The sequence below is a fragment of the Ranitomeya variabilis genome, chromosome 3, assembly GCF_051348905.1.
Source record: "Ranitomeya variabilis isolate aRanVar5 chromosome 3, aRanVar5.hap1, whole genome shotgun sequence".
Lineage (NCBI taxonomy): Eukaryota > Metazoa > Chordata > Amphibia > Anura > Dendrobatidae > Ranitomeya > Ranitomeya variabilis.
In genome coordinates, this window is record NC_135234.1 from 563,418,335 (window position 1) to 563,562,513 (window position 144,179).

At 45.3% G+C, this 144,179-nt stretch overlaps 1 long non-coding RNA gene across 1 annotated transcript; it reads right to left on the reverse strand.

Annotated features, from left to right (window-relative positions):
* Positions 1-3,994: 3,994 nt before the first annotated feature.
* On the reverse strand, positions 3,995-101,461 carry LOC143818386 (uncharacterized). Its single transcript, XR_013224507.1, has 4 exons — positions 101,328-101,461; positions 5,425-5,457; positions 4,538-4,600; positions 3,995-4,055 (listed from the first exon to the last, which is right to left on the reverse strand). It is a non-coding gene; the product is annotated as an uncharacterized LOC143818386 (long non-coding RNA).
* Between the last annotated feature and the right edge of the window lie 42,718 nt (positions 101,462-144,179).

The following is a 144,179-nucleotide window of genomic DNA, read 5'->3' on the forward strand; positions in this document are numbered from 1 at the left end:
CACGGCCATGGGCTAGTATTGAATCAGCTATGTGCATGCGCCAGTGTGGTCACATTTATGTGTGTTCAGGGACTCGGCTGAAATAAGCCCCTAGAATGCCAGCACCTCCAGCGAGGTGATTGTGTGCATGGATTTAGGGCCCCAGCTGAAATAAGCCCCTAGAATACCAGCTCCTCCAGTGAGGTGATTGTATGTTTGTGTTGCCACACACTGCCATCAGCTCAGCAGTTGCTGGATACTCCTGTGAAGTCAACAGGGTTCCTTGTTTCTTAGTTGCCAAGGTCTCAGCTGCTGACTCGGGGCATCCTCAGGTGCAGGCTCAAAAGCCACCAAGGGTCAGAGTGAGATCTGGCACAGCATCTCTGTGAAGTAACAGAGTTCACTTCTACTGCCATAAAGGGCCGCCATTAGCCAGCAGCAGGTCCTCTCCTGCACGATGGACCCCGGGCTGCGAACGCACCAAATAAAATCTCTCAATTAACTCGGTGCGCTCCGCCAGCCCTAACAGTATGTATGTAGTATGTATGTAATGTATGTAGTATGTATATAGTATGTATGTAGTATGTAGTATGTATGTTGTATGTAGTATGTATGTATGTGTGTAATGTATGTAGTATGTATGTAGCATGTATGTAACGTGTATGTAGTATGTATGTAGCATGTATGTAGCATGTACGTAGCATGTAGTATGTATGTAGCATGTATGTAACATGTAGTATGTATGTGGTATGTAGTATGTATGTAGCATGCAGTATTTATGTAGTATGTAAGTAGCATGTATGTAGCTTGTAGTATGTATGTAGCATGTATATAGTATGTATGTAGCATGTATGTAGCATGTATGTAGCATGTATGTAGCATGCAGTATGCAGTATGTTGTATGTAGCATGTATGTAGCATGTATGTAGTATGTTGTATGTAGCATGTATGTAGCATGTATGTAGTAGGTGTGTAGCATGTATGTAGGATTTTTTTTTAACATTCAACACATTAGCTGGATGATGGGACTACTACTGTCCCATCATTGGCTAATGTGTCAATCACTGTCACTGTAGCAGGCATCATCCGATGGGACTTGTAGTCCCATCGGACAATGCCTGAACACCGCACAGACCACCGGCAGCACATACAGAGCCCCAGGAGGCCCACACAGACCACCGGCAGCACACACAGAGCCCCGGGAGGCCCGCACAGACCACCGGCAGCACATACAGAGCCCCTGGAGGCCCGCACAGACCACCGGCAGCACATACAGATCCCCGGCAGGCCCGCACAGACCCCGTACGCACACACAGACATGCACAGTGTCCGCCCACGCACCGCCCACACTCTTTCCCCCTCCGGAACAGGATGTAGAAGCACAGAAAGGGCTTATTTACATTCCGATATTTGTGTCCCATTGACTTGCATTGGTATCGGGTATCGGTATCGGCGATTTCCGATATTTTTTGGATATCGGCCAATCCAATCCTATACCGATACTTTTGGATATTGGAAGGTATCGTTCAACACTACTGGTGACATTAAATGGGGAATTTTTGTTATCACTAATCATATTGTCTGCCATTAGATTTTATTGTGTAAATACTGATGAACAAAAGTCATTTAGCATATTGGCTTTTTCCTCATCCTCATCCACCATTTCACCCAGACTGTTTTTAAGGGGGCCAACAAAATAATTTTTTAGTTTCTTACTATTTTTGTAGTTAAATAATATTTTGGGATTATTTTTACTCTCTCTGGCAATGAGTCTCTCTGTCTCAATTTTTGCTGCCTTGATTTGCTTTTTACAGAATTTAGTTAATTTTCTGTATTTATTTATTGCCTCATCACTACCTACTTCCTTTAAATCTCTAAATGCTTTGTTTTTGTCACTTATTGCGCCACTTACACCTCTATTTAGCCATATTAGTTTCCTCCTATTTCTAATGTTTATTCCCATACGGTATATACTATGCACAGGTCCTATCCAGGATGCTAATAAACGTCGACCATTTTCTTTGTGTAATGTTATGTCTCAGGATATTGTCCCAGTTAATTGCACCAGGATCATCTACACATCTTATTAAGGATACATGAAAACTTATTATTTTTTGATCACTATTACCCAAGTAACCCCCTGTTAAATATGCTTATTTTGCACATTTATTTAATCAAGACTATTTACCAGGTGCGTTACTCTTAAAGAAAAAATGTCATGATATTTTCATAAAAAATGTAGTGGTTTATTGAATTGTCCACAGAAAAGCCACATTGCAGCAAAACATAAAAATAGATTAAATAGTTACGAACAGATTGTCCATTTGTTCCCATCAGCGCTTGTTCCTCTTCGTTTCTGAGATGGAGTAGAAGTCATATTTGTTTCATGGAGTAGAATCATGGCTACTTCCTTCTGTGACTTGACTGACGTCCATGGAGAATGATGGTGAAGGCAGGAGGTGACAGCCCCTACGTGACCAACCTCACCCTCCTAAGAGACGTTATTTATATGTCCCACAGACCACGTGTTCTCTCTATTTGGTGTTAACTTATACTCTGAGCTATATATACAGAAATAGCTTTTGTAACATCAGCGAAAGACTATGTGTTCAGTACAGAATTGAGAATAAGAATAATTCAATTAATATTTAACACCCCCAACCCTTATATTTGATATGCGGTCTGGCCTGTTGGTTAATATTAGGTCTAGCAGCGCGCCCCTTCTTGTTGGGTCCTGAACCATTTGTGAAAGTTAGCTGTCTCTCATAGTTGTCAAAAACCTATTACCTTTGCTGGAAATGCAGGTTTCTGTTCCCCATTGTATTTCAGGGTAGTTGAAGTCCCCCATAATAATGACTTCTCCTTCAGTCGCAGCTTCATCTATTTGCTTTACAAGGAATTCTTTGTTGCCTCCAATATTTTTGGAGACTTATAACAAACCCCTTGCAGTAATTTATTATTTTTTCCCCCCTCCCCTTATCTCCACCCATAGGGACTCTGCATTTTCATTAGATTCACCTATTATCACACAGTATGGGTTTTAAGGATGATTTTACATACAGACACACACCTTCCCCTCGCTTATCTGTACCATCATTTCTAAAAAGACTATAGCCCTGCAAGTTAACAGCCCAGTCATGGCTCTCATCCAGCCATGTTTCAGATATCCCCACCATGTCATAATTATGCTCCAACAACATTAATTCTAATTCCTCCATTTTGTTGGCGAGGCTTCTGTCATTAGCATACATGCACGTTATGTATCTCTCTGTACCTCTATTCTTTCTTAAATTATTAACTGTTCTAACCCCACCCCCATGCCACCGCACCCCCAACCTCTTTATTTGTGCCCAGGTCTCTATCTGCACTATCTTCCTCTCCTATAAAATGAATACCCTTCCCCCCAATCCCTAGTTTAAACACTCCTCCAACCTTCTAGCCATATTCTCCCCAAGCACAGCTGCACGTTCCTCATTGAGGTGCAGCCCGTCTGTAGCGTAGAACCTGTAGCAAACTGAGAAGTCGGCCCAGTTCTCCTGGAACCTGAACCCCTCCTTCCTACACCAATTTTTGAGCCACTTATTAACCTCCCTAATCTCCCGTTGCCTTTATGGCATTGCACGTGGTACAGGCAGTATTTTGGAAAATACCACCTTGGAGGTCCTTGCTTTCAGCTTGCAGCCTAATTCCCTATAATCATCTTTAAGGATCTTCCACCTACCTCTAACTTTGTCATTTGTGCCAATGTGCACCATGACCACTGGGTCCTTGCCAGCCACTCCTAGTAATCTGTCAACCCGATCAGCGATGTATCGGACTCGAGCGTCAGGAAGGCAACACACCGTCCGATGATCCCTGTCTTTGTAGAGAAGAAAAAGACGCGCACTCTTGCTACGGTGGTGCTGACTGAACGTGGAGTTATTCCACCAAAATGTAGTCCCAAGAATGAAGTCGCACTCAAAGTTCCTTTAAATTGCAAAGAATGTGGCTTTTTATTTTCAAAACACCAAAATTGAACGGTTCACCGCAGTGGTATAAGGTAACGTTTCGACCTGCTGGGTCTTTATCAAACCTTCCTGGAAAAAGCAAAAGAACAAAGTGTCAGTCTTATGTGAGAAAACAAATTAAGTATGCAATATGGAAATTATACATAGGCCCTTTATGTAATAAACAGACATGTATATGTTTATACACTCATCCAAGAGTGAAACAACGACAACAATCAGGGTCCTATGAGCTCTAAAATGGTAGTGTCCCAGGGGGAATTGTGGGTATTTCAAATACCCTTAGTAGCAGTAATAAATTCATAAATCTAGTAGTTTCATAGGAAATACCAAAGGTATACAAGAGAGATATAGGAGAATGCTATAAACGAGCACACTTATATGTGTATATATGTGCAAAAGAGGAGATAAATGTCCAAATAAATCACAATAATAAACATTCAGAGAGATTACAATAATACATGTCCACAGAGATCATAATAATAGTCCACAGAGATCACAATAATAAACGGGTGGTGGATGTAAAATACAGTTATAAAGCGGTTGGTACTGACCTCATGATAGAAAAACAAGAGGATGAGATGTTCTCATGTGAAGTGCTGGAGTCCTATTAGGGGCTGTGGGGGAGAAGGCCACAGAGGTAAGACAAAGGTAGAGGCGAGCTTGAGAAGAGAAATAGGTGGTAAAGAGTATACAGACCTACTTGTATGCTGCATTTGTATGCAGCGGTGGTGTGTGGGAGCATGCTGGCAGGCGCCAAAATATATGTGAGGTGGCCGGAAATGGAAGGAATCATAGAGTCCAGACACCCTGTTTGTGCATGCGCAGTAGTACGTGGGAAAAAGGAGGCTTGGAACGCATGTATGGTGGGGAGCTCTGTGCACAGGCGCGGTGTGAGAACTGGTATGAGGGAATGAAAGTGCAGTAGGGAGAAGTGTGCCTGTAATGAGCGGAGCTAGAATGCTGGTCGTGAATGAGATGTGGGAAAGACTGCCTGAAAAGGGGATAGAGGCAAGGTGGCTGATGAGAAAGTTGTAGAATCTAACAATAAAATATAGAAAATGGAAAATAAAAAAATTATAATTTTTTAATAAATACAACTGAAAATAAAAAAGAGAAAAATGGGCATAGAGATGAACATAGAATAGAACATTTTTGTGAATAAAATGGATGTAAACTGAAAAAGTGAAATAAACATAATGAAATAATGAAAAAAATGAAAAAAAATAAAGAAAAGAAAAAAATAAATAAAAATGAAAAAAAAGAAAGAAAAAAAATGAGAAACTGAAGAAATAAAAAACTAAAAAGATTTTAAAAGAATTAAAATTAATTACATACAAAATGAAAAATGAAAAAATGAAAAAATTAAACAAAATGATGAAAATAATGAAGAAAATAATGAAAATAATGAAAAAAGCGAAAAATTGTATCCAGTACTCACCCATAAGAGAAGTAAAACGGAAAACTAGTGTGTCTAAAAAACAAGATACAAGTTAGTCATGGGGAAGAAAGGAAAACTGCATGTCCACCACCCTACATTGGTATAATAAAAGAGAGGTACATGTAACAACCACAAATAAGAAGGTTATTGAAATCCAAACATGGCCTGAAAAAGACGTTACTTTATATTAAGGTCCAGTTCCCTGTTGAGACCTCTTGGAGACAATGTTTGTAGTGTGTACATCCAATAAGCCTCCCTCTCTTTCAATAGTCTAATGTGATTCCCACCCCTTCGTGGCCTGTCTACTTGCTCTATAATTTGGAATCTTAATTGTGAGACTGTGTGATTGGCATTGATGAAGTGATGAGGTATTGGGAGTCACGATTTTTTATAGCGAATAGTGGATTTATGACTAGCAATCCTGTTGCGCACATGAAGTGTGGTCTCGCCTACGTAAAGCAGGCCACAAGGACATTTTATGAGGTACACAACATAGCTAGTGTCACACGTAAAAAAAACCCTGATGTTGTAACGTTTACTGGTATGTGGGTGAGTAATTTCTCTCCCCTTAATCACGTTGGAACAACAGTCACAGCCGAGACAGGGGAATGTACCTTTGCATTCCATACCAAGAAAACTCTGTTTGGGTGATCTAGAGAGGCTGCCAATGTCAGCTCTAACTAAACTATCCCTGATATTTTTTGATGTCATTTGCACATAAGTGCTGGAGCATGGAAGGCTTCAATGTTGGGATAAAGGTACCGTCACATTTAGCGATGCTGCAGCGATCTAGACAACGATCCCGATCGCTGCAGCGTCGCTGTGTTGTCGCTGGAGAGCTGTCACACAGACAGCTCTCCAGCGACCAACTATGCGAAGTCCCCTGGTAACCAGGGTAAACATCGGGTTACTAAGTGCAGGGCCGCACTTAGTAACCCGATGTTTACCCTGGTTACCAGCATAAACGTAAAAAAAACCAAACACTACACACTTACATTCCGGTGTCTGTCCCCCTGCTTCTCTGCACTGTGTAAGCGCCAGCCGGAAAGCACAGCGGTGACATCACCGCTGTGGTCTGCTTTCCGGCCGTCCGGCGCTTACACAGTGCAGAGAAGCACAGCGCCGGGGGACAGACACCGGAATGTAAGTATGTAGTGTTTGTTTTTTTTACGTTTACGCTGGTAACCAGGGTACACATCGGGTTACTAAGCGCGGCCCTGCGCTTAGTAACCCAATGTTTACCCTAGTTACCAGTGAAGACATCGCTGAATCGGCGTCACACACGCCGATTCAGCGATGTCTACGGGAGATCCAGTGACGAAATAAAGTTCTGGCCTTTCTGCTCCGACCAACGATGGCACAGCAGGATCCTGATCGCTGCTGCCTGTCAAACTCAACGATATCGCTAGCCAGGACGCTGCAACGTCACGGATCGCTAGCGATATCATTCAGTGTGAAGGTACCTTAAGACTTAGATAAGAGGGACCAATGTTTTTTGATAACATTGTATATCTTAGGCATTACAGGGTGATCCCTGTCTTTGTGACAGATTGCCCTATCTGTTCCCCTAATAATTGAATCCCCCTCTACCAGCACCTGTCTGGCCTACCCTGCTCTCCTATTTCCCTCCTTACTGGAGCAGACACTCCTCCGGCTTTCAGAGGACATGCCTTGCTGCAGCAGTGCTACCCCTGGCACCCCCTCATCTGCCATCTTAGCAATCTTATTGGGGTATGCCAGATCTGGACTAGCCTCCCTGGCACTCTTCCCTCTACCCCACCTTCTAACTGTCACCCAGCTTGCTGCTTCGCTGTTCTGCAGCTCCATCCTACCATTCCCCCCTCATCTTTCCCATTGAGCGTCTGCTCAGTGAGCAGAAGACTCCTTTCCATATTGCCTATGGATCTCAGTGTTGCCAGCTGCACATTTAGATCCAGTACCTGGGCTTCCAAATGCACAACGTGCTCACATCTCGCACAGCAGTATGCACCACGACCGGCTGCTGAAGGATTGCAAACATGTGGCAAGATGTACACTGGAAGGCATTAACAATAGTGGAGCACATTTTCTAATACGAATTGCACCAGACAGAAAAGTTAAATTAAAAAAAATACAAAGTATTAATAAAATACAGATAGCAATTCAGTGATTTCTCCCTTGGAAACTCCCTGAATCCAAAGTCACTGAATCACAAGTGACACACTTACCGCCGTTCGCACTTGCACTCCGGTCACACTCAGCTCATTCATACTCGCTAAGCTGAAGATTTAAAGAGATTTTTTCCCCTCAGCAGCAATCCACCTTGCTGTTCAATGCACATCCAAAAAAAAAGATCCAGGTTCAGGTCCAGAGAAATGTTTTCACCAGATGTGTCCATTTCATTCCTGATTATGTGTCTGTGTAAATTCATCCTTGTTTGTAGTTTTTGCATGTTTCCCCAATATAAATACCGTATTTTTCTGACCATAAGATGCACTTTTTTCCTCAAAATTTGGGAGGAAAGTGTGGGTGCGTCTTATGGTTGGAACATAGCATGTGGGGAGGGGGCAGCAGCGAGTGGGATCGCACTGTGAAGAAGGCAGAAAAATGTCCCAGCTGCCCATAATCCAGCTGTGGTCCCCATAATTAAAGTGCAGTGAATATTCATTAGCCGCTTCCCCGCCCACCTGTCAGCTGAGCAGTGAGCAGGGAGCAGCCATTGAATACTCCTTCACTTAATCAGCGACACACATGGTTTCCCCAGTGCCGGATTCCTGCAGCAGCTGGGGAGATCTGTGTGTCCAGTGGAGGAGGGGGCAGGAGCAGGGGGCCGGGGGAGACAAGATCAACACCTGCCTGGCTGTGCTGGATGCTGAGGCATAAGGACCTGTGTGATGTCATGAAGAGGGAGGGCTGGAGCATCACATGATGGCACAGAGCCCTCCCTCTTCTGATGTCATCACAGGTCCTTCAGACTCCCCACTAGAATCTGCAGGACTCCTCAAATGACCTGTGCTGTGGAGAGGCAACAAGAGGGAGAGCTCTGTGTATGCAGTCACTGGATGATCCAGCTCTTTACCTCACCACAGTGTGGCTAGCTGGCTGCCATAATTAAAAGGTTAGTCTTTACAACACACAATAAAGCACTCTGCCACTCCTGTGGTGAACTATAACTTCCAGCATGCCATAGGATCTGCAGGTCATGATGGGAGTTATAGTTCTCCCAATGGGATCTTAAAGCCCTCCAGTGTTATTTTTCAGTTCTGGAGTGGTGCTTTAAATATAAGCCCTGTGCCCCCATTCTTATACTCACCCTCCAGCGTCTTCATGTAGTACTTTACAGACACCACACTGGTCCCGCAGCACCATTTTCTACCGGTAGCTTCCAACATAATAACATACTATTATATGTGGTGTTATTATATATAATAATATGTTATTAAATTTTAACACTTTTATTTGCTTCAAATATTGTTTCCCTATTTTCCACCTCTAAAACCTGGGTGCGTCTTATAGTTCGGTGCATCTTATAGTCCGAAAGATATGGTGTATCTGCTTTTTATGATGTTTTTTTCACCTTGTACATTGTATCAGGTACACCACGTTGGAGGATGTACATGAAAAGGAACCCATGACCTTATAGTCCTGATTTGTGTTTGGTACACGGACTATATTTGTTGGTAATATGTGGGTACACGTTTTGCATCTTATTGTTACAAGGGAATGTGCCAGTCACTGATGGTGATAAGAGGACACTCCTGACAATGAGATTCCTTAAGTTAGGGGGCTGTTTGTAGGAGTGAAGTGGTAGTTCTTGGAATATGTCTTTCAATTTGTGGTCTCTATGGAATATGGGTTGGAGATCAGCACCAATTTTCCTTAGGATGCTCATGTGGGGGTTGTATGTGACAACAAGAGGCTGTTTCTTGGGATCCTTGTAGCCCTGTGGATCTGCTCATCTATTACCAGTGGATGGTATCTTTGTTGCATGTATTCCTCAGTGATCGCAGCTGTAGTTTCCTGTCTTTACTTTCTGAACAGATCCGAATATACCTCAGAGCTTGACTGTAAATTATGGATTTTTTGTGCGTCTTGGATGAAAGCTGTTCCATCTAAGATAAGCCAGACATCCTGTGGGCTTATGTTAAATTGATGTTTCTATGGCATTATCCTTGTTGTATATGATCATGTCCAGAAAATGTATTTGGGTCTTTGAAAAGTTGAGGGAGAGCTTGATGGTTGGGTGGTACTTATTGAAGTTATTATTTTGTACTATTATTATTATTATTATTATTATTTATTTATATAGCACCATTGATTCCATGGTGCTGTACATGAGAAGGGGTTACATCAAAATACAAATATCACTTACAGTAAACAAAACTAACAATGACAGACTGATACAGAGGGAAGAGGACCCTGCCTTTGCAGGCTTACATTCTACAGGATTAAGGAGACAGTAGGTCGAGTGTTGCAGTAGCTCCAATGGTGTTGAGGTGGCCGTGTGGTCTTTACAGGCTGTAAGCTTCTTTGAAGAGGTGGGTTTTCAGGTTTCTTTTGAAGGATCCAAAAGTAGTGAATAACCGGACGTGCTGGGGCACTGAATTCCAGAGGATGGGTGATATTCGGGAGAAGTCTTGGAGGCAATTGGGTGAGGAGCGAATAAGTGTGGAGGAGTGGAGGAGGTCTTGGGAGGACCGGAGATTACGTGAGGGAAGATATTGAGAGATTAGTGTGGAAATATACGTAGGAGAAAGGTTATGGATGGCTTTGTAGGTCAGTGTTAGTAATTTAAACTGGTTACGCTGGCAAATTGGGAGCCAGTGAAGTGATTTACAAAGCAGGAGTGTAGCGAGAAGAGAGATTAATTAGTCGGGCAGCAGAGTTAAGGGTGGATGGACTGGAGGGGTGCGAGAGTGTTAGAAGGTAGGCCACAGAGGAGTATGTTGCAGTAGTCGAGGCGGGAGATGATTAGGGCATGCACGAGCATTTTGGTAGAGTGTGGGTCAAGGAAAGGCCGGATTCTGGAAATATTTTTGAGCTGGAGGCGACAGGAGGTGGCGAGAGCTTGGATGTGCGGTTTGAAGGACAGGGCAGATTCAAGGGTTACTCTGAGGCAGCGGATTTTGGGGACAGAGGAAAGTGTGATTTTTCATTTATTTTGATAGATCAGGTAGGGAAGATGTGTGTGCTGGAGGAATGATAATGAGTTCAGATTTGTCCACATTGAGCTTGAGGAAGTGAGAGGAGAAGAAGGAGGATATGGCTGATAGACACTCTGGGATTCTGGAGAGCAGAGAGGTGACATCTGGGCCCGAGAGGTAGATCTGAGTGTCATCGGCATATAGATGGTACTGGACACCATAGGACCTTATGAGTTGTCCCAGGCCGAGTGTATGGATTGAGAAGAGTAAGGGTCCTAGGACAGAGCCTTGGGGGACTCCAACGGAGAGGGGACGAGATGATGAGGTAGTATGGGAGTAGGAAACGCTAAATGTGCGGTTGGCAAGGTATGAGGAGATCCAAGATAGGGCAAGGTCTTTGACCCCAAAGGAAAAGAGGATCTGTAGTAGGAGGCAGTGGTCAACTGTGTCGAAGGCAGAGGACAGGTCTAGGAGGAGTAGTATAGAGAATTGTCTGTTAGCTTTGGCTGTAAGTAAGTCATTAGTAATTTTGGTCAGGGCAGTCTCAGTGGAATGGTGGGGATGGAAGCCAGATTGTAGGTTGTCAAAGAGAGAGTTAAGGTACCTTCACACTGAATGATATCGCTAGCGATCCGTGACGTTGCAGCGTCCTGGCTAGCGATATTGTTGAGTTTGACAGGCAGCAGCGATCAGGATCCTGCTGTTCCATCGTTGGTCGGAGCAGAAAGGCCAGAACTTTATTTCGTCGCTGGATCTCCCGTAGACATCGCTGAATCGGCGTGTGTGACGCCGATTCAGCGATGTCTTCACTGGTAACCAGGGTAAACATCGGGTTACTAAGCACAGGGCCGTGCTTAGTAACCCGATGTTTACCCTGGTTACCAGCGTAAACGTAAAAAAAACAAACACTACATACTTACATTCCGGTGTCTGTCCCCCGGCGCTGTGCTTCTCTGCACTGTGTAAGCGCCGGCCGGCCGGAAAGCAGAGCACAGGGGTGACGTCACCGCTGTGCTTTCCGGCTGGCACTTACACAGTGCAGAGAAGCACAGCGCCGGGGGAGAGACACCGGAATGTAAGTATGTAGTGTTTGGGTTTTTTTACGTTTACGCTGGTAACCAGGGTAAACATCGGGTTACTAAGCGCGGCCCTGCACTTAGTAACCCGATGTTTACCCTGGTTACCAGGGGACTTCGCATAGTTGGTCGCTGGAGAGCTGTCTGTGTGACAGCTCTCCAGCGACCACACAGCGACGCTGCAGCGATCGGGATCGTTGTCTAGATCGCTGCAGCGTCGCTAAATGTGACGGTACCTTTAGATGCAAAGTGAGAGGAAGGTTCAACATAGACGTGCTGCTCAAGGAGTTTGGAAGCAAATGGGAGCAAAGATATGGGGCGATAGCTGGACATAGTGCTTGGGTCAAGGGATGGCTTTTTGAGGATAGGTGTAATTGTGGCATGTTTGAAGGCAGAGGGGAAGGTACCAGAAGTTAGTGAATGGTTGAAGGGATGGGTTAGGGATGGGATTAGGGATGGAAAGTTATTGTGGAAGGTGAGTAGATCATCTTTCGAGCCTGTCCACATTATTAGCAGATCATCAATGTAGCGGAAGTATGCAAGAGGTTTAACAGAGCAAGATGACAAAAAATCTTCCTCCAGTTTCGCCATAAATAAGTTAGCATATTGTGGAGACATTTTGATTCCCATGGCTCTGCCCATACACTGTTGGTATGAATTGTTCCCAAATGAAAAATAGTTGTGATGGAGCACAAACCTCATAAATTGCAGTGTTGGTTCTGTGGCTAGATTGTTCTTTTGAAGGAAATATTTGCATGCTGCAATTCCATCCTCATGAGGAATGTTGGAATAGAGAGACTCTACATCCATGGTGACTAGCATCCAGTCCTGTGAAAGTGGGCCCAGCGCTGACAATTTGCAAAAAATATCTGTAGTGTCCTGGATATAACTGGATGTGCACCTCACCAATGATTTTAGAATGTTCTCCACCCAGCCTGAGATATTCTCAGTTAAAGTCCCAATACCAGAGATGACAGGCCTCCCAGCATTACCTTCTTTATGTATTTTAGACAACATGTAGAAGGTACCTGTTTGGGGATTGTCTGGTATTAGTTCCAGCATTGAGGATGAAGTGGAATCAAATCCATTGATGATATGTGTTAGTTTCTCTGCATATTTTTTATTCGGATCTCCCTGAAGTGGGGTGTAGTATTTTATATCCAAGAGTCTGTTTGCTTCCTGGATGTAATCTGTCATGTTCATTATGACTATAGCTCCTAGTTTGTCTGCTGGTTTGATGATGATATTGTTATTGGCTTTTAACGATTGTATGGTTTTTCTTTCCTCCACAGAGATATTTTGTGGCACTTTATGGTGTCTGTCCAAAATGTCAGATTTAACTTTTTTACGGAAACAGTCAATGTAGTGATCCAGCGTTTGGTTGTGCCCAGGTTGGGGGGTCCAGTTTGTCCTCTTTTTCTCTTTTGCTGTGCCTTTCACATTGTCTTGTGATGCAATATCTGCATGGTTATGAAAGAATTCTTTGAGTCACAATCTGCGGGAGAATTCCTTGATATCACTACAGAACAGAGCCCTATCAAGCTGCTTTGTAGGACAGAATGTTAGTCCCTTTGATAGAACATGCATTTCTCCTGTGCTTGGCTCATATTGTGAGAGGTTTAGAACAGAGTACGAAGTATTACAATGATTCTGTAAATTGGGCTTACCTTCAGCTACATTGAGACCTGCATTCTTCCTGAGTCTGTCCAGTTTCTTTTTCTTATTGATAATGAGGTGATGTTGTAAGTTGTTGTAGAAATTCTGCAATGTCTCCTTGATTAGACAAGAACCCGGTCCTTGTATTCGGTCCTGAAGGTAATTTATCTCTTCTTGTGGTAGAAAAATCCAATTAGATGATTCCGCAGTCTCTCAGATGATCTGTAGCAAAGTTTCTGTGAAAAATGGGTATTGTAGGTATACGTTGTTGGATTTCTTTTCATGAGGCCTTTAGAGATTAGGTTTTCCTTCTTGCATCTGGATAGAAAGAAAATGTCACTGTTCATTTGTGCCAGTTTCTTCAGGAGAGTTTTCAAAACCATTTGTGATCGGTACATTGGGGTATCTTCCATTATCATGATGTACAATAACAAATTGTATTGTGGTACCGTGTTAGCCAGAAAAGTCGATGTGAATAATTTTCTGCCCAATGATGACAGAAGTATTCTAGGATTGACACCTTTATTGGCTAACCAGAAAATAATATACCAAGCTTTCAGAGCACAGTGGCTCCTTCTTCAGGCAAGATTACAGATAGATTAATAAGAAAAAAGCACAACATTTAAAAAATACTACAGTAGGACATTTGTTCAGGGGGTGGGAGGTGTGATGCCTCATAAAGATAAGCCAAGGAAATCAAATTAGGCCTTTTATTACAAATGGAGAGGTAGTGGGAATGATGTTCTTAGTTATCTGGAATCCATCTGGTGGAGGTGTGAATTGTATCCATGTAGTGACTCAAAAATCCAGGTGTTAAATTGAGTCCTAGTGTCAAAGAATTGAACATCTTCATTAGTTTGAATTCCCAAATTTTTCTTTCCCTGTTATCCTTAAAATGACCTTTTAGTATTGAGACTTTTAAATCTGTCATACTGTGTTCAGGTCCAGAAAAATGCATCTAGAATTATGTACAATGCCATAACCTACCTCTTTAGTAGTATCCCATGCAAAATAAACACATATCTTTTGTGAACTAATAAAAAAAAATAGGATACAGATCTATCAAATGATCTCATGACCCACAACACACCTTCTTGATAATTTGACATTGATAACTTAACATTGCATAAGTAAATGACCCATGTCAAGCTATCACTGGGGAACAATTTGAAAAAAAATTTCTGTTGAGTTAGGTTTTTGAGCTGATTTATACTAAAATTGGCATGCTGATTCCAAAAATGTAGTCAGTTTTTTCTAGCACGTCAAGTTTTTCCTCCACAACTTACCTGCCAGAGAAGCACGATTGCACTGATATCTGTAATAAGACTTGTTATCTGATTACAATTCGACTCATATAGAGCTACGTGGCAACTTGTAAGAGTAGTCACAACTGAGACAGTGTGGTGAGAGCAGCTCCCAATACGTCATAATTATCAATATCTTTACACAAAAAATGTATCATAGTAGGAATAAATAGGATTTGTGATAGCTTTTCTTTTTACATTGGGCGCTTAGTTGTAATTTATATATCTTTTATGATTTTTTTCTTTGTTAGTTTTCAAAGCTTGTAACTTTCCATCTCAGTGTTTTATTTACATATGTACATATTTCCTTTGTTTCAGATCATGTCTGCTCCTTCTTCCTCTCGTCGTAAATGCCTAAACAACCCTGACTCCTTCTGCTATATTTGTGGTGTTTTCACCATTCCAGTTCAAAGGGCAAACATCAGTGCATTTGTCAAACAAGCATATTTTGCATATTTTAAAGTAAAACTCGGTGATCAAGATAAGCCATGGGCCCCTCACATAGTGTGCAAGCAGTGTGTTGAGAGTTTACGGATGTGGACCAAAGGAACACGTGAAAAGTTGGCATTTGGTATCCCCATGGTGTGGAGAGAGCAAAAAGGTCATTCCACAGACTGTTACTTCTGTTTAGTGAAAACATCAGGATTTAACAGGAAAAATAAAAGTAAAATAGAATATCCAAATCTACCATCAGCTACCAGACCAATGCCTCATTCAGCTGAAATTCCAGTGCCAGTTTTCGAACAGCTACCATCTCTAGAAGTTCTGAGTGATGTTGACGAACACAGTGACAGCAATGATGCAGAATTTGAAATTCACAAGGATTCAGTTCGTAAGGGATTTGATCAGCACGAGTTAAATGATTTAGCACGTGAATTGGGCTTATCAAAAAAAGCTTCAGAATTACTAGCATCAAGGCTGAATGAGAAACAGTTACTTGAACAAGGAGTGAAGGTATCATACTTTTGTACTAGAGAAAGTACATTTTTGCAGTACTTTCGGTGTGACAGCGGTTTTGTGTTTTGCCATAATATTCCTGGTTTACTACAAGAATTAGGGCTTTCAATGTACAATCCAAATGAATGGTGACTGTTTATTTATAGCTCAAAGCGGAGTCTTAAGTGTGTCCTTCTACACAATGGCAATTTATTTGGTGCAGTCCCTATTGGGCATTCTGTCTCTCTTCGTGAAGAACATGGAGATGTAAAGAGAGTTATTGAGTTATTGAAATATGACACACACAATTGGATCATCTGTGTTTGACCTTAAAATGGTTTGCTTCCTTCTTGGTCAGCAACGTGGGTACACAAAGTATCCCTGCTTTCTCTGTATGTGGGATAGCGAGCTCGAGAAAAGCATTGGGTTGAGTCGAATTGGCCTCCAAGATCTGGTCTTAAACCTGGAGATCCTAACATTCTACATCAGCCACTTGTTGACAGGAAGAATATACTATTCCCACATCTGCACATAAAACTAGGTCTCATGAAGCAATTTGTAAAAGCATTGCCAACTGACGGCGACTGTTTTAAGTACATCATGTTGGCACTTCCTGGACTGTCCATTGAAAAACTCAAGGCTGGTGTGTTTGATGGTCCACAAATTCGACAGCTCATCAAAGATGAACATTTCACCGGGACTATGTCAGATCTTATACAAATAAACACCGTGTGCACTGCTATGTATTGGTGCAGAGACTAGGTTCCCAAGCCGTATAGTTAATTATAAGAAAGTCTCGTACTCAACTTAAATCTGATAGATTTATTGGTATTAAGGTAGCACTGGAAACGTTTCAGCTCTTATCGAGCTTTCATCAGTCACGTGCTGTGCCTTATAGTGTGTCGAACGTGTCCTTATTTAGAATGCAGATCATGCATGATGCAATAAATGTCCGCTATTAACGATTGTAGAGGTGATTCCATATATGAGGCAAGATGCTTCAGAGCTTGTGTGCGTTATAGGTATAGTAGTCCCAGTGTGAGACAGTTCCTTTCATAGGCACTGGAGGAGAATGCACCAAGTACTTGTGAGCGCATATATTGCTATTTGCATATATTGTGTCAGAACTTAGAAGGTCATACCTGGGGGGGAGGAGAGAACCGCATGGATATGTACACTAACAGGGGCTGATAAAGGAGCCGCCTGGGCGCGTGTATTCACCTCCTGGACGCAGTTCTCTCCTCCCCCCCAGGTATGACCTTCTAAGTTCTGACACAATATATGCAAATAGCAATATATGCGCTCACAAGTACTTGGTGCATTCTCCTCCAGTGCCTATGAAAGGAACTGTCTCACACTGGGACTACTATAACTATAACGCACACAAGCTCTGAAGCATCTTGCCTCATATATGGAATCACCTCTACAATCGTTAATAGCGGACATTTATTGCATCATGCATGATCTGCATTCTAAATAAGGACACGTTCGACACACTATAAGGCACAGCACGTGACTGATGAAAGCTCGATAAGAGCTGAAACGTTTCCAGTGCTACCTTAATACCAATAAATCTATCAGATTTAAGTTGAGTGCGAGACTTTCTTATGTCAGATCTTGAGAAGAATGCTTGGTTATCATTCAAAGACGTTGTCAAGAACTTTCTTGGAAATACACATGCAAGTAATTACAAAGAAATTGTTCAGAAACTATTGGAGAGCTACAAAGCGCTTGGTTGCAACATGAGTATTAAACTACATTTTCTGCATTGCCATCTTGCCAACTTTCCGGAAAATCTTGTTGCTGGTAGCGATGAGCAATGTGAACGATTTCACCAAGATTTGAAGGTTATGGAAGACCGTTACCAGGGTAGATGGGATGTACATATGATGGCTGACTATTGCTGGAGCATCAAACGTGATTGTCCTCAAGTTAAACACTCCAGAAAAAGCTATAAATGTAAATTTTTACCTTAAATACTTGCATATATAGAAAGAAAAACTGAGATCATTTCTGGATTCAGCATCCAAAAATTAATTAAGAACAGTTGTCAGACCTAACTCTTAAAAAATTGTGTTCCCCAGTATAAGCAAATTACAATTTGTGGTGCTGTGATATCCTAGTGCTGTCTTTCCTCAGTCAAGATAACTTTTGCTAGATTTTTTTCCTACTGACCTGGAAGTCTACATTTAGAATTTGACCATGACTAATACAAAAGTATGGAAATATCTTCTGCTGGAAATAAAAATACTTGTTTTGCTGTTTATGCTTAAAAGCAAGAATTTGTGTGAATGGCAACAAAGAAATAATCTGTTCACAAATCTGTCTTCCTTAATAGGAAAAGGGATTGGAAGCCATGATTACTTCCATCTATAATCTTTATTATTACTTAGATGAAATTAACTAAACAGGCCCCACAGAGGTTATTATTATTATTATTATTATTATTATTATTATTATTAATTATTGTTTTCTCTTATCATTTTTCTCATTATTCAATTTAAAGACTGGATTAATTTATTTTAGATTTGAATTGGTTGGACATTAAAGAACCCAGCGATACCAAATACAGTGTGGAAAATAAGTATTTGATGCACTGCTGATTTTCCAAGTTTTCCGAACTAAAAAGAATGGAGAGGTCTGTAATTTTTATTGTAGGTACAACTGTGAGAGACAGGATCTAAAAATACAAATTAGAAAATCACATTGTATGATTTTAAAATAATTAAATTGCATTTTATTGCATGAAATAAGTATGTGATCACCTACCAACCAGCAAAAATTTTGGCTCTCACAGACCTGTTAGGTTTTCTTTAAGTAGCCCTCCTACTCTGCACTCATTACCTGTATTAATTGCACCTGTTTGAACTTGTTACCTGGACAAAATACACCTGTCCACACACTCAACCAATCACACTACAGCCTCTCCACCATGGCAAGACCAAAGAGCTGTCTAAGGACACCAGGGACAAAATTGTAGACCTGAACAAGGCTGGGATGGGCTACAGGACAATGAGTAAGCAGCTTGGTGAGAAGGCAACAATTGCTGGAAAAACTATTAGAAAATTGAGGAAACAAAATGACTGTCAGTCTTCTTTGGACTGAGGCTCAATGCATGATCTTTCCTCATGGGGTAAGGAAGATTAAGAGAAAGGTCAGGAATCAGCCCAGAACTACATGGCAGGACATGGTCAATGACCTTAAGGGGGCTGGGACCACAGTTTCACACATTACATTACCATCATGGATTAAAATCCTACAGAGCATGCAAGGTCACACTGCTCACACCAGCACATGTCCAGGCATGTTTGAAGTTTGCCAATGACCATCTGGATGCAGGACCGGTTTTAGACAAAGTGGGGCCCTGGGCAAATGCTCAAAGTGGGGCCCCGAATGCTCACATATTGCACCATCACACAAAAACATTTCTGTTGTATTTACATGTGCTGAGCTCAGGCCTCTAAATGAGCGTGATCAATAATATTGAAGTCGTTCAGCGCTTTTTTCCTGGCCTCTTTTGAGTATGTTCACACGTTCAGCACATGTCTGCTGCATCCAAAGAGCTGGCGCCTATTAAACGCAGATGAATCCACATGTGTTCATTGAACCGTGCGGAATCACCTCGTCCAATACATTGTACTGGTGACATTCATCTTGCAGAGGCTTGCGTCTCTGCAAGATAGACATGCTGCAGTCTGGAGAAAAGCACTGCATGTTCGTCTCTGTGGGTGAGCAAGGGGAGTCTGTGCACGCATAGTGGGCATGCTATTTTTTTAAATCCCATCCACTGTGCTGTAACATCTGGATGCTGCACAAGTATGCAGCATTCAACCCGCATCAGTTACTGACCGTGTGCACCTACCCTTAGTATGGCTGAGAATGAATGATTGGTACAGATAGTCATTGATACAGTATAATGCAGGTTCCATATAGTACATATAATAAAATGTACTCCCCATGGTACTTGATAGAGTATAATGCATCCCCCTCAAAGTGTACTGCAGTCCACTCTCACAGCCCCCATAAAGCATATTGCAGCCCACATAGAGTATAATGCAGCCTCCTCAGAGTATAATGCAGCCTCTTTGGATTATAAAGCAGCCCCCTCAGAGTATAATGCAGGCCCCACACACAGTATAATGCAGCCCCCCACAAACACACAAACCGTATAGTGCAGCCCCTTACACATGCAGTATGATGCAGCCCCCACACACACTATGATGCGGCCCCTTCAGAGTATAATGCAGCTCCACACACAGTATAATTCAGCTCCCCGAAACAAACACTGACACAAAGTGTAGTGCAGCCCCCCACTCACAGTATAATTCCGCCCACACACACACACAGTATAGTGCATCCCCCACACACAGTATGATGCAGCCCCCCACATACAAGGTAAAGTGCAGTCCCACCACACACACAGTATAATGCAGCCCCCCCACACACACACAGTATAGTTCAGGAGACACACCACATTACAGTGCAGTCCCCTCACACATAGTATAGTGCAGCAGACACACATACACAATACTTACATCTCCTCCTCAATCCCCTTGTGCTTTGGCTTCTGCAGAGCTTCTCAAAGTATTATCAGCTCCACTTTTGGCACATGCTGAGTCAGAGGCAGAGGGGGAGGGATGGGATAGGGAGCATCATAGGCTGGGGGCTCCTGGAGGAGCGGGGGACCTAGGCAGCTGCCTGGTCTGCCTGCCCCTAATGCCAGCCCGGTCTGGATGATCCAGAGGAAGCATGAGAGAAGGTCTTGTGGTCACTTGAGATCAATATAGAACTTTTTGGTATCAACTCCACTCGCCGGGTTTGGAGGAAGAAGAAGGATGAATATAACCCCAAGAACACTGTCCCAACAATGAAGCATGAGGAGGGAGCATTATATTTTGGCAGTACTAGTCTGCAAAGGGGTCAGGATGACTGCACCGTATTTAAAGGATAGAAAGGGTCATATATTGCTAAATTTTGGCCAACAGCCTCATTACTAAAAAAAAAGTGCATTGAAGATGGGTTATGGCAGCATCTTCCAACACGTAAATGGTCCTGGTGCGGCCCAGCCAGTCTCAGACCTGAACCAAATAGAAAATCTTTGGAGGAAACTGAAACGCAATGTTGCCCAGTGACAGCACTGAAATGTGAAATATTTGGGGAAGATCTAGACAGAGAAGTGGGCCAAAATCCCTGTTCCAGTGTGTGCAAACTCAGTCAATAACTACAGGAAATGTCCAACCTCTGTAATTGTAAACAAAGGTTTCTGTTCCAAATATTAAGTTCTGTTGTTTCTGTGGTTTCAAATACTTATTTTCTGAAATAAAATGCAAATTGATTATGTCAAAATCATTCAATGTGATTATCTGAATTTTTTTAAGGTTCTGTCTCTCACAGTTGAAGTATACTTGCAATAAAAATTACAGACCTCTCCATTGTTTGTAGGTGGGAAAACTTACAAAAGTGTATCAAACACTAATTTTCCCCATTGTCTGTGAATTTTTTTTATTTTTTTTTATTGTTTTTTTTTTAATGAGACAGAAGGGGTGGAGATATATATATTTTTTATTTTTAACATATTTTTAAATGCATTTTTTCACCTTTTACATTGTTTTTTAGTCCCCTTAAGGGACTTGAAGTTGCTGTCGTTTCATCGTCTAGACTAAACACAGCAGCGTATCAGCACTACTATCTATAGTGAAAATCAACATCTACTATGAATGTCAGCTAAGCGTTGGCTTTAACAGGAGTGCTGTAATGGCTGTCATAGCAACCCATTGAAGCCCCACTATCATGTCATTTGTCCACTATGGGAGCATGGACTGACATGTCCCTCTGCCATCGCATGTTACATGCTGCTGATAGAGATTAACAGTGGCACTTAAGTTAACAGCCACGGGTGGAGTGGAGCTCCACCCGCAGCTGTTAGAGGCACAAATATATCATCATCTGTTGGGAAACATGCAAGCTCATGTCAAAAGTTAATGAGCCAACATATGACGTACCAGCATGACATATCTTGTACTGTATATAGATATTGACCTCACTTCTGCTTGTCCTTATACAGAGAGATCACATAACTGTTTTCAAAGCGATTTATGATCCATGTAGGGCTGGACATTTGTTTATCTGTTCACTACATTTATTGTGTCCTGCTGTCTCAATTGAGTTAGATTAATTGCTAACGAGAGAGAGAGAGAGAGAGAGAGAGAGAAAAGTGAGATCTAAGAGCTAGTTTCCTATAATTTTAGACATAGTTTGAGGATGCATTCGTGCAGGGATGCATTCGTGCACTATTATTCGTGTACAGTTATTCAAATCGATCCTTTCAGTCCCACCATCCAACACAAGAGACGCTCTCACAAATCTCTTAACTATCTGCTCTCTCTTTCTATCCTCCCTCTCCTAGTCGCTGGGGACATCTCTCCCAACCCCGGCCCCCCATTTTATAGCCAGTCAAACCTCCCAACTGTTACACTCAGAAACCCCTCTAACCTTATTAATATTCCATGCATGCCTTCTGCCTCTTTCAGTTGTGCCTTTTGGAATTCTCACTCTGTGTGTAATAAACTCCCTTTCATCCACAACTTCTTCCTTTCTAATTCTCTTAACCTCCTGGCTAGTGTTGAGCGATACTTTCCGATATCGGAAAGTATCGGTATCGGAAAGTATCGGCCGATACCGTCAAAATATCGGATCCAATCCGATACCGATACCCGATCCCAATGCAAGTCAATGGGACGAAAATATCGGAATTAAAATAAACCCTTTATACACTTGTAGGTTCATTCTACATGAAGGAAAACAACTAAGAATAATGTAGGATGTATTGGGGGACGTGGCGGAGACATTAAAGGCACAGAGGTTTAGCCCAATGTAATAGAATAGCAGGATTTTTTTTTTTTTGGATGACGTTCGGCGTTAGAAAGAATTTGACTATGTTAATTTTTTTTTTTTTTTATGTCACATATTGATGTTTCACTACTTCAACGCCCTTCACCTTCTTTTTTACTTCTCCCACACTTTCTTCTTCATTATCCTCATCATCAGCTTCTTTGACATCAACTTCTTCACCTTATTCATCTTCTTCTTCATCTTCTACCTATTATTTTTTGGGTTACATTGTTCATATTCTTTTTATTTTACTATTATCTTCATCATATTCTACTTCTTCATCATATTCTTATTTGTGACAGGCATTCCTGTAGTTGTTATCTATAAAAGTTTGAAGATTACACCTTCCGTTCTGCCTGTCACAAAACAGTTACATTTGTCCGCGTTCAGTTTGGCCTGCAGCATCAGGCTTTATCCAGGGGCACCACGAGGAGGAACGGACTCACCCCCATACACTGCTTAGTCTTCTTCTGCTTATAATTTAGATAATATTTTTTGCTCTGATATTTAGTGTTATGCTTAATGTTCTTCTGCTCTTTGTTCTGCAGCCTCTTGTTCTTCTGCTTCTCGGTCTTCCAGGTCGTCGTCGTCTCCAGGGTCGTCGTCTCCGGGGTCGTCGTCATCGGGGTGGTCTTCAGGGTCGTCGTCTCCGGGGTCGTCGTCATCACGGTGGTCTTCAGGGTCATCGTCTCCAGGGTCGTCGTCATCATGGTGGTTGTCGTCTCTGGTGTCGTCGTCATCTTAGGGGTGTTCTTCCGGGTCATCGTGTTTAGTCTCTTGAACTTGGAAATGTAGCAGAAGGTACAAGAAGGCTGAGAAAATGCCGAGAACCAGCTGATGGAACTGGAACTCGGATGGCTACCCGAAGGTCCAAGAGCCAATGGAACTACCGAGGACCAGCTGACGTTACTGGAACCCGGTTACTAAGCAGGAGGTACCCGTGCCTGAAAGCACTACCAAGGACCACCTGACGTTGGTGGAACTCGGATACCCAGAGGGAGGCACCTAAGCCAAAGGCTCTGCCCGGAACCAGCTGACGGTACTGGAACCAGGATGGGGAGCAGAAGGTACAAGAGCAAAAGACACTGCCGAGAACCAGCTGACGGTGCTGGAACCCGGATGGGTAGCCGAAGGTCCAAGAGCCAATGGAACTACCGAGGACCAGCTGACGTTACTGGAACCCGGTTACTAAGCAGGAGGTACCCGTGCCTGAAAGCACTACCAAGGACCACCTGACGTTGGTGGAACTCGGATACCCAGAGGGAGGCACCTAAGCCAAAGGCTCTGCCCGGAACCAGCTGACGGTACTGGAACCAGGATGGGGAGCAGAAGGTACAAGAGCAAAAGACACTGCTGAGAACCAGCTGACGGTGCTGGAACCCGGATGGGTAGCCGAAGGTCCAAGAGCCAATGGAACTACCGAGGACCAGCTGACGTTACTGGAACCCGGTTACTAAGCAGGAGGTACCCGTGCCTGAAAGCACTACCAAGGACCACCTGACGTTGGTGGAACTCGGATACCCAGAGGGAGGCACCTAAGCCAAAGGCTCTGCCCGGAACCAGCTGACGGTACTGGAACCAGGATGGGGAGCAGAAGGTACAAGAGCAAGTGTCTGCGTGGCTTTTGCAGGACACGATGCCGGCTGCACAGCAGGGGAACAGCTGGCGGTGCTGAACCCCACTGACACATTGGCTGGTGTTTTTCTCTGTGCAGCTAGCAGTACCGGGCCCGAACTGGCGGTGTTGGAGCCCGGGGTCAGCAGGAGGAGGAGAGGGAGCAGAGTGTAGGCCGAAGCCTGCACTGGCGGCAGCTTTGGGTCTGTTGTGCCTGCGTGGCTGTTGCAGGACACGTTGCCGGCTGCACAGCAGGGGAACAGCTGGCGGTGCTGAACCCCACTGACACATTGGCTGGTGTTTTTCTCTGTGCAGCTAGCAGTACTGGGCCCCAACTGGCGGTGTTGGAGCCCGGGCTCTGCAGGGGGAGCAGAGTGTAGGCCGAAGCCTAATCGAACCAATTTCAAAGGTAACCTTTAACCCCCCCTCAGGGGTTACAAAGTAGAAGAGCCACAGCTTATGCAGCAGTAGTGGTGCACAAGTCAAAGGTTGCTCTTTTAATTTGGCTCCTTGCACACGCTGAATGGAACACGTATAACATTTAGCCCTTTATACAGTCAAACTGTGTTGGAGGCGCGAGTTCCCTTTGTAATGAGACGCAGCACAGATGTCAAGAATCCCACCTTGGTGCTGGGTGCAGCCTCCTGAGCGTTGTTATTTGCTGTACAGGAGTCTGCGCTGTCGTGTTATCCCCTGGCCTAGCGCTGTTAGCGCTGCCCATCTTCTGACCTCATTTAATGTTGGCTGGTGCGGTTCGCGATGACCATGAATCCCAGCCCCGCAGTGTCTTAACATTGTTAAAACACTGCTGGGCTGGGATTCATGGCCTGGCGCAGCACATATGTTCGCCTCTCACACTCGGGTCCTTACACCCGCTTCAGACTGTGCGGCGTCAGCTGATCCCTTATCGCATGCCACGGCCATGAAGCCGCACAGTCTGAAGAAGGCGGAAGGAGATGAGGGACAGGCGAACTGATGCACTGCTCATGCCCATCAAACACACCCTCGCAGTCCCAAGAAATAAGACACCGAGGGGCGTTGTGTGGGTCAGGGCGGCCGCAGAGGCGCAGGCAGCCAAACAATGATGCCAGAAGACGGGCAGCGCTACCAAGGGGGTTGCAGCGTGTCATTACAAAGGAAAGTCACACCACCGGGACGGTTAAATGGTCACACAGAGGACACATTTTAGACGTGTTTTCCGTTCCACATGTGCGAGGAGAATACGTTTATGAGCCACCTTGCACACATGCAGCATTACCGCTGTAAAAGGTGGCCTTAAAAACGTACAAACGCCTGGGGGAGGGGGGACAGGTTCCCTTCAATTTCAGTTCTGGTGTCTGCGTGGCTTTTGTAGGACACGATGCCGGCTGCACAGCAGGGGAACAGCTGGCGGTGCTGAACCCCACTGACACATTGGCTGGTGTTTTTCTCTGTGCAGCTAGCAGTACCGGGCCCCAACTGGCGGTGTTGGAGCCCGGGGTCAGCAGGAGGAGGAGAGGGAGCAGAGTGTAGGCCGAAGCCTGCACTGGCGGCAGCTTTGGGTCTGTTGTGCCTGCGTGGCTGTTGCAGGACACGTTGCCGGCTGCACAGCAGGGGAACAGCTGGCGGTGCTGAACCCCACTGACACATTGGCTGGTGTTTTTCTCTGTGCAGCTAGCAGTACCGGGCCCCAACTGGCGGTGTTGGAGCCCGGGCTCTGCAGGGGGAGCAGAGTGTAGGCCGAAGCCTAATCGAACCAATTTCAAAGGTAACCTTTAACCCCCCCTCAGGGGTTACAAAGTAGAAGAGCCACAGCTTATGCAGCAGTAGTGGTGCACAAGTCAAAGGTTGCTCTTTTAATTTGGCTCCTTGCACACGCTGAATGGAACACGTATAACATTTAGCCCTTTATACAGTCAAACTGTGTTGGAGGCGCGAGTTCCCTTTGTAATGAGACGCAGCACAGATGTCAAGAATCCCACCTTGGTGCTGGGTGCAGCCTCCTGAGCGTTGTTATTTGCTGTACAGGAGTCTGCGCTGTCGTGTTATCCCCTGGCCTAGCGCTGTTAGCGCTGCCCATCTTCTGACCTCATTTAATGTTGGCTGGTGCGGTTCGCGATGACCATGAATCCCAGCCCCGCAGTGTCTTAACATTGTTAAAACACTGCTGGGCTGGGATTCATGGCCTGGCGCAGCACATATGTTCGCCTCTCACACTCGTGTCCTTACACCCGCTTCAGACTGTGCGGCGTCAGCTGATCCCTTATCGCATGCCACGGCCATGAAGCCGCACAGTCTGAAGAAGGCGGAAGGAGATGAGGGACAGGTGAACTGATGCACTGCTCATGCCCATCAAACACACCCTCGCAGTCCCAAGAAATAAGACACCGAGGGGCGTTGTGTGGGTCAGGGCGGCCGCAGAGGCGCAGGCAGCCAAACAATGATGCCAGAAGACGGGCAGCGCTACCAAGGGGGTTGCAGCGTGTCATTACAAAGGAAAGTCACACCACCGGGACGGTTAAATGGTCACACAGAGGACACATTTTAGACGTGTTTTCCGTTCCACATGTGCGAGGAGAATACGTTTATGAGCCACCTTGCACACATGCAGCATTACCGCTGTACAAGGTGGCCTTAAAAACGTACAAACGCCTGGGGGAGGGGGGACAGGTTCCCTTCAATTTCAGTTCTGGTGTCTGCGTGGCTTTTGCAGGACACGATGCCGGCTGCACAGCAGGGGAACAGCTGGCGGTGCTGAACCCCACTGACACATTGGCTGGTGTTTTTCTCTGTGCAGCTAGCAGTACCGGGCCCCAACTGGCGGTGTTGGAGCCCGGGGTCAGCAGGAGGAGGAGAGGGAGCAGAGTGTAGGCCGAAGCCTGCACTGGCGGCAGCTTTGGGTCTGTTGTGCCTGCGTGGCTGTTGCAGGACACGTTGCCGGCTGCACAGCAGGGGAACAGCTGGCGGTGCTGAACCCCACTGACACATTGGCTGGTGTTTTTCTCTGTGCAGCTAGCAGTACCGGGCCCCAACTGGCGGTGTTGGAGCCCGGGCTCTGCAGGGGGAGCAGAGTGTAGGCCGAAGCCTAATCGAACCAATTTCAAAGGTAACCTTTAACCCCCCCTCAGGGGTTACAAAGTAGAAGAGCCACAGCTTATGCAGCAGTAGTGGTGCACAAGTCAAAGGTTGCTCTTTTAATTTGGCTCCTTGCACACGCTGAATGGAACACGTATAACATTTAGCCCTTTATACAGTCAAACTGTGTTGGAGGCGCGAGTTCCCTTTGTAATGAGACGCAGCACAGATGTCAAGAATCCCACCTTGGTGCTGGGTGCAGCCTCCTGAGCGTTGTTATTTGCTGTACAGGAGTCTGCGCTGTCGTGTTATCCCCTGGCCTAGCGCTGTTAGCGCTGCCCATCTTCTGACCTCATTTAATGTTGGCTGGTGCGGTTCGCGATGACCATGAATCCCAGCCCCGCAGTGTCTTAACATTGTTAAAACACTGCTGGGCTGGGATTCATGGCCTGGCGCAGCACATATGTTCGCCTCTCACACTCGGGTCCTTACACCCGCTTCAGACTGTGCGGCGTCAGCTGATCCCTTATCGCATGCCACGGCCATGAAGCCGCACAGTCTGAAGAAGGCGGAAGGAGATGAGGGACAGGCGAACTGATGCACTGCTCATGCCCATCAAACACACCCTCGCAGTCCCAAGAAATAAGACACCGAGGGGCGTTGTGTGGGTCAGGGCGGCCGCAGAGGCGCAGGCAGCCAAACAATGATGCCAGAAGACGGGCAGCGCTACCAAGGGGGTTGCAGCGTGTCATTACAAAGGAAAGTCACACCACCGGGACGGTTAAATGGTCACACAGAGGACACATTTTAGACGTGTTTTCCGTTCCACATGTGCGAGGAGAATACGTTTATGAGCCACCTTGCACACATGCAGCATTACCGCTGTACAAGGTGGCCTTAAAAACGTACAAACGCCTGGGGGAGGGGGGACAGGTTCCCTTCAATTTCAGTTCTGGTGTCTGCGTGGCTTTTGTAGGACACGATGCCGGCTGCACAGCAGGGGAACAGCTGGCGGTGCTGAACCCCACTGACACATTGGCTGGTGTTTTTCTCTGTGCAGCTAGCAGTACCGGGCCCCAACTGGCGGTGTTGGAGCCCGGGGTCAGCAGGAGGAGGAGAGGGAGCAAAGTGTAGGCCGAAGCCTGCACTGGCGGCAGCTTTGGGTCTGTTGTGCCTGCGTGGCTGTTGCAGGACACGTTGCCGGCTGCACAGCAGGGGAACAGCTGGCGGTGCTGAACCCCACTGACACATTGGCTGGTGTTTTTCTCTGTGCAGCTAGCAGTACCGGGCCCCAACTGGCGGTGTTGGAGCCCGGGCTCTGCAGGGGGAGCAGAGTGTAGGCCGAAGCCTAATCGAACCAATTTCAAAGGTAACCTTTAACCCCCCCTCAGGGGTTACAAAGTAGAAGAGCCACAGCTTATGCAGCAGTAGTGGTGCACAAGTCAAAGGTTGCTCTTTTAATTTGGCTCCTTGCACACGCTGAATGGAACACGTATAACATTTAGCCCTTTATACAGTCAAACTGTGTTGGAGGCGCGAGTTCCCTTTGTAATGAGACGCAGCACAGATGTCAAGAATCCCACCTTGGTGCTGGGTGCAGCCTCCTGAGCGTTGTTATTTGCTGTACAGGAGTCTGCGCTGTCGTGTTATCCCCTGGCCTAGCGCTGTTAGCGCTGCCCATCTTCTGACCTCATTTAATGTTGGCTGGTGCGGTTCGCGATGACCATGAATCCCAGCCCCGCAGTGTCTTAACATTTTTAAAACACTGCTGGGCTGGGATTCATGGCCTGGCGCAGCACATATGTTCGCCTCTCACACTCGGGTCCTTACACCCGCTTCAGACTGTGCGGCGTCAGCTGATCCCTTATCGCATGCCACGGCCATGAAGCCGCACAGTCTGAAGAAGGCGGAAGGAGATGAGGGACAGGCGAACTGATGCACTGCTCATGCCCATCAAACACACCCTCGCAGTCCCAAGAAATAAGACACCGAGGGGCGTTGTGTGGGTCAGGGCGGCCGCAGAGGCGCAGGCAGCCAAACAATGATGCCAGAAGACGGGCAGCGCTACCAAGGGGGTTGCAGCGTGTCATTACAAAGGAAAGTCACACCACCGGGACGGTTAAATGGTCACACAGAGGACACATTTTAGACGTGTTTTCCGTTCCACATGTGCGAGGAGAATACGTTTATGAGCCACCTTGCACACATGCAGCATTACCGCTGTACAAGGTGGCCTTAAAAACGTACAAACGCCTGGGGGAGGGGGGACAGGTTCCGTTCAATTTCAGTTCTGGTGTCTGCGTGGCTTTTGCAGGACACGATGCCGGCTGCACAGCAGGGGAACAGCTGGCGGTGCTGAACCCCACTGACACATTGGCTGGTGTTTTTATCTGTGCAGCTAGCAGTACCGGGCCCCAACTGGCGGTGTTGGAGCCCGGGGTCAGCAGGAGGAGGAGAGGGAGCAGAGTGTAGGCCGAAGCCTGCACTGGCGGCAGCTTTGGGTCTGTTGTGCCTGCGTGGCTGTTGCAGGACACATTGCCGGCTGCACAGCAGGGGAACAGCTGGCGGTGCTGAACCCCACTGACACATTGGCTGGTGTTTTTCTCTGTGCAGCTAGCAGTACCGGGCCCCAACTGGCGGTGTTGGAGCCCGGGCTCTGCAGGGGGAGCAGAGTGTAGGCCGAAGCCTAATCGAACCAATTTCAAAGGTAACCTTTAACCCCCCCTCAGGGGTTACAAAGTAGAAGAGCCACAGCTCATGCAGCAGTAGTGCTGCACAAGTCAAAGGTTGCTCTTTTAATTTCGCTCCTTGCACACGCTGAAAGGAACACGTATAACATTTAGGCCCTTACACAGTCAAACTGATTTTGAGGCGTGAGTTCCCTTCGTAAAGAGACGCAGTACAGCTGGCAAAAATGCCACCTTGGTGCTTTGCGCGGCCTCCTGAGCATCGTTATTTGTTGCACAGGAGTCTGCGCTGTCGTTTAATCCCTTGGCCTTGCGCTGTTACTGCTGCCCGTCCTCTGACATCATTTGATGTCGGCCGGTGCGGTTCGCGATGCCCATGAATCACAGCCCCGCAGTGTATTGACATAGTTAAAACACTGCGGGGCTGGGATTCATGGCCTGGCGCAGTACATATGTTCGCCTCTCGCTTGGGTTCTTACACCTGCTTCAGACTATGTGGCGTCAGCTGATCCCTTATCGCATGCCACGGCCATGAAGCCGCACAGTCCGAAGAAGGCGGAAGGAGATGAGGGACAGGCGAAGAAATGCACCGTTCATGCCCGTCAATCACACCCTCGCAGTCAAAATAAATAAGACACCGAGAGGCGTTGTGTGGGTCAAGGCGGCCGCAGAGGCGCACCCAGCCAAACAATGATGCCAGAAGACGGGCAGCGTTACCAAGGAGCTTGTTGCGTATGTCAATACAAAGTAAAATCACACCTGAGGGACGTTTTAATGGTCACAGAGGACACATTTTAGACGTGTTCAGTTCCACGAGTGCAAGGAGAATACGTTTCTGAGCCACCTTGCACACATGCAGCATTACTACTGTACAAGGTGGCTGTAAAACATAGAAACACCTGGGGGAGGGGGGACAGGTTCCCTTCAATTTCAGTTCTTGTGTCTGCGTGGCGGTCGCAGGACACGATGCCGGCTGCACAGCAGGGGAACAGCTGGCGTTGCTGAACCCCACTGACACATTGGCTGGTGTTTTTCTCTGTGCAGCTAGCAGTACCGGGCCCCAACTGGCGGTGTTAGAGCCCGGGGTCAGCAGGAGGAGGAGAGGGAGCAGAGTGTAGGCCGAAGCCTGCACTGGCGGCAGCTTTGGGTGTGTTGTGTCTGCGTGGCTTTTGCAGGACACGTTGCCGGCTGCACAGCAGGGGAACAGCTGGCGGTGCTGAACCCCACTGACACATTGGCGAGGTGTTTTTCTCTGTGCAGCTAGCACATCTGGGCCCCAACTGGCGGTGTTAGAGCCCAGGGTCAGCAGGAGGAGCAGGGGGAGCGGAGTGTAGGCCGAAGCCTGCACTGGAGCAAGTTGAAAGGAAACCTTTAACCCCCCCCCAGGCGTTTGTAGCTGGAAGAGCCATCGTGTACAGCACTAATGCTGGAAAAGGTAAACTTAGCTCTTTTAATTATGGTCCTTGCAGATGCTGAACCTAACACTTATGAAATGTGTCCCCTCACAGCGTTCAACCGTCCGGTAGGTGGAACTTTCCTTTGTCATGTGACGCAGCACAGCCGTCATTTTTACCCCCTTGGCGCCGTGCGCCGCCTCCTCAGCGTTGTTTGAATCTGTCCCGGAGCCTGCGCTGTTAGGTTACCCCTTGGCCATGCACACATTTTGCGCTGCCCGTCTTCTGACATCATTTGCTGTCAGGCTGGCTGCGCCTGTGCGGGTGCGCTGTCCGAGATTCAGCCTCGCGGTGTCATCTAATGTAATCCCACCGCGGGCCTGGGATCCGTGTCCATGCGCAGTGCATATCCTCGCCTCTCACTCCCCTCCCTACGGCTTCTTAAGACTGTGCGGTGTCACGGCCGTGGCATGCTATTAGGGATCAGCTGACACCGAACAGTCTTTAGAAGCCGTAGGGAGGGGAGTGAGAGGCGAGGATATGCACTGCGCATGGACACGGATCCCAGGCCCGCGGTGGGATTACATTAGACGACACCGCGAGGCTGAATCTCGGACAGCGCACCCGCACAGGCGCAGCCAGCCTGACAGCAAATGATGTCAGAAGACGGGCAGCGCAAAATGTGTGCATGGCCAAGGGGTAACCTAACAGCGCAGGCTCCGGGACAGATTCAAACAACGCTGAGGAGGTGGCGCACGGCGACAAGGGGGTAAAAATGACGGCTGTGCTGCGTCACATGACAAAGGAAAGTTCCACCTACCGGACGGTTGAACGCTGTGAGGATACACATTTCATAAGTGTTAGGTTCAGCATGTGCAAGGAGCACCACGAAAAGAGGCACTTTTTCCCTTTGCATCATTACTGCTGCACAAGGTGGCTCCTTCAGTAACAAACGCCTGGGGGGGGGGACAGGTTCCCTTAAATTTAACTTGTTGTGCCTGCGTGGCGGTCGCAGTACACGTTGCCGTATACACAGCAGGGGAACAGCTGGCGGTGCTGAACCCCACTAACACATTGGCGAGGTGTTTGGCTCTGTGCGTACAGCACTTCTGAACGGCAACTGGCGGTGTTGGAGCCCAGGGACAGGTGGAGGAGGAGGAGGTTGGAGGAGGTAGGAGGGATTGCCACACACACAGCAGGGGAACAGCTGACGTTACTGAACCCCAATAACAGAGGAGGGACTGTTGACTGTGCGTACAGCACTTCTGGACGGCAACTGGCGGTGTTGGAGCCCAGGGACAGGTGGAGGAGGAGGAGGTTGGAGGAGGTAGGAGGGATTGCCACACACACAGCAGGGGAACAGCTGACGTTACTGAACCCCAATAACAGAGGAGGGACTGTTGACTGTGCGTACAGCACTTCTGGACGGCAACTGGCGGTGTTGGAGCCCAGGGACAGGTGGAGGAGGAGGAGGTTGGAGGAGGTAGGAGGGATTGCCACACACACAGCAGGGGAACAGCTGACGTTACTGAACCCCAATAACAGAGGAGGGACTGTTGACTGTGCGTACAGCACTTCTGGACGGCAACTGGCGGTGTTGGAGCCCAGGGACAGGTGGAGGAGGAGGAGGTTGGAGGAGGTAGGAGGGATTGCCACACACACAGCAGGGGAACAGCTGACATTACTGAACCCCAATAACAGAGGAGGGACTGTTGACTGTGCGTACAGCACTTCTGGACGGCAACTGGCGGTGTTGGAGCCCAGGGACAGGTGGAGGAGGAGGAGGTTGGAGGAGGTAGGAGGGATTGCCACACACACAGCAGGGGAACAGCTGACGTTACTGAACCCCAATAACAGAGGAGGGACTGTTGACTGTGCGTACAGCACTTCTGGACGGCAACTGGCGGTGTTGGAGCCCAGGGACAGGTGGAGGAGGAGGAGGTTGGAGGAGGTAGGAGGGATTGCCACACACACAGCAGGGGAACAGCTGACGTTACTGAACCCCAATAACAGAGGAGCGACTGTTGACTGTGCGTACAGCACTTCTGGACGGCAACTGGCGGTGTTGGAGCCCAGGGACAGGTGGAGGAGGAGGAGGTTGGAGGAGGTAGGAGGGATTGCCACACACACAGCAGGGGAACAGCTGACGTTACTGAACCCCAATAACAGAGGAGGGACTGTTGACTGTGCGTACAGCACTTCTGGACGGCAACTGGCGGTGTTGGAGCCCAGGAGCAGGTGGAGGAGGAGGAGGTTGGAGGAGGTAGGAGGGATTGCCACACACACAGCAGGGGAACAGCTGACGTTACTGAACCCCAATAACAGAGGAGCGACTGTTGACTGTGCGTACAGCACTTCTGGATGGCAACTGGCGGTGTTGGAGCCCAGGGACAGGTGGAGGAGGAGGAGGTTGGAGGAGGTAGGAGGGATTGCCACACACACAGCAGGGGAACAGCTGACGTTACTGAACCCCAATAACAGAGGAGGGACTGTTGACTGTGCGTACAGCACTTCTGGACGGCAACTGGCGGTGTTGGAGCCCAGGGACAGGTGGAGGAGGAGGAGGTTGGAGGAGGTAGGAGGGATTGCCACACACACAGCAGGGGAACAGCTGACGTTACTGAACCCCAATAACAGAGGAGGGACTGTTGACTGTGCGTACAGCACTTCTGGACGGCAACTGGCGGTGTTGGAGCCCAGGGACAGGTGGAGGAGGAGGAGGTTGGAGGAGGTAGGAGGGATTGCCACACACACAGCAGGGGAACAGCTGACGTTACTGAACCCCAATAACAGAGGAGCGACTGTTGACTGTGCGTACAGCACTTCTGGACGGCAACTGGCGGTGTTGGAGCCCAGGGACAGGTGGAGGAGGAGGAGGTTGGAGGAGGTAGGAGGGATTGCCACACACACAGCAGGGGAACAGCTGACGTTACTGAACCCCAATAACAGAGGAGGGACTGTTGACTGTGCGTACAGCACTTCTGGACGGCAACTGGCGGTGTTGGAGCCCAGGGACAGGTGGAAAAGCAGAGGAACACAATGTAGGCCGAAGCCTGAGAAAGTCGAAAGGGAACCTTTAACCCCCCCCCCAAGGCGTTTGTAGCTGAAAGAGCCAGCTTGTGCAGCACAAAAGATGCAAAAGGAAAAGGTGGCTCTTTTCATCATGCTCCTTGCAAACACAGAACTAAACACTTATAAAATGTGTCCCCTGCAACCGTAAAACCGTCCCGGAGGTGGGACTTTCCTTCATAATGTGACGCAGCCCAGCCGTCATTCCTACCCCCCCGGCGCCGCGCACCGGCTCCTCAGCGTTGTTTTATTCCGTCCCGGAGCCTGCGCTGTTATGTTATCCCGTGGCCAGGCACACTTAGCGCTGCCCGTCTTCTGGCATCATTTGGTGTCAGGATGGCTGCGCCTGTGCGGCCGCGCTGGCAGAGAGCCCGCCTCGCAGTGTCTTCTGATTTAATCCCACTGGGGGCCTGGGATCCATGGACATGCGCAGTGCATATCCTCGCCTCTCACTCCCCTCCCTACGGCTTCTTAAGACTGTGCGGTGTCACGGCCGTGGCATGCTGTTAGGGACCAGCTGACACCGAACAGTCTGAAGAAGCCATAGGGAAATGAGTGAGAGGTGGAGGTTCAGATATGCACTGCGCATGTCCATGGATCCCAGGCCCCCAGTGGGATTAAATCAGAAGACACTGCGAGGCGGGCTCTCTGCCAGCGCGGCCGCACAGGCGCAGCCATCCTGACACCAAATGATGCCAGAAGACGGGCAGCGCTAAGTGTGCCTGGCCACGGGATAACATAACAGCGCAGGCTCCGGGACGGAATAAAACAACGCTGAGGAGCCGGTGCGCGGCGCCGTGGGGGTAGGAATGACGGCTGGGCTGCGTCACATTACGAAGGAAAGTCCCACCTCCGGGACGGTTTTACGGTATCAGTGGACACATTTTATAAGTGTTAAGTTCTGCGTGTGCAAGGAGCTAAACAAAAATAGCTACCTTTTCCTTGTGCAGCATTACTGCTGCACAAGGTGGCTCTTTCAGTAACAAACGCCTTGGGGGGGGGGGACAGATTCCCTTACATTTCAGTTGTTGTGTCAGCGTGGCGGTCGCATGACACATTGCCGGCTACACAGCTGGGGATCAGCTGACGTTACTGAAACCCAATAACACTGGGTTGTATGTTTTGACTGTGCAGACGGCACTTCTGAGCCTCAACTGGCGGTGTTGGAGCACAGGAATTTAAGTTCAGGTGGTAGAAAGATGAACACAACAGGAGACCTGGATAACGTATACAGTGACCTAATTATTTAATCAGGAGGAGGAGTGGCAAATTCCTGCGAGATCCAGGCCTTGTTCATTTTCAGGAAAGTAAGCCGGTCAACGTTATCGGAGGATAGTCGCATGCGACGGTCAGTTAGTACACCACCTGCAGCACTAAAGACACGTTCCGATAATACACTGGCCGCAGGGCAAGACAGCACCTCCAATGCATACTGGCTTAGCTCTGGCCATGTATCCAGCTTTGAGACCCAAAACTTGAAAGGGGAAGAGCCGTCTGGGAGTACAGCAAGAGGGCAAGACATGTAGTCTGTCACCATCTGACGGAACCGTTGCCTCCTGCTGACTGGAGCCGTCTGTGATGGTGTAGACTTTTGTGGGGGGCACAGAAAACTGTGCCACAGTTGGGCCATACTGGTCTTGCCTTGGGCAGAGGCACTGCTTCTGCTCCCTCTTTGTGCAGAGCCTCCACCACTGCCTGGACGCACTGAGCTGCTTTGGAATGCACTAGCAGCACTTCTCTCAGTTGGAATGGAGAAGATGATGGAATTGACCAGTGTGTCTTGGTACTCCCGCATTTTTCGCTCCCGGTTCAACGGTGTGATGAGGCTTTCTACGTTGTCCCGGTAGCGAGGATCGAGGAGGGTGAACACCCAATAATCAGACATGTTGAGAATGTGGGCGATGCGGCGGTCGTTTCTCAGGCACTGCAGCATGTAATCCACCATGTGCTGCAGACTGCCAACTGCCCAAGAAACGCTGTCCCCTGCTGGAGGCGTGATCTCTGCCTGCTCGTCATCACCCCACCCTCGCTGTACACACTGAGTACTGGACAATTCGGTAACTCCCTCCCCTGGACGGACGTCTTCCTCCTCCATTGACTCCTCCTCATCCTCCTCACAAACTGTCCCCTGCCTACGCGTTTGTGAGGAACCACGTGGCGCTGACTGTCCAGAAGATGATGGAAATGGTGAATCCTCATCCTCCACCTCTTCCACAACATCATCCCTTAGCGCTTGCAGTGATTTTTCAAGCAGGCAGATAAGGGGGACAGTCATGCTGACTAGTGCATCATCTGCACTCGCCATCCGCGTGGAATAATCAAAGGGACGCAAAACCTGGCAGACGTCATTCATAGTGGCCCACTCTGTGGTTGTGAAGTCTGTACGGCGCTGACTGCGACTTTTTTGCGCCTGAAGCAGCTGGTACTCCATTACAGCTTGCTGCTGCTCACACAACCGCTCCAACATATGTAACGTGGAATTCCACCTGGTAGGTAGGTCACATATGATGCGATGTTCCGGCAGGCGGTGTCGGCGCTGCAGAGCCGCAATGCGCGCTTTTGCCGTGCTGGAACGCCGCAAGTGAGCACACTCTAGGCGGACCTTGTGCAGCAGTGCATCAAGATCCGGATAGTCCCTCAAAAAGCTCTGCACGACCAAATTGAGCACATGTGCCAGACATGGGATGTGAGTGAGGTTGCCGAGGCCCAGAGCTGCCACCAGATTTCGGCCATTATCACACACTACCATGCCTGGCTGGAGATTCGCTGGCACAAACCACACATCGCTCTCCTGCTTGATGGCATTCCAGAGCTCCTGCGCTGTGTGGCTACGATTCCCCAAAAAAATTAATTTCAAGACGGCCTGTTGACGTTTGGCCACGGCTGTGCTCATGTCGGTCGTAACAGGTACACGTTCATCACGGGTCCATGTGGAGGTGGACTGTGACGGCTCCTGCAGCGATGATTCTGAGGAACTGGTGTAAGAGGAGGAGTCAATGCGTACAGAATGGATTCCTGCAATCCTTGGAGTGGGCAGGACACGTCCTGCGCCACTCGCACGGTCTGTACCTGGCTCAACGACATTAACCCAATGGGCAGTGAGGGAAAGGTATCGCCCCTGTCCATGTTGACTGGTCCACGCATCGGTGGTGAGGTGGACATTGCTACTGACGGCGTTCAGTAGCGCGTGTTTTATGTGTCCCTCCACATGCTTGTGCAGGGCAGGGACGGCTTGCCTGCTGAAGTAAAAGCGGCTGGGCACATTGTACTGTGGGACTGCCAATGACATCAAGTCACGGAAGCTGTCAGTCTCCACCAGCCTGAATGACAGCATTTCCAGTGACAGCAGTTTGGCAATGCCTGCAGTCAGAGCCTGTGCTCGTGGGTGGTTTGACGAGAAAGGCCGCCTTTTCTCCCATGCCTGTACTACCGATGGCTGTAGACTGGGCTGGGAGTGTGTGGATGACTGGGAAAGTGGTGCTGCGGGTGGAATTACAGCGGGTCTCTGGACAACAGGGCCAGAGGTTCTTCCACGGCGATCCTGGGAGGAAGCCGAACCAGCTGCGTGTGAGCTAGAGGAAGAGGCAACACGAGCTGAAGAGGTGGTAGCTGCCGCTGTTGGTTGGCCTACCTCTTCAGTGTGTTTTTCTAACTCCGCCGGGTGCCTGTTGCGCACATGTTTCCACATGTTGGAGGTATTGAGGTTGCTGACATTTCGACCTCTTTTGACTTTTTGATGACACACGTTGCATCTGACATAGCAAATGTCATCTGCAACTGTGTCAAAAAAGGACCAGGCACTGCAAGTCTTGGGAGCGCCCTTTTTGGCTTTTGGAAGAGACATGCTCCTAACGGGTGCCAAAGCGGAGGCTGCAGGATCCGCAGTCTTCCCCCTCCCTCTCCCTCTTTGGGCCGTACGGGGAATCTCTTCCTCAGAGCTGCTCCCACCACCTTCCTGTCCCTCACGCCAAGATGGGTCGAGGACCTCATCATCTACACTACCCTCTGCCCCCAACTGCTCCTCCTGGGTAGTCTCAGCAGCAGAGCACACACCAGTAAGTGGCACCTGAGTGTCATCATCAGCTGATGCGGCCTGCGATGTGGTGACCGGAGCCACTGGCCCACCCGCCTCTTCAGAGGAAGACAGAAAAAGCTGTTGGGCATCACTGCACCCTGCCTCTTCTTCCATTTCTCCAATGCTGCTTGGCTGGCCCCCTGTTTCCAAGCCAAGAGATTCAGAGAACAGAAGTAGAGACGGCTCCTGTCCTGGGCTCTCTGTCTGCCTGGGCAATTTGGCAGGTGGTGAAGAGACAGATGGCTGCTCTCCAGTGCTCTGTGTCTGAGAGGATGTGGCACTAATGGAAGTTGATGCATTAGCTGCCATCCATCCGACAACAGCTTCAATTTGGTCTTGACGCAGCAGCGGTGTACGGCGCTCTGACACAAAGCTGCGCATGAACGACTGTTGCCTGGTGAAAGTGGGTGCTGATGAGTCACCGGTGCCCGCAGCAGGCACAGAATCCCCACGTCCCCTCCCTGCTCCGCACCCACGCCCACGCCCACGTGCCTTACTCACTGCCTTCTTCATCTTGGTTGACTGATAAAGATAAGCAGAAAAGTACTAACGGCTTTGTGTGCTTATTCCTGAGCAACTCCTCCTAACAGGTATAAGAAACACTAATTTTCTAAAGTGTGGACTAGACTTTAATATGAGCTAATGTGGCCTACAGAAATGTAAAGTGGTGTAACTGGTGTGTTTGGTGAACTTTATTATTTATTTCTTTTTTGGGGGCTGAACTGACAACAGATAGAGCTGCAGTCACACAGAGACCGTGCAGACAGACGTAAACGGCGCTGCAAGGCCCAAAAACCCTCCTCTACTTTATCCTATGTAGTGTTTTTCCACAAATTAGCTGGAGACGGGTGGAAATACACTAATAGGATTTTTTTAAATTAATTAGCAGCAGACTACACTACTTGAAAAAAAATTAAAATTGATTTGGCGGTATGACGCAGTGAACAACCCTGAGCTGGAGACAACCAGGCTACGGCTGCTCACAGACTACAGGGCGAGCTGCAGTCACACGGAGACCGTGCAGACAGCCGTAAACGGCGCTGCAAGGCCCAAAAACCCTCCTCTACTTTATCCTATGTAGTGTTTTTCCACAAATTAGCTGGAGACGGGTGGAAAGACACTAATAGGATTTTTTTAAATTAATTAGCAGCAGACTACACTACTTGAAAAAAAATTAAAATTGATTTGGCGGTATGACGCAGTGAACAACCCTGAGCTGGAGACAACCAGGCTACGGCTGCTCACAGACTACAGGGCGAGCTGCAGTCACACGGAGACCGTGCAGACAGCCGTAAACGGCGCTGCAAGGCCCAAAAACCCTCCTCTACTTTATCCTATGTAGTGTTTTTCCACAAATTAGCTGGAGACGGGTGGAAAGACACTAATAGGATTTTTTTAAATTAATTAGCAGCAGACTACACTACTTGAAAAAAAATTAAAATTGATTTGGCGGTATGACGCAGTGAACAACCCTGAGCTGGAGACAACCAGGCTACGGCTGCTCACAGACTACAGGGCGAGCTGCAGTCACACGGAGACCGTGCAGACAGCCGTAAACGGCGCTGCAAGGCCCAAAAACCCTCCTCTACTTTATCCTATGTAGTGTTTTTCCACAAATTAGCTGGAGACGGGTGGAAAGACACTAATAGGATTTTTTTAAATTAATTAGCAGCAGACTACACTACTTGAAAAAAAATTAAAATTGATTTGGCGGTATGACGCAGTGAACAACCCTGAGCTGGAGACAACCAGGCTACGGCTGCTCACAGACTACAGGGCGAGCTGCAGTCACACGGAGACCGTGCAGACAGCCGTAAACGGCGCTGCAAGGCCCAAAAACCCTCCTCTACTTTATCCTATGTAGTGTTTTTCCACAAATTAGCTGGAGACGGGTGGAAAGACACTAATAGGATTTTTTTGAATAAATTAGCAGCAGACTACACTACTTGAAAAAAAAAAAAAAAAAAGAACAGTATGAGGCAATGAACCACCCTCCCTGAACTGAATACAACCAGCTATGGATGGCCTATGTGGCTGCACTCAGACTAGAGAGTGGGCTGCACTCACACACACACACACACACAGACCTTGCAGATCGCTGTGAAAACAGCGCTACAAGGCAAAAGCAAGGTGAATAGTAGGTGAACACAGCGGTTGCTAAATTAGCCTTTGGAAAGCACAAAGAAGCAAATCGCTATCTCTAAACTGTCCCTCAGTCAGCAAACAGCGTCCTGTCACTAACTGAATTCACAGCAGAGTGATCGCAAAATGGCGCCAGCGAATTTTAAACTGCAGCATGACATCATTTCAGCAGCCAATCACAGCCTTGCCAGTAGTTTCATGCCCTCCATGCTAAACAGGATGTGCCCACACTTGGAATCATTCTCATTGGCTGAATTTTGGAATTTTGAATCTGGGAACTTCCGATTCCGGTATCCGATACGCGGCAAGTATCGGAATCCCGGTATCGGAATTCCGATACCGCAAGTATCGGCCGATACCCGATACTTGCGGTATCGGAATGCTCAACACTACGGTCCTGGCTCTTTCTGAAACCTGTATTCAGCAGTCAGACACCACCGCTGCTGCTGCTCTTTCATATGGTGGACTACACTTTTCCCATACACCAAGATCAGACAACAGAGCAGGTGGAGGCGTTGGTCTGCTCCTATCATCCAAATGTACCTTCCAAGTTATCCCCCAAGTAACCTCACTTGTCTTCTCTTCCTTTGAAGTCCATGCTGTCAGACTCTACATCCCCTTCTCCTCGCCATGGGTGATTTCAACATCCCCATTGCTTTTCCCCTCTCCCCATCTGCTTCTCACCTTTTATCTCTAACCTCCTGTTTCAGCCTCTCGCAGCATACTAACTCTCCAACACATGAAGACGGAAACTCCCTCGACTTTGTCTTCTCCCAGCTTTGCTCAGTGGATGATTTCACATACTCCCCTCTCCTGCTCTCTGACCACAACCTTCTTTCATTCTCTATCATGGACTGCCATCCTGCTCAGGTCACCCCCACTTTCCACACTTATAGAAACATACAGGCCATTAACACCCAGAAACTTATGCAGAACTTGCAGTCCTCATTGGCCCCTATCTCCTCCATCTCATGTCCTGATTCTGCACTGAAGCATTACAATGAAACCATCCAAAGTGCCCTGGTGTCAGGACTCTGAACATTTTTATTACCTTTTGTGCATTACTGCCCTTTTCCAAGATGGCGTCTTTGGTCTCATGTGCACTGTGTCTTCCTGCTATAAAACTCCACCCGAGCCTTCAGTCTGTGCTAGAGTATTCTGCCTTGCATCCAGCTCCTGACCCTGTTGACTCCCTGGCTATATACCTGCTCCTGGGAACCTTGAGAAAGAGGGTCGGTTCCCTCGAAATGCGTCGAGATTGCCCCTGCTAGTGTCCGTCTCTCGGACAGGTGACATCACCATTTAGCCACACCCCTCACTCGCTACGCTACTGTCCGGCGGCGCCATCGGCTGAGGCGGCCTGCTGATACCACCAGAAGCGAGCGCATAGGGGACTTTTCTACTACCGGAGGACGCTCCCTCTTGGTGCATGCACCGCTGACACTGAAGCCCTTTCACACCACGGAGGGCAGCAGTGCAGCAGCCAACCTCTTCATCCAGGGGACACGCCAGCTTCCATCTGTGAGGTAGGACATTGCAGTTCATTTGCCACATAGTTCCAGCCTCTCTTTTAGCACGGCATCCTTATTTTTGGTATTAGTTATTCATTTGCTTTTGGCAGGGGTTTGCACACAACCTGCCTAGGTGTCTGCAACTTTACTTGGGGGTTTTCAGCCCAGTGCCAGTGTGACTGTTTGTATTTAATATAGACTTTACCACTTATAAAACTGTGTCCTGTAGTTGTCTTGTTCCATGCAAAGAGTCTCCTGAGTTATCCCTTACAATTATTACAGGATATTCTAGCCAGAAAAGAGGAGACTGCTGGAACAATGACTGCAGAAAGCAGATTAGAGCAGGTGTTTTCCACAATTAGATCAATGCAGAAAGATGTGGAAGGTCTGCAAAAGAAGTTTGGAAGCTTTGAACACAATCAACAAGTGTTTGGACAAACTTTGCAGGACTTAAGCACCCGCATGGCAGCCCAGGAAAACAAACTTGCTGGCATAGAGTCCCAGTATGGACGGGCTTTTCAGGACATAAGCACGCAAATAGCTGCACAAATGACTTTACCCTCTGGGCAACCGCCACCAGCTAGCCCACCTAAGTCGCCCCATTCAGATTTAATGGTGATCGCGACAAATTTCGTGGCTTTGTGAATCAATGTATGCTATATTTTGATGTGCATGCTGACCATTTTCCTACTGATAGATCCAAAGTATTGTGTGTAATAATGCTGCTGACCTCACGAGCGCTCACCTGGGCGAATCTGATGATTGAGTCTCGTGGCCCACGGTTAAATAACTTGGAAGATTTCTTGGCCGCTATGGCATTAATGTTTGATGATCCTAATCACCGTGCAACTGCTGAATCTGCTTTATTGTCTTCACGCCAGGCTAAATGTTCTGTTATTGAGTATGCTACTGAATTCAGGAGATTAGTGGTAGATACCAATTGGGACAGTTATGCACAATTGCCTGTTTTTAAAAGGGGTCTGCCTAGTATTGTAAAAGATGAACTAGCTCACTCTGAGTCACCACAAGAGCTAGAGACATTTATACAGCATTGTGTGCGCATAGACATTCGCCTTACTGAGCGTAGGCAGGAGAAGTTTGCTGCATATAACCGTATTTCTAACTTTTCCCTTCCTTCCAAAGAGCCTGCAGGTAAAACCTCTCGGGAGGTGGAGGCGGTTCCCATGCAAATTAATTCCGTTCAGAGGCGCGAGATTAATGAGCACCAGGAGCATCGCCTTCGTGAAAGTCTATGTTTCTACTGCGGTCAGTCTGACCACTTTTTACTCAACTGTCCCAAGTGGCCTAACAAGGTGCTAGCAGCGGTAGGAGAATATAACAACTGTGATGATGAATCTGACATCTCTGAATATAGCCTGCCTTTAAACGCTGTATTCCATTCACTTTCTATGACTTCACCCCCCAAGGAGCTTAAGGAAAATAACTCTCACTGTTCTCTCCCTATTAAGATCCTGTGTTCAGGACAGTGGTTTTCCAGTGCAGCTATGATTGACTCTGGTGCAGGTGGCAATTTCATGGATATCGCATTTGCCAAGGAACATGGTATTGAAATTCAGCAAAGAGCCTCTCCAATTACCATGGAAACAGTGGATGGGTCACCTTTAATCTCTCATCAGGAGCAACTTTCTTTCTTGCTAATTTCTTTTCCTAATTTTCCTGTGATTTTAGGCATTTCTTGGTTGCGTTCTCAGAACCCAATTATCAACTGGGAGACCAAGGAGATTATCTTTCCAACAAGGAGCAACTCAGCGTTAACTGAAGCTGTCCCCGAGTCCACAGCTACGGAACCACCTGTACAGGTATTTACTTTTCCTTCAGCATATAAAGAGTTCTCTGACATCTGTGAAAAGATGAATGCAGATCAGCTTCCTCCACACAGGCATTATGACTGTCCCATTGAGCTGCTTCCTGGGGCAGCTATTCCTTTTGGTAGCATATACCCTTTGGCAGCACCTGAGCTTCAAGCCCTAAAGGAGTATATTGATGAAAATCTGGCCAAAGGCTTCATACGTCCTTCTTCCTCACCAGCAGGGGCACCTATCATTTTTGTAAAAAGAAAGATGGGACCCTGAGACCCTGTGTTGACTATCGGGAACTCAATAAGGTAACCATACAAAACCGTTACCCTTTGCCTCTGATTTCCGAATTACTGGAAAGAGTCTGCCATGCTAAGGTGTTCTCTAAACTGGATCTTCGTGAGGCTTATAATTTGGTGCGTATTCGTCCAGGGGATGAGTGGAAGACAGCATTCAGATGCCAGTATGGACACTTTGAATATCTTGTGATGCCCTTCGGGCTTTGTAACACCCCTGCAACATTTCAACACCTTGCTAATGACATTTTCAGAGATTTGTTGGACCAGTTTGTGGTGATCTATTTGGACGATATACTAATCTTTTCTGACTCTACAGGAACATGAAGAACATGTCAAAACTGTTTTAAGACATCTGAAAGAGAACCATCTGCATATTAAGCTGGAGAAATGCGAGTTCCATCATTCTGAGATACAGTTCTTAGGTTATATAATCTCTCCCCAGGGGCTGAACATGGAATCTGGTAAGATTCAGGCTATCCTTGACTGGCCAGTACCCAAGAACGTTAAGAAGGTCCAACGTTTTATTGGTTTTGCAAATTTCTACAGACGCTTCATTCGAAATTCGAAAAGATCTGTTTCACCTCAGCACCGCTGTTGATACACCCAGATACAACACTTTCTTTCATTGTGGAGGTGGATGCTTCTGATAATGCTTTGGGGGCTATTCTCTCCCAAAGAACTGGAGAGAAGGGTCTGCTACATCCTTGTGCTTTCTTTTCCCATAGACTATCCTCAGCAGAGAAGAATTATGACGTGGGAGACAAGGAATTGCTGGCTATAATTGCGGCTTACAAAGAATGGAGGCATCATCTGCAAGGAGCTGCACAACAGATATAGTGCTAACTGACCATTGCAATTTAGAGTTAAATATCAATAGAAAAATGTGGGGACCAAAGGCCCAGTCAGCTCACCAACAGACCACAGGAGCATGTGAACCCGTCCTGACCCAAACGTAGCTACAGCTGAAGACATAAAAATGTAAAGATTGTTCCAGCTCCTTTCCGATTAAAAATCCTTTATTGATCCATATCCTTAAAAATCATCCCTGCACAGAAGGGAATGTGAACAGCGACAAAAACCTGCTAATAGCTACGCGTTTCGATCTAAAAGATCTTCATCATGGCTATCTACACACACATTCAAAGGAAGTATATATACAATGCTTTAGCAAATCACAGTGAAAACTTCAGATCACATGATCTTATCAAAGGTCCTGGAAACCTACAAAAAACGTATAATAACAATAAAAAGAAAAAAATAAATTAAAATTAACATTTTAACAATAATGGTACATAATTTTGTTCCTTTTGTTAAGTCCCAAAGGCAATCTAGTTTGTAAATTATATATCCAGTACGCCTCCCTTGTGAGGAGGCGTCTCATAATATCTCCTCCACGGACAGACTTCTTTAATAGCTCAATCCCCTGAATGAACATAGCGGAAATATTACCTTCATGGTGCGTTGCAAAATGTTTTGAAACCATAGATATATTTCTATTTATAGAATTAAAATTTGTAATATCTCTCAGGTGTTTTCCGATATCCTAGTTTTTAATTTCCAAGTTGTGCACCCAACATATGCAATCTTGCATTCCCTACACCCAATTTTATATACTACAGTCTCAGAATGACAGTTGATAAATTCTTTTATGTTAAACTAGATGGTGGCCCGATTCTAACGCATCGGGTATTCTAGAATATGTATGCGTAGTATATTGCACAGCCCACGCAGTATATTGCACAGCCACGCAGTACATTGCGCAGCCCACATAGTGCATTGTGCAGCCACGCAGTACATTGTGCAGGCCACGCAGTACATTGCGCAGCCACGCAGTACATTCCGCAGCCCACGTAGTACATTACACAGCCCACGCAGTACATTGCGCAGCCCACACAGTACATTGCGCAGCCCACGCAGTACATTGCATGTCCACGTAGTATATTGCCCAGTCACATAATATTTTGCCCAGTCACATAGTATAATGCTTCATGCAGTTATGGCCCCATAGATGCCCCATATAATGCTCCATGCAGTTCTTTATGGCCCCATAGATGCCCCATATAATGCTCCATGCAGTTATGGCCCCATAGATTCCCCATATAATGCTCCATGCAGTTCTTTATGGCTCCATAGATGCCCCATATAATGCCCCATATATTGCTCCATGCAGTTATGACCCCATAGATGCTCTATATAATGCTCCATGCAGTTATGGCCCCATAGATGGCCCATATAATGCTCCATGCTGTTATGGCCCCATAGATGGCCCATATAATGCTCCATGCAGTTATGGCCCCATAGATGCCCCATGTAATGCTCCATGCAGTTCTTTATGGCCCCATAGATGCTCCATACAGCATTGTGCCACATGTAATGCTGCTGCTGAGGCAATAAAAACAAAATATCACATACTCACCTCTCGTCGCTGCTCCACAGCATCCCTTCTCTCCGCACTGACTGTTCAGGCAGAGGGCGGCGCAGTTACAGTGGGGCAAAAAAGTATTTAGTCAGTCAGCAATAGTGCAAGTTCCACCACTTAAAAAGATGAGAGGCGTCTGTAATTTACATCATAGGTAGACCTCAACTATGGGAGACAAACTGAGAAAAAAAAATCCAGAAAATCACATTGTCTGTTTTTTTATCATTTTATTTGCATATTATGGTGGAAAATAAGTATTTGGTCAGAAACAAACAATCAAGATTTCTGGCTCTCACAGACCTGTAACTTTTTCTTTAAGAGTCTCCTCTTTCCTCCACTCATTACCTGTAGTAATGCCACCTGTTTAAACTTGTTATCAGTATAAAAAGACACCTGTGCACACCCTCAAACAGTCTGACTCCAAACTCCACTATGGTGAAGACCAAAGAGCTGTCAAAGGACACCAGAAACAAAATTGTAGCCCTGCACCAGGCTGGGAAGACTGAATCTGCAATAGCCAACCAGCTTGGAGTGAAGAAATCAACAGTGGGAGCAATAATTAGAAAATGGAAGACATACAAGACCACTGATAATCTCCCTCGATCTGGGGCTGCACGCAAAATCCCACCCCGTGGGGTCAGAATGATCACAAGAACGGTGAGCAAAAACCCCAGAACCACGCGGGGGGACCTAGAGAATGAACTGCAGAGAGCTGGGACCAATGTAACAAGGCCTACCATAAGTAACACACTACGCCACCATGGACTCAGATCCTGCAGTGCCAGACGTGTCCCACTGCTTAAGCCAGTACATGTCCGGGCCCGTCTGAAGTTTGCTAGAGAGCATTTGGATGATCCAGAGGAGTTTTGGGAGAATGTCCTATGGTCTGATGAAACCAAACTGGAACTGTTTGGTAGAAACACAACTTGTCGTGTTTGGAGGAAAAAGAGTACTGAGTTGCATCCATCAAACACCATACCTACTGTAAAGCATGGTGGTGGAAACATCATGCTTTGGGGCTGTTTCTCTGCAAAGGGGCCAGGACGACTGATCTGGGTACATGAAAGAATGAATGGGGCCATGTATCGTGAGATTTTGAGTGCAAACTTCCTTCCATCAGCAAGAGCATTGAAGATGAAACGTGGCTGGGTCTTTCAACATGACAATGATCCAAAGCACACCGCCAGGGCAACAAAGGAGTGGCTTCGTAAGAAGCATTTCAAGGTCCTGGAGTGGCCTAGCCAGTCTCCAGATCTCAACCCTATAGAAAACCTTTGGAGGGAGTTGAAAGTCCGTGTTGCCAAGCGAAAAGCCAAAAACATCACTGCTCTAGAGGAGATCTGCATGGAGGAATGGGCCAACATACCAACAACAGTGTGTGGCAACCTTGTGAAGACTTACAGAAAACGTTTGACCTCTGTCATTGCCAACAAAGGATATATTACAAAGTATTGAGATGAAATTTTGTTTCTGACCAAATACTTATTTTCCACCATAATATGCAAATAAAATGATAAAAAAACAGACAATGTGATTTTCTGGATTTTTTTTTCTCAGTTTGTCTCCCATAGTTGAGGTCTACCTATGATGTAAATTACAGACGCCTCTCATCTTTTTAAGTGGTGGAACTTGCACTATTGCTGACTGACTAAATACTTTTTTGCCCCACTGTATATACTGTGTGGGCTGTGCTACATACTATGTGCCCTGTGTTATATACTGCATGGCCTGTGTTATATACTGCATGGCTGCTATATACTGCGTGGGCTGTGTTATATAGTAAGTGGGCTGTGTTATATATAGTGCGTGGCCTGTATTGTGTATTGTGATTCTAACGCATCGGGTATTCTAGAATATGTATGTCCAAGTAGTATATTGCACAGCCCACGTAGTATATTGCCCAGCCACGTAGTATATTGCCCAGTGACGTAGTATACAGCACAGAGCCACATAGTATATTGCCCAGTTACGTAGTATATTGGCCAGTTACATAGTATATTGCCCAGTGACGTAGTATATTGCCCAGTGACATAGTATACAGCACAGAGCCACGTAGGATTTTGCACAGCCCACGTAGTATATTGCCCAGCCACGTAGTATATTGCCCAGTGACGTAGTATATTGGCCAGTTACGTAGTATATTGCCCAGTGACATAGTATATTGCCCAGTGACGTAGTATACAGCACAGAGCCACGTAGTATATTGCCCAGCTGCATAGTATATTGCCCAGCCATGTATGACACAGGTTAAAAAAATAAAAAATAAACATACTCACCTTCCGCAGGCGCGTTGTTGCTCTGTCGCCTGTGTGGGGTGTAGGCGGCAGCTTCCGGTCCCAGGGTGTGATGACGTCGCGGTCACGTGACGACGTCGCGGTCACATGACCGTGACGTCACGGCAGGTCCTTGTCGCTCAGGACCTGCGATGACGTCGCGGTCACATGACCGTGCTGCGGTCACATGACCGTGACGTCACGGCAGGTCCTTTCCGCGCAGGCGCGCAGGACTTGTGAAGACGCATTCCTTTCATTAACTGCTCAAACAGATCTGAGTAGTGAGGTCTCGGTAGCATAATTTTTCCTTTTTGGCAGCATTGAGTAAACTGATTGTCAGATGGTTTTTCATCAATGAAATTCAGAGAGTCGCATTTAGAGCAAACTGCATTCATATTCCCACAGTAGTGTTCATGAATTGTACTTTCATTGTCTGTTACGTAATGTGCACGTTGTTGAATATTGTCCTGGTCGTGCCTTAGTTGGTAGAGCATTAGTTTTTTATGAATTTGGCGATCATGTTGTTCTTGTCGTACAACAGGAGATTCCGCATCCTGGGCTTGTCTAGCAGCAGTTTGTTGTGGTGTCTCCTGTTGGCGACGTTGTCTGTGAGATTCCACATCCTGGGCTTGTCTGGTGGCAGTTTGTTGTGGTGTCTCCTGTTCCCGATGTTGTAGTTTTCTTGCTGCTGCTTTTCTGTCATCCTCATTGGCGTATTTTCGTTTACGACCCATTCTAATATAGAAACACAGGGAGATGCCGCCCATACAGGGAGACGCAGGCACACACCCTACACAATGTCGGCACTTGACAGCACTGAAGGACAATGATGATTCCAGAATTCGCGGCAGACTGTGCCCGTCGCTGATTGGTCGAGGCCGGCTGGCCTCGACCAATCAGCAAGGTGGGATTTCCGAGACAGACAGACAATTAGACCCTTAGACAACACAATGGTGGCACTTGACAGCAGTGGAGGACCATGCCCGTCGCTGATTGGTCGAGGCCAGGCAGCCTCGACCAATCAGAGACTGTGCCCGTTGCTGATTGGTCGAGGCCTGGCAGCCTCGACCAATCAGAGACGCGGGATTTCCAGGACAGACAGACAATTAAACCCTTAGACAATTATATATATAGATTCCTTTGTATTATTGTGATTGGTAAAAATGTTGCCAGTCAAGCTGTGAGCGCAAGTGGTGCAAGACATAGTGCCGCACTTATAAAATCCCTTGCAATCCAGCCATGTTTGGGATCTAGGTCTGGATAGAAACAATCCTGGTGAAATTATATTACCAATTGTGGGGGCTCTACGTGAAACAATATTAATTCCCTTGCTTAAAATTTTAGCAGTTTCCTCATCTTCCAATAATACAGGCAAGCGCACAATAATAATAGACTTAATGTCTGAAAATTGGGGGCTAAATTGAAGGCACACAAATGTTTTTTCTTTTCTTTTGTCTATATTAGTTTTGTTCCTATTTTTCTATATTAACAAATCAGCCCTCTCCTTTTTATCCACTATTTTGCGAGCCCTATCAAGGCACCACTTGGGGTATTTACATTTTATTAATTTATTTTCAAGGGCATCAAATTCTTTAATCCTATCCTCTTCCTTGAAACAGTTTCTTTTAAGTCTTGTAAATTCCCCGATTGGTATAGATTTTATTGTATGCATGGGATGACTACATTTAGCGTGCAGCACTGTGTTGCCGCTGATTGGTTTAATAAATATTCTACTATTAATTATTTCACCACCAATCCCACTCAGTTCCAAATCCAAAAATGATATCTGATTTTTGTCGCATCTATGAGTAAATCTAATACCAAGCTCGTTAGTGTTGATATATTCAATAAACCTAGGTATGGCAGATACATCGCCGCCCCAAATAATGAGTAGGTCATCGATGTATCTTCCATACCACACGAGATCTGCCAAATGGGGATTGTCCACCGAATAGATGCATTCTTTCTCCCAGAAAGACATAGTTAAATTAGCAAGGGACGGGGAGTATCTCGCTCCCATGGGCACTCCAGTCTTTTGTGCAAAAATAGCATTATCAAATGAAAAAATATTGTGTTTTAAAAGAAAAAAGGTAACTTGTAATGCAAATTCAATTAAATCATGTGAATATAAATTTGAATTAGTAAGATGGAACTGTAACGCCCTCATGGCTAAGTCATGAGGGATGCAAGTATAAAGGGAGATAACATCACAGCATAACCAAGAAAAACTGTCATGACAAATTTTTTTGGAAAAAATTCTAAGAACATCACGGGAATCTTTAATATAACCTGGAGATCTGATTACAATGGGTTGCAAAAGCGAATCTACCCATTCGCACAGATGTTCCCTCATAGAGCCCATACCAGAGACTATGGGTCTCATGGTCAATGGTCCCTCTTTGTGCACCTTCGGTAAACCATACAATATGGGTAATACAGGAGAAGAGACAAAAAGATAGTCGGCTTGTTTCTTCGATAATACTCCCAGATTGAGAACTTCTTCAATTATTTTTCTTATTTCGTCATTATATTCCTTAGTAGGATTTTTTATTAACTTTTCATAAGTCTCTGTATCCGCTAGCATTTCTTGTATTTTATCTCTATAATCATCTGCATTCATGACAACTATCATGCCTCCTTTATCACTTTTCTTAAAAACAATATTTTTCATCTCTTTTAATTCACGTAAAGCCTTTCTTTGTTTCATTTTAAGATTGTGATATTTACTTTTTTCAGGTTTGGAACTTAGTTCATCCTTTAATTTCATCAAATCTTTTTTCTATAAGCTCATGAAACCTGTCCATACTGTCAACCCTAGTTTGTATAGGGTAAAAATAAGGATTTTTTAATCTGAAGGTTTTAGATTGATTTATTTTATCTCCACTCTCTTCCCGTTCCAGGGATAAATCATGTAGGCATACAAGTGCTTCTTGGTCCCTGAAGTATAGCTCTTCGTATTCATTGATGATTACATTGGTTTCATCAGTACACATTTCATTTCCTTGTTTCAAAAAATGTTTTTTTACAGTCAAATTCCGAATAAATTTGTTAATGTCCAAGATTGTCATGAATAAATTAAAGTTTGTATCAGGCACACAATTCAATCCTAACGCAAGTACATTTAATTGGAAAGGACCTGGAACAATCTTCACATTTTTATGTCTTCAGCAATTTAGAGATCCTTAGATCCACTAGATGTCTTTCTCCTTATCAGGCTCGTTGGAACTTATTTTTAAATAAATTTAACTTTGTTATCTCGTACCATCCAGGTTCTCGTAATGGGAAGGCTGATGCTTTATCCCGAATCCATGCTGCGGATTCCGTACCTGGAGCCCCGTCCAAGACCATTCTATCTGATGCCAATTTCATCGGAGTTATCCACGATCAGGACTTGTGGAAGGAGTGCAGGGAGGCTTAAGATGGTGATGTATTTCTGGCCAACCTACCTGTTGATATTAATCTTGTCTTTAAGGGTGGCATGTGGTTTAGAGATCGACATATCTACGTCCCTGAGGTTGTACGTCTGCAGATCCTCAAGTTGGTACATGACTCCAAGTTGGCTGATAACAGGGGGGTACAGAAGACACAAGAGTTCCTGAACCGATTCTTCTGGTAGCCAACATGGCTGAAGGATACCAAGGACTATGTTCTCTCTTGCGAGGTATGTGCTCATTACAAGACTCTTCAAGTGGCACCTATGGGACTTCTACTACCATTACCTGTTCCATCCCGCCCTTGGGGGTCTCTATCAATGGACTTTATTGTGGAGTTGCCTACATCGGGGGCATGAATACAATCATGGTAATAGTTGATCGCCTGACTAAAGCTGCTCATTTTGTTCTGTGCACCAGCCTCCCTTTAGCTAAAGATACAGTGAACTTGGTTATACAGAATGTCTTTCGGTTGCATGGGGTCCAGGATGAGATCATCTCTGACCGTGGAGTACAGTTCACTTCAAGATTCTGGAAAGGGTTTTGCTCTGCACTCAATATTAATGTCTGTCTCTCTTCTGCTTACCATCCCCAGACAAATGGTCAGACTGAGCGGACCAATCAGACGCTGGAACAATATCTAAGATGCTATGTCAACCATCTCCAGGATGATTGGTTGGAGTTGCTGCCGTTAGCTGAATTTTCATATAACGATTCTCAGAGCGCCTCCACTAAATTTACACCTTTCTTTGCCAATCTGGGTTATCATCCGTGTATTTTACCTAGGTCTCCAATTAATTCTCCGGTTGCGGCAGTGGAGGAAAGGCTGACTGCGATGAGGCAAAATCTGGATGTTCTGAAGGAATCCCTGACCACAGCTCAAGAACGTTATAACAGATCGGCTGATAGATTCTGTAAACCTGCACCCATGTTCAAGGTAGGAGATTCCGTGTGGTTAGCAACTAAGAATCTGAAGTTAAACATTCCTTCACAAAAACTTGGACAGAAATTCATTGGCCCTTTCAAGATCAACGGTATTGTGAGCTCTGTGGCCTGCTGGCTCAAGCTGCCTAGGACTATGAAGGTACACCCAGTTTTTCATGTATCTTTACTAAAGCCTGTATCTCCTAATACCTTCCAGGGATGTGTTGTGCCACCTCTGCAGCCTGTGGTGATTGATGGGCAAGAACAATTTGTGGTGAAGGAAATTATTGATTCCAGGATTCGCAGGAATCGGCTCCAATATCTGATAAGATGGCAGGGATATCCCCCTGAGGAAGACTCTTGGGAACCTGTGGAAAACATCAATGCCCAACAGAAGATTTCTCATTTTCATCAGAGATTCCCTGAGAAACCAGGTCCAGGATGGTCCTGAGGCCGCTTCTAAGGAGGGAGTAATGTCAGGACTCTGAACATTTTTTATTACCTTTTGTGCATTACTGCCCTTTTCCAAGATCGCGTCTTTGGTCTCATCTGCACTGTGTCTTCCTGCTATAAAACTCCACCCCAGCCTTCAGTCTGTGCTAGAGTATTCTGCCTTGCATCCAGCTCATGACCTCTGGTGACTCCCTGGCTATATACCTGCTCCTGTGAACCTGTGTGGTGATCCTGCTACTCTGCTCTGAGTTCCTGCTGCATACACCAGTTCCAGTAATCCTCCTTCATCTGCTGCTCGTGTTTACTTCCATCTGCATTTGCTGGACATGTAAGCTGTTTCTGCTTTGCAAGAACCTGAGACTATTACCCAGACCTCCCTGGTTGAGCTAAGATATTATTTGAACTGCCTTATAAGCATATATATCTGTGTTTTGGACTAAACAAGGACTTATTCGTGTCAAGTATCCTCAAGAATAATTTTGCTTCATAGACTTTCTGAGTGATTGCATTTTCCTCTGAAGTTTCCTATAGACTGCTGAGCTGCATTTGATATTTGCACCAAGTGTTGTGGACTTGAGTTTCTCTCTGCACCTGTCTGAATCATCGTGTGATAATATAGACTTTACCACTTATAAAACTGTGTCCTGTAGTTGTCTTGTTCCACGAAAAGAGTCTCCTGAGTTATCCCCTAGAATTATTACAGGATACTCTAGCCTAAAAAAAAAGGAGACTGCTGGAACAATGACTGCAGAAAGCAGACTAGAACAGGTGTTTTCCATAAGTAGATCACTGCAGAAAGATGTGGAAGGTCTGCAAAAGAAGTTTGGAATCTTTGAACACAATCAACAAGTGTTTGGACAGACTTTGCAGGACTTAAGCACCCGCATGGTAGCCCAGGAAAACAAACTTGCTGGCATAGAGTCCCAGTATGGATGGGCTTTTCAGGATATAAGCACGCAAATAGCTGCACAAGCGACTCTTCCCTCTGGGCAACCGCCACCAGCTAGCCCACCTAAATTGCCCCATTCAGATATAATGGTGATCGCGACAAAATTTGTGGCTTTGTGAATCAATGTATGTTATATTTTGATGTGCATGCTGACCATTTTCCTAATGATAGATCCAAAGTATTGTGTGTAATAATGCTGCTGACCACACGAGCGCTCGCCTGGGCGAATCCGATGATTGAGTCTCGTGACCCATGGTTAAATAACTTGGATAATTTCTTGGCAGCTATGGCATTAATGTTTGATGATCCTAATTGCCGTGCAACTGCTGAATCTGCTTTATTGTCTTCACGCCAGGCGAAACGTCCTGTTATTGAGTATGCTACTGAATTCAGGAGATTAGCGGTAGATACCAATTGAGACAGTTATGCACAATTTCCTATTTTTAAAAGGGGTCAGTCTAGTATTGTAAAAGATTAACTAGCTCGCTCTGAGTCACCACAAGAGCTAGAGACATTTATACAGCATTGTGTGCGCATTGACATTCGCCTTACTGAGCGTAGGCAGGAGAAGTTTGCTGCATATAACCGTATTTCTAACTTTTCCTTTCCTTCCAAAGAGCCTGCAGGTAAAATATCTCGGGAGGTGGAAGAGGTGCCCATGCAAATTGATTCCGTTCAGAGGCGTGAGATCAATGAGCGCTGGGAGCATCGCGTCTATGTTTCTACTGCGGCCAGTCTGACCACTTCTTGATCAATTGTCCTAAGTGTCCTAGATGGCCTAACAAGGTGCTAGCAACAGTAGGGGAGTGTGACAACTGTGATGATGAATCTGACATCTCTGAATGTAGCCTGCCTTTAAACGCTGTATTCCATTCACTTTCTATGACTTCACCCCCCAAGGAGCTTAAGGAAAAGAACTCTCACTGTTCTCTCCCTATTAAGATCCTGTGTTCAGGACAGTGGATTTCCAGTGCACTCTGGTGCAGGTGGCAATTTCATGGATATCACACTTGCCAAGGAACATGGTAATGAAATTCAGCAAAGAGCCTCTCCAATTACCATGGAAACAGTGGATGGGTCACCTTTAATCTCTGGGCCTGTGGATCAGGAGACCGTACCCCTTGAAATTTTGTTGGAGCCTAATCATCAGGAGCAACTTTCTTTCTTGCTAATTTCTTCTCCTCATTTTCCTGTGATTTTAGGCATTCCTTGGTTGCGTTCTCAGAACCCAATTATCAACTGGGAGACCAAGGAGATTATCTTTCCCAGCAGAAAAAAACACATGTTCCAGCTTCTTTCCAACAAGGAGCAACTCAGTGTTAACAGAAGCTGTCCCTGAGTCCACGGCTACGGAACCACATGTACAGGTATTTTCTTTACCTCCAGCATATAAAGAGTTCTCTGACATCTGTGACAAGAAGAATGCAGATCAGCTTCCTCCACACAGGCATTATGACTGTCCCATTGAGTTGCTTCCTGTGGCAGCTATTCCTTTTGGTAACGTATACCCTTTGGCGGCACCTGCTCTTCAAGCCTTAAAGGAGTATATTGATGAAAATCTGGCCAAAGGCTTCATACGTCCTTCTTCCTCACCAGCAGGGGCACCTATCTTTTTTGTAAAGAAGAAGGATGGGACCCTGAGACCCTGTGTTGACTATCGGGAACTCGATAAGGTAACCATACGAAACCGTTACCCTTTGTCTCTAACTCCCGAATTACTGGAAAGAGTCCTCCATGCTAAGGTGTTCTCTAAACTGGATCTTCGTGGGGCTTATAATTTGGTGCATATTTGTCCAGGGGATGAGTGGAAGACAGTATTCAGATGCCAGTATGGACACTTTGAATCTCTTGTGATGCCCTTCGGGCTTTGTAACGCCCCTGCAATGTTTCAACACCTTGCTAATGACATTTTCAGAGATTTGTTGGGCCAGTTTGCAGTGATCTATTTGGACGATATACTAATCTTTTCTGACTCTCTACAGGAACATGAAGAACATGTCAAAACTGTTTTAAGATGTCTGAAAGAGAACCATCTGTATATTAAGCCGGAGAAATTCGAGTTCCATCATTCTGAGATACAGTTCTTAGGTTATATCATCTCTCCCCAGGGGCTGAACATGGAATCTGGTAAGATTCAGGCTATCCTTGACTGGCCGGTACCCAAGAACATTAAGGAGGTCCAATTTTTTTTGGTTTTGCAAATTTCTACAGACGCTTCATTCGAAATTTTTCTGATATTGTCCGTCCCATTACTTCCTTGACAAAAAAGGAAAAGCCCTTTAAGTGGTCATCACAGGCTCAAGAAGCTTTTGATCAGCTTAAGATCTGTTTCACATCAGCACCGCTGTTGATACACCCAGATCCAACACTTTCTTTCATTGTGGAGGTGGACGCTTCTGATAATGCTTTGGGGGCTATTCTCTCCCAAAGAACTGGAGAGAAGGGTCTGCTACATCCTTGTGCTTTCTTTTCCCATAGACTAACCTCAACAGAGAAGAATTAAGACGTGGGAGACAAGGAATTGCTGGCTATTATTGCGGCTTTCAAAGAATGGAGGCATCATCTGCAAGGAGCTGCACAACAGATTATAGTGCAAACTGACCATTGCAATTTAGAGTTCCTTAGATCCGCTAGATGTCTTTCTCCTCGTCAGGCTCGTTGGAACTTATTTTTAAATCAATTTAACTTTCTTATCTCATACCATCCAGGTTCTCGTAATAGGAAGGCTGATGCTTTATCCTGTATCCATAATGCGAATTCGGTACCTGGAGCCCCGTCCAAGACCATTCTATCTGATGCCAATTTCATTGGAGTTATCCACAATCAGGACTTGTGGAAGGAGTGCAGGGAGGCCTATGAAGGTGATATATTTCTGGCCAACCCACCTGTGAATATTAATCTTGTCTTTAAGGGTGGCATGTGGTTCAGAGATCGACGTATCTACATCCCTGAGGCCGTCCGTCTGCAGATCCTCAAGTTGGTACATGACTCCAAGTTGGCTGGTCACAGGGGGTACAGAAGACACAAGAGTTCCTGAGCCGATTCTTCTGGTGGCCAACTTGCCTGAAGGATACCAAAGACTATGTTCTTTCTTGCGAGGTATGTGCTCATTACAAGACTCCTCATGTGGCACCTACAGGTCTTCTACAACCATTACCTGTTCCATCCCGCCCTTGGGGATGGACTTTATTGTGGAGCTGCCTACATCGGGGGCATGAATACAATCATGGTGGTAGTTGATCGCCTGACTAAAGCTGCTCATTTTGTTCCATGCACCGGCCTCCCCTCAGCTAAAGATACAGTGAACTTGGTGATACAGAATGTCTTTCGGTTGCATGGGATTCCGAATGAGATCATCTCTGAACGTGGAGTGCAGTTCACTTCAAGATTCTGGAAAGGGTTTTGCTCTGCACTCAATATTAATGTCTGTCTGTCTTCCGCTTACCATCCCCAGACAAATGGTCAGACTAAGCGGACCAACCAGACGCTGGAACAATATCTAAGATGCTATGTCAACCATCTCCAGGATGATTGGTTGGAGTGGCTGCCGTTAGCGGAATTTTCATATAACAATTCTCAGAGCGCCTCCACTAAATTTAAACCTTTCTTTGCCAATCTGGGTTATCATCCGTGTATCTTACCTAGGTCTCCAATTAATTCTCCGGTTCCGGCAGTGGAGGAAAGGCTGACTGCGATGAGGCAAAATCTGGAGGTTCTGAAGGAATCCCTGACCACAGCTCAAGAACGTTATAACAGATCGGCTGATAGATTCCGTAAACCTGCACCCATGTTCAAGGTAGGAGATTCCGTGTGGTTAGCAACTAAGAATCTGAAGTTAAACGTTCCTTCACAAAAACTTGGACAGAAATTCATTGGCCCTTTCAAGATCAACGGTATTGTGAGCTCTGTGGCCTGCCGGCTGAAGCTGCCTAGGACTATGAAGGTACACCCAATTTTTCATGTATCTTTACTAAAGCCTGTATCTCCTAATACCTTCCAGGGATGTGTTGTGCCACCTCCACAGCCTGTGGTGATTGATGGGCAAGAACAATTTGTGGTGGAGGAAATTGTTGATTCCAGGATTCGCATGAATCGGCTCCAATATCTGATAAGATGGCAGGGATATCCCCCTGAGGAAGACTCTTGGGAACCTGTGGAAAACATCAATGCCCAACAGAAGATTTCTCATTTTCATCAGAGATTCCCTGAGAAACCAGGTCCAGGATGGTCCTGAGGCCGCTTCTAAGGAGGGAGTAATGTCAGGACTCTGAACATTTTTTATTACCTTTTGTGCATTACTGCCCTTTTCCAAGATCGCGTCTTTGGTCTCATCTGCACTGTGTCTTCCTGCTATAAAACTCCACCCCAGCCTTCAGTCTGTGCTAGAGTATTCTGCCTTGCATCCACCTCCTGACCTCTGGTGACTCCCTGGCTATATACCTGCTCCTGTGAACCTGTGTGGTGATCCTGCTACTCTGCTCTGAGTTCCTGCTGCATACACCAGTTCCAGTAATCCTCCTTCATCTGCTGCTCGTGTTTACTTCCATCTGCATTTGCTGGACATGTAAGCTGTTTCTGCTTTGCAAGAACCTGAGACTATTACCCAGACCTCCCTGGTTGAGCTAAGATATTATTTGAACTGCCTTATAAGCATATCTATCTGTGTTTTGGACTAAGCAAGGACTTATTCATGTCAAGTATCCTCAAGAATAATTGTGCTTCAAAGACTTTCTGCGTGATTGCATTTTCCTCTGAAGTTTCCTATAGACTGCTGAGCTGCATTTGATATTTGCACCAAGTGTTGTGGACTTGAGTTTCTCTCTGCACCTGTTTGAATCACCGTGTGATAATATAGACTTTACCACTTATAAAACTGTGTCCTGTAGTTGTCTTGTTCCACACAAAGAGTCTCCTGAGTTATCCCCTATAATTATTACAATAAGATGGTACTGAAAGCCAAATCTGCTGATGGTCTGTCCAATTAGGGCCATGTAGAGAGAGTATAGAAGGAGGCCAAGGACTGAGCCCTGAGGTACCCCAACAACAAGATGAAGAGGAGATGATGTGGAGCCTGTGAACAAAGCACTGAAGGAGCGCTCAGAGAGACAGGAAGAAAACCAGGAGAGAGCAGTGTCCTTAATGCCTAGTGACTGGAGCATAGAGAGTAGGAGATAGTGGTCAACAGTGTTGAAAGCTGCAGAAAGGTAAAGAAGAATGAGCAAAGTGTGGTCACCATTTAATTTTGCTGTAAGAAGGTCATTGGTAAATTTGATGAGTGCAGTTTGTGTCGAATGTAGGGAGCGGAAGCCGGACTGTGAAGTCTCTGGGAGGGAGTGAGTGGAGAGGTAACAGGTAAGGTAGGAGTAGACTAGGTGCTCCAAGAGTTTAGAGATGAATGGGGAGATTGGAGACTGGTCTGTAGTTATTTGTGTAGGATGGGTCGAGAGCGGGTTTCTTTAGTAGTGGAGTAACGAAAGAGTGTTTGAAGGTGTTTGATGGGAAAATTCCTAAGGAGAGGGAATGATTAAAGATTGTAGTTATGTGAGTTATGATGACAGGAGAGAGAGACTGGAGAAGATGTGACGGAATGGGGTCAATAGTGCATGTAGTTGGATGAGAAGAAGAGAGAAGTCTCGAGACTTTTTCTTCTGTGATGGGATCAAATGTGGAAAGTGAACCAGAGGAAATGCAGGGTGGGATGGTAGTCACAGCACTTGGTGGTTGGAAGCAGATTTCCTAAGGAATGTTATCTATTTTCTCTATAAACTGGGAGGCCAGGTCAACAGCACAAATGTCTGTGATAGGGGCTTGTGCTTTTGGCCTGAGGATGGAGTGAATGGTGTCAAACAGTTTATTGGGGTTGTTGGCTAGTGAGGAGATCAGGGTGGTAAAGTAGGTCTGCTTGGTGAGGTAAAGGGCAGAGGTTCTTAACATAAATTTGATGTGGATGATGTCTTTTGGTGTGCGAATTTTCCTCCATAAACGTTCAGCACTCCTAGAACATCACAGGAGAAGTTGAGTTTGTGATGTGAGCCAGGGTGGTTTTACTTGGTGTTTGGAGGTTCTGAGGGTGAGGGGCGCTACTTGGTCAAGGGAGCTTGTAAGAGTGTCATTGTAGTGGTGAACAGCCAGATAAGGACAGGAAAAAGAGGAGATTGGAGATTGTGATGAGTGTAGGGAGTCTGAAAGTGACTGAGGGTTAATGGCTTGTAAATTTCAGAATGTGGGATAGGTAGGAGTATGCCGGGGTGGGCGAGGATTTGAGAGCATGAAGGAGAGAATGTTGTGGTCAGAGAGGGGAAGCAGTGAGTTATCTAGGTTGGAGATTGAACACAGCAGGACAAAGACCAGGTCAAGGGTGTTACCGTCTTTATGTGTTTCAGAGGTTGAAAGCTGTGAGAGGTCTAAAAAGTGGTTAGTGATAGAAGCTGAGATGCAGATGTTGAAATAGGGCTGTTAATGGGGATGTTGAAGTCTCCCAAGATAAGGGATGGTAGTTCTGAGGACATGAAGTGCAGCAGCCAGGCTGAGAATTGGTCAAGGAAGTGGGAGGGTGAGCCTGGGGGCCGGTATATGACCGCTACTCTGAGGGAGAGGGGACAGAAGAGCCTGATGGTGTGGACCTCAAAAGAAGGGAATGAGAGTGATGGAACTGGGGAGATGACGTGGAATGTGCATTGTGGGGACAGAAGTATGATGACTCCACCACCAAGTCTATTTGTGGGTCTTGGGGAATGGGAGAATTGTAAGCCACCATGGGAAATGGCAGCAGGGGAGACAGTGTAAGAGTCCTGAATCGAGGTTTCAGTGAGGACCAACAGTTTCAGATAGTTGTTCAGGTAGTAATTATGCAGGAAGGGAAGTTTATTACATAGAGACTGTGAATTCCAGAGGGCACAATTGAAAGGAAGAGATGAAGGAGTGCAAGTAATATTAATAAGATTAGCATGGTTTCGATATGAGGTAGAGTAGGGGTTGAGGTTGGGGTATGGTGGACCAGGGTTGGGGGAGTTGTCCCCGAAATCAGTAGGAGTAAAAAGATAAAGAACAAGTAGTTATTGGAATGATATACACAATCCTCAATTCAGAAAGCATATTTATTTAATATGATTAAACCCTCAATGCTGTAGTGAGGGAGGCAAAAGTAACCAAGGACACTCTCCAAAACATAATAAATACCAACAGAGCAAAAAAAGAGTATACAACGTCCCAGAAGTATAAATTATTAAGATTTTTATTCAAAACACATATATCCTAAAAACAACATATATAGTACATGTAATAGTACACAAAGCAATTTAATGAGTAACAGGTGTAAGAGCATACACTGTGTGCAGAATTATTAGGCAAGTTGTATTTTGATCACATGATACTGTTTATACATGTTGTCCTACTCCAAGCTGTTCAGGCTTGAGAGCCAACTACCAATTAAGTAAATCAGGTGATGTGTATCTCTGTAATGAGGGGTGTTGTCTAATGACATCAAAACCCTATATAAGGTGTGCTTAATTATTAGGCAACTTCCTTTCCTTTGGAAAATGGGTCAGAAGAGAGATTTGACGGGCTCTGAAAAGTCCAAAATTGTGAGATGTCTTGCAGAGGGATGCAGCAGTCTGGAAATTGCCAAACTTTTGAAGCGTTTCATAGCAAATAGCCAACAGGGTCGCAAGAAGCGTGTTGGGCAAAAAAGGTGCAAAATAACTGCCCATGAATTGAGGAAAATCAAGCGTGAAGTTGCCAAGATGCCATTTGCCAACAGTTTTGCCATACTTTAGAGCTGCAACATTACTGGAGTAACAAAAAGCACAAGGTGTGCGTTACTCAGGGACATGGCCAAGGTAAGGAAGGCTGAAAAATGACCACCTTTGAACAAGAAACATGAGATAAAACGTCAAGACTGGGCAAAGAAATATCTTAAGACTGACTTTTCAAAGGTTTTATGGACTGATGAAATGAGAGTGACTCTTGATGGGTCAGATGGATGGGCCAGAGGCTGGATCAGTAAAGGGCAGAGAGCTCCACTCCGACTCAGACACCAGCATGGTGGAGGTGCGGTACTGGTATGGGTTGGTATCATCAAAGATGAACTTGTGGGACCTTTTCGGGTTGAGGATGGAGTGAAGCACTCCCAGACCTACTGCCAGTTTCTGGAAGATAACTTCTTCAAGCAGTGGTGCAGGAAGAAGTCGGTATGGTCCCTCATAAAATGTGAGATCTACAGGGAGGAAAACAGTACACCTCTCAGAACAGTGTCTGGGGGCTGTGGTGGCTGCTGCACGCAATGTTGATCGTAAACAGATCAAGCAACTGACAGACTCTATGGATGGAAGGCTGCTGAGTGTCATCATAAAGAAAGGTGGCTATATTGGTCACTAATTTTGGGGGGGTTTGTTTTTGCATGTCAGAAATTTTTATTTCAAAATTTTGTGCAGTTATAATTGGTTTACCTGGTGAAAATAAACAAATGAGATGGGAATATATTTGGTTTTTATTAAGTTGCCTAATAATTCTGCACAGTAACAGTTACCTGCACAAACAGATATCCTCCTAAGATAGCCAAATCTAAAAAAACCCACTCCAGCTTCCAAAAATATTAAGCTTTATATTTATGAGTCTTTTGGGTTGATTGAGAACATAGTTGTTGATCAATAATAAAAATAATCCTCTAAAATACAAATTGCCAACTTGAGTGTATATATCCCAAGTATTAGTACGGGTAGGGCAGAATCTAACATCTATATTATAGCACCGTGTAAATGCGACCCACTTAAGGTTGCTCCCTCAGTCTCTATCAGAGATTCAAATCAGTCAGTGTAAGTCATAGAAAAACCACCAATGTGAACTCGGTATGTACCACTTTAAGGGAACACAAGTACTCACCAAAGGTCACACACTGTCCTTACCCATGTTTCTTGCCACCTAGGGATTATATGCGGCAGCCCCAATGTGCATTTCGCGTGGGCTTCCTCGGGGAAGCTGTAATTGGAATTGTAAGAAGTTTTTTGTGCGATGTGTTTGGGCAAGATGGGCTGACGTTTTTCAGGAAGATAAGGAGTGCATGGGAGCTGTACATGTGAGAGGGAAGTATAGAGGGGCTGATGTGTGTGAGTCGTGATGGAGGGTAGATGGGGCAGTGAGTTTGGATGGCAAGGGAACACAGGAGGATAGCAATAAAGCACATGGATAAAAGGGAGTGCAGAGTGTGGTTTACCTGACTCCTGCCCTGACTAACTGCCATGGATTAACTGCCTTTTAATTGATGCTTTGCTGAATGCGTGTGACCCCACACATGCGTGCACCCATTAGAATGCTTCTAAATGTATAGGCCCAAAGTACAGGGACAGGAGAGAGGGACTGTGAGAGCTGGTTAGGTATAAATTAGCAACAGCTGCTCAATACATCCTTGCGTGGAAAAGATGATCCAAGACGCAGTCCTGATTACATCGCTATACTATAGCACCTCTCCTGAGATAACATTTACAGGGATTCCCCCCCTCCCCGGATATACAACAGCAAGTACTGAGAACCATGTAACTGATGAATTCTATCAAAGGAGTTGAATGACATGATTACCATTCAGGTTGCTTGCGCTAACATTGAGTGGAGGGAAAATACATGCAAGGTTCAGTTCAGAGGTGAATGACATGATTACCTTTGTGAAGAGAGAAGAGAGAAGATGGATGTTAATTCCTTGCCATGGATTATCTGCCTTTTAATTGATGCTTAGCTATTGCAATGCTTTGCTGAATGTGTGTGACCCCACACATGCGTCACGTACATATTACAGTTTAAATATCAATACAAATAAGATATTGATATCATACCAAACATGTCTGCCCCTTTCAACTTAATAAAAAAATAATATAACAATCAGGCTGTTTAGTACTGGTATTGTATATATTGCACAGCTGTTATCACTGTGCCTCTTTGTTCAGAATGGCCTAACGCCAGTACATCTGTTGTTAGTCATTGCAGTAAATCTTTGACAATTATGACAATAAACTATTAAAGAGTGGAACATTTTTACACTGAATAATGATGTAGCAAGGTAACTACTCTATACAATACTTTTCTATAATAATTTTTAAGAAACGGTTGAAAATAAAGTCTAATCAGAATTAACATTTTTTTTAAATGTATAGAAAACTTTTTTTCCTGCAGCATGAATAGAAATGAGAACATTGCCATTTGCAAAAAATAAGGGTAAAATATATTAAGGCAACTAGACACGTTGAGTACAATGTTCTTTGCATTATATTTCAATTATCCTTTGTCTAGCCAAATTTATAAATGGTACAGTTAACATTAATTATTAGACTTCATCAATCTCCTTTTTGACAATTAATATTTGGTATCTTGATTTGCATCCATTACTAAAAGTGGTGCAATTGGAGCAGATCTTTTATATTTGTATTGGTAATGTTACTAACATTCTGGAACTAAATGAATTTTAAGATTTTTACTTCCCCCTGGGGGAGTGACAGGTTCCCTTTAAACAATACAAGTCATGACTGGTACAGGGAATGAGAGGACCCTGCCCGCTATGGCTCATAATCTACAAGGGATGGGTGAGAATACAATATGCAAGTGAAAGCTGGTCGTGCAGTGGTTCGGTGGATCAGTGTTTACTGCAGGTTGTAAGCTTGTCGGAAGAGGTGAGTCTTCAGGTTCCTTTTGAAGGTTTCCTTGATAGGAGAGAGTCTGATATGTTGGGGTAGAGAGTTCTAGAGTAGGGAGGAAGTATGGGAGAAAGCTTGTATGTGATTGTAGGAAGAAGAGATAAATCAGTGGCTCTGCAAACGCAACTGCTAATTATGCCAGCAAATTTTACATTCAAAAGTGAAATGGTGCTCCTTCCCTTCCAAGCCCTGATATGTGCCAGTAGATTTCCCCCACATATGGGGTATCGGCATGCTGAGGAGAAATTGCACACCAAAATGTATGGTCCATTTTCTCCTGTTACCCTTGCAAATGCAAGAAAAATTAGGTCTAGGGGTAAATTTTAGTGAAAGAAAAGTAAATGTTTATTTTTTTCTTCCACATTCCAGAAGTTCCTGTGAAGCACCTGAAGGGTAAATAATCTTCTTGAATGTGGTTTTGAGTACCTTGAGGTGTGCAGTTTTTAGATTGATGTCATTTCTGGGTATTTTCTCTTATATAGGCCCCTCAAAATCACTTCAAATTTAAGATGGTCCCTAAAAGAAATGGTTTTGCAAATTTTGTTGTAAAAATGAGAAACTTCTGGTCAACTTTTAACCCATAAGACTTCATAACAAAAAAAAAAAAATGTTTCCAAAATTGTGCTGATGTAAAGTAGACGCGTGGATAATGTTATAAAACTATTTTGTGCTATATGACTCTCTGATTTAAGGGCATAAAAATTAAAAGCTTGAAAATTGCAAAATGTTCAAAATTTTAGTTAAATTTCCATTTTTATAACAAATAAACGCAAGTCATATCAAAGAAATTGTACCACTATCATGAAGTACAATATGTTACGAGAAAATATTCTCAGAATCACCGGGATCCATTGAAGCGTTCTAGACTTATGACCTCATAATATTACAGTGGTCAGAATTGTAAAATTCGGCCTGGTCAGGAAGGTGAATATAGGCTTCGGGGTGAAGGGTTTAATTGCATTTCGAAAGGAGAAAAAAGCAACTTAAAAATGCTTTGCTATCTTCTTGTAGCCATCTCCTGATTTGTGGACCTCCACCATTTTTATCTTCAGAGTGCTAGGCGGCTGTTTAGAAGAAGCCATGACTGCTGTTTTTCGGCACAATGTTAGAGGAGGCTAGGTTTTTCTAAAGCTGGGAAATTTGCATCACCTGGCCTTTCTTAACGATGATATTGAACAAGTCATAACCTAACAGGCCGATTAAGGTATGAAACCTCAGTCAAAATTATCTGAGCACACAAATCTCCAAGAGTGTCCAAACCTTTGCATCTGCACATTTTCCTATTTGTAATTTTTAAAATGTAAAAAAAAAATTGGCCTAATATACAAAGTAAAAGTGTCATCGTTAACTTTTGGCTTTTTAGAGATCATTTCATCTTCAACTTGCTGAACTGTTCACAATAAAAGTAATTTTGACCAGGGTTGTCCAAAGTTTTACATGCCACTTTATATCCTTACATTTTGTAGTTTTTAAATGCATGATATATTATTTACTCATAAAACAGAAACATAGAGAAGACATTTATTAAAACTACAGGTTGGGCCATGTATATGGATTCACCTAGATAAAATGGGAATGGTTGATGCTATCATCTTACTGTTTGGGGCACATTAGTATATGGGAGGGGGAAAACTTTACAGGATGGGTGATGACCATGGCGGCCATTTTGAAGTTGGCCATTTTGGATTGAACTTTATTTTTTCCAATGGGAAGAGGGTCATGTGACACAAACTTATTGAAAATTTCACAAGAAAAACAATGGAGTGCTTGGTTGTAATGTAACTTTATTCTTTCATGAGTTATTTACAAGTTTCTCTTTGTTTGAAGCCATTGACATGTCGCAGAGATTATCACGTGAGGAGTGGATAGAAATTGTGTTGATGTCTGGTGAACGCAGTACCAGGGTCATTGCAGCAGATTTCAATGCAATACACCCTACACTAGAAAACTGTCACCATTCCCATGTTATTTAGGTGTATCCATATAAATGGCCCACCCAAAAAAGTTTGCCTCATCACTGAACATAATGTTCTGTTTAAACTGAGGGTCCTCTTCCAATTTTTGTATTGCCCATTCTGCATCACATGACCCTCTTTCCATTGGAAAAAATAAAGTTGGATCCAAAATGGCTGACTTCAAAATGGCTGTCATGGTCACCACTCATCTTGAAAAGTTTCCCCCTCCCATATACTAATGTGCCACAAACAGGAAGTTGATATCACCCACCATTCCCATTTTATTTAGGTGTATCCATATACATGGCCCACCTTGTACTGTAAAAGAAAAGGGGAGTGGTTGTCCCAGGGGGAAGGATCATGTCCTTGTATTGATTTTTTTAAAAATGGCCTCTTTAGCAGTCTTAAAAAAAGTTAATCATTGCTCAAAAAATAGAAATGAGCAAATTTATTCAGATCTACAGGTTAGGGAGCATTTGGGAAGCAGTGACCATAATATGGGAAGTTTTAAAGTCATTTTCAATAAAAAATTCAAAGGGGAAATGCAAAAACCTGGAACTTTTGGAAAGCTGATGTTAGGTGCCGAGTTCCCATCACTACATAGGGGTAATCTCAAACCATGTCTGCTGTGGTCTCCCAATCTCCTCCAGCCACAGTGGAGCCTGCTTACCGGCAATGTCGGTCCCAGGGTCTGGCTCAGCCTGATACTGTGCGGATGGTTATTGCTGTCTTTCCAGTCTCTGCTTCTGTAGCCAGCACAGGTCAGCAGCGAGCAGGCTTTTCTGGGACTAAGTCCTGCTTTTCACACACTGAGCATGCCCATGGGAGGACCTCTCATTGGAGGTCGGGGGTCACATGCTCAGGTCCTGCAGCAACTCCTATTGGTCCACCAGGAAGGTAATGAAGAGCTGCAACTATAAATGGTTCGCATGGCCACATGGCCATGCGCTAATATCAAATATATTTGGCTAATGCCAGTGGATACTCTACCACTCAGTCATATGTGGTGTGAGTCCGTTTAGTTCTGGGGCTGTACACTCAGTCAGGCAGCTAGCCTTAGTGGGGGCAATTAGCCATTGGCTTTGCATCTGGCCTCAGAGCAAGTGCAACCTTAGTTAGGGTAATAGTTTGTGTACATCGCGTCTCCGTGAGGTAACAGAGATCGCTTCCAGTTCACACGGGGTGAAGCGTAACCCATGTGTGAACTTACAGACTATCTGCCATTACTAGGGTTGAGCAAAACGGGTCGGCCATTTTCAGAAGTCGCCGACTTTTGGCAAAGTCGGGTTTCATGAAACCCGACCCGACCCCTATGTGGGGTCGGCCATGAGGTCGGCGATCTTCTGAATCTGGTATCGGAATTCCAATACCGAGTTCCGATATGTTTGCGATATCGGAAATCGGTATTGGAATCCACATTTAAGTGTAAAATAAAGAAATAAAATAAAAAATATTGATATACTCACCTCTCCGGAGGCCCCTGGACATCGCCGCTGGTAACCGGCAGCCTTCATTGCTTAAAATGAGTGCATTTACGGCCTTCCATGACGTCACGGCTTCTGATTGGTCACGTGCCGCTCATGTGACCGCCACGCGACCAATCACAAGCTGTGACGTAATTCTCAGGTCCTAAATTCCTAATTCTAGGAATTTAGGACCTGAGAATTACGTCATGGCTTGTGATTGGTCGCGTGGCGGTCACATGGGCGGCCGCGACCAATCACAAGCCGTGACGTCATCTAAGGCCATTCTTAAGAAGGAAGGCTGCCGGAAAGAAGCAGGGCGCGTCCGAGGGTGAGTATATACCTAATAGGAATATACTCACCCTCGGCTTCTTTCCGGCAGCCTTCCTTCCTAAGAATGAGCGCGTTCAGGGCCTTAGATGACGTCACGGCTTGTGATTGGTCGCGGCTGCCCATGTGACCACCACGCGACCAATCACAAGCCGTGACGTAATTCTCAGGTCCTAAATTCCTAGAATTAGGAATTTAGGACCTAAAAATTACATCACGGCTTGTGATTGGTCACATGGCGGTCACATTAGCGGCACGCGACCAATCAGAAGCCGTGACGTCATGGAAGGCCCTGAACGCGCTCATTTTAAGCAAAGAAGGCTGCCGGTTGCCAGCGGTGATGTCCAGGGGCCTCCGGACGGGTGAGTATATCCATATTTTTTATTTTAATTCTTTATTTTTTACATGAATATGGATCCCAGGGCCTAAAGGAGAGTCTCCTCTCCTCCAGACCCTGGGAACCATACACTGGGAACTTCCGATTCCGATTTCCGATACCACAAAAATATCGGAACTCGGTATCGGAATTCCGATACCGCAAGTATCGGCCGATACCCGATACTTGCGGTATCGGAATGCTCAACACTAGCGATGAGTGGATCCAAGTGGGTCTTCCCTCCAGTTTCACAGAGTTTGGTGTCATCAGCAGCACTTGAACAAGACCATCAAATCCGGGATCGAGTGGTGTTCTCCTTACAAACTTTTTTTTTCACCAACACCCAGTCTCCTGGCTTCAAGGAGTGCATACCAGACACTGTATCTGGATCTGGCAATGAAGAAAAAAACTCGAGAATGGATGTTAGCAAGTTTCTTGGTGAGTTCAATTACATAAGCAGACAAAATATCATATTGCATAATCAGCTGCTGAGGGAAAGGATACCCCTAACCTGGGACTAGACCCAAACAAAATTTTATATGGTGACTATTGTTGAGCGATACCGTCCGATACTTGAAAGTATCGGTATCGGAAAGTATCGGCCGATACCGGCAAAGTATCGGATCTAATCCGATACCGATACCCGATACCAATACAAGTCAATGGGACTCAAGTATCGGACGGTATCCTGGAGGGTTCCCAGGGTCTGAAGGAGAGGAAACTCTCCTTCAGGCCCTGGGATCCATATTAATGTGTAAGATAAAGAATTAAAATAAAAAATATTGCTATACTCACCTCTCCGACGCAGCCTGGACCTCACCGAGGGAACCGGCAGCGTTCTTTGCTTAAAATGCGCGCGTTTACTTCCTTCCGTGACGTCACGGCTTCTGATTGGTCGCGTGCCGCCCATGTGGCCGCGACGCGACCAATCACAGCAAGCCGTGACGTAATTTTCAGGTCCTCAATGCCTAATTCTAGGCATTGATGATTTTAAAATTACGTTCCGGCTTGTGATTGGTCGCGTTGCGGTCACATGAGCGACGCGACCAATCACAAGCCGTGACGTCACGGGAGGCAGGAAACGCACGCATTTTAAAATTACGTCACGGCTTGTGATTGGTTGCGTGCCGCCCATGTGACCGCGACGCGACCAATCACAGCAAGCCGTGACGTAATTTCAGGTCCTGAATGCAGAATTAGGCATACAGGACCTGAAATTACGTCACGGCTTGCTGTGATTGGTTGCGTCGCGGTCACATGGGCGGCACGCAACCAATCACAAGCCGTGACGTAATTTTAAAATGCGCGCGTTTCCTGCCTCCCGTGACGTCACGGCTTGTGATTGGTCGCGTCGCCCATGTGACCGCGACGCGACCAATCACAAGCCGGAACGTAATTCTAAAATCATCAATGCCTAGAATTAGGCATTGAGGACCTGAAAATTACGTCACGGCTTGCTGTGATTGGTCGCGTCGCGGCCACATGGGCGGCACACGACCAATCAGAAGCCGAGACGTCACGGAAGGAAGTAAACGCGCGCATTTTAAGCAAAGAACGCTGCCGGTTCCCTCGGTGAGGTCCAGGCTGCGTCGGAGAGGTGAGTATAGCAATATTTTTTATTTTAATTCTTTATTTTACACATTAATGTTGTTTCGATACCGATACCCGATACCACAAAAGTATCGGATCTCGGTATCGGAATTCCGATACCAGCAAGTATCGGCTGATACCCGATACTTGCGGTATCGGAATGCTCAACACTAATGGTGACAGCTTTTCAGGGCCTCTGGGAGTGTGCCTAACACTGAGTAGTCTGATTGGGAGTGTGTAGGCCTAAGTCTGACCCTACTGCTGACCAGATCTCTCGTGTAAGTTTTGCTGTGAATGCGGGTCCCTGGTCACTCTCTATCACTTCTGGGACCCCATATCTGCATATCTCGTCTCTGAGAGTAGCTTCTTTGGAGTAGTCTTTGCTGACTGGTTCCTCACTGGGAAAGCTTCTGGCCATCCTGAGAACACATCCACGACCACAAGGGCATATTCGAAACCTCCACTTGGCGGCATCTGGATGTGGTCTATCTGGATCCTCTGGAAGGGGTACAGTGGTCTGGCAAGACGATGTGTGGGAACTCTCTCCATTCTTCCAGTATTGCATTTGCCGCAGGTCAAACAGCTGCTAGTGAACTTGGCTGTTAGGGTGGGGATCCCTGGAGCGAACCAGTAAGCACCAATCGGGTCATTCATCTGTGTCTTTAATCTGTGTGTGGGCCCATGTGCCCACTGGACCACCATAGGGTACATGTTTCGGGGTAAACAGGGTTTGTAGTCCATTGAGTATACCCTTCCTTCTTCATGTGTTGCTCACTTCTGCATCCAGCATTCCTTCTTGTCCTTCGGGGCTTGCTCTTGCAGCTTTTTGAGCAGATCACAGGATGTCATTTGGTCAGGTTTCTTGTCTTCAGTCGTCATGTAGTAGCCGTCCGGCTCTACGACCTCTCCCACTTTTTCATATTGTCTTCCCTTGACTGCTTCTTTGGCTGCCATATCCGCCATGTTGTTGCCTCGTGCCTCTACTGTGTTTAGTCATCCATGCGCTTTGACTTTTAGTACTGCCACCACTTTTGGAAGTTGAAGTGCATTCAGCAGGTCCTTAATGGCTCCATGATGCTTCACGGTTGTTCCGCTTGCTGTGATGAAGTCCCTTGCAGCCCAGATGGGCCCAAAGTCATGTGCTATGCCATGCGAGTACCTCAAATCGGTATACATTTTCTCAGTCTTGTCTTCTGCCATCTGGTAGGCCTTCGTCAGCGCTATCAGTTCTGCTTCCTGGGCTGACAGACTAGGCAGCAGACTTCTGGACCACAGGATCTCTTGATTGCTGGTCACTGCACATCCCGTGTGGAATCTTCCTTCATCATCTGCAAATCTGGAGCCATCCACATAGAGGATCAACTCTGGTTTTGTCAGTGGCTCTTCTGCCACCTTGGGTAGACCTGCTGTTTCCTGTTGCATGATGCTGAAGCAATCATGGTCATCCGGGTGAAGCAAATCCAGATCCTTGCGGAAGGTATCATGCAGATTTTGATCAGACTTTTTATCTGAGGGTCCATATCTGTATCCCCCCTTGGGAGTGGGAGTAGAGTGGACAGGTTGAGGACTGTGCATCTGCAGTTGATGACATTGTCGGGCAGGAGTAGAGAGCACTGGAGGCGAAGATGCCTGGCGGTGGAGAGATGTTTTGGCTGGGTGTGGCTGAGGATTGCTGAGATGTCATGCGGAGCCAGGATTTCTAATGGTTTTTCCAATGTTGTCAGTAGTCCTGTCCAGGAGGGCGTGTGCTACAACTGCTGCTCTCATGCGGGAGGAAGAGGCTCCCCTTGCAACTGGATCCAGGCGAGCTGAAAAGTAGTCCAAAAGTCTCTGCTTTCCCCCCTGAAGCTGCGTCAGGACTCCAGTAGCAAGGCCTTCTTTTCTCATCAAGTAGAGACGGAATGGCTTCTCGTAGTCAGGTAGGCCTAGTGCTGGCGCTGAGACTACAGAGCCTTTTATCTTCTTGAACGAGCTGAAAGCTTTATCTGTCAGGAGGAACGGGATCACACTGACGCAATCACACCGAGGCTGCATTAGGACTCAGGCATCAGGGATCCAGGCTCTGCAATACGAAACTAAACCAAGGAAGGCCTGTAGCGCCTTTGGAGTTGTTGGAGGAACCATCTTCTCCACTGTGGTCTTCCGGTCATCTGTCAGGTGTTTCGCCTGGTGAGCAATACAGTGTCTCTGGAACGTAACTCGCTACAGACACCACTGGACTTTGTTCTTTGAGACCTTGCAGTGCTGTTCTGCCAGGTACAGTAGAAGAGACAAGAAATGGGCTTTACATGTGTCAAAGCCAACTGCACAAAGGAGTTGATTGTCCACGTATTGTAGCAGGGTTGTTGTGAATTCCGTTCTCGGGCTCCCTCCTGTGGTCGTGAATGGTACTTTGTTGAGTTCTGTTCGTGGGCTCCCTCTGGTGGCTTTGAGTGATACTGCTGGTCTTTAGCTGGGCTCCAGCTGCCTCGTTTTCTGCAGTGCTGGTTGCCTATTTAACTCCACCTAGATGTTTACTTGTTGCCAGCTGTCATTGTATTCAGTATTGGTTCAGTTCTCTCTGGGACTTCATGTGTGACCTGTCTCCTCCTGGAGAAGCTAAGTTCATGCTAGTTCATTTTTGCTCATTGCTTTTGGAAAATGTTTCTCAGTATATGATAAGTTCAGTCCAGCTTGCTTATATGCTATTTTCTTGCTAGCTGGAAGCTCTGGGGAGCAGAGTTGCTCCCTCACATCGTGAGTTGGTGTGAGGGTCTTTTGTACTCTCTGCGTGGATATTTTGTAGTATTTTATACTGACCGCACAGTTCCCTTGCTATCTTCATACTATTTAGTACTAGTGGGCCTCTTTTGCTAAATCCTGTTTTCATTCCTATGTTTGTATTTTCCTCTTAACTCACCGTCATTATTTGTGGGGGGCTGACCTTACTTTGGGGAAATTTCTCTGAGGCAAGTGAGGCTTTTGTTTCTCTCTAGGGGTAGCTAGCTCTCAGGCTGTGAAGAGGCGTCTAGGGAGAGTTAGGTACGCTCCACGGCTGCCTATAGTGTGTGTGATAGGATCAGGTTTGCGGTCAGTAAAGTTCCCACGTCCCCAGAGCTTGTCCTATATTTCTGGTTTGCCTATCGGGTCATTCCAAGTGTTCCTAACCACCAGCACCATAACAGTACAGCTGGCCCGAAAGTGTTAATGCCTCACAAAAGAGGGATAAGAGAAGTCCTGAGTTCATTTTTTTTTCTCTGCAGTGTGTTTTGCTTCTCTCCTCCCCTTAATCTCTGGGTGGTTCAGGACTCAGCTGCAGATATGAACATTCAAAGTCTGTCCTCTAGTTTGGATCATCTCACTGCAAGGGTACAAAGCATTCAGGATTTTGTAGTTCAGAATCCTATGTTAGAGCCTAGAATACCAATTCCTGATTTGTTTTATGGAGATAGATCTAAGTTTCTGAATTTCAAAAACAATTGCAAATTGTTTCTTGCTCTGAAACTCCGCTCCTCTGGTGACCCTACTCAGCAAGTTAAAATTATTATTTCTTTGTTACGTGGCGACCCTCAAGACTGGGCATTCTCCCTGGAGCCAGGAGATCCTGCATTGCTAAATGTAGATGCGTTTTTTCTGGCACTTGGATTGCTTTATGAGGAGCCTAATTCAGTAGACCAGGCAGAAAAGACTTTGCTGGCTCTGTCTCAGGGTCAGGATGAAGCGGAGGTTTACTGCCAGAGGTTTAGGAAGTGGTCTGTGCTCACTCAAAGGAATGAGTGTGCCCTGGGAGCGATTTTCAGAAAGGGTCTTTCTGAAGCCCTTAAGGATGTTATGGTGGGGTTCCCCACGCCTGCGGGTCTGAATGATTCAATGTCCTTGGCCATTCAGATTGATCGGTGTTTGCGGGAGCGCAAACCTGTGCACCATCTGGCGGTGTTCTCTGAGCAGAAGCCTGAGTCTATGCAATGCGATAGGATTCTGACCAGAATTGAACGGCAAAATCACAGACGTCAGAATGGGTTATGTTTTTACTGTGGTGACTCCACTCATGCTATCTCTGTTTGTCCTAAGCGAACTAAAAGGTTCGCTAGGTCTGTCACCATTGGTACTGTACAGCCTAAATTTATTTTGTCTGTTACTTTGATTTGCTCTCTCTCATCCTACTCAGTTATGGCTTTTGTGGATTCAGGCGCTGCCCTGAATTTGATGGATTTGGAATTTGCCAGGTGCTGTGGTTTTTTCTTGGAGCCTTTGCAGTTTCCTATTCCACTAAGGGGAATTGATGCTATGCCATTGGCCAAGAATAAGCCTCAGTACTGGACTCAAGTGACCATGTGCATGACTCCTGCACATCAGGAGGATATTCGCTTTCTGGTGTTACATGATTTGCATGATGTTGTTGTGTTGGGGTTGCCATGGTTGCAGGTTCATAATCCAGTATTGGATTGGAAATCAATGTCTGTGTCTAGCTGGGATTGTCAAGGGGTACATGGTGATGTTCCTTTGGTGTCAATTGCCTCTTCTACTCCTTCTGAAGTCCCTGAATTTTTGTCGGATTACCAGGATGTATTTGATGAGCCCAAATCCAGTGCCCTACCTCCTCATAGGGATTGTGATTGTGCTATAAATTTGATTCCCGGTAGTAAGTTCCTTAAGGGTCGACTGTTCAATTTGTCTGTGCCAGAGCATACCGCTATGCGGAGTTATATAAAGGAGTCCTTGGAGAAAGGACATATTCGCCCGTCCTCGTCTCCATTGGGAGCAGGGTTCTTTTTTGTGGCCAAGAAGGATGGTTCTTTGAGACCTTGTATTGATTAACGCCTTCTTAATAAAATCACGGTCAAATTTCAGTACCGTTTGCCTCTGCTGTCCGATCTGTTTGCTCGGATTAAGGGAGCTAGTTGGTTCACCAAGATAGATCTTCGAGGAGCGTATAATCTTGTGCGTATAAAGCGGGGCGATGAATGGAAAACAGCATTTAATACGCCCGAAGGCAATTTTGAGTACTTGGTGATGCCATTTGGGCTTTCTAATGCCCCTTCCATGTTTCAGTCCTTTATGCACAACATCTTCCGAGAGTATCTGGATAGATTCATGATTGTATACCTGGATGATATCCTGGTCTTTTCTGATGATTGGGAATCTCATGTGAAGCAGGTCAGGATGGTATTTCAGGTCCTGCGTGCTAATGCTTTGTTTGTGAAGGGCTCTAAATGTCTCTTCGGAGTCCAGAAGGTATCCTTTTTGGGCTTTATTTTTTCCCCTTCTACTATCGAGATGGATCCAGTTAAAGTCCAGGCCATTTATGATTGGACTCAACCTACATCTGTGAAGAGTCTTCAGAAGTTCCTGGGCTTTGCTAATTTTTACCGTCGCTTCATCACTAATTTTTCTAGTGTGGTTAAGCCTTTGACTGATCTGACCAAAAAGGGTGCTGATGTGACGAATTGGTCTCCTGCGGCCGTTGAGGCCTTTCAGGAGCTGAAACGTCGGTTTTCTTCGGCTCCTGTCTTGCGTCAGCCGGATGTTTCTCTCCCTTTTCAGGTCGAGGTTGATGCTTCTGAGATTGGAGCAGGGGCTGTCTTGTCTCAGAGAAGCTCTGATGGCTCTGTGATGAAGCCATGTGCTTTCTTTTCTAGAAAGTTTTCGCCTGCCGAGCGTAATTATGATGTTGGCAATCGGGAGTTGTTGGCAATGAAGTGGGCATTTGAGGAGTGGCGACATTGGCTTGAGGGAGCCAAGCATCGTGTGGTGGTCTTGACGGATCACAAGAATTTGATTTATCTCGAGTCTGCCAAGCGGCTAAATCCTAGACAGGCTCGATGGTCGCTGTTTTTCTCCCGTTTCGATTTCGTGGTTTCGTACCTTCCGGGCTCTAAGAATGTGAAGGCTGATGCCCTTTCTAGGAGTTTTGTGCCTGACTCTCCGGGAGTTCCTGAACCGGCTGGTATCCTCAGAGAGGGGGTGATTCTGTCTGCCATCTCCCCTGATTTGCGGCGGGTGCTGCAGGAGTTTCAGGTCGATAGACCTGACCGTTGTCCACCGGAGAGACTGTTTGTCCCTGATAGATGGACCAGTAGAGTTATTTCCGAGGTTCATTGATCAGTGTTGGCGGGTCATCCTGGGATTTTTGGGACCAGAGATTTGGTGGCTAGGTCCTTTTGGTGGCCTTCCTTGTCGCAAGATGTGCGTTCCTTTGTGCAGTCCTGTGTGATTTGTGCTCGGGCCAAGCCTTGCTGTTCTCGTGCCAGTGGATTGCTTTTGCCTTTGCCTGTCCCAAAGAGGCCCTGGACGCATATTTCCATGGATTTTATTTTGGATCTTCCGGTCTCTCAGAGGATGTCTGTCATCTGGGTGGTTTGCGATCGTTTTTCTAAGATGGTCCATTTGGTGCCATTGTCTAAATTACCTTCCTCCTCTGATTTGGTTCCGCTGTTCTTTCAGAATGTGGTTCGTTTGCATGGTATTCCGGAGAACATTGTGTCGGACAGAGGGTCCCAGTTTTTGTCCAGATTTTGGTGGTCCTTTTGTGCTAAGATGGGCATTGATTTGTCTTTTTCTTCGGCTTTCCATCCTCAGACAAATGGCCAAACCGAAAGAACTAATCAGACCTTGGAAACTTATCTGAGATGTTTTGTTTCAGCTGATCAGGATGATTGGGTGACTTTTTTGCCATTGGCTGAGTTCGCCCTCAATAACCGGGCTAGTTCTGCTACTTTGGTTTCGCCTTTTTTTTGTAATTCTGGTTTTCATCCTCGTTTTTCCTCAGGGCAGGTTGAGTCTTCTGATTGTCCTGGCGTGGATTCTGTGGTGGACAGGTTGCAGCAGATTTGGAACCACGTAGTGGACAATTTGGCGCTGTCACAGGAGAAGGCTCAGCGCTTTGCTAACCGCCGTCGCTGTGTGGGTCCCCGACTTCGTGTGGGGGATTTGGTTTGGTTGTCTTCTCGTTATGTTCCTATGAAGGTTTCCTCTCCTAAGTTTAAGCCTCGTTTCATCGGTCCTTATAAGATTTCTGAAATCCTCAATCCTGTGTCCATCCATAATGTGTTCCATAGGTCATTGTTGCGGAGGTATGTGGTGCCTGTGGTTCCTTCTGTTGATCCTCCTGCTCCGGTGTTGGTCGAGGGAGAATTGGAGTATGTGGTGGAGAAGATCTTGGATTCTCGTGTCTCGAGACGGAAGCTTCAGTACTTGGTTAAGTGGAAGGGCTATGGTCAGGAGGATAATTCCTGGGTTGTTGCCTCTGATGTCCATGCTGCTGATTTGGTTTGTGCCTTTCATTTGGCTCGTCCTGATCGGCCTGGGGGCTCTGGTGAGGGTTCGGTGACCCCTCCTCAAGGGGGGTTACTGTTGTGAATTCCGTTCTCGGGCTCCCTCCTGTGGTCGTGAATGGTACTTTGTTGAGTTCTGTTCGTGGGCTCCCTCTGGTGGCTTTGAGTGATACTGCTGGTCTTTAGCTGGGCTCCAGCTGCCTCATTTTCTGCAGTGCTGGTTGCCTATTTAACTCCACCTAGATCTTTACTTGTTGCCAGCTGTCATTGTATTCAGTATTGGTTCAGTTCTCTCTGGGACTTCATGTGTGACCTGTCTCCTCCTGGAGAAGCTAAGTTCATGCTAGTTCATTTTTGCTCATTGCTTTTGGAAAATGTTTCTCAGTATATGATAAGTTCAGTCCAGCTTGCTTATATGCTATTTTCTTGCTAGCTGGAAGCTCTGGGGAGCAGAGTTGCTCCCTCACATCGTGAGTCGGTGTGAGGGTCTTTTGTACTCTCTGCGTGGATATTTTGTAGTATTTTATACTGACCGCACAGTTCCCTTGCTATCTTCATACTATTTAGTACTAGTGGGCCTCTTTTGCTAAAACCTGTTTTCATTCCTATGTTTGTATTTTCCTCTTAACTCACCGTCATTATTTGTGGGGGGCTGACCTTACTTTGGGGAAATTTCTCTGAGGCAAGTGAGGCTTTTGTTTCTCTCTAGGGGTAGCTAGCTCTCAGGCTGTGAAGAGGCGTCTAGGGAGAGTTAGGTACGCTCCACGGCTGCCTATAGTGTGTGTGATAGGATTAGGTTTGCGGTCAGTAAAGTTCCCACGTCCCCAGAGCTTGTCCTATATTTCTGGTTTGCCTGGTTTGGTCATTCCAAGTGTTCCTAACCACCAGCACCATAACACAGGGTTACTTCTGCATGTTCCGTGACCCAGTTGGTGAGGACTGTGGACATTGCTTTGGTGAACTGTGAAGGGCTGATCTGGGCCCACTGTGGCATCACTGTCCATGTGTGGTGTCCCCCCTGGTGTGTTAAGGCAAACTTGTACTGGTCATCCGGGTGAAGGGGAACACTGAAGAAAACATTAGCCAGGTCAGTCACTGTGAACACTTTTGCTGTGGCAGGCACATTTGAGAGCAGAGTGTGCAGATTCGGCACAATTGGAGTTTCAAACACCATGGCGTCATTCACAGCTCTCAGGTCATGTACCATTCTGAACTTGGCTGGCTCTCCTTTTACAGTCTTTTTCTTGACCGGGAAAAGGGTATTGCAAGGCAATGTGCAAGGAACAATGATTCCTATTTCCAGATAGACCTTCAGTTGGTCAGAGGCAGCTTGACTCTAGGCCTGGCCTGGGCCTTACGAGGGTACGGGGTACATGGCTTGAGTGACACCCGTACTGGGGCAACTTGAGGTTTTCCCACATCCTGGGGTCCCTTAGACCATAGACTTTCTGGTACTACGTCCAGTAAATCCTCGGGTAAGCCTCATCGGTTGTTTAATGTTCTTGTAGGGCCGCCAGCATGACTCTTCTTGGGTCAGGGATGAAGAAAGTGTCACTGTCCCATCTTCCTGGAACACTGTGGTTGCCTTCAGCTTCTGCAGTAGGTTCGCTCCCAGCAGGTTGAGTGGAAGGTCCTTGACACCACAAACTGGGACAGGATAGAGTGTCCTGGCTGAGTGCACACGCTCAGTGACTTTGTAAGCTGAGAATGTCTGACTTGACCATCAATGCCCATGCGAGGCACAGAGGATTCTGATAGGCAGGTGGGATCAGCGAGTTCCACAGGTCTCATCACACTTGTACCGGTGTGCAGAAGAAAAGATCTGACAACGCCATCCACTTTAAGGGTATTTTGAGGTATTGGTCTTGCAGATGAAGTTTTACATGTCAGGAGCGTAGTGTCTTGCGGACCTGGCTTGCTTGCCCCTGTCCTTTGGACGGGGTACTTCACTGCTTTCTGCACTTCTTCCTTGACCTGTTTCTCTGGACCAACTCTTGGTTTGCATGGGTCCAGTCTCTTTGGGGGCGTGGGTGCTTTGCACTGGTTCTGGAAATGGCCAAACTTGCCACAGATGTAACACTTGACACTTCTTATGTCTTCGTAGGGTGGTTGCTCTTCCAGGTCAGTGGTCACCATGAGAGGGGCTGTCTTCTGCACCCCTGGTTGGGACTCGGTCCCTTTGGCTACTGTGGACAATGGCATGATGGGCACTATAGCGGCGGCAGGGTCCGGCCTGCTGATTGAAGCTGCGGTGGTAAGATGGGGCCTGCAGGTGCATTCGTGGCGAGGCCCGGGGGTGTCATGAGACCGGCGGCTGCATCCAACCCAAGGTCTTGGGGCATTACAGGGACTGCGGCTGCATCTGCCATCACTTCTTCCCTCTTTTCTGACATAGCTTCTCCCCTTTGCTAACCTTATTGAGGTCAGTGTCTCCTCTCTGGAGTCTGCAGCGGTTCTTCCGGTGTGTCGCTTGGCACTTTGCAGCATCTTCACCTCTGGCTCCCCTTCTGGTGTTCTCAGCAGCACGGCACCTGTTTTCTTCTTCGTGCTCTTTGTGGCGCTATAATGGCGGCAGTTTGGGCTACAATTGGCAATAAACAGTCTCCTAGGCATACATAAACCATTTTGCTGGGTCAGTCCACTGCCATTGACCTGTTCTCAGGCCTAGCCACTATCAGTGGTTTCCTGATTGGCTGTCGCAGTCCATGCACAAAGGCCTGTGCCAACATTTGCCTGTGTATCTGGTCATGAATGGTGAAGCCCAAGTCTTGGAATACTTGCATTACTCTGCCATGAAACTTCTTTACGGACTCTGTCTTGTCTTCGCTCATGTCATGTAAGCTGAGGGCTTGTCCTGCCAATCTGCCTTTGGCCCACTTTCTGAGCTGTTCAATTAGCTGTGGCCCTGACTCCCAAGCGTGTACATCTAATTCTGCTGGAAGTTTGAATTGTTCCTTCATGATTGGCCAGAGTGCATCACCTGCTTCTATTTCCATTCATGGCCCGGAGATTATTCCAGGTGGCTGCATATGTTTGCTGGTTCTGCTACATTCTTTGGTAAAATGGCATGGGATGCATCCCTGGATCTGGAGAATTGTCACCTGCCTTGAAGTGCAGTGCACATAGTGTAATGGTGGTGCCTATATCTGCCCCTGCATTCTTGGTGCCTGTGGGTTTCTTTTCCTAGTACTGGACAGCATGTATGATGTTCCCTCTTCATCCTCATCAGAGGAATAGTTGTGATAGCTTGTACTGGGGTCATACACTGACTGATTTTGGACTTAGAAGTTGCCTTTTTTGTGTGAGGATGTCTCCCCCTTGCTGAAGCTGTGATGGATTAGGCTTATAGTTCTATGTTGGTGTGAATGTAGGCAGCTCTGACCGATGCTGAAGTTGTACATTATCAGCAGATGTAGATGATGATGTCAGTTTTCCCCCCTCTGCAACAAGGGCTGAGCTGTCTGCTGCCTGATGTGTCTGGGGGTTGCCCTCTGCATGGGGAGATTTTCACCTTCTTTCCCCGATATCACAACTGGCAATGGATGGATTGTGCCAAGGACATAGAAGGGGAACCTGGTGCTGTAAGCACCACATTGTTTGAATTGGGCATTGGCCCAGCAAAAGAAGAAGAAGAAGAAGAAGAAGAAGGAGGGGTTGATTGAAGAAGGAGGAAAGAGGTGTGGAGAAGGAGAATGAGGAGATAGAGAGAGAGATAGAAAGGTGTGGTAAAGAGAAACGGGGAGAATCAGGGTGTGCAGAAAGAGGTGGAGAGAGAGTGAGCAGAAGAGGGAGGAGAGATGGGTGTGGAGAAGGAGGAGAAGGAGGAAATAGGTGTGGTGGGGGAGTGGAGAAGGAGGAGAGAGAGAGAGTGAGGAGAAGAGGGAGAAGATGGAAGGTGTGGAGGAGAGAGATAGAGAGAGGGAGAGAGAGAGAAAAGTGTGGAGAAAGAGGAGAGGAAAGGAGAGTGAGAGAGAAGAATGAGGAGAGAAAGAGTGACAGAGAAAAAGTAGGATAGAGAAGAACGAGAACAATAGAGAGGAGCAATGATGCCTTCTCCCTGTAGGGAGGGACGGGACACACCACATACTGTGCAAAAAAAAAAAACTCCCTATACCATGGATTCTGCTGAGAGCAGACTGTGCAGATCCAATATCTCCCGTCTTATACACACAAAAATCACCTCCTGGTTTGCTCACATATCTTTCTGTACCACCTAAACGGTGTAAGCTTTGCTGCTACTTCATACCATGTATTAGTATTCAGCAATTTAACATCAGCTAACTTCCCTTATTTTCCTTTCTATGTCATGCCATTCCGCAGCTTGAAGTCTGCCATTCTTATGAATTTCACATACTTTATACCTTCCAAAATTCTTCACATACTTTACACCTTTGTGTTCTGCCACTATCTGGGGGGCTGTTTTCTCATAAGGAAGTAAAAGACCCTCCTGTTGCTTGGCCACTTTATACCCCATGGCAAAAACCAAAATAAAAAAAACAAAAAAAGGAAAAAAAACAGCAAAAACTTCTAAAAATTAGTCTATAAAAACTACAAAAAAAACCCAAAATGATAAAACCGTCAAAAACTTAGTACACTATCAAAAACTCAAAATTTTTATGCAAAAGAAAAACCTTTTGAAAAAAAAGGTAAAGAGACAGAAAGGATAACTTTGGAAAAATTAAAAAACTTAAAAAAACTTTTAAAAAAATATAAAAAAACAGAATAAAGACCTTCAAAAGATAAAAAAAAGCTATATTTTTTTTCTCTGCGTTCAAACGCAGTCAGAGACACACACTTCCCCTTTTCTTATGCCGCTGTATCCAATGTCACTAAAATCACGTATCTGAAAACATGTTTGTCACATCAAAAATGATAGATACAATTTGTTTCACTTCTTCACAAATAGCTACACATAGCCAGCATTGCAGAAACAGCCAGGAAAAAAAAACAGATGTGACAGTGTGATTTACAATGCATATATCTTTGCTACAGCAGAAGAGGAAGTAAAAAGAAAAGAGAAAAAAAACTTTCTTTTACAATTGTATGCTCTTAAAGCAGTAATACGTGACTCAAGTAGAAAGAGATACAGAAGTCCGAGAGATGCCCCTTTTTATTCTGTGACACGTGCAGGTTGCGCTGGGAACAGACTACTGCCAATCACACTGGGCACACCTGTGCCTGGGCCGCCTGAGTGAGAAGCACAACAAGCGGGAAATCTACCACCCCGGTCGGGTCATCCTAACTGGCTTGCCGGCACTATGGGAATTTGCAGTAGCCCTCTAAGTTATCACTACCTGTTGTGAATTCTGTTGTGGGTTCTGCTCTTAGGCTCCCTCTGGTGGTTATAAGTGGTAGTGCTGCTGTTTGTCCTTCACAACAGTCATCAGCTGCTTCCACTTTGGACGGGGCTATTTAGTCTGGCTCCTTCCTTTATTGAGTGCCAGTTGTCCATTGTTTTCTAGGGATCCACATCTCTGCTTGGTTTCTCCTTCTGGATTGTCCAAATCATCAAAGATAAGTCCTGGCTCTGTTTTTGCAGTCCACATGCGGTGGACTTAATAGTTCTGTGAATTGCTATGTTTTTTCTTGTCCAGCTTTGTCTGTGTTAAGATTTACTCAGCCAAGTTGGAAGCTCTGGAGTCACAGAGTTACCCTCCATGCCTTTAGTTAGGTGTGGAGATTTTTGTATTCTCTGTGGTGGATTTTGTAGTATTTTTTATACTGACCGCACAGTACTCTTTCCTGTCTTTTCTTTCTAGGTAGCGTGGCCTCCTTTGCTAAATTCTGTTTTCAGTCTGCGTTTGTAATTTCCCTCTCCTCTCACAGTCAATATTTGTGGGGGGCTGCCTTTCCTTTGGGAATTTTCTCTGAGGCAAGATAGTATTCCTGTTTCATTCTTTAGGTGTAATTAGTCCTCCGGCCGTGACGAGGTGTCTAGGGAGTGACAGGAACATCCCACGGCTACTTCTAGTTTATGTGTTAAGTTCAGGGTCTGCGATCAGTATAGAGGCCACCTACTCCAGAGCTCGTCCATGCTGCTCCTAGGCCACCAGTTCATAACAACTACCCGTGCCTGGAGCCTGGGACTACCTGCCCCGGAACTACCTGTTCCTCTTATGCACAGGAATCCTGCAATAACTTATCGAGCGATTTGACCTCCTCCAGTCTGTTACCCAGCCACCACAAAACAGTCACTGTTCCTTTCTTCTCCCGGATCTTACACAAACACAGAACACATACACGACACACAGCAGACACCTTGACTTATATCCCAGGGTTTGTTGGATACAGGCTTTGGACTTTTTACACTACCTGGGAATACGGTGGTGACCACACCTGACCGGCAAGAGGTATAGACCCGGACTGGGCAGAGGGGACTTTCAGGTAAGATGATAACATTTTCTTACCTTACTTATGGAGCTGCGCAGTCTCCATCCCGTGAACCAAGGCCGTGGCCAACACCTCCGTCTCTCCGGTCAGCAGGGTCCCCGTGTGTGTTTTGTCCATTGCCTCGCTGGGCGCCATTTGATATGGAAATTTGGTTTGGAAAAATTTATCCCTGTGTGTGTGCTGCGGCCGCTCCCAATAAGACTGAGTATTTTGAGCGCTCATCAAGAATGGACTGTACACCATTGTGACAGAACAACATTCCATCAATTCTGATACTTTATTGTACATACATAGTTTTATAATTGCATATAGAAAGGAGTGGTTAGGGGTTGTTAGGGGTGGTTAGTTAATTACCATATTGTCTAGCTGCTCTGTCATTGGTTATCTAAATATATATGGAATATTGTGATTAATGCACATATGGATGCTGATTAAGCAACTAAAATGTAGCTCTGCATCTAGGACAAAGTTGAGACATCTGATCAGCACTTAATACATCTAGTGTTGTTCCACTTTTGGATGGAAAACCACCATACAGTCTGTCTGGCTTATATCAGTTTATGTCAGCCATTTTAAACCATTTATTATAATGTATATATTAGCTGTGAGTATATAAGTATATATAATTATAGAGGAGTATACATGCAAGTGAGATCTACATGATATATATATATATTTCTATCACACTTCTAGGTCTTCCGTGGCTACGCCTCCATGAACCTGTCCTGGATTGGTGGTCTGGAGATGTCCTTCGATGGGGTCAGTCTTGTCACGAACACTGCCTCAAACCAGTATGGCCTGGTTCTACCCCACGGCCTCCTGCAGCTTTACCTGGGTTACCTTCTGCCTACTGGTCCTTCGCTGATGTATTCAACAAGAGGGAAGCCGAGACACTTCTGCCTCACAGGCCTTACGATTGCCCCATCAATTTAATTCCTGGATCTACTCCGCCTCGAGGTAGGATCTACCCTCTTTCTCCCAATGAGACTCAAGCCATGTCCGATTACATCAAGGAGAATTTGGCTCGAGGGTTTATCCAGAAGTCCTCCTCCCCAGCTGGAGCTGGGTTCTTCTTCATCAAGAAAAAAGATGGGTCTCTTCGCCCATGCATCGACTACCGTGGTCTCAACCTAATTACGGTAAAGAACAGATACCCTCTTCCCTTAATTCCCAAGCTCTTTGATCGGCTTTGAGGTTCCAGGATTTTCAAATGGCTTTCAACACACGAGATGGTCACTATGAATATCGGGTCATGCCTTTCGGGTTAAGCAATGCACCCGCCGTCTTCCAGGAGTTTGTCAATGATGTATTCTGTGACCTGCTCTATGTTTGTGTGGTGGTGTATCTGGATGACATCCTGGTATTTTCTCCTGACTTACCAACTCACAGGAGGAATGTTAGTCTCGTTCTTCAAAGACTGAGGGAGAATCGTCTCTACGCGAAGTTTGAGAAATGTCTGTTTGAACAGAGTTCTTTACTAGTGTTGAGCGATACCGTCCGATACTTGAAAGTATCGGTATCGGAAAGTATCGGCCAATACCGGCAAAGTATCGGATCTAATCCGATACCGATGCCCGATACCAATACAAGTCAATGGGACACCAAGTATCGGACGGTATCCTGTATGGTTCCCAGGGTCTGAAGGAGAGGAAACTCTCCTTCAGGCCCTGGGATCCATATCAATGTGTAAAAGAAAGAATTAAAATAAAAAATAGGGATATACTCACCCTCCGACGAAGCCTGGACTTTACCGCCGTAACCGGGAGCCGTTGTACCTAAGAATGCGCGCTTGAAGGGCCTTAGATGAGGTCACTGCGCTCTGATTGGTCCGTAGCGGTCGCGTGACCGCTACGCGACCAATCACAAAGCAGTGACGTCTTCTAAGGTATTTCAAGCGCTTGAAAGACCTTAGGTGACGTCACTGCTTTGTGATTGGTCGCGTAGCGGTCACGCGACCTCTACGGACCAATCAGAGTGCAGTGACCTCATCTAAGGCCCTTCAAGCGCGCATTCTTAGGTACAACGGGTCCCGGTTACGGCGGTAAAGTCCAGGAGCCGCCGGAGAGGTGAGTATATCCCTACTTTTTATTTTAATTCTTTGTTTTACACAATGATATTAATCCCGATACCGATTCCCGATACCACAAAAGTATCGGATCTCGGTATCGGAATTCCGATACCCGCAAGTATTGGCCGATACCCGATACTTGCGGTATCGGAATGCTCAACACTAGTCTTTACCCTTTCTTGGCTATATTATTTCCGATACAGGTCTCGAGATGGATCCAGAGAAGGTCTCTGCCATGTTAAAGTGACCCCGACCTGAGGGAATCAAGGCCATTCAGTGGTTCCAAGGATTCGCCAACTACTATAGGCAATTCATTCCCCAATTCTCCTCTCTGGTAAGACCACTCATCGCCCTGACTTGTAAAGGTGCCAAACCTAAGGATTGGACTCCTGAGGCCGAATCAGCTTTGACCTACCTCAAACAAGCCTTCTCAACCGCCCCTGCTCTTCATAGGCCTATGATCAACAAACAGTTTTTACTTGAAGTGGACGCTTCGTCATCCGGAGCCGGAGCAGTCCTCACACAAAAACTACCTACCGGTAAGAAGGTGACCTGTGGTTTCTTCTCCAAGGCATTTTCACCCTGTGAACGTAACTACTCAATTGGTGATAGAGCGTTACTGGCAATTAAGCTAGCCTTAGAGGAATGGCAATATCTGCTTGAAGGCGCAGTTCATCCAGTCATCATTTACACTGGTCATAAGAATCTGTCCTATCTTCAGTCAGCTCAAAGACTTAATCCTCGCCAAACTTGTTGGTCATTATTGTTTGCTCGGTTCAATTTCTCTCTCCATTTCCGTCCTGCAGAGAAGAATATCAAAGCTGATGCGCTTTCCAGGTTCTTCTTGTCAGACAACCTTGAAGAGGAGCCTCAGCATATGATTGAACCGTCCAAGATCATGGTGGCTCCAGTTAGGATGTCGCAGCTCCCTCCCGGTAAGAACCTTGTAAATGAAAGAGACAAGAAGCGAGTTCTACGCTGGGGTCATTGTTCTAAGCTTGCCGGACACCCCGGTCAAAAGAAGACGTTACAGCTAATATCCCGACACTACTGGTGGTCCACCTTGCGCCAAGATGTTCTGAACTTTGTTGCAGCCTGCCCATCCTGTGCTAGTAATAAAACACCCAAGAAACTGCCAGCCGGTCACCTCCTCCCGCTCCTGATTCCATCTGCTCCCTGGCAACACATTGCCATGGATTTCATCACAGATCTGCCAGCATCATCGGGTTGTACAGTAATCAGGGTTGTTGTGGACCGGTTCTCCAAGATGGGACATTTCACTCCACTGTCTGGTCTTCCTTCTGCTCCTAAACTCACAGAGCTCTTCATTTAGCATGTCCTTCAACTTCAAGGACTCCCACTCCACATTGTCTCCGACAGAGGAGTCCAATTCATTTCCCGATTCTGGCGGTCCCTCTGTAAACTGTTGGATGTTACCCCGGACTTCTCCTCGGCCTATCACCCACAATCTAATGGCCAAGTAGAGAGAGTGAATCAAGTCCTCACCAACCACTTCATGAAGGGTCACCATAGCGACTGGGCCGACCTGCTGCCATGGGCTGAGTTTTCCTACAACATTCATGTCGGTGAGTCCTCCTCTAAAGGTACCATCACACTAAACGATATCGCTAGCGATCCGTGACGTTGCAGCGTCCTGGCTAGCGATATCGTTTAGTTTGACACGCAGCAGCGATCAGGATCCTGCTGTGATATCGCTGGTCATTGAACAAAGTTCAGAACTTTATTTGGTCGTCAGACCGGCGTGTATCGTCGTGTTTGACACCAAAAGCAACGATACCAGCGATGTTTTACACTGGTAACCAGGGTAAACATCGGGTTACTAAGCGCAGGGCCACGCTTAGTAACCCGATGTTTACCCTGGTTACCAGTGTAAAATGTAAAAAAAACAAACTACATACTCACCTTCGCATCCCCCGGCGTCCGCTTCCCACACTGACTGAGCGCCGTAAAGTGAAAGTGAAAGTACAGCACAGCGGTGACGTCACCACTCTGCTGTTAGGGCCGGCGCTCAGTCAGTGCAGGAAGCGGACGCCGGGGGACGCGAATGTAAGTATGTACTGTTTGTTTTTTTTACATTTTACGCTGGTAACCAGGGTAAACATCGGGTTACTAAGCGCGGCCCTGCGCTTAGTAACCTGATGTTTACCCTGGTTACCCGGGGACCTCGGCATCGTTGGTCGCTGGAGAGCGGTCTGTGTGACAGCTCTCCAGCGACCAAACAGCGATGCTGCAGCGATCAGCATCGTTGTCTGTATCGCTGCAGCGTCGCTTAGTGTGACGGTACCTTAACTCCCCATTTTTTATTGTTTATGGACAGCATCCTAAGATCCCGACTCCACTGCCTCTTGCTTCCGGCAATCCTGCAGCTGAGTCCCTGGCTAAGGACTTCACAAAAGTCTGGACTGAGACGAGGACTTCACTGGAGCAGGCAACGGTTCGAACCAAGGAACATGCAGATAAGAGACATCTGGATCCTCCACATTTCCAACCCGGAGATAAGGTATGGCTGTCTTCCAGGCACATCCGTCTTAAGGTCCCTTCTTATAAGCTGGCTCCTCGTTTCATCGGTCCCTTTGAAGTACTCCACGGATCAACGATGTGTGTTATCGTTTGAAATTGCCTGCTTCCTTACGGATCCATAATTCCTTCCATGTATCCCTGCTGAAACCAGTTGTTCTCAGTCGCTTCACCCAGGATCCAGGTAAATTTCCTTCTGTCAGTTCCGAGGACGTCTATGAAGTTAAGGACATCCTGGCCATGAAGAAAAGAGGGGGCAGGTCACTCTTTCTGATTGACTGGAAGGGATACGGTCCTGAAGAGAGATCCTGCGAGCCTAAGGAGACCATTAATGCCCCGGTTCTTCTTAGAAAATTCCTCGCAGGTTTGAAGAAGGGGGGGCATAGGGGGGGTATTGTCATGTCCTCAGCCGCAGGTTTGGTCTCCACTGTGCAGGGAGACCGGCGCCTATTACACAGCCTTACTCACCCTGTCTGTGGCTCCAAACGATCAGCAGCTCCTTTCTCTGCTAAGAACCTGCATCCTCTTGGCAGGTCTCCTGGAAATGCTCTTAGGAGCTGCGCCCCGCTTCCTGCACATACTTGAAGCAGCAGGGCACCTGTGTGCTATTATGGCTGTCTGTGCTTTGATGCTCTGTGCATAAAAAGCATCCTCCCCTTAAGGAAGGTGCCTGGGCAACATGTTCATTCTCTGGATTGTTGCCTCTGCTTCAGGCCACGCTCTGCTGTGATCTGCACTTTACTTTCATGTCTATTTCCATAGAGTCCTCTTCTGGCATTTCCCATCCAGGATTCCTCTGGTCTCTCCAGTTCCCACTCCAAGTGCTCTTGCGTCTTCTCACGGAACCCTCCAGACCCTGCTACCGGTGGGATTAACTTTTCTGGATTTCATGGAGGTTCTGGGATTCTCTCCACCAGCAAGTCCAAGTATTCTATAGTATTGCTAGTTTGTCAATATGGGTTGTCCTCTGGTCCTGGTTCCGCGGCATTCAGGCCACCTGGTGTTGTGACAGGGGAATCCCTGTATAAGGGTACACCTTGCCCGGTGCTCCACCACATGGTACAGTGTTCTGATCCAGAGGTTCTTCCCTCTGACAACTTTTCCCTTTTTGTTTTACCTCGTTAATAAATATCTTTTGGTTTATGAGATCCACTCTCCTGTCTTTTGAGTATCGGGTATACAGCCACCACTGCACCACCAGTGGTCTAGTGAGTCCACTATAACTTGTCACACCCTGTGGGCCTTACAATAGTCCTACTGAATTGACTGTTAGAATTTGTATTATGACAAGAAAAAAGCAGCTAAGTAAAGAAAAACTAGTGGCAATCATTACTTTAAAAAATGAATGTCAGTCAGTCCAAAAAATTGGGAAAACTTTGAAAGTGTCCCCAAGTGCAGTGGCAAAAACCATCAAGCTCTACAAAGAAACTGGCTCACATGAGGACCGACCCAGGAAAGGAAGACCAAGAGTCACCTCTGCTTCTGAGGATAAGTTTATCTAAGTCACCAGCCCCAGAACTCGCATATTAACAGCAGATTAGAGACCAGGTCAATGCAACACAGAGTTCTAGCAGCAGCAGACACATCTCTACAACAACTGTTAAGAGAAGACTTTGTGCAGCAGGCCTTCATGGTAACATAGCTGTTAGGAAACCACTGCTAAGGACAGGCAACAAGCAGAAGAGACTTGTTTGGGCTAAAGAACACAAGGAATGGACATTAGACTAGTGGAAATCTGTGCTTTGGTCTGATGAGTCCAAATTTGAGACCTTTGGTTCCAACCACCGTGTCTTTGTGCGATGCAGGAAAGGTGATAGATGGACTCTACATGCCTGGTTCCCACCGTGAAGCATGGAATAGGAGGTGTGATGGTGTGGGGGTGCTTTGCTGGTGACACTGTTGGGGATTTATTCAAAATTGAAGGCATACTGAACCAGCATGGCTACCACAGCATCTTGCAGCAGCATGCTATTCCATCCGGTTTGCATTTAGTTGGACCATCATTTATTTTTTAACATGACAATGACCCCAAACACACCTCCAGGCTGTGTAAGGGCTATTTGACCAAGAAGGAAAGTGATGGGGAGCTACGCTAGATGACCTGGCCTCCACAGTCACCAGACCTGAACCCAATCGAGATGGTTTGGGGTGAACTGGACAGCAGAGTGAAGGCAAAAGGGCCAACAAGTGCTAAGCATCTCTGGGAACTCCTTCAAGATTTTTGGAAGACCATTCCTGGTGACTATCTCTTGAAGCTCATCAAGAGAATGCCAAGAGTGCGCAAAGCAGTCATCAAAGCAAAAGGTGGCTACTTTGAAGAACCTAGAATATAAGACATATTTTCAGTTGTTTCACACTTTTTTGTTAAGTATATAATTCCACATGTGTTAACTGATAGTTTTGAAGCCTTCAGTGTGAATGTACAATTTTCACAGTCATGAAAATACAGAAAAACCTTTAAATGAGAAGGTGTGTCCAAACTTTTGGTCTGTACTGTTTATATATATATGTCTTGCTGCATTTGCACAATAAGCACCTTTATAGAAAAAATTGTTTTTGCATCTCTTTATTCTGAGAGGTATAATTTTGTATTTCTCCTCTGTATGACAGCTTGTTTTTTTGCAAGACAAGATGTATTTTCAGTTATACCATTTGTACGGTATTTACATTTGACTTTATTACCACATTTTGTTCCACATTTTGTTCGGTGGTATGGTCAAAAAGGAACTTTTTTTTACACATCTTTTATTTATTTATTTTTACGGTGTTCACTGAAGGGGTTAACTAGTGTGACAGTTTTATAGATCTGATCTTTACGGATGTGGCAATTCTATATTTGTGTACTTTTTGTTTATTTTATATTTTTACAAATATAAGTACTTGTGTTTAGTGGTTTAATATTTTTACTTTTTTTAAATAAAAAATAATATTTTTTTTACTTAGTCACTTTTATTTCTATGGTCGGTGTTCTCAGGCCTTGCAATACATAGGCAAGGCCTGAAAACAGATGCATTGCAAAGCATGAGAACTGTCAATTTTACCCTGTCATAATATCTGTTAGACCCTGCTTCTGGTTGATTCTAACAGGTCACCATAACTGGCAGACCCAAAGCTCATCATTTGATCTCTGGCTCCCATGAAAACCCTTGAGAACCGGAGGGGTGAGAGAAAATTCTAAATGCCACGATCGTTATTGATAGCAGCATTTAGAAAAAAAAACAGGGTTAACATCATAGGGTCCTAAACTGGAGCTACACAAAGGCCAGAAACATCTGGGCTTTGTGTAGCTCTGACGTTTCTTTATGATCGGTGGTCTTGCAGCGCTCGGGACCCCCAGATTCCTGCAAGCACTGGGATTCTGGAGCAGAGTGATAGTTCTGACCTGCAACATCATCGCGACCTGATTTGCTCAGGACCTTATGATGTTAACACTGTGTTATCTTCTAGATGCCGCAATCAATAGCTGCTGCGTCATTACAGGGAGTTGATTGAGGATTTCATCTGAATAACATCGTTCAGAGATTTAGATGGAAACCCAGGTGTAAGTGATCAGCGTAGGGCACAGAATAAATGCAATCTAAAATGTTATATAAAATGTTCGCAATAATACTTCAACTCCCACAAAAACAAAACAAGTCCTCACTCAGGTCCATCATCTGTTTATTTACCGTCTGCAGTAGTGAAGAGGTTAATGGAAGAAAGTGAATGAATACTGTAAATGACATCACTAATGCCAATCACAGCATCATGTGCAAGATGATGTTACCTTTAACAGCGACACTCTCAGTTTGAGTCAGTGTTTTGCACAGAATGTTCTGCCAAATCACAAAAGTCTGTTCTGGCGACACAGCATTTACTCTTAATTAGGCCAGACATAGTTCTCAGTAGGTCAAGAAATATAAGCCATTGTTCATATGTGTCTGAATGTTGACTCTTGAATTGATATTTGTTGCAACTTTTTTGTGCTGCTATCCTTGGAGTACAGGGTCGCAGGGTCATTGGACAATTGATGTTTGCTAATATTTTGACTACCCATTGTAATAGTCCATGTTGTTGACTTGCAAACACTGAAGGATAAACTATGCAAACTGACTGAATACTCAAACAATGAGAGATTACCTCATCCCACCTTCCCCCTGACCTGTGAATAATGGCCTGAAGGACAGTTGTGAACTATAAAAGGGGATCTGCCTCGGTTCCCATAGAGACAGCTTAAGGGACCATGGCCCTAGCTAGAGGAAAATAGATCTGACCATCACTGAGCCATCAAAGAAGTTTGGAGAAGCTAGGTTGGGACAATCAGGTCACCTGGCCACATACTTTAATGCACTGTTAGATTCCTAAGTTTGTTGTTACCTCCTCTCTGTGGTTGGCCATGAATCCTCTCTGTGGTTGGCCATGAATATTGGGGTGACAAGGGTGTGGCTAGTCTGCCCTGAAAGCTCAGAATTCGTAGCTGCTCTACAGCCAGGAAAGTCAGTGGAAAGGTGAGACCCTGTACTTTGCACAATCTTGTGTACCTTCTGGGACTGAACTATATGTTATTGTCTGTTGGTGGTTCAATAAACTATTGCTACACTATTTTACCCTCACGCTATGCGGTCTCAGTAGTATTCTTTACAAGGAAAGGAGTGCAGGCTTTCAGTGGGATGTTTATAGGCACTAGGAATTTTCCAGTTATTATTTTTACCTGTGTGCCTAAATTTTTGGAAACAGAATGCTTTTTGGGGAGACTATAAATTTGTACCTCCACACACCCACATGGATACTTTTGAATGTTCTATTTATTATGCAGTCATGGGGATGGGATGCAATCTGGTGTGTGATACAGCTAAATAAGCCCTCAATATTACCAGATCCTGCATAATATGGCCACATCTTCTAATAATTAGACTTGTTTAACCCCTTCATGACCGTGGGCTTTTCGCGTTTTTCAGTGTTCGTTTTTCGCTTCCCTCCTTCCCAGAGCCATAACTTTTTTATTTTCCATCAATATGGCCATGTGAGGGCTTATTTTTTGTGGGATGAGTTGTACTTTTGAACGGCATCATTGGTTTTAGCATGTCATGTACTAGAAAACAGGAAAAAAATTCCAAGTGCGGTGAAATTGCAAAAAAAGTGCAGTCCCACACTTGGTTTTCGTTTGGCTTTTTTGCTATGTTCACTAAATGCTAAAACTGACCTGCCATTATTATTCACCAGGTCATTACGAGTTCATAGACACCTAACATGACTAGGTTATTTTTTATCTAAGTGGTGAAAAAATTTCCAAACTTTGCTAAAAAAACAAAAACAAATTGCGCCATTTTCCAATACCTGTAGCGTCTCCATTTTTCATGATACGGGGTCGGGTGAGGGCTTATTTTTTGCGTGCTGAGCTGGCAGTTTTAAAGATACCATTTTGGTGCAGATACATTCTTTTGATCACCCGTTATTGCATTTTAATTCAATGTCGCGGCGACCAAAAAAATGTAATTCTGGCGTTTCAAATTTTTTTCTCTCTACGCTGTTTAGCAATCAGGTTAATGCTTTTTTTATTGTTAGATCGGGCGACTCTGAACGCGGCAATACCAAATATGTGTAGGTTTTATTTTTTTATTGATTTATTTTGAATGGGGCGAAAGGGGGGTGATTTAAACTTTTATATTTTTTTTATTTTTTTCACATTTTTTTTACTTTTTTTACTTTTGCCATGCTTCAATAGCATCTATAGGAGGCTAGAAGCTGGCACAACTTGATCGCCTCTACTAAATAGCAGCGATCATCAGATCGCTGCTATGCAGCAGAAATGCAGGTGTGCTATGAGCGCCGACCACAGGGTTGCGTTCACAGCTACCGGGAATCAGTAACCATGGAGATCTCAAGGACCTCTATGGTTACTATACAGAAGCATTGCTAACCCCTGATCATGTGACGCGGGTCAGCGATGCGCTCATTTCTGGCCGCCCGGCCGGAAGCGCTGGTTAAATGCCGCTGTCTGCGTTTGACAGTGGCATTTAACTAGTTAATAGCGGCAGGTGAATCACAATTTCACCTGCCGCTATTGCGGGCACATGTCAGCTGTTCAAAACAGCTGACATGTCCCGGCTTTGATGAGGGCTCACCGCCGGAGCCCGCATCAAAGCGGGGGTTCTGACCTCGGACGTCCGAGGTCAGAAAGGGGTTAATGATAGGGCATACACTGCTTATAACCTTTGTAGCTGTCCTTCCCACTTTGTGTGATATGGTTTGAGGCACCATTTTATTATTATATGTGTTTTGTGAATTTTTTAACTTGTTTTGAAAAAAAGGTTTTTTTTATTTTATATCATTGTTAAACTCTTCTTGATCTCTATGCTGCACAATTGCCACACAATCAATTTTGTTCTTATCACTCAGTCTGTGTTTGAATGAAAGTTGGGTTTTATACAGAGAACATAAACAAATATCACATGGAGTGTTTCACATCACCTGTGATTAGTGATGGGCAGGTGTGCTCGTTACTCGAGATTTCCGATCATGCTCGAGTGTTCTCCGAGTATTTTGGGTGTGCTCACAGATTATGTTTTTGTCTCCGTAGCTGCGTGATTTGCGGCTGCTAAACAACCGGAGTACATGTGTGGATTCCCTAACAGGCAATCCCTGCATCCCTGCATGTGTTCAGGTTGTCTAAGGCTATGTGTCCATGGGGCGTATTGGCAGTGCTTTGGACGCAGTGGATAGCCCGCTCCACCCAAAGTGCTGCGCCCTTTTTTACACGCGGTGAAATCACCGCATCACATACATAGACTGTGTTATTTATCTTGCGGAGAAGGAGTGTCTCCACAAGATAAATAGACATGCTACGGTCTATAAAGACGCGCCGCATGTCCGGTTACGCAGGTCTGCCACCTGCGTGTTTGTACACATAGTGGAGATGAGGTTTCATAAAATCCCAGCCGCTATGCTGTGACATCTGGATGCTGCATATTGGATGCTGTGGCTGTATGCAGCGTCCAATCAGTAGCAAATACTCAAGCAATACGCCCCATGGAAACATACCCTTACAGCTGCATATCATGCAGCTGCGGAGATAAAAACATTACCTACGAGTATGCCCAAAATACTTGGAGAACACCCGAGCATGCTTGGAAAACTCAATAACGAGCATACTCGCTCATCACTACCAGTTATGTTTCCTCAAAACCCTAAGGAAGTGTCATGAAGGATATTAACCCCTTCATGCCGCGGCCCTTTTTCGTTTTTGTGTTTTCGTTGTTCGCTCCCCTCCTTCCCAGAGCCATAACTTTTTTATTTTTCCATCAATATGGCCATGTGAGGGCTTATTTTTTGTGGGACGAGTTGTACTTTTGAACGGCATCATTGGTTTTAGCATGTCATGTACTAGAAAATAGGAAAAAATTCCAAGTGCGGTGAAATTGCAAAAAAAGTGCAGTCCCACACTTGGTTTTCGTTTGGCTTTTTTGCTATGTTCACTAAATGCTAAAACTGACCTGCCATTATGATTCTCCAGGTCATTACGAGTTCATAGACACCTAACATGACTAGGTTATTTTTTATCTAAGTGGTGAAAAAATTTCCAAACTTTGCTAAAAAAACAAAAACAAATTGCGCCATTTTCCAATACCTGTAGCGTCTCCATTTTTCATGATACGGGGTCGGGTGAGGGCTTATTTTTTGCATGCTGAGCTGGCAGTTTTAATGATACCATTTTGGTGCAGATACATTCTTTTGATCACCCGTTATTGCATTTTAATTCAATGTTGCGGCGACCAAAAAAATGTAATTCTGGCGTTTCAAAATTTTTTCTCTCTATGCTGTTTAGCAATCAGGTTAATGCTTTTTTTATTGATAGATCGGGTGACTCTGAACGCGGCGGTACCAAATATGTGTAGGTTTTATTTTTTTATTGATTTATTTTGAATGGGGCGAAAGGGGGGTGATTTAAACTTTTATATTTTTTTTATTTTTTTCACATTTTTTTTCCTTTTTTTACTTTTGCCATGCTTCAATAGCATCTATAGGAGGCTAGAAGCTGGCACAACTTGATTGCCTCTACTAAATAGCAGCGATCATCAGATCGCTGCTATGCAGCAGAAATGCAGGTGTGCTATGAGCGCCGACCACAGGGTTGCGTTCACAGCTACCGGGAATCAGTAACCATGGAGGTCTCAAGGACCTCTATGGTTACTATACAGAAGCATTGCTAACCCCTGATCATGTGACGCGGGTCAGCGATGCGCTCATTTCTGGCCGCCCGGCCGGAAGCGCCGGTTAAATGCCGCTGTCTGCGTTTGACAGTGGCATTTAACTAGTTAATAGCGGCAGGTGAATCACAATTTCACCCGCCGCTATTGCGGGCACATGTCAGCTGTTCAAAACAGCTGACATGTCCTGGCTTTGATGAGGGCTCACCGCCGGAGCCCGCATCAAAGCGGGGGTTCTGACCTCGGACGTCCGAGGTCAGAAAGGGGTTAATGATAGGGCATACACTGCTTATAACCTTTGTAGCTGTCCTTCCCACTTTGTGTGATATGGTTTGAGGCACCATTTTATTATTATATGTGTTTTGTGAATTTTTTAACTTGTTTTGAAAAAAAAGGTTTTTTTTATTTTATATCATTGTTAAACTCTTCTTGATCTCTATGCTGCACAATTGCCACACAATCAATTTTGTTCTTATCACTAAGGCTGTGTTTGAATGAAAGTTGGGTTTTATACAGAGAACATAAACAAATATCACATGGAGTGTTTCACATCACCTGTGATTAGTGATGGGCAGGTGTGCTCGTTACTCGAGATTTCCGATCATGCTCGAGTGTTCTCCGAGTATTTTGGGTGTGCTCACAGATTATGTTTTTGTCTCCGTAGCTGCGTGATTTGCGGCTGCTAAACAACCTGAGTACATGTGTGGATTCCCTAACAGGCAATCCCTGCATCCCTGCATGTGTTCAGGTTGTCTAAGGCTATGTGTCCATGGGGCGTATTGGCAGTGCTTTGGACGCAGTGGATAGCCCGCTCCACCCAAAGTGCTGCGCCCTTTTGTACACGCGGTGAAATCACCGCATCACATACATAGACTGTGTTATTTATCTTGCGGAGAAGGAGTGTCTCCACAAGATAAATAGACATGCTACGGTCTATAAAGACGCGCCGCATGTCCGGTTACGCAGGTCTGCCACCTGCGTGTTTGTACACATAGTGGAGATGAGATTTCATAAAATCCCAGCCGCTATGCTGTGACATCTGGATGCTGCAGATTGGATGCTGTGGCTGTATGCAGCGTCCAATCAGTAGCAAATACTCAAGCAATACGCCCCATGGAAACATACCCTTACAGCTGCATATCATGCAGCTGCGGAGACAAAAACATTACCTACGAGTATGCCCAAAATACTTGGAGAACACCCGAGCATGCTTGGAAAACTCAATAACGAGCATACTCGCTCATCACTACCAGTTATGTTTCCTCAAAACCCTAAGGAAGTGTCATGAAGGATATTAACCCCTTCATGCCGCGGCCCTTTTTCGTTTTTGTGTTTTCGTTGTTCGCTCCCCTCCTTCCCAGAGCCATAACTTTTTTATTTTTCCATCAATATGGCCATGTGAGGGCTTGTTTTTTTGTGGGACAAGTTGTACTTTTGAACAACATCATTGGTTTTACCATGTCTTGTACTAAAAAATGGGGAAAAAAATTCCAAGTGTGGTGAAATTGCAAAAAAAGTGCAATCCCACACTGGTTTTTTGTTTGGCTTTTTTGCTAGGTTCACTAAATGCTAAAACTGAACCTGCCATTTTGATTCTCCAGGTCATTACGAGTTCATAGACACCAAACATGTCTAGGTTATTTTTTATCTAAGTGGTGAAAAAAAATTCCAAACTTTGCTAAAAAAAAAAAAAGCGCGCCATTTTCTGATACCCATAGCATCTCCATTTTTCGTGATCTGGGGTCGAGTGAGGGCTTATTTTTTGCGTGCCGAGCTGGTGTTTTGTAATGATACCACATTTGTGCAGATACGTTCTTTTGATCGCCCGTTATTGCATTTTAGTGCAATGTCGCGGCGACCAAAAAAACGTAATTCTGGCATTTCGAATTTTTTTTCTCGCTACGCTGTTTAGCGATCAGGTTAATGCTTTTTTTATTGATAGATCGGGCGATTCTGAACACGTCGATTCGAAATATGTGTAGATTTGATTTTTTTTTTATTGTTTTATTTTGGATGGGGCGAAAGGGGGGTGATTTAAACTTTCATATTTTTGTTGTTTTCATATTTTTAAAAACATTTTTTTTACTTTTGCCATGCTTCAATAGCCTCCATGGGAGGCTAGAAGCTGGCACCACTCGATCGGCTCTCCTACATAGCAGCGATCTGATGTTCGCTGCTATGTAGCAGAAATGCAGGTGTGCTGTGAGCACCGACCACAGGGGGGCGCTCACAGCAGGCCGGCATTAGTAACCATAGAGGTCTCAAGGAGCTCTATGGTTACCATCCTGATGCATTGCCGACCCCCGGTCATGTGAAGCGCCGGTTAAATGCCGCTGTCTGCGTTTGACAGCGGCATTTGACAGGTTAATAGCGGCGGGTGAATCGCGATTTCACCCGCCACTATTGCGCGCACATGTCAGCTGTACAAAACAGCTGACATGTTGCGACTTTGATGTGGGCTCACCGCCGGAGCCCACATCAAAGGGGGAGACACGACATGCGCAGTAATAGTACCGCGCATGTTGTGAAGGGGTTAAACAACTGTAGGTCACGTGCTGTTCATTTCTATTCTCTGATTTATCTATATCCAATGAATAAATTAAGATTTATGCTTCTTTCATTTTTTGAGTTCTTTAATTGACTTCCTCTTAGGAAATTAGGAATTTCTAAAGGTTTATTCAGATGTCTATGAAAATCGTTCCAAGATTGGACAACAGTGCACAGACTGGTTGCGCCTTTCCTGATCTGAAAAGGATAGCCTCATAGAAATACATAAAGCTGTCATTCTCGGAACTGGAGACGCGTGGTCAGTCCATGCAGTAGTGGTCCGATCTTGGAGTGGTGTGCGGGAACATCAGAATGAGCCATAAGACTTTTCTGTTGTTGCTGAGCCTCACAGATAATTGCTCGTTTGGATTTATACTCTGGTTGCAAGATCAAGCTAGTGAATGATTAGTGACGAGTCCGACATATTTCACTTTTTGGATTGCATTATGTATAATAGGTTATGAGGAGAGATAAGTTAAAGTTCTAATTACCTGGCTTTGCTGAATTTTTTGAAAAATGTGATTAGTGTTGGTTGAATAAATTCATCACAACACACAATACTGTAAAACATCTAGTGGCTTGGATATTACATATACATTAATATTACTTTATTTTTTGTAAAGAAGAGACAGAGAGATAAAGATTGAATACAAGTCTACCATACAAACGTACAAACTACTTGAAGTTCGCCCAGCTGTGTGTTCCTCTGGAACCCGCTGAGCTCTGATAACTCCGGTGCTTGCCATCAATATACAAGGTAGCTCAATAAACTGGGATAGACCATGTGATGTCATAGATGAAGAGGAAGCCCACATGGCTGCGCAAAACTTCATTAGCCCACTCTCTGATGTCTCAAGCCGTGCAGAAAATGGTACCAGACATGCTTTGTTTTTGCATTTCCCACAAATCATATTACAAAGTGTTCAAATGTGCATATAACCTTGAGTTTCAGGGAATTCTAATCAAAATCCTCTGCCAATCGATCCTCTCATCTCTAGTTTAGAATAATGTGCAGGATTTTATATCTTTGATTGTGTTCAACAGTCAATTATTTGATTGTGTCTATGCATAAAGATCATATAATTTTATAATTTTGTTAAAAGCATCAAATAATTCATTGTTACATTACTGTTTAAACAGTGCCTTAATAAGGAGGACATGTTACAGAGAAATATGTCACCAAAAATATTTTAACATATGCAACAAATGTTGTAATAAATATTGCAGGCAAAAATATTTTTGTATTATTATCCTAATGTTTTTGTTGCATTACTCGGTAGCTTTATTTAAAATACTGTATTAAGCATTAGCACAAAATGTCACTGTTTTCATGTTGCAGTTCAATGCCTTCACTTCAAGCAACAATACATAATCTAAGCTTAGAATGAATAAACTCTTTAATTTACAGTCATAACAGGTTTGTTTTTTTACCTGCTTATTTGGATTCATCATTCTGAATCCAGAAATGTTCATCTCTGCCTGCATTGTCAAGAGTGTTCCTGATGGAAGAATTATTGCTGCGCTGCTTTGTCCTTCCTTTCTCCCTGATACAAATCAGTAAGATACAGTATGAAAGAATATTTGTTTTTACTGAAAATAAAGAAAAAAGAAGCCTGGGAATGTTTTTTTGCAATGTGAAGCTGAGGGCAAATGTTTGATAGTTTATTATTGCCATCTAGTGGTTTATCATAGTCATTTTATATATAACATGTCACTTTTACATTTGTTGCACTTGTATTTTTCACAAATACACAAACTGATGAAAAATACTTTTTGTTGCAAAAAATGAAAAAATATTCAGAAATGAAATGAATTGAAGCACGTAATAAGATGCAAATTGAAAAATGATGCCTGTTGAAAACTAGATGTCACCTATATATAGAAAGGATGTTGTTTGGTGGAAATTTGAGAATAGAGACCTGTACCATTTGGTATCTTTTATCCCTTTTAAAAAGGAAGGATAGTGCACATATTTAACCATTGTAATTCATTCCCAAGGGGGCTGCTGAGCACTGCATTCAGCATTTTAGAACAATCCAATACCGAATAAATGTAGTGGCGCTCGGGTGTCTGACCTGATACATACACTGTTTTGCACTGCGGATGAATAAAAGTTCCCAAACGGGAATAAAAATTCTCTGATTTGCCCATCATGGCAGCTCAAAGCAGTGGAATGCTCTCCAATCATTAAAATATTACCTATCCTTTGCTTAGGTGATAAATTGCTTTAGCAGTTTTAATCTGACCACCACTTTAAGGGAGTTTTAAATGAGTAAGAATTAAAGATTATACATTCGATTTAATGAAATTGAACTTTACTCAAATGTTATGGAATTTGCAGGTCCTGGCCTTTTTATATATTGCAGAAGATTAAATTAGTCACAGAAGACTTACATAACCTCAAACCAACCATGCAAGATTCTTCATAATGCCTTGCAGCTATCTCATCACAATTAGCAGGGACTGATAAACATAGCTTGTTTAAAAGCCCAGGCAGGAAATGCAGCAGCATTTTAAGGTGATGTTTGGATATCAAAATGATGTCAATGGTCACAGCTGAAAAATAGAGATAGACAGAAAAGCCCTAAAATATTAGACAGATACCTCAAAGAGTAATGTGGTGTATAACTGCAGCACTGAATAAGGTGAGAGTAGTGTGATAGGGTCATAGGGTGGAGAGAATTAGAAGATGTGCAGACTTTGTGATTGATCAATAATTGTGTAGCTGGCATATGTCTTGCTGCATTTGAATCGCAATTTCATAGTTTTTTTTCTTCATTCTTAGTGCACAACTAAGCAGAACCAAGACATCCTATTAGTTTCTACAGAAAAAAAATTCTGAAATCAAGAACAATGTGTGCTTGCTTGTCTTAACCAACTGCACTGAGATTTTTAGACCATCATTTGTCACTGGCTTACCATGACAGAGAAGAGCTACAAGACTGCAGAGTCTGATTTTTCCTACTCCTGCACTGATTAAAAGCACAGCTTCATATTAAATGGTGTAAGTATATTTTAACAATGCAGGGGTTAATCTGCTCAGTTGAGAGCTCCTGGAAGATTTCCTGAGTTAAGTCTCTCAGCTGTGCACTGTTAGCCACTCCCATCTCCTCTATAAACTGGGTCTTGGCTAGCTCTCATTGTCAGAGGTAGCTTTTGCTGCATGGCTGGAGGTTGTTAGTGGTTGTTATTGGAGAAGGCAATTTATCTGAGACTGTTGCTAGGTTTTGGTTGTGTGATAATTCCCTTTCTTCTCCTACTTTGGTGTAACCCCATCCTTCACTACCCGGTGGATTCTTCTGTTGTATGTGTGAGTATATTTGTATGTTTGGTATTTTTAGCTATCCCTGTTCATATTACCTTGTTAATCTGATTGGTGTATTACGGTACGCTACTACTCCCCTATTCCCTGGGTGGGGGAAGGGTATAGACTGAGGGTGGATTTGGGGGCTAAGGCAAGGTATGTGGCTCTGGCATCATCACCATTAGAACACAGGGAAGGAGTCCCTGGTCCCGGGACACTCAACAACAGAGTTGTGACATCATTTTTCTGAAGAGGGGAATAAATGTTCTTTTAAAAAGACATGTAGCAAACTTTTTTTATAAAGCACACTTGTCTTGCAAGTCAACTTTTTGATCTTTACTGTTATGATCTGGTGGCCTAGCAGCAGCATGGACGAGCTCTGGAGTAGGTGGCCTCTATACTGACCGCAGACCCTGAACTTAACACCGCAACTGTAAGTAGCCGTGGGATGTTCCTGTCACTCCCTCGACACCTCGTCACAGCCGGAGGACTAATTACCCCTAAAGAAAGAAACGGGAAAACTATCTTGCCTCAGAGAAAATCCCCAAAGGAAAGACAGCCCCCCACAAATATTGACTGTGAGAGGAGAGGGAAATTACAAACGCAGACTGAAAACAGAATTTAGCAAAGGAAGCCACACTACCTAGAAAGAAAAGACAGGACAGAGTACTGTGCGGTCAGTATTAAAATGCTACAAAAATCCACCACAGAGAATACAAAAATCTCCACACCTAACTAAAGGCATGGAGGGTAACTCTGCGACTCCAGAGCTTCCAGCTTGGCTGAATAAATCCTTACACAGACAAAGCTGGACAAGAAAAAACATAGCAATTCACTGAACTATAAAGTCCACCGCATGTGGACTGCAAAAACAAAGCCAGGACTTATCTTTGATGATTTGGACAATCCAGCAGGAGAAACCAAGCAGAGATGTGAATCCTCCAGAAAAACAATGAACAACTGGCACTCACTAAAGGGTGAAGCCAGACTAAATAGCCCCATCCAAAGTGGAAGCACCTGATGACTGCTGTGAAGGACAAACAGCAGCACTACCACTTATAACCACCGGAGGGAGCCCAAGAGCAGAACCCACAACAGAATTCACAACAGTACCCCCCCCCTAGAGGAGGGGTCACCGAACCCTCACCAGAGCCCTCAGGCCGATCCGGACGAGCCAAATGGAAGGCACGAACCAAATCGTCAGCATGAACATCGGAGGCAAAAACCCAAGAATTATCCTCCTGGCCATAACCCTTCCACTTGACAAGATACTGAAGCCTCCGTCTTGAAAAACGAGAATCCAAGATCTTCTCCACAACATACTCCAACTCCCCATCAATCAACACCGGGGCAGGAGGATCAACAGAGGGAACAACGGGCACCACATATTTCCGCAACAAAGATCTATGAAAAACATTATGGATGGAAAAAGAGGCTGGAAGGGCCAAACGAAAAGACACTGGATTGATAATCTCAGAAATCCTATAAGGACCAATAAACCGAGGCTTGAACTTCGGGGAAGAAACCTTCATAGGAACATGACGAGAAGACAACCAGACCAAATCCCCAACCCGAAGCCGAGAACCCACACGCCGACGACGGTTGGCAAAACGCTGAGCCTCCTCCTGAGACAACACCAAATTGTCTACAACATGAGCCCAAATCTGCTGCAACCTGTCAACCACAGAGTCCACCCCAGGACAATCAGAAGACTCAACCTGCCCTGAAGAAAAACGAGGCTGAAACCCAGAATTACAAAAGAATGGTGAAACCAAGGTAGCAAGGGCAAACTCGGCCAATGGCAAGAAAGCCACCCAATCATCCTGATCGGCAGACACAAAGCATCTCAAATAAGTTTCCAAAGTCTGGTTAGTTCGCTCGGTTTGGCAGTTTGTCTGAGGATGAAATGCAGAAGAAAAAGACAAATCAATGCCCAGCTTAGCACAAAAGGACCGCCAAAACCTAGAAACAAACTGGGAACCTCTGACAGACACAATATTCTCCGGAATGCCATGCAAACGAACCACATGCTTAAAAAACAACGGAACCAACTCAGAAGAGGAAGGCAATTTAGGCAAAGGTACCAAATGTACCATCTTAGAAAACCGGTCACAGACCACCCAGATAACAGACATCCTCTGGGAAACAAACAGGAAGATCCAAAATAAAATCCATAGAAATATTCGTCCAAGGCCTCTCAGGGACCGGCAAAGGCAAAAGCAACCCACTGGCATGGGAGCAGCAAGGTTTGGCCCGCGCACAAGTCCCACAGGACTGCACAAAAGAACGCACATCCCGTTACAAAGAAGGCCACCAAAAGGACCTACTAACCAAATCTCTGGTACCAAAAATCCCAGGATGGCCAGCCAACACAGAACAGTGAACCTCAGAAATTACTTTGCTAGTCCATCTGTCAGGAACAAACAGTTTCCCCGCTGGGCAGCGATCAGGTTTATCAGCCTGAAACTCCTGAAGAACCCGTCGCAAATCAGGGGAGATGGCATAAAGAATCACCCCCTCCTTCAGAACACCAACCGGCTCACGAATCCCAGGGGAATCAGGCAAAAAACTCATAGAGAGGGCATCAGCCTTAACATTCTTAGAACCCGGAAGATACGAGACAACAAAATCAAAACGGGAGAAAAACAGGGACCATCGGGCCTGTCTAGGATTCAGCCGTTTGGCATACTCAAGGTAAATCAGATTCTTATGATCGGTCAAGACCACAATACGCTGCTTGGCCCCCTCAAGCCAATGTCGCCACTCCTCAAATGCCCACTTCATAGCCAACAACTCACGATTGCCGACATCATAATTGCGTTCCGCAGGCGAAAACTTTCGAGAAAAGAAGGCACACGGTTTCATCAAGGAACCATCAGAATTCCTCTGAGACAAAACGGCCCCTGCCCCAATCTCAGAAGCGTCAACCTCTACCTGAAAAGGAAGAGAAACATCCGGCTGACACAACACAGGGGCAGAAGTAAATCGGCGCTTAAGCTCCTGAAAGGCAGAAACAGCCTCAGAGGACCAATTAGCTACATCAGCGCCCTTCCTCGTCAAATCGGTCAGGGGTTTAACTACACTGGAGAAGTTGGCAATGAAACGGCGATAAAAATTAGCAAAGCCCAAAAATTTCTGAAGGCTCTTCACGGATGTGGGCTGGATCCAATCATGAATGGCCTGAACCTTAACCGGATCCATTTCTATAGATGATGGAGAAAAAATGAAGCCCAAAAAAGAAACCTTCGGTACTCCAAAGAGGCACTTAGACCCCTTCACAAACAAGGCATTATCACGAAGGACCTGAAATACCATCCTGACTTGTTTCACATGAGACTCCCAATCATCTGAAAAAATCAAAATATCATCCAAATATACAATCATGAATTTATCAAGATAATTCCGAAAAATATCATGCATGAAGGACTGAAACACAGATGGGGCAATAGAGAGTCCGAATGGCATCACAAGATATTCAAAATGGCCCTCGGGTGTATTAAACGCAGTTTTCCATTCGTCACCCTGCTTAATATGAACAAGATTATATGCCCCTCGTAGGTCAATCTTAGTAAACCAACTAGCCCCCTTAATCCTGGCAAACAAATCAGAAAGCAAAGGCAAAGGGTGTTGGAATTTGACCGTGATCTTATTCAAGAGGCGATAATCAATACAGGGTCTCAAGGAGCCATCCTTCTTGGCAACAAAAAAAAAACCTGCTCCCAATGGAGAAGAAGATGGCCGAATATGCCCCTTCTCCAAAGACTCCTTCACATAGCTCCGCATGGCGGCATGTTCAGGCACAGACAGGTTGAAAAGTCGGCCCTTAGGAAACTTAGAGCCTGGAATCAAGTCAATAGCACAATCACAGTCCCTATGCGGTGGAAGGGAACTGGACTTGGGCTCATCGAAAGCATCCTGGAAATCTGACAGAAACTCAGGAATTTCAGAAGAGGGGGAGGAGGAAATTGACATCAGAGGAACGTCATCATGAACCCCCTCAACAACCCCAACTAGTCACAGACATAGATTTCCAATCCAACACCGGATTATGTACCTGTAACCATGGAAACCCCAGCACAATAGCATCATGCAAATTATGCATCACCAGGAAACGACAATCTTCCTGATGGGCTGGCGCCATGCACATGGTAACTGTGTCCAAATCTGAGGTTTATTTTTAGCCAATGGTGTAGCATCAATACCCCTCAAAGGGATAGGACTCCGCAAAGGCTGTAAGGGAAAACCACAATGTCTGGCAAATTCTAAGTCCATCAAATTTAAAGCGGCGCCTGAATCCACAAATGCCATGACAGAGAATGACGATAATGAGCAGATCAGGGTCACAGATAACAGAAATTTAGGTTGTACAGTACTGATGGTAACGGAATTAGCGATTCTCTTGGCACGCTTAGGGCAATCAGAAATAACATGAGCAGAATCGCCGCAGTAAAAGCACAACCTATTCTGACGTCTGAATCCTTGGCGTTCAGCTCTAGACACAATCCTATCACACTGCATTGGCTCAGGACTCCGCTCGGAAGACAATGCCATAGTGTGCACAACTCTGCGCTCACGCAAGCCCCGATCAATTTGAATGGCCAGAGACATAGAATCACTCAGACCTGCAGGCGTGAGGAAGCCCACCATAACATCTTTAACAGATTCAGAAAGACCCTTTCTGAAAATTGCCGCCAAAGCATCCTCATTCCACTTAGTAAGCACAGACCATTTTCTAAGTTTCTGGCAATATGATTCTGCCACTTCTTGACCCTGACACAGGGCCAACAAGGATTTCTGAGCATGATCCACAGAATTAGGTTCATCATACAATAACCCAAGCGCCTGAAAAAAGGTGTCTACATTAAGCAAGGCCGGATTCCCAGGTTCCAGGGCAAATGCCCAATCCTAAGGGTTGCCTCGCAACAGAGATATGACAATTTTTACCTGCTGGATGGGATCACCAGAAGAACGGGGCTTCAGAGCAAAAACAGTTTACAGTTATTTTTAAAGCTCAAAAATTTGGTCCTGTCCCCAAAAAACAGATCGGGGGTAGGAATTCTAGGCTCTAAAACAGGAGTCTGCACGATATAATCAGAAATACCCTGTACTCTAGCAGCAAGTTGATCCACCCGAGAAGCAAGTCCGTGAACATCCATGTCAGCGCCTAAATCTTGAGCCACCCAGAGGTGAAGAGGGAAAAAAAAACACAACAGAGTACAGAAAAAAAAATGGCTCAGCACTTTCTTTCCCTTCTTTTGAGATGCAGTTAACTCATTTTTGGTCCAGTTGTACTGTTATGATCTGGTGGCCTAGGAGCAGCATGGACGAGCTCAGGAGTAGGTGGCCTCTATACTGACCGCAGACCCTGAACTTAACACCGCAACTATAAGTAGCCGTGGGATGTTCCTGTCACTCCCTCGACACCTCGTCACAGCCAGAGGACTAATTACCCCTAAAGAAAGAAACAGGAAAACTATCTTGCCTCAGAGAAAATCCCCAAAGGAAAGACAGCCCCTCACAAATATTGACTGTGAGAGGAGAGGGATATTACAAACGCAGACTGAAAACAGAATTTAGCAAAGGAGGCCACGCTACCTGGAAAGAAAAGACAGGACAGAGAACTGTGCGGTCAGTATTAAAATGCTACAAAAATCCACCACAGAGAATACAAAAATCTCCACACCTAACTAAAGGCATGGAGGGTAACTCTGCGACTCCAGAGCTTCCAGCTTGGCTGAATAAATCCTTACACAGACAAAGCTGGACAAGAAAAAACATAGCAATTCACTGAACTATAAAGTCCACCGCATGTGGACTGCAAAAACAAAGCCAGGACTTATCTTTGATGATTTGGACAATCCAGCAGGAGAAACCAAGCAGAGATGTGAATCCTCCAGAAAAACAATGAACAACTGGCACTCACTAAAGGGTGAAGCCAGACTAAATAGCCCCGTCCAAAGTGGAAGCACCTGATGACTGCTGTGAAGGACAAACAGAAGCACTACCACTTATAACCACCGGAGGGAGCCCAAGAGCAGAACCCACAACAGAATTCACAAAACTTTACATGCAACACTAATCACCAATACATGAATTGCTGCTGCAGGTGCTGACTTTTAGTTATGTACCTACACTCACTGGCCACTTTATTAGGTACACCTGTCCAACTTCTTGTTAACACTTAATTTCTAATCAGCCAATCACATGGCGGCAACTCAGTGCATTTAGGCATGTAGACATGGTCAAGACAATCTCCTGCAGTTCAAACCGAGCATCAGTATGGGGAAGAAAGGTGATTTGAGTGCCTTTGAACGTGGCATGGTTGTTGGTGCCAGAAGGGCTGGTCTGAGTATTTCAGAAACTGCTGATCTACTGGGATTTTCACGCACAACCATCTCTAGGGTTTACAGAGAATGGTCCGAAAAGAAAAAAAATCCAGTGAGCGGCAGTTCTGTGGGCAGAAATACCTTGTTGATGCCAGAGGTCAGAGGAGAATGGGCAGACTGGTTCGAGCTGATAGAAAGGCAACAGTGACTCAAATCGCCACCCGTTACAACCAAGGTAGGCCTAAGAGCATCTCTGAACGCACAGTGCGTCGAACTTTGAGGCAGATGGGCTACAGCAGCAGAAGACCACACCGGGTACCACTCCTTTCAGCTAAGAACAGGAAACTGAGGCTACAATTTGTACAAGCTCATCGAAATTGGACAGTAGAAGATTGGAAAAACGTTGCTTGGTCTGATGAGTCTCAATTTCTGCTGCGACATTCGGATGGTAGGGTCAGAATTTGGCGTAAACAACATGAAAGCATGGATCCATCCTGCCTTGTATGGAGCATCTTTGGGATGTGCAGCTGACAAATCTGCGGCAACTGTGTGATGCCATCATGTCAATATGGACCAAAATCTCTGAGGAATGCTTCCAGCACCTTGTTGAATCTATGCCACGAAGAATTGAGGCAGTTCTGAAGGCAAAAGGGGGTCCAACCCGTTACTAGCATGGTGTACCTAATAAAGTGGCCGGTGAGTGTATATTGCTTGTTGCTGAAAAAAATCTGGAAAACATTTTTAACCCCTTAATCCCGTATGACGTACTATCCCGTCAAGGTGACCTGGGACTTAATTCCCGGTGACGGGATAGTACGTCATACTGTTTAATGCGACATCGCGACTTAAGTCGCGGTGATCGCATTAAATTTCCAGCGCCATCTCACCTGCAGGATGATGGCGTCGGCATCCCAGGGGCTGGCTCCGCCCCCCAGGGCTCACGATCGCTGTGATTGGCTGTTCAATTCTGAAAAGCCAATCACAGCGTTTCTCATTGTTTCAGCCAATCGGAGCGGCTGAAACAATGAAGTCCCAGGCTAGGATCGAGTACCGATGTACTCCATCCTAGGGCCGGTGCCTGGCAACGCCAGGCACCGGCAAAAGACCCCCGGATTGGCGCGATCGCCGATCTAATCGATCGCGCCAATCGCTGGGCACGGCAGCGGTATTACCGCGCTGTGCCCTGCTGTACTCGGCCCTCCCCGGCTCTCCCCTGCTGCAGCGGCCTGGATCGGTGCTTCAATCGCACCGATCGCAGGCCAGAGACTAGTGCAGGCCCAGCAGGGCCTGCAGGAGGTGATTGGCACGATCGATGCTATTGACGATCGCGCCAATCACAGGGCACAGCGGCGGTCACGTTGTGACCGCTGTGTGCCCTGCTGGTGACCAGGCTGTGACCTGCCTAGGATCGGAGGGATCCTAGGCAGTTGCTATGGTCACCAGGACCTGCAGGGATTGGTGGGATCGATGTTATCATTCGATCCCACCAATGACAGCTCACAGCAGCGGTGTGACCGCTCTGTGACCTGTCTGTCACCTGCAGGTGACCTGTCTGACCGCTCTGCAGGGGTCCTCACTCTAGCTGAGGACTCCTGCAGAGCGGTCACACAGCCAGATTTTGTTTTGCTGGGCCTTGTGGTGCTACAGAAGCCTGTAACACCACAATCCCCTGCGTTTGAAAACAGCGAAAGCAAGAAGAAAGAAAAAATGAAGAAAGAAAACCGAAGAAAGAAGAGAGTCTACAAGCGTAAGTGTTAACAGCCCCTACCCGATCTCTCTTCACCCCCCCCATCCCCCTTCCCCCCCATCCCCCTTCCCCCCCCTTTTTTAACCCCCTCCGTCCCCCTTTGTGCCACCTCCGTGCGCACGTTCAGCAGCCGCCGAGGTTTGATTGGTGACGCAGTTTTCCTTTTTTTTTTTTTTCACAACACCTGTGTGCACACCCAGCAGCCGCTGAACTTTGATAAGTGACGCGGTTCACTTATCAAAGCTCTCGTGCCTGCCGTTTTCTTTTTTTTTTTCCCATTTTCGTGCGCTCACCCAGCCGCCGCGTCTAACCCGTGCCTTTCTTTTTTTTTTTACATCTCCGTGCGCTAACACAGCCGCCGCGTCTAACCCGTGCCTTCCTTTTCTTTTTTTTTTTCCCCATTTCCGTGCGCTCACCCAGCCGCCGCGTCTAACCCGCGCCTTTCCTTTTTTTTTTTTACATCTCCGTGCGCTAACACAGCCGCCGCGTCTAACCCGCGCCTTTCCTTTTTTTTTTTTACATCTCCGTGCGCTAACACAGCCGCCGCGTCTAACCCGTGCCTTCCTTTTCTTTTTTTTTTTCCCCATTTCCGTGCGCTCACCCAGCCGCCGCGTCTAACCCGCGCTTTTCCTTTTTTTTTTTCCCATTTCCGTGCGCATACCCAGCCGCCGCGTCTAACCCGCACCTTTCTTTTTTTTTTTTTTCCACATCTCCGTTCACACACCCAGCAGCGGCCGAACTTTGATAAGTGACGCGGTTCACTTATCAGAGCTCTCGTGCCTGCCGTTTTTTTTTCACATCCCGTTCGCACACCCAGCAGCCGCTGAACTTTGATAAGTGACGCGGTTCACTTATCAGAGCTAGGGCCTGCTGTTTTATAATTTTCTTTCACAGGTATTTTTTTCCCCTATTTGCTTTTTTTTCCTTTAGCTTTTTCTTTTTAGAGTAGTTTTGCACCAAGCACTATCCCCCCACACTTACACAGTTACCAATAAAGTACACCCAAGCACCACACTTACAAAAAAATGTCCCGCTCGTCCCGTTCGTCCCAACAGCGCTATTCAGCGGAGGAGGCATATTCTTTCCTTGCCTCCGACACTGATAGCGAGGGAGAGGATCCCACTTTTCTTTATTTTTCTGATTCTTCCTCATCCTCTTCCCACTCCTCATCTTCCTCCTCCGGCCCTGCGGAACCGCCACGCAGACGCCGCAGGACAGAAAATGAGGCAAGGCCCATCGTTGATGAAGATGAAGATGAAGCGCCCACCATTGCTGAAGACGAACCAGCGCACCCCACTGCGGACCCCATATGGACCTCGCCACCCGAAAATTACGAGCCACTGATTCCTGATTTTGTGGCAGAATCAGGAATCAAGTTTGACACCACCGGCCTCACAGAACTAGACTTTTTCAAAGTCTTTTTCTCTGAGGCTTTCGTTAACCTAATGGTGGAGCAAACTAATCTGTATGCTCGGCAATTTTTGGACCAAAACTCTGGTTCATCATATTCTAACTGGTCTCCTCTAGACGCAGTTGAAATGATGCAGTTTTGGGGCCTGGTCCTCCACATGGGGATCCTAAAGAAGCCTGAACTTCGGCAATACTGGAGTAAAGATATTTTATATAACACTCCAGTATTCCGAATGGTCATGAGCCGGCCGCGTTTTGAGGCCATCCATAAGTTCCTGCATTACAACGATAATGCACGGTGTCCCGCACGAGATGACCCCAACTTTGACCGTCTGTTCAAAGTTCGGCCGGTCATCGAACACTTCAACAAAAAGTTTGCTGAAGTGTACGTGCCTCAAAGGGACATCTCCGTGGATGAGTCCTTAATTCATTTTAAGGGGCGGCTCAAATTCCGTCAATACCTGCCCAGCAAAAGGGCCAGGTACGGAATCAAACTCTACAAGCTGTGTGAGAGTACCTCAGGGTACACCCACAGCTTTAGAGTTTACGAAGGGAAGGACACCAGGATTGAACCGCCTGAGTGTCCTTCTATCCTGGGAGTGAGTGGGAAAATTGTGTGGGATTTGGTGCACCCACTGCTGGATAAAGGTTATCACCTCTATACGGATAACTTTTACACCAGCTTCCCACTCTACAAATCTCTCTCTGCGCGAGGTACCGCAGCCTGCGGTACTGTCCGCAAAAATCAGAGAGGCCTCCCGAAGACGCTACTTGGGCAGACTCTCAGAAAAGGTGAGAGCAAAGCCCTATGTAGCGACCACCTGCTGGTGGTCAAGTACAAGGACAAAAGGGATGTCCTTCTACTGACCTCCATACACGGTGATGGCAGCGCCCTCAGCACTGTAAGGGGTACCTCTACAGAGATCAGCAAACCGACCTGTGTACTGGGGTACAACAAAAACATGGGGGGCGTTGATCTCTCTGATCAACTCCTCCAACCGTACAGTGCTTTGAGAAAGGCCAGGGTGTGGTACAAAAAGCTGTCCGTGCACATTGTACAAATGGCAATGCTCAACGCCTTCCTGCTGTCACGATGTGCACACAACACCAATACTTCGTACCTTCATTTCCAGGAGGTAGTGGTTAAGGCCCTGATGTTTGGCACGAGGGAAGGAGCGGGCCCCAGTACTTCTGGAACTGAAGGTACACGTATCGTACCAGGTCAGCATTTTCCGGGGGTGATCCCGCCAACTGGAAGAAAAGGTAAGCCGCAAAAGAGGTGCCGAGTGTGCTACAAAAGAGGAATACGGAAGGACACCATCTATCAATGCGACACCTGCCCCAAAAATCCTGGCCTGTGTATGAAGGATTGCTTTAAATTGTACCACACCTCCATGCACTATTAATTTACAGGAAACAGATTTATTCCAAAGGAGGGACATCTACGTAAGTTCTTTTTGGACCTACTTTCCAAAATGTTGTCACTTGTGGGTTTTTTTCCTGTTTAGGCACATCAGGGGCTCTGCAAACGGAACATGACGCCCGCAGACGATTCCATCTAAGTCTGCATTTCAAAACTTTAGTACTTCCCTTTCGAAGCCCCAACGTGTGCCCAAACAGTTTTTTCCCACATGTGGGGTACCAGCGTACTCAGGACAAATGGGACAACAACGTTTGAGGTTCAATTTCTCCTGTTACCCTTGGGAAATTAAAAAATTGGGGACTAAAAGATCATTTTTGTGGGCAAAAAATAGGATTTTTTATTTTCACACCCGGGCGTTATAAACTTTAGTGAAACACTTGGGGGTTCAAAGTTCTCACCACACATCTAGACAAGTTCCTTAGGGGGTCTAGTTTCCAAATTGGGGTCACTTGTGGGGGGTTTCGACTGGTTAGGCACATCAGGGGCTCATCAAATGGAACGTGATGGCCGCAGACGATTCCATCAAAGCCTGCATTCCAAAACGTCACTACTTCCCTTCCGAGCCCTGACATGTGCCCAAACAGTAGTTTTCTCCCACATATGGGGTACCAGCCTACTCAGAAAAAATTGGACAACAACTTTTGAGGTCCAATTTCTCCTGTTACCCTTGGGAAATTAAAAAATTGGGGACTAAAAGATCATTTTTTGGGCAAAAAATAGGATTTTTTATTTTCACACCCGGGCGTTATAAACTTTAGTGAAACACTTGGGGGTTCAAAGTTCTCACCACACATCTAGACAAGTTCCTTAGGGGGTCTAGTTTCCAAATTGGGGTCACTTGTTGGGGGTTTCCACTGTTTAGGTACATCAGGGGCTCATCAAATGGAACGTGACGGCCGCAGACGATTCCATCAAAGCCTGATTCCAAAACGTCACTACTTCCCTTCCGAGCCCTGAGGTGTGCCCAAACAGTAGTTTTCTCCCACATATGGGGTACCAGCCTACTCAGGGCAAATTGGACAACAACTTTTGTGGTCCAATTTCTCCTGTTACCCTTGTGAAAATAAAAAATTGGGGACTAAACGATCATGTTTGTGGGAAAAATAGGATTTTTTATTTTCATGCACGAGTGGTATAAACTTCTGTGAAGCACTTGGGGCATAAAAGTGCTCACCACACATCTAGATAAGTTCCTTAGAGGGTCTAGTTTCCAAAATGGGGTCACTTGTGGGGGGTTTCCACTGTTTAGGCACATTAGGGGCTCACCAAAGGCGACATGGCGTCCAATCTCAATTCCAGCTAATTTTAGCTTGAAAAAGTCTTATGGCGCTCCTTCCCTTCTGAGCCCTGCCATGCGCCCAAACAGTGGTTCCGCCCCACATATGGGGTATTGGCGTACTCAGGACAAATTGGACTACAACTTTTATGGTCCAATTTCTTCAGTTACCCTTGTGAAAATAAAAAATTGGGGACTAAACGATCATGTTTGTGGGAAAAATAGGATTTTTTATTTTCACGCACAGGTGGTATAAACTTCTGTGAAGCACTTGGGGGATAAAAGTGCTCACCACACATCTAGATAAGTTCCTTAGGGGGTCTAGTTTCCAAAATGGGGTCACTTTTGGGGGGTTTCCACTGTATAGGCACATTAGGGGCTCACCAAAGGCGACATGGCGTCCAATCTCAATTCCAGCTAATTTTAGCTTGAAAAAGTCTTATGGCGCTCCTTCCCTTCTGAGCCCTGCCATGCGCCCAAACAGTGGTTCCGCCCCACATATGGGGTATTGGCGTACTCAGGACAAATTGGACTACAACTTTTGTGGTCCAATTTCTTCAGTTACCCTTGTGAAAATAAAAAATTGGGGACTGAACGATCAGGTTTGTGGGAAAAATAGGATTTTTTATTTTCACGCACGGGTGGTATAAACGTCTGTGAAGCACTTGGGGGATAAAAGTGCTCACCACACATCTAGATAAGTTCCTTAGAGGGTCTACTTTCCAAAATGGGGTCACTTGTGGGGGGTTTCCACTGTTTAGGCACATCAGGGGCTCACCAAAGGCGACATGGCGTCCAATCTCAATTCCAGCTAATTTTAGCTTGAAAAAGTCTTATGGCGCTCCTTCCCTTCTGAGCCCTGCCATGCGCCCAAACAGTGGTTCCGCCCCACATATGGGGTATTGACGTACTCAGGACAAATTGGACTACAACTTTTGTGGTCCAATTTCTTCAGTTACCCTTGTGAAAATAAAAAATTGGGGACTAAACGATCATGGTTGTGGGAAAAATAGGATTTTTTATTTTCACGCACGGGTGGTATAAACTTCTGTGAAGCACTTGGGGGATAAAAGTGCTCACCACACATCTAGATAAGTTCCTTAGGGGGTCTAGTTTCCAAAATGGGGTCACTTTTGGGGGGTTTCCACTGTTTAGGCACATCAGGGGCTCACCAAAGGCGACATGGCGTCCAATCTCAATTCCAGCTAATTTTAGCTTGAAAAAGTCTTATGGCGCTCCTTCCCTTCTGAGCCCTGCCATGCGCCCAAACAGTGGTTCCGCCCCACATATGGGGTATTGGCGTACTCAGGACAAATTGGACTACAACTTTTGTGGTCCAATTTCTTGTTACCCTTGTGAAAATAAAAAATTGGGGACTAAACGATCATGGTTGTGGGAAAAATAGGATTTTTTATTTTCACGCACGGGTGGTATAAACTTCTGTGAAGCACTTGGGGGATAAAAGTGCTCACCACACATCTAGATAAGTTCCTTAGGGGGTCTAGTTTCCAAAATGGGGTCACTTTTGGGGGGTTTCCACTGTTTAGGCACATCAGGGGCTCACCAAAGGCGACATGGCGTCCAATCTCAATTCCAGCTAATTTTAGCTTGAAAAAGTCTTATGGTGCTCCTTCCCTTCTGAGCCCTGCCATGCGCCCAAACAGTGGTTCCGCCCCACATATGGGGTATTGGCGTACTCAGGACAAATTGGACAACAACTTTTGCAGTCCAATTTCTCCTGTTACCTTTGGGAAAATAAAAAATTGTTGCTAAAATATCGTTTTCATGACTAAAAAGTTAAATTTTAATTTTTTCCTTCAACATTGCTTTAGCTCTCATGAAGCACCAGAAGGGTTAATAAACTTCTTGAATGTGGTTTTGATCAGGTTCAGGGGTGCAGTTTTTAGAATGGTGTCATTTTGGGGTATTTTTTGCTATATAGACCCCTAAATGTGACTTCAAATGTGAGGTGGTCCCTAAAAAAAATGGTTTTGTAAATTTTGTTGTAAAAATGAGAAATTGCTGGTCAACTTTTAACCCTTATAACTCCCTAACAAAAAAAAAATTTGTTTCCAAAATTGTGCTGATGTAAAGTAGACATGTGGAAAATGTTACTTATTAAGTATTTTGCGTGACATATCTCTGTGATTTAAGGGCATAAAAATTCAAAGTTGGAAAATTGCGAAATTTTCAAAATTTTCGCCAAATTTACATTTTTTTCACAAATAAACGCAGGTAATATCAAAGAAATGTTACCACTATCATGAAGTACAATATGTCACGAGAAAACATTGTCAGAATCACCAAGATCCGTTGAAGCGTTCCAGAGTTATAACCTCATAAAGGGACAGTGGTCAGAATTGTAAAAATTGGCCCGGTCATTAACGTGCAAACCACCCCCGGGGCTTAAGGGGTTAAAAATGTAGACTTTTAATTTTTTTTCTTAAGGAAACCCACTATATGGTTCCAAAGAATGGTCTCTACTAAGAAGATGTAACGTTACTTCCAGGGTAATAATGTAGAGCAGCTTAACCCCTTTCTGCCATTGGATGTACTATTCCGCCCATGTGGGGTTGGCCCTAATTCCCAAGGACGGAATAGTACGTCCAGCGCGATCGGCCTATCGCAGCTGACATCCGGCACTATGTGCCAGGAGCGGTCACGGACCGCCCCCGGCACATTAACCCCCGGCACACCGCGATCAAACATGATAGCGGTGTGCCGGCGGTACAGAAAAGCATCGTGCAGGGAGGGGGCTCCCTGCATGCTTCCCTGAGACCCCCGAAGCAACGCGATGTGATCGCGTTGGTGCGAGGGTCTCTTACCTCCTATCCCTGCAGGCCCCAGATCCAAAATGGCCGCAGGGCTGCATCCGGGTCCTGCAGGGATTACTTCCGGGTGCAGACAAGGCTCTGGTAAGCCTGCAGCACTGTAAGTCAGATCGCCGATCTGACAGAGTGCTGTGCAAACTGTCAGATCGGCGATCTGTGATGTCCCTCCCTGGGACAAAGTAAAAAAGTAAAAAAAAAAGTTAGGGTTAGGGTTGGGGCTAAAGTTAGGGTTAGGGTTTGGATTACATTTATGGTTGGGAATAGGGTTGGGATTAGGGTTAGGGGTGTGTCTGGGTTAGAGGTGTGGTTAGGGTTACCATTGGGATTAGGGTTAGGGGTGTGTTTGGATTAGGGTTTCAGTTATAATTGGGGGTTTTCCACTGTTTAGGCACATCAGGGGCTCTCCAAACATGACATGGCGTCCGATCTCAATTCCAGCCAATTCTGCGTTGAATAAGTAAAACAGTGCTCCTTCCCTTACGAGCTCTCCCGTGCGCCCAAACAGGGGTTTACCCCAACATATGGGGTATCAGCATACTCGGAACACATTGAAGAACAACTTTTGGGGTCCAATTTCTCCTGTTACCCTTGGGAAAATACAAAACTGGGGGCTAAAAAATAATTTTTGTCGAAAAAAAAATATTTGTTATTTGCACGGCTCTGTGTTATAAACTGTAGTGAAACACTTGGGGGCTTAAAGCTCTCACAACACATCTAGATGAGTTCCTTAGGGGGTCTACTTTCCAAAATGGTATCACTTGTGGGGGGTTTCTACTGTTTAGGTACATTAGGGGCTCTGCAAAAGCAATGTGATGCCTGCAGACCATTCCATCTAAGTCTGCATTCCAAATGGCGCTCCTTCCCTTCTGAGCTCTCCCATGTGCCCAAACGGTGGTTCCCCCCACATATGGGGTATCAGCGTACTCAGGACAAATTGGACAACAACTTTTGGGGTCCAATTTCTCCTGTTACCATCTGGAAAATACAAAACTGGGGGCTAAAAAATAATTTTTGTGGGAAAAAATGTTTGTTTTATTTTTAAGGCTCTGCATTATAAACTTCTGTGAAGCACTTGGTGGGTCAAAGTGCTCACCACACCTCTAGATAAGTTCCTTAGGGGGTCTACTTTCCAAAATGGTGTCACTTGTGGGGGGTTTCAATGTTTAGGCACATCAGTGGCTCTCCAAACGCAACATGGCGTCCCATATCAATTCCTGTCAATTTTGCAGTGAAAAGTCAAACGTCGCTCCTTCCCTTCCGAGCTCTCCCATGCGCCCAAACAGTGGTTTACCCCCACATATGGGGTATCAGCGTACTCAGGACAAATTGTACAACAACTTTTTTGGTACAATTTCTTCTCTTACCCTTGGGAAAATAAAAATTTGGGGGCGAAAATATAATTTTTGTGAAAAAATATGATTTTTTATTTTTACGGTTCTGCATTATAAACTTCTGTGAAGCACTTGGTTTGTAAAAGTGCTCACCGCACCTCTAGATAAGTTCCTTAGGGGGTCTACTTTCCAAAATGGTGTCACTTGTGGGGGGTTTCAATGTTTAGGCACATCAGGGGCTCTCCAAACGCAACATGGCGTCCCATCTCAATTCCAGTCAATTTTGCATTGAAAAGTCAAATGGCGCTCCTTCGCTTCCGAGCTCTGTCATGTGCCCAAACAGTGGTTTACCCCCACATATGGGGTACCGGTGTACTCAAGACAAATTGTACAACATCTTTTGTGGTCCATTTTCTCCTGTTACCCTTGGTAAAATAAAACAAATTGGAGCTGAAGTAAATTTTGTGTGAAAAAAAGTTAAATGTTCATTTTTGTTTAAACATTCCAAAAATTCCTGTGAAACACCTGAAGCGTTAATAAACTTCTTGAATGTGTTTTTGAGCACCTTGAGGGGTGTAGTTTGTAGAATGGTGTCACACTTGGGTATTTTCTATCATATAGACCCCTCAAAATGACTTCAAGTGAGATGTGGCCCCTAAAAAAAATGGTGTTGTAAAAATGAGAAATTGCTGGTCAACTTTTAACCCTTATAACTCCCTAACAAAAAAAAAAATTGGTTCCAAAATTGTGCTGATGTAAAGTAGACATGTGGAAAATGTTACTTATTAAGTATTTTGTATGACATATCACTGTGATTTAATTGCATAAAAATTCAAAGTTGGAAAATTGCGAAATTTTCAAAATTTTCGCCAAATTTTCATTTTTTGCACAAATAAATGCAGGTAATATCAAAGAAATTTTACCACTATCATGAAGTACAATATGTCATGAGAAAACTGTGTCAGAATCACCAGGATCCGTTGAAGCATTCCAGAGTTATAACCTCATAAATTGACAGTGGTCAGAATTGTAAAAATTGGCCTTGTCATTAACGTGCAAACCACCCTTGGGGGTGAAGGGGTTAAAGACATGCTCTCAGATAATTCTATCAGAAAAGCCCCATTGTAAAGCCTATAAAAATTAGCACTAAATAAAATGGCTCATGTCGTCAAGAACTATATGGCGGATTTGCAAAAAAGGCAAAAAAAACTGAATGCTCAGGGGAATAGGGTTAAGAAAACAAAAACTTGCTATTTTTGACCTGGTGACAGGTTCTCTTTAACGCATAACATTATAATATGCAGTAAACCTTAAACTGACATTTCAAAACTTGTGCTGTGTTAAATATCAATTTAAGATATGCTACATGATAGTATGAAGCATTTTAATCATCAAATAGTAGTGTTGAGCATTCCGATACCGCAAGTATCGGGTATCGGCCGATATTTGCTGTATCGGAATTCCGATACCGAGATCCGATACTTTTGTGATATCGGGAATCGGTATTGGGATCGATATTAATGTGTAAAATAAAGAATAAAAATAAAAAATATCGATATACTCACCTCTCCGACGCAGCCTGGACCTTACCGATGTCAAGCGCTCATTCTTAGGAACGGAAGCTGCCGGTTACATCGGTAAGGTCCAGGCTGCGTCGGAGAGGTGAGTATATCAATATTTTTTATTTTTATTCTTTATATTACACATTAATATGGATCCCGGGGACTGAAGGAGAGTTTCCTCTCCTTCAGACCCTGGGAACCATACAGGATACCTTCCGATACTTGGTGTCCCATTGACTTGTATTGGTATCGGGTATCGGCGATATCCGATACTTTTCGGGTATCGGCCGATACTATCCGATACCGATACTTTCAAGTATCGGATGGTATCGCTCAACCCTATCAAATAGGCATTTTCTACATCTGTAATTCAAGCACAATTTAGGGTAGTTTGGGTTTTGGCTAGTGCCACAAAAATCATAATTAGTGTGCAGGAGGCCAAAAAAGGAACAGGTAGTATTTCCATGAAGTCACAGGTTGGAATACCACAATTAATTATGCTGGAAACTTCAGTTTAAGGCTGGAGGCAGAGGAGGATATTAAAAAATCATCTGATTTTTATCCAGAAAACTTGTCTGATTTTCATCCGAATTACCATCTGTCTGTATTTTTCAATGTGGCTTTCACGTGGCATCCGTGTTGTATCTGTATTTATACATCAATAGTTTAAAATGTATCTGATAAAATGCTGTATCCAAGGTTGATAATGGCAACGTTTATGTAAAAATAAAATGTAATATGGATGTTCCATATGGGACCCAATTTGTTTTCTGCACCCATAGACTTGAATGGGTGAGTTTCATCTGAAATGCTGAAAAGAATAGTGCACGCTAAAAAATGTTAACTGAACAGCTCAATTGAACTATATTGTTCAGTGTGTTAACCATTTTTTACTTGGACATCACAAATCTGCATTATATGCTTGTCTGAACTAGTGATGAGTGGATTTGTTCGAAAAACTATCACCAAACATAAAATCGTCACGAATATGGCACATTTGGATTCTTAATCAGAAATACGAGCGAAACTTTATAAAATCGGAAAAAATGGGTAACAGTCCTTAAAAACTGCGGGAAAATATTTGCTGGGCCACTAAAGTATTTTGATCACTTTGGCCAGGATAATGGTGCTGTATGATGAGCATGGGGCATGTGTTTGATGAGGGTAGCGGGTTGGCAGAGCTCAGAAGAGCGGCGTGCTTGTAAACTTTTTTTTTCTCTAACTTTACGTGCGCACATTGCAGGTAGCCAATCAGGGCGCAGGAAACATCCACAATGTCCTGACACAATGGCTTGTGTCATTGACTGCGGAAATCACATGTCCCTCTCTATATAAAAAGCGGACATCTTGTTTTAGTGCCATTTTGACAATGTAACAGAGCAGAGAGGCTGCTCCTGACGCTGGTCCTGGGTGCTGATAGATTTTAGCTAGCTAGCTAGGCGGTTGTTTCAAAGTCAGACAGTTTAGACAGCTTGTACCCTATGTGGCTGTGAAATCAACCTTCCAGCATGTTTTTGTGCCATTACTGAGGTCCACAAACAAAAACAGCAGGGCACATTTCACAGAAGTGTGTTGTGCATTGCTTCTATTGTGCTTTAAGCACAAGTAGACCTTTCTAAATTTTTGTTTTTTCAGTTGCTAAATGTGATACAGCAAGACATATGCTGTTGAGCCTCAGGATTCTTCCCCTGCACGGGATAGATGCCAGGCCTCATCTGTCCTTGTGGTTTCCCATTCAGGTTCAGCCACTGTTGGTGCTGCTCAGCAGAGACATAGGTCTCAGTGCCTTACTCAGGTTCATGATGTTCAGTTGTTTTCTGCTGGTTTTCCAATCAACTCCTTTGTAGCCAGTAACATGCAGGTGCACTCTGGTACTTGGGATTCTAAGTCCAGAAATCCCCATACTGAGCATGTCCGTGATGTGGCGTCTCCCCATTGGTGGTCGGACATCAGCTGCTCTGGTGAGGTGGCAGCTCCGGATTGGATCAAGGACAATGTCCTGTCTGACTGGACATGAACCTTGTGTATAAAAGGTTCTCAGAGGCGCACGCTGGTGCGCTAGTGTCATTTATGTGTGGTTGTTGCCAGTGGATATTCTACTACTCAGTCTGCTCATATGCACGTGTCGCCCTACTCTCAGAGAGTTCTTACTTGGTTATTCAGAGTTAGTTCCTTGTACTTCACTTGGCTTGACATCTGTTTCCTCCATGTGTGTGGTTAGCATAGTTGAGTCACAGAGCAAGTACCAACCCTCAGGCTAGATCCCTCTGGAAAAGCGACGGGGTCTTGCATCTAGCGTCCCATGTGCAGTGCGAGCTCATTCCTTCTATATTCAGCACCTGCTTCGTTACTGTGTGCGAGTGACACGGTTCTGTTGCAGTGCTAGTTCAGTCCTTCTATATTCAGAATCTGCTTCATTGCTGTATGCGAGTGACATGCATTTGTGGCAGTGTTAGTTCAGTCCTTCTATATTCAGCATATGCTTTGTTACTGTGTGCGAGTGACACGGTTCGGTTGCAGTGCTAGTTCTGTCCATGTGCTCTCTCTGGGACTTGTAACAGGGTCTGCACTTAGCTTTTCACTGTGCCTCTCTGTGCGGTAGCAGAGCTGGTCATATAGCAATCTGTTTACACAATGTGTCACTGGGATATATCATTTTAACCCCTTCATGACCCAGCCTATTTTGACCTTAATGACCTGGCCGTTTTTTGCAATTCTGACCAGTGTCCCTTTATGAGGTAATAACTCAGGAACTCTTCAACGGATCCTAGCGGTTCTGAGATTTTTTCATGAAATATTGGGCTTCACATTAGTGGTAAATTTAGGTTGATAATTTTTGCGTTTATTTGTGAAAAAAATGGAAAATTGGCAAAAATTTTGAAACTTTCACAATTTTCAAATTTTGAATTTTTATTCTGTTAAACGAGAGAGATATGTGACACAAAATAGTTAATAAATAACATTACCCACATGTCTACTTTACATCAGCACAATTTTGGAAACAAAATTTTTTTTTGCTAGGAAGTTATAGGGGTTAAAATTTGACCAGCGATTTCTCATTTTTTCAACGAAATTTACAAAACCATTTTTTTAGGGACCACCTCACATTTGAAGTCAGTTTGAGGGGTCTATATGGCTGAAAATGCCCAAAAGTGACACCATTCTAAAAACTGCATCCCTCAAGGTGCTCAAAACCACATTCAAGAAGTTTATTAACCCTTCAGGTGCTTCACAGCAGCAGAAGCAACATGGAAGGAAAAAATGAACATTTAACTTTTTAGTCACAAAAATTATTTTTAGCAACATTTTTTTTTATTTTCCCAAGGGTAAAAAGAGAAACTGGACTACAAAAGTTATTGTATCATTTGTCCTGAGTACGCTGATACCCCATATGTGGGGGGAACTGCTGCTTGGGCGCACGACAGGGCTCGGAAGGGAAGGAGCGCCATTTGACTTTTTCAATGAAAAATTGGCTCCAATCTTTAGCGGACACCATGTCGTGCTTGGAGAGCCCCTGTGTGCCTAAACATTGGAGCTCCCCCACAAGTGACCCCATTTTGGAGACTAGACCCCCAAGGAACGTATCTAGATGCATAGTGAGTACTTTGAAATCCAAGGTGCTTCACAAATTGATCCGTAAAAATGAAAAAGTACTTTTCATCACAAAAAATATCTTTTAGCCTCAATTTGTTCATTTCCACATGGGCAAAAGGATAAAATGGATCCTAAAATGTGTTGGGCAATTTCTCCTGAGTACACCGATACCTTACATGTGGGGGTAAACCACTGTTTGTGCACACGGCAGGGCTTGGAAGGGAAGGAGCGCCATTTGACTTTTGAATGAAAAATGAGCTCCAATCGTTAGAGGACACCATATTGCGTTTGGAGAGCCTCTGTGTGCCTAAACATTGGTGCTCCCCCACATGTGACCCCATTTTGGAAACTAGACCCCCCAAGGAGCTTATCTAGATGCATAGTGAGCACTTTGAACCCCCAGGTGCTCCACAAATTGATCCGTAAAAATGAAAAAGTACTTTTTTTTCTCAAAAAATTTTTTTAGCCTCAATTTTGTTCATTTCTACATGAGCAACGGGATAGATTGGATCCTAGAATTTATTGGGCAATTTCTCCTGAGTACACTGATACATCACATGTGGGGGTAAACCACTGTTTGGGCACATGGCAGGGCTCGGAAGGGAAGGAGCGCCATTTGACTTTTTGAATGAAAAATTAGCTCCAATCGTTAGCGGACACCATGTCGCGTTTGGAGAGCCCCTGTGTGCCTAAACATTGGAGCTCCCCCACATGTGACCCATTTTGGAAACTAGACCTCCGGTGGAACTAATCTAGATGTGTGATGAGCACTTTGAACCCCCAAGTGCTTCACATAAGTTTATAACGCAGAGCCGTGAAAATAAAAAAATCATTTTTCTTTCCTCAAAAATGATTTTTTTAGTCTGCTATTTTTTATTTTCACAAGGGTAACTGGAGAAATTGGACTCCAAAATTTGTTGTCCAGTTTGTCATGAGTATGCTGATATCCCAAATGTGGGGGGAACCACTGTTTGGGTACACGTCGGGGCAAGGAAGGGAAGTAGTGACATTTTGGAATGCAGACTTTGATGGAATGGTCTGCGGGCATCATGTTACGTTTGCAGAGCCCCTGATGTGCCTAAACAGTAGAAATCCCCCAAAAGTGACCCCATTTTGGAAACTAGACCCCCCAAGGAACTTATATAGATGTGTGGTGAGCACTTTGAACCCCCAAGTGCTTCACAGAAGTTTACAACGCAGAGCCGTGAAAATAAAAAAATATTTTTCTTTCCTCAAAAATGATGTTTTAGCAAGCAATTTTTTATTTTTGCAAGGGTAACAGGAGAAATTGGACCCCAACAGTTGTTGCCCAGTTTGTCCTGAGTATGTTAGTACCCCATATGTGGGGGTAAACCACTGTTTGGGTGCACGTCGGGGCTCGGAAGGGAGGGAGCACCATTTGACTTTTTGAACGCAAGATTGGCTGGAATCAATGGTGGCGCCATGTTGCATTTGGAGACCCCTGATGTGCCTAAACAGTGTAAACCCCTCAATTCTAACTCCAACACTAACCCAAACACACCCCTAACCCTAATCCTAACTCTAGCCATAACCCTAATCACAACCCTAACCCCAACACCCCCCTAACCACAACCCTAACCCCAACACACCCCTAACCCTAATCCCAACCCTAACCCAACTGTAACCACAACTCTAACCCCAACACACCCCTAACCACAACCCTAACCCCAACACACCCCTAACCACAACCCTAACCACAAGCCTAATCTTAACCCTATTTCCATCCCTAGCCCTAAATCCAACCCTAACTCTGATTCCAACCCTAACCCTAAGGCTGTATGCCCAAGTTGCAGATTTGTGTGAGATTTTTCTGCAGCATTTTTGAAAAATTCGCAGGTAAAAGGCACTGCGTTTTACCTGCGGATTTACCACGGATTTCCAGTGTTTTTTGTGCAGATTTCACCTGCGGATTCCTATTGAGGAACACGTGTAAAATGCTGCGGAATCCGCACAAAGAATTGACATGCTGCGGAAAATACAATGCAGCATTTCTGCGCAGTATTTTCCACACTATGGGCACAGAGAATCTGCAGCCAAATCCCCACCGTGTGTACACAGCCTAATTCTAAGGGTATGTGCACATGCTGCAGAAAACGCTGTTTCCCATGAGTTTACAGATCAATGTAAACCTATGGGAAACAAAAAACGTTGTACACATGCTGCGGAAAAAACTGCGCGGAAACACAGTGGTTTACATTCCGCAGCGGTTTACATTCCGCAGCATGTCACTTCTTTCTGCGGATTCCACAGCGGTTTTACAGCTGCTCCTATAGAAAACCGCAGTAGTAAAACCGCAGTGAAATCCGCAGAAAAACCACAGAAAAACCACAGTAAATCCGCGATAAATCCGCAGCGGTTTTGCACTGCAGATTTATCAAATCTACTGCGGAAAAATCTGCAGAGGACCAGAATACGTGTGCACATAGCCTTACCCTAACCCAAATTCTAACCCTAGCCCTAACCCTAACCCTAACCCTAGTTCTAACCCTAGTGGAAAAATAAAAGTAAATATATTTTCTTCATTTTATTATTGTCCCTACCTATGGGGTGATAAAGGGGGGGTTCATTTACTATTTTTTTATTTTGATCACTGTGATAGGTTTTATTACAGTGATCAAAATGTACCTGGAACAAAACTGCCGGCCGGTAGATTCGGCGGGCACACTGCTAATGCGCCCGCCATTTTGGAAGATTGCAGCGCCCATGGAACAGACGGATGGACACCGGGAGGCTCGGTAAGTATGAGGGGGGGATTGGAGCACAGGGGGGTGATCGGAGCACGGGGGTGGGATCGGAGCATGGGGTGAGCGGACAGGAGGACGGGGGAGCGGACAGGTGGACGGAGTGGAGCGGAGCACAGGACGGAGGACTGGGGAGGAGATCAGTGGCGGTGGGGGGGCAGATCAGGGTTTCCAGCCATGGCCGATGATATTGCAGCATCGGGCATGGCTGGATTGTAATATTTCACCACTTTTCATACGTGAAATATTACAAATTGCTCTGATTGGCTGTTGCACTTTCAACAGCCAATCAGAGCGATCGTAGCCACGTGGGGGCAAAGCCACCCCCCCTGGGCTAAAGTAACACTCCCCCTGTCCCTGCAGATCAGGTGAAATTGGAGTTAACCCTTTCGCCCGATCTGCAGGGACGCGATCCCTCCATGACGCCACATAGGCGTCACAGGTCGGATTGGCACCGACTTTCATAACGCCTACGTGGCGTCACAGGTCGGGAAGGCATTAACATTTTACAATCTTACCTGTCCATGTGGTGTGTGACACATCATCAGAAACATCCTGTTTCATTTATGAAGGAGGGACTCTGAAAGTCATTAAGCCTATTTTTATAGGGCCATCAGGCGGCCTTTACTATTCTTAGAGAGCCATCAGCCAGCTGTGCTTTGTTGTTCCCATTATTAAACAGTGGGTCTCCTATACTGTTATTGTGTATGCAGTGAGTGGCAGAGCTGCCCAAAATTTGGATGAACCTCAATACCCCTTTGAAGAGACGTACAGCAGGGCCTCCTGAAAACAATGTTTCCATTATTAGGAAGTGAGTCTCCCATACTGTTTGCCTATGCAGTGGATGCAAGGCCTTCCCAAAACTTAGACGCACCCCAATACCCCTTTGAAGAAACGCACTAGAGGACTTCCTGAAACGATGTTCCCATTATTAGGAAGTGGGTCTCCCATAGTGTTTCACATACCATAGAAGAGAAGCAAGACAAAGGCACAGCTGTATTACCTCAGGTTGATGAAGCTGCACACACACCAGGGATTACGGGTGCCACTTCCAAAGAAAAATAATCTGTATGTCAATAGAAAAGAAAGTGGATAGGCACATACTGTCCCGTGCAAAAAAATCCTTTATTGTGGCATCATCATACCAACAGCAGGCAGACAAAACAGTGGAGCAAATGCAGATGACGATCGTTTCATGCTTACATTGCGCTTCAACAGGTCATATGTAGGACAAAGCTCACAGAATATTTATCAGCAGCTATTGCCCTTGTCCCACCCACCATCAGGTGAAAGAATATCGTTAATTGTGAACAAGTGAAAAGCAGATACATGCAGTACAAAAAATATTGTTAAAAACAGATAAGTAAAGGAGGTGACCTTAATAAATTATTACTAAGAAAGGAAGCTAGATGGATTATTTGGACTCAAGGTCCATTAGGCTTTAATGACAAACTTGACATGGCTGTGTTTTTGTGATTTGTTTTTATTTACCTGTTTTTAACCCCTTAAGCCCCGAGGGTGGTTTGCACGTTAATGACCGGGCCAATTTTGACAATTCTGACCACTGTCCCTTTATAAGGTTATAACTCTGGAACGCTTTAACGGATCTTGGCGATTCTGACATAGTTTTCTCGTGAGATATTGTAATTCATGTTACTTGTAAAATTTCTTTGATATAACTTGCGATTACTTGTGAAAAAAATGGAAATTTGGCAAAAAATATGAAAATGTTGCAATTTTACAAATTTGAATTTTTATGCCCTTAAATCACAGAGATATGTCACGCAAAATACTTAATAAGTAACATTTTACACATGTCTACTTTACATCAGCACAATTTTGGAACCCAAATTTTTTATTGTTAGGGAGTTATAAGGGTTAAAAGTTGACCAGAAATTTCTCATTTTTACAACACCAATTTTTTTTAGGGACCACATCTCATTTGAAGTCATTTTGAGGGGTCTATATGATAAAAAATACCCAAGTGTGACACCATTCTAAAAACTGCACCCCTCAAGGTGCTCAAAACCACATTCAAGAAGTTTATTAACCCTTCAGGTGTTTCACAGGAATTTTTGGAATGTTTAAATAAAAATTAACATTTAACTTTTTTTCACACAAAATTTATTTCAGCTCCAATTTGTTTTATTTTACCAAGGGTAACAGGAGAAAATGGACTCCAAACGTTGTTGTACAATTTGTCCTGAGTATGCTGATACCCCATATGTGGGGGTAAACCACTGTTTGGGCACATAGCAGAGCTCGGAAGGAAAGGAGCGCCATTTTACTTTTCAATGCAAAATTGACTGGAATTGAGATGGGACGCCATGTCGTGTTTGGAGAGCCCCTGATGTGCCTAAACATTGAAACCCCCCACAAGTGACACCATTTTGGAAAGTAGACCCCCTTAGGAACTTATCTAGATGTGTGTTGAGCACTTTGACCCACCAAGTGCTTCACAGAAGTTTATAATGCAGAGCAGTAAAAATAAAAAATCACATTTTGTCACAAAAATGATATTTTTGACCCCAATTTTTTATTTTCCCAAGGGTAAGAGAAGAAATTGGACCCCAAAAATGTTTGTTCAATTTGTCCTGAGTATGGTGATACCCAATATGTGGGTGTAAAGCACTGTTTGGGCGCATGGCAGAGCTCGGAAGGGAAGGAGTGCCATTTGACTTTTCAATGCAAAATTGACTGGAATTAAGATGGGACGCCATATTGTGTTTGGAAAGCCCCTGTTGTGCGTAAACATTGAAACCCCCCACAATTGACACCATTTTGGAAAGTAGACCCCTTAAGGAACTTATCTAGATGTGTGGTGAGCACGTTGATCCAACAAGTGCTTCACAGAAGTTTATAATGCAGAGCCGTAAAAATAAAAAATCATATTTTTTCACAAAAATGATATTTTTGCCCCCAGTTTTTTATTTTCCTAAGGGTAAGAGAACAAATTGGACCACAAATGTTGTTGTGCAATTTGTCCTGAGTACGCTGATACCTCATATGTGGGGGTAAACAATTGTTTGGGCACATGGCAGAGCTCGGAAGGGAAGGAGCGCCGTTTGACTTTTCAATGCAAGATTGACTGGAATTGAGATGGGACACCATGTTGCGTTTGGAGAGCCCCTGATGTGCCTAAATATTAAAACCCCCACAACTGACACCATTTTGGAAAGTGGACCCCATATGGAACTTATCTAGATGTGTTTTGAGAGCTTTGAACCTCCAAGTGTTTCACTGCAGTTTATAACGCAGAGCCGTGAAAATAAAAATTTTTTTTTCACAAAAATGATTTTTTAGCCCCCAGTTTTGTATTTTCACAAGGGAAACAGGATAAATTGGACCCCAAAAGTTGTTGTCCAATTTGTCCTGAGTACGCTGATACCCCATATGTGGGGGGAACCACTGTTTGGGCGCATGGCAGAGCTTGGAAGGGAAGGAGCGCCATTTGGAATGCAGACTTAGATGGATTTGTCAGCAGGCGTCATGTTGCATTTGTAGAGCCCCTGATGTACCCAAACAGTAGAAACCCCGCACAAGTGACCCCATATTGGAAACTAGACCTCCAATGGAACTTATCTAGATGTGTTGTGAGAACTTTGAACCCCCAAGTGTTTCACTACAGTTTACAGCGCAGAGCCGTGAAAATAAAAAATCTTTTTTTCCCTCAAAAATGATTTTTAGCCCCCCAAATTTTTATTTTCTCAAGGATAACAAGAGAACTTGGACCCCAAACGTTGTTGTCCAATTTGTCCCGAGTACGCTGATATCCCATATGTTGGGGTAAACTGTTTGGGCACACAGGAGAGCTCGGAAGGGAAGGAGCACTGTTTTACTTTTTCAACGCAGAATTGGCTAGAATTGAGATCGGACGCCATGTCGCGTTTGGAGAGCCCCTGATGTGCCTGAACAGTGGAAACTCCCCAATTCTACCTGAAACCCTAATCCAAACACACCCCTAACCCTAATCCCAATGGTAACCCTAACCACACCCTTAACCCTGACACACCCCTAACTCTAATCCCAACCCTAATCCCAACCGTAAATGTAATCCAAACCCTAACCCTAACTTTAGCCCCAACCCTAACCCTAACTTTAGCCCCAACCCTTACCCTAACTTTAGCCCCAACCCTAACCCTAACTTTAGCCCCAACCCTTACCCTAACCTTAGCCCCAACCCTAACCCTAACTTTAGCTCCAACCCTAGCCCCAACCCTAACCCTAGCCCTAACCCTATCCCTAGCCCTAACCCTAGCCCTAACCCTAACCCAAGCCCTAATCCTAATGGGAAAATGGAAATAAATATTTTTTTTTAATTTTATTATTTTTCCTTAACTAAGGGGGTGATGAAGGGGGGTTTGATTTACTTTTATAGCGTTTTTTATATCGGATTTTTATGATTGACAGCTGTCACACACTAAAAGACGCTTTTTTATAGCAAAAAAGGTTTTGCGTCTCCACATTTTAAGAGCTTTAATTTTTCCATATTTTAGTCCACAGAGTCAGGTGAGGTCCTGTTTTTTGCGGGACGAGTTGACGTTTTTATTGCTAACATTTTCGGACATGTGACAGTTTTTGATTACTTTTTATTCCGATTTTTGTGAGGCAGAATGACCAAAAAACAGCTATTCATGAATTTCTTTTGGGGGAGGCGTTTATACCGTTCCATGTTTGGTAAAATTGATAAAGCAGTTTTATTCATCAGGTCAGTACGATTACAGCGATATCTCATTTATATCATGTTTTATGTTTTGGCGCTTTTATACGATAAAAGCTATTTTATAGAAAAAATAATTATTTTGGCATCGCTTTATTCTGAGGACTATAACTTTTTTAGTTTTTTGCTTATGATGCTGTATGGTGGGTCTTTTTTTGCGGAACAAGATGACGTTTTCAGCGGTACCATGGTTATTTATATCCGTCTTTTTGATCGCATGTTATTCCACTTTTTGCTTGGCGGTATGAGAATAAAGCGTTGTTTTTTGGCTCGTTTTTTTTTTATTATTCTTACGGTGTTCACTGAAGGGGTTAACTAGTGTGACAGTTTTATAGGTTGGATCGTTACGGACACGACAATACTAAATATGTGTACTTTTATTGTTTTCTTTATTATTTAGATAAAGAAATGTATTTATGGGAATAAAATTTTTTTCCTTTATTTAGGAATTTTTTTTTTTTTTTTTTACACATGTGGAATTTTTTTTAAACTTTTTTACTTTGTCCCAGGGGGGGACATCACAGATCGCTTACCAACGATCACGACCTGCGATACGACCTGGCCGTGATCGTTGGTAAGTCTTTGTGTGGTCGCTGGGGAGCTGTCACACAGTCAGCTCTCCAGCGACCAACGATGCTTCCCGCTGACTGAGTGCCGCTGTAAAGTGAAAGCAGATCACAGCGGCGACGTCACCGCTGTGATCTGCTCTCACTTTCCGGCGGCACTCAGTCAGAGCGGGAAGCAGACGGCAAGGGACCTGACGGACATCAGATGGTGAGTATGTACGGTTTGTTTTTTTTAACTTTTACGCTGGTAACCACGGTAAACATCGGGTTACTAAGTGCGGCCCTGCGCTTAGTAACCCAATGTTTACCCTGGTTAGAAGCGAACGCATCGCTGGATCGCTGTCACACACAACGATCCAGCGATGACAGCGGGAGATCCAGCGACGAAAGAAAGTTTCAAACGATCTGCTACGACGTACGATTCTCAGCAGGGTCCCTGATCGCAGTAGCGTGTCAGACACTGTGAGATCGTAACTATATCGCTAGAAGTCACGAATCGTGCCGTCGTAGCGATGAAAATGCCACTGTGTGACGGTACCCTAACAGTGCTGCAGGCTTACCAGAGCCTGGTCTGCACCCGGAAGTAATCCCTGCAGGACCCAGGTGCAGCCCCGTGGCCATTTTGGATCCGGGGCCTGCAGGGATAGGAGGTAAGAGACCCTCGGAGCAACGCGATCACATCGCGTTGCTCCGGGGGTCTCAGGGAAGCACGCAGGGAGCCCCCTCCCTGCGTGATGCTTCCCTGTACCGCCAGTACACTGTGATCATGTTTGATCGCAGTGTGCCGGGGGTTAATGTGCCAGGGGCAGTCCGTGACGGCTCCTGGCACATAGTGCCGGATGTCAGCTGCGATAGTCAGCTGACACCCGGCCGCGATCGGCCGCGCTCCCCCCGTGAGCGCTGCCGATCGCGCTGGACGTACTATCCCATCACTGGGAATTAAGTCCCAGGTCACCTTGATGGGATAGTACGTCCAATGGGATTAAGGGGTTAACCCCTTCACGACCTTGCCCTTTTCCGTTTTTGCGTTCTCGTTTTTCACTCCCCCTCCTTCCCAGAGCCATAATTTTTTTTTATTTTTTCGTCAATATGGCCATGTGAGGGCTTGTTTTTTGTGGTACAAGTTGCACTTTTGATCGACATCTTAGGTTTTAGCATGTCGTGTACTAGAAAACGGGAAAAAAATTCCAAGTGCGGTGAAATTGCAAAAAAAGTGCAATCCCACACTTGTTTCTTGTTTGGCTTTTTTGCTAGGTTCACTAAATGCTAAAACTGACCTACCATTTTGATTCTCCAGGTCATTACGAGTTTATAGACACCAAACATATCTAGGTTACGTTTTATCTAAGTGTTAAAAAAAAATTCCAAACTTAGCTTTAAAAAAAAAAAAAAAAAAAAAAAAAATTGTGCCATTTTCCAATACTTGTAGCGTCTCCATTTTTCGTGATCTGTGGTCAGGTGAAGGCTTATTTTTTGTGTGCCGAGCTGACGTTTTAAATGATACCATGTTGGTGTAGATACGTTCTTTTGATCGCCCGTTATTGCATTTTAATGCAATGTCGCAGCGACCAAAAAAACGTAATTCTGGTGTTTCAAATTTTTTTCTCGCTATGCTGTTTTTATTGATCAGGTTAATCCTTCTTTTTTTATTGATAGCTCGGGCGATAACAAATATGTTTAGGTTTGATTTTTTTATTGTTTTATTTTGAATGGGGCAAAAGGGGGGTGATTTAAACTTTTATATTTTTTTTATTTTTTTCATATTTTTTTAACCTCTTTTTTTTTTTTTTTACTTTTGCCATGCTTCAATAGCCTCCATGGGAGGCTAGAAGCTGGCATAGCCTTATCGGCTCTGCTACATAGCAGCGATCATCAGATCACTCCTATGTAGCTTTATTACAGGCTTGCTATGAGTGCTGACCACAGGGTGGCGCTCACAGCAAGCCGGCATCTGTAACCATAGAGGTCTCAAGGAGACCTCTGGTTACTATGCAGATGCATCGCTGACCCCCGATCATGTGATGGGGGTCGGCGATGCGCTCATTTGAAGCCCGATGGCCGAAAGCGCCGGCTAAATGCCGCTGTCAGCATTTGACAGCGGCGTTTAACTAGTTAATAGCAGCGGGTGAATGGAGATTTCACCCACCACTATTGCTGACACATGTCAGCTGTTCAAAACAGCTGACATGTCCTGGCTTTGAGGTGGGCTCAGCGCCGGAGCCCACATCAAAGCAGGGGATCCGACCTCCGCCTTAACAGTACGGTGGAGGTTGTGAAGGGGTTAACAATATTTTGTGTACTGCATGTATCTGCTTTTCACTTGTTCACGATTAATGATATGCTTTCACCTGATGGTGGGTGGGACAAGGGCACTGGCTGCTGATAAATATTCTGTGAGCTTTGTCCTACATATGACCTGTTAAAGCGCACTGTAAGCATGAAACGATCGTCGTCTGCATTTGCTCCACTGTTTTATCTGCCTGCTGTTGGTATGATGATGCCACAGTAAAGGATTTTTTTGCACAGGACGGCATGTGCCTAACCACTTTCTTTTCTATGGACTCCCATAGTGTTTGCCTATGCAGTGAATGCAAGGGCTGCCAAAAATTTAGAGGCACTCCAATGCCCCTTGGAATAGATGTGGAGGAGGGCCTCATAAAGAATGTTCCAATTATTAGGAAGTGGGTCTCCCATAGTGTTTGCCTATGCAGCGAATGCAAGGGCTGACAAAAATTTGGATGCACTCCAATGCCCCTTGGAAGAGATGTGGAGGAGGGCCTCATAAAGAATGTTCCCATTATTAGGAAGTGGGTCTCCCATAGTGTTTGCCTATGCAGCGAATGCAAGGGCTGACATAAATTTGGATGCACTCCAATGCCCCTTGGAAGAGATGTGGAGGAGGGCCTCATTAGAAAGGAGCAGGTTTCCTATACTTGTAATGCCCATGCACTAAGTGTATGGGCTGACAAATGTTTACACCTGGGGGTATACATGAACATACTGTATAGCATTTTTTTATGGTCATCATAAACACGCTTTAAAAAAATTATGTGGGTGTTGCATAACGGACCACAGTCACCCTGGTGATATAGTGGTGGAGGATGAGGATGAGGAGAAGGAGGAGGACAACAGCAAATAGCCAAAATCAGGAAGCGTATACCCATGTGTGGGTGTGAAGAGGTGCATGGTAATAGACCTCCCAAAAAAGACACTGGATTTGAGTTTATGTTACGCTGCTATCATTCAGTGGTGTTGAGAATTCTGACCCAATTCAGCCTTTGTTCATTTTTACAAGAGTCAGCCTGTCAGCATTTTCAGATGACAGGCAGATGCGTTTATCAGTTATAATTCCACCAGTACAATAAAAACCTGCTCTGACAAAACACTAGTGGCAGGGCAGGCCAGGACTTCCAACGCGTAGAGAGCCAGTTCATGCCACGTGTCCAGCTTTCAATACCCAATAATTATATGGTACAGAGGAATCACAGAGGACATTGGTACGGTCAGCAAGGTACTCCCTCAGCATCTTCCAAAACTTTGCATTCCTTGTAAGAATACCCGGTGCCTCTGTGCCTGTGCAAAGGGAGGGTCTGAGAACACTCTCCCAGAACTTTTCCAGTGTTCCCTTGCCTCTGCTGGATTGGAGTTGTGTCTCTCTCGCCTGTACTCCTTGTTTGTCCATCGAACTGTGACCTCTGCTGCCAGATGGAAAATTTTGTAATAATTCTGCAACAAGGGCCCTCTGGTACTGCCCCATTTTAACAGACCTGTTTGCCTCAGGAATAAGAGATAGAAAGTTCTCCTTGTAGTGTGGGTCTAGAAGTGTCACCAACCAGTAATGGCTGTCACCCAAAATTTTTAGAATGTGAGAGTCACGGGAAAGGCAGTGTAATATAAACTTAGCCATGCAGGCCAGACTGCTAACAGGCAAGATTTCCGTGTCCTCACCAAGAGGACGACTGATCATGCTCTCTTCCTCCTCCTCCTCCCTGTCCTCAGGCCATCCACGCTGAACAGACGGTATGACAGTTGTGCAGGTAGTACTGTCTGTAGCACATGAAACTAGCTCCTGTTCTTCCTCCTCTTCCTCTTCCTCATTATCATCCAAGCCATGTTGGGATGAGATGAGGCAGGGCAGTGTGTGATCACCCTGTATGGTTCCTTGCCTCATCTCATTGTGCTCCGCCTGCAATACATCTTATTTGATTGTGAGCAGAGAGCATTTCAGAACATAGAGAAGTGGGATGGTGATGCTAATTATGGTGTCATCGCCGCTCACCATCTTGGTGGAGTCCTCAACATTTTGGAGGATGGTACATATGTCTGATATCCATGTCCACTCATGAGGTCTTATGTGTGTAGTCTGAACTGAATACTGATGGTCTTGTTGATGCTGGTAGTCAACAACTGCCCTCTTCTGCTCCTTTCCAATATCTGCAGTGTAGAGTTCCAACTCGTGGGGACATCACACACAGCGTCGGACTGGAGTACCTTGGGCCCACCAGAGAAAAATCATTCTTGGGGCCCACCATCAGCGTCGGACTGGAGTACCTTGGGCCCACCAGAGAAAAATCATTCTTGGGGCCCACCATGCAGTTTAAAAATACCACACAGGATAGATTCTATATACCAGAGGTGTCAAACTGCATTCCTCAAGGGCTGCAAACAGGTCATGTTTTCAGGATTTCCTTGTATTGCACAGGTGATAATTTAATCACCTGCACATAATGATTTCAGCACCTTGTGGAATGCTAAGGAAATTCTGAAACCATTACCTGTTTGCGGCCCTCGAGGAATGCAGTTTGACACTCCTGCTATATACCACACCACACACGAGAGCTGTCAGATCCTCTATATACTACACAACACAAGAGCTGACAGATCCTCTATATACTACACCACATAGGAGATCAGATAGATCCTCTATATACTACACCACACAGGAGAGCTGACAGATCCTCTATATACTACACCACACAGGAGAGCTGTCAGATCCTCTATATACTACACCACATAGGAGATCAGATAGATCCTCTATATACTACACCACACAGGAGAGCTAATAGATCCTCTATATACTACACCACACGGGAGAGCTGTCAGATCCTCTATATACTACACCACACAGGAGAGCTGATAGATCCTCTATATACTACACCACATGGGAGAGCTGTCAGATCCTCTATATACTACACCACACAGGAGAGCTGACAGATCCTCTATATACTACACCACACAGGAGAGCCCACAGATCCTCTATATACTACACCACACGGGAGAGCTGCCAGATCCTCTATATACTACACCACACAGGAAAGCTGACAGATCCTCTATATACTACACCACATGGGAGAGCTGCCAGATCCTCTATATACTACACCACACGGGAGAGCAGATAGATCCTCTATATACTAAACCACACAGGAGAGCTGTCAGATCCTCTATATACTACACCACACAGGAGAGCTGACAGATCCTCTATATACTACACCACACAGGAGAGCTGATAGATCCTCTATATACTACACCACACAGGAGAGCTGACAGATCCTCTATATACTACACCACACAGGAGAGCTGACAGATCCTCTATATACCACACCACACACGAGAGCTGTCAGATCCTCTATATACTACACCACACGGGAGAGCTGTCAGATCCTCTATATACTACACCACACAGGAGAGCTGTCAGATCCTCTATATACTACACCACACAGGAGAGCTGACAGATCCTCTATATACTACACCACACGGGAGAGCTGACAGATCCTCTATATACCACACCACACACAAGAGCTGTCAGATCCTCTATATACTACACCACACAGGAGAGCTGACAGATCCTCTATATACTACACCACACAGGAGAGCTGACAGATCCTCTATATACTACACCACACAGGAGAGCTGATAGATCCTCTATATACTACACCACACAGGAGAGGTGACAGATCCTCTATATACTACACCACACGGGAGAGCTGACAGATCCTCTATATACTACACCACACAGGAGAGCTGACAGATCCTCTATATACTACACCACACAGGAGAGCTGACAGTTCCTCTATATACTACACCACACAGGAGAGCTGTCAGATCCTCTATATACTACACCACACAGGAGAGCTGACAGATCCTCTATATACTACACCACACAGGAGAGCTGACAGATCCTCTATATACTACACCACACAGGAGAGGTGACAGATCCTCTATATACTACACCACACGGGAGAGCTGACAGATCCTCTATATACTACACCACACGGGAGAGCTGACAGATCCTCTATATACTACACCACACAGGAGAGCTGACAGATCCTCTATATACTACACCACACAGGAGAGCCGACAGATCCTCTATATACTACACCACACAGGAGAGCCGACAGATCCTCTATATACTGCACCACAGGGGACAGATCCTCTATAAACTACATTAAACACGAGAACAGTAATGTAGGTTGTTGTGAATTCTGTTTGTGGGCTCCCCCGGTGGTGTTTTATGGTATTGCCACTTATTTGCCTTCTTCTATCCTTGATCACCTGTTGACACCCATTAGGGGAGTTTCCTATTTAAGGCTGCTTGGCTGCTGGTCCGATGCCGGCCAACAATGTATCAGTAGCATTCTGTTGCATTCTCCTGCCTCAAGTTCCAGTTCAGCTAAGTTGAATTTTGTTCCTAGTTAATGTTATTTTTTGTCCAGCTATCTGCAATGTGACTCTCTGCAGCTGGAAGCTCTCGTGGACTGAAATTGCCACTCCAGTGGCATGAGTTGTCACTGGAGTTTTAAAGTAATTTCAAGATGGTGTTTTTGAGTAGTGTTTTGAAGTTGACCGTGAAGTAACTCTTTCCTGTACTTCTGCTATCTAGTAAGCGGACCTCACTGTGCTAAATCTGCTGTTCATCCTACGTATGTCTTTTCCTCTTGACTCACCGTCAATATTTGTGGGGGCCTGCTATCTCCTTTTGGGGTTCATCTCTGGAGGTAAGGCAGGCCTGTATATTCCTCTGATAGGGGTAGTTAGATCTCCGGCTGGCGCGTGGTGTCTAGGGCATCGTAGGAAACACTCCCCGGCTACTTCCAGTGTTGTGTCAGGTTCAGGTCACGGTCACTTTAGTTTCCATCACCCGAGAGCTAGTCCGTTTGTTATTTTTGATTTCCCTGCCATTGGGAAAATCATAACAGTTTGGCCGGCCACATGTGTTAAAACTATGCACTAAAGCAGGAAAGGATATGAAAAGGTTTTTTTTTTTTTTCCTTCTGTGTTTGGAAAGTGCACCTTAGTGCTTATTTGTACTCCTTGCTTAAACTGCAGTCTTCAGCCTTTTTTTTTTTCCTCTCCTCTTAATCTTTGAATGGCTTTGGTTACACCTGTTTGAATCATGGATCCACAGAGTTTGGTTGCAGGTCTGAATAACCTGGCTTCAAAGGTCCAGAACTTACAAGATTTTGTTATACGTGCTCCAATGTCTGAACCTAAGATCCCTATGCCTGAATTTTTTACCGGAGACAGATTCCGTTTTTTGAATTTCAGAGAGAATTGTAAATTGTTTTTGTCTCTGAAATCTCACTCTGCTGGTGATCCTGCGCAACAGGTTAAAATTGTTATTTCTCTATTGCGGGGTGACCCACAAAGTTGGGCATTTGAGGAGTGGCGTCATTGGCTTGAGGGTGCTAGACACCAGGTGGTGGTCTTGACTGACCACAAAAATCTAATTTATCTTGAGTCAGCCAGGCGTCTGAATCCTAGACAGGCGCGCTGGTCGTTGTTTTTCTCTCGATTTAACTTTGTGGTCTCATATCTGCCTGGGTCTAAGAATGTGAGGGCGGATGCCCTCTCTAGGAGTTTTGAGCCTGACTCGCCTGGTGATTCCGAACCTACTGGCATCCTGAAGGATGGGGTGATATTGTCAGCTGTCTCCCCAGACCTGCGGCGCTCTTTGCAGGAGTTTCAGGTGGATAGGCCTGATCGCTGTCCGCCTGGTAGACTGTTTGTCCCTGATGACTGGACCAGTAGAGTTATTTCAGAGGTTCACTCTTCCGCGTTGGCAGGTCATCCTGGAATTTTTGGCACCAGGGATCTGGTGTCTAGGTCCTTCTGGTGGCCTTCCTTGTCTCGAGATGTACGTATTTTTGTGCAGTCTTGTGATGTTTGTGCTCGGGCTAAGCCCTGCTGTTCCCGGGCCAGCGGGTTGTTGTTGCCCTTGCCTATTCCTAAGAGGCCTTGGACGCACATCTCTATGGACTTTATTTCTGACCTTCCTGTTTCTCGTAGGATGTCCGTCATCTGGGTGGTGTGTGACCGTTTTTCCAAGATGGTTCACTTGGTACCTTTGCCCAAATTGCCCTCCTCCTCTGAGCTGGTCCCTCTATTTTTTCAGAATGTTGTGCGTTTGCATGGTATTCCTGAGAATATAGTTTCTGACAGGGGTACTCAGTTTGTGTCTAGATTTTGGCGGGCGTTCTGTGCCAGGATGGGCATCGACTTGTCGTTTTCGTCTGCATTCCATCCTCAGACTAATGGCCAGACTGAGCGTACTAATCAGACCTTGGAGACTTACTTGAGGTGTTTTGTGTCCGCTGATCAGGACGATTGGCTTGATTTTTTGCCATTGGCAGAGTTTGCCCTTAACAATCGGGCCAGTTCTGCCACTTTGGTTTCTCCATTTTTTTGTAATTCAGGGTTTCACCCTCGCTTTTCGTCCGGTCAATTGGAATCTTCGGATTGTCCTGGAGTAGATGCTGTGGTTGATAGAATGCATCAGATTTGGGGACAGGTTGTGGACAATCTGAAGTTGTCCCAGGAGAAGACTCAACAGTTCACTAATCGTCATCGGCGTGTCGGTCCTCGTCTTTGTGTTGGGGACCTGGTTTGGTTGTCTTCTCGATTTGTTCCTATGAAGGTCTCGTCTCCTAAGTTTAAGCCTCGGTTTATCGGCCCTTATAGGATTCTGGAGGTTCTCAATCCTGTGTCCTTTCGTTTGGACCTCCCAGCATCTTTTACTATTCATAATGTTTTTCATCGGTCATTATTGCGGAGGTATGAGGTGCCGGTTGTTCCGTCTGCTGATCCTCCTGCTCCTGTGCTGGTTGAGGGTGAGTTGGAGTATGTGGTAGAAAAGATCTTGGACTCCCGTGTTTCCAGACGGAAACTTCAGTATCTGGTTAAGTGGAAAGGCTATGGTCAGGAGGATAATTCTTGGGTGACAGCATCTGATGTTCATGCTCCTGATTTGGTTCGTGCATTCCATAGTGCTCATCCAGATCGCCCTGGTGGTTCTGGTGAGGGTTCGGTGCCCCCTCCTTAAGGGGGGGGTACTGTTGTGAATTCTGTTTGTGGGCTCCCCCGGTGGTGTTTTATGGTATTGCCACTTATTTGCCTTCTTCTATCCTTGATCACCTGTTGACACCCATTAGGGGAGTTTCCTATTTAAGGCTGCTTGGCTGCTGGTCCGATGCCGGCCAACAATGTATCAGTAGCATTCTGTTGCATTCTCCTGCCTCAAGTTCCAGTTCAGCTAAGTTGAATTTTGTTCCTAGTTAATGTTATTTTTTGTCCAGCTATCTGCAATGTGACTCTCTGCAGCTGGAAGCTCTCGTGGACTGAAATTGCCACTCCAGTGGCATGAGTTGTCACTGGAGTTTTAAAGTAATTTCAAGATGGTGTTTTTGAGTAGTGTTTTGAAGTTGACCGTGAAGTAACTCTTTCCTGTACTTCTGCTATCTAGTAAGCGGACCTCACTGTGCTAAATCTGCTGTTCATCCTACGTATGTCTTTTCCTCTTGACTCACCGTCAATATTTGTGGGGGCCTGCTATCTCCTTTTGGGGTTCATCTCTGGAGGTAAGGCAGGCCTGTATATTCCTCTGATAGGGGTAGTTAGATCTCCGGCTGGCGCGTGGTGTCTAGGGCATCGTAGGAAACACTCCCCGGCTACTTCCAGTGTTGTGTCAGGTTCAGGTCACGGTCACTTTAGTTTCCATCACCCGAGAGCTAGTCCGTTTGTTATTTTTGATTTCCCTGCCATTGGGAAAATCATAACAGTAGGTCCACTATGTGTAGTAAAATACTTACCGGTGGCCATATTCCACTGCAATGAAGAAGACAGAAGCAACGATACAGCGGCAGAAGACGGCGACTGCTGCGTATTTTATTACACACAGGGAAGCTGTATGATAGAAAAAAAAAAGGACATTTGGCTTTCTTGAGTTGTTTCCGTTTACGGTGTGTACTGATCGGGTTAATTGCTTTTATAGTTTGATAGATCGGACTTTTCTGAACCCAGCAATACCAAATATGTGTTGTTTTTTATTTTTTAAATATATTTTTCAACTAAATGGTGGCCCGATTTTAACGCATCGGGTATTCTAGAATATGCATGTCCACGTAGTATATTTCCCAGCCACGTAGTATATTGCCTAGTCACGTAGTATATTGCCCAGCCACGTAGTATATTGCCTAGTAACGTAGTATATTGCCCAGCCACATAGTATATTGCCCAGCCACGTAGTATATTGCCCAGCCACGTAGTATATTGCCCAGTCACGTAGTATATTGCCCAGCGACGTAGTATATTGCCCAGCCAAGTAGTATATTGCCCAGCCACGTAGTATATTGCCCAGCCACGTAGTATATTGCCCAGCCACGTAGTATATTTGCCCAGTAACATAGTATATTGCCCAGCCACGCAGTATATTGCCCAGCTACGTAGTATACAGACTTAAAATAAAAAATAAACATATACTCACCTTCCGAAGGCCCTTTGAAGTCCTGGCCCTGTGTGCGGTGCGGTGTTCCGGTCCCAGGGTTGGTATGAGCGCAGGACCTGTGATGACGTCGCAGTCACATGACCGTGATGTCATGGCAGGTCCTTCTCGCAGGACCTATGATGACGTCGCAGAAACATGACCGTGACGTCATGGCAGGTCCTTCTCGCTTACCATCCTTGCCACCGGAACCTGTCGCTTGCGTGGAGCGGTCACCGGAGCGTCGCGAGAAGCGGGAAAGGCGGCGGAAAGTGAGTATATCATGATTTTTAATTTTTTTTTAATTATTTTTAACATTAGATATTTTTACTATTGACGCTGCATAGGCAGCATCAATAGTAAAAACTTGGTCACACAGGGTTAATAGCGGCGGTAACGGAGTGAGTTACCCGCAGCATAATGTGGTAAAGTTACCGCTGGCATTAACCATGTGTGAGCGGTGACTGCGGGGACTATGTAGCGGGCGACGGGCACTGACTGCAGGGGAGTAGGGAGGGACTAATCGGACTGTGGCCGTCGCTGATTGGTCGTGGCAGCCATGACAGGCAGCTGGCGAGACCAATCAGCGACTTGGATTCCATGAGAGACAGAGGCCGCAACCAATGAATATCCATGACAGACAGAAGGAAGTGACCCTTAGACAATTATATAGTA